At 45.6% G+C, this 121,166-nt stretch overlaps 9 protein-coding genes across 24 annotated transcripts in view; 5 read left to right on the top strand and 4 right to left on the bottom strand.

Moving 5' to 3' along the window:
* The first annotated feature begins 4,152 nt into the window (after window positions 1-4,152).
* C1QTNF6 (C1q and TNF related 6) lies at window positions 4,153-12,860 on the top strand. Of its 4 annotated transcripts, none has more exons than XM_015862510.2 (4): window positions 4,153-4,927; window positions 7,779-7,954; window positions 8,653-8,890; window positions 9,714-12,860. In XM_015862510.2, the coding sequence occupies exons 3-4, from the start codon at window positions 8,659-8,661 to the stop codon at window positions 10,259-10,261; spliced, it is 780 nt and encodes a 259-aa protein (XP_015717996.1). In that variant the 5' UTR covers window positions 4,153-4,927; window positions 7,779-7,954; window positions 8,653-8,658; the 3' UTR covers window positions 10,262-12,860. The 4 variants fall into 4 exon arrangements, with proteins under 4 accessions (XP_015717996.1, XP_032300815.1, XP_015718002.1 ...); XM_032444924.1 differs by lacking the exon at window positions 4,153-4,927 and adding an exon at window positions 7,500-7,629; XM_015862516.2 differs by lacking the exon at window positions 4,153-4,927 and having other exon boundaries at window positions 7,638-7,954; window positions 8,772-8,890.
* A 10,569-nt stretch (window positions 12,861-23,429) lies between these two features.
* IL2RB (interleukin 2 receptor subunit beta) lies at window positions 23,430-37,626 on the top strand. Of its 2 annotated transcripts, XM_015862409.2 has the most exons (10): window positions 23,430-24,489; window positions 25,609-25,706; window positions 26,013-26,139; window positions 27,791-27,893; window positions 29,059-29,167; window positions 30,071-30,219; window positions 30,580-30,751; window positions 32,497-32,593; window positions 33,860-33,944; window positions 35,352-37,626. In XM_015862409.2, exons 2-10 carry the CDS (start codon window positions 25,625-25,627, stop codon window positions 36,153-36,155), a joined length of 1,728 nt encoding a protein of 575 aa, XP_015717895.1. In that variant the 5' UTR covers window positions 23,430-24,489; window positions 25,609-25,624; the 3' UTR covers window positions 36,156-37,626. The 2 variants fall into 2 exon arrangements, with proteins under 2 accessions (XP_015717895.1, XP_032300821.1); XM_032444930.1 differs by having other exon boundaries at window positions 23,430-25,706.
* Window positions 37,627-39,525: 1,899 nt separating this feature from the next.
* On the top strand, window positions 39,526-57,323 carry TMPRSS6 (transmembrane serine protease 6). 6 transcript variants are annotated; one of them, XM_032444929.1, is made up of 19 exons: window positions 39,526-39,712; window positions 39,989-40,120; window positions 41,111-41,267; window positions 41,441-41,583; window positions 41,773-41,840; window positions 42,990-43,174; window positions 46,097-46,138; window positions 46,873-47,077; window positions 47,444-47,580; window positions 48,441-48,553; window positions 49,079-49,188; window positions 50,670-50,815; window positions 51,630-51,728; window positions 53,260-53,373; window positions 53,485-53,601; window positions 53,993-54,161; window positions 54,823-55,094; window positions 56,203-56,339; window positions 57,021-57,323. In XM_032444929.1, the coding sequence occupies exons 3-19, from the start codon at window positions 41,120-41,122 to the stop codon at window positions 57,177-57,179; spliced, it is 2,364 nt and encodes a 787-aa protein (XP_032300820.1). In that variant the 5' UTR covers window positions 39,526-39,712; window positions 39,989-40,120; window positions 41,111-41,119; the 3' UTR covers window positions 57,180-57,323. The 6 variants fall into 6 exon arrangements, with proteins under 6 accessions (XP_032300820.1, XP_015717856.1, XP_015717865.1 ...); XM_015862370.2 differs by having other exon boundaries at window positions 39,526-40,120; XM_015862379.2 differs by lacking the exon at window positions 39,989-40,120.
* Window positions 57,324-58,200: 877 nt separating this feature from the next.
* KCTD17 (potassium channel tetramerization domain containing 17) lies at window positions 58,201-66,815 on the bottom strand. 4 transcript variants are annotated; one of them, XM_032444962.1, is made up of 7 exons: window positions 66,673-66,815; window positions 65,065-65,137; window positions 64,482-64,590; window positions 62,638-62,729; window positions 61,554-61,649; window positions 61,090-61,215; window positions 58,201-60,369 (listed from the first exon to the last, which is right to left on the bottom strand). In XM_032444962.1, coding segments are annotated over exons 1-7 (588 nt in total). In that variant the 5' UTR covers window positions 66,675-66,815; the 3' UTR covers window positions 58,201-60,279. The 4 variants fall into 4 exon arrangements, with proteins under 4 accessions (XP_032300853.1, XP_032300849.1, XP_015717975.1 ...); XM_015862480.2 differs by lacking the exon at window positions 66,673-66,815 and having other exon boundaries at window positions 58,356-58,909; window positions 60,232-60,369; window positions 65,065-66,055; XM_032444958.1 differs by lacking the exon at window positions 66,673-66,815 and having other exon boundaries at window positions 65,065-66,056.
* Window positions 66,816-71,675: 4,860 nt separating this feature from the next.
* On the bottom strand, window positions 71,676-74,536 carry MPST (mercaptopyruvate sulfurtransferase). 3 transcript variants are annotated; one of them, XM_015862449.1, is made up of 4 exons: window positions 74,414-74,527; window positions 74,062-74,217; window positions 73,224-73,857; window positions 71,676-72,696 (listed from the first exon to the last, which is right to left on the bottom strand). In XM_015862449.1, exons 2-4 carry the CDS (start codon window positions 74,062-74,064, stop codon window positions 72,398-72,400), a joined length of 936 nt encoding a protein of 311 aa, XP_015717935.1. In that variant the 5' UTR covers window positions 74,065-74,217; window positions 74,414-74,527; the 3' UTR covers window positions 71,676-72,397. The 3 variants fall into 3 exon arrangements, with proteins under 3 accessions (XP_015717935.1, XP_015717943.1, XP_032300837.1); XM_015862457.2 differs by lacking the exon at window positions 74,062-74,217 and having other exon boundaries at window positions 74,414-74,536; XM_032444946.1 differs by lacking the exons at window positions 74,062-74,217; window positions 74,414-74,527 and adding an exon at window positions 74,347-74,367.
* Window positions 74,537-74,604: 68 nt separating this feature from the next.
* Window positions 74,605-80,956, top strand: TST (thiosulfate sulfurtransferase). Its single transcript, XM_015862467.2, has 2 exons — window positions 74,605-75,237; window positions 80,473-80,956. The coding sequence occupies exons 1-2, from the start codon at window positions 74,652-74,654 to the stop codon at window positions 80,769-80,771; spliced, it is 885 nt and encodes a 294-aa protein (XP_015717953.1). The 5' UTR covers window positions 74,605-74,651; the 3' UTR covers window positions 80,772-80,956.
* A 131-nt stretch (window positions 80,957-81,087) lies between these two features.
* Window positions 81,088-86,354, top strand: TEX33 (testis expressed 33). 2 transcript variants are annotated; one of them, XM_015862424.2, is made up of 6 exons: window positions 81,088-81,669; window positions 83,130-83,205; window positions 83,768-84,393; window positions 84,889-85,030; window positions 85,852-85,962; window positions 86,168-86,354. In XM_015862424.2, exons 1-6 carry the CDS (start codon window positions 81,652-81,654, stop codon window positions 86,251-86,253), a joined length of 1,059 nt encoding a protein of 352 aa, XP_015717910.1. In that variant the 5' UTR covers window positions 81,088-81,651; the 3' UTR covers window positions 86,254-86,354. The 2 variants fall into 2 exon arrangements, with proteins under 2 accessions (XP_015717910.1, XP_015717921.1); XM_015862435.2 differs by having other exon boundaries at window positions 81,088-81,660.
* A 13,454-nt stretch (window positions 86,355-99,808) lies between these two features.
* On the bottom strand, window positions 99,809-111,357 carry LOC107313755 (cytokine receptor common subunit beta-like). The gene is given in 17 exon segments (XM_015862340.2): window positions 99,809-103,760; window positions 103,762-103,853; window positions 103,856-103,905; window positions 104,186-104,289; window positions 105,248-105,317; window positions 105,592-105,682; window positions 106,405-106,576; window positions 106,680-106,825; window positions 107,271-107,431; window positions 107,538-107,667; window position 108,131; window positions 108,162-108,196; window positions 108,199-108,320; window positions 108,781-108,949; window positions 109,258-109,442; window positions 110,421-110,550; window positions 111,160-111,357. Coding segments are annotated over 17 exon segments (2,265 nt in total). The 5' UTR covers window positions 111,275-111,357; the 3' UTR covers window positions 99,809-103,268.
* Window positions 111,358-117,506: 6,149 nt separating this feature from the next.
* LOC107313636 (cytokine receptor common subunit beta-like) overlaps window positions 117,507-121,166 on the bottom strand; it is a 33,734-nt gene continuing 30,074 nt past the window's right edge. The window contains exons 10-12 of the mRNA XM_032445802.1: window positions 120,959-121,051; window positions 120,107-120,210; window positions 117,507-119,824 (exon numbers count right to left, since the gene is read on the bottom strand). Coding sequence (XP_032301693.1) covers window positions 118,624-119,824; window positions 120,107-120,210; window positions 120,959-121,051 — 1,398 coding nt within the window. The 3' untranslated portion in view covers window positions 117,507-118,623. The remainder of the gene's footprint in view (window positions 119,825-120,106; window positions 120,211-120,958; window positions 121,052-121,166) is intronic.

Genomic DNA, 121,166 nt, shown 5'->3' on the forward strand with positions numbered 1-121,166 from the left:
TTCACATCTCCCCCTTCTTCCATCCATGCACCATCTCCCCATGCTGTAGGTTGTAGTGAGAAAAGCAGCCAAACTATTCATGGCTGTGGGATTCACAATCTGTTGCACTAAAAAGGCTCCTTTTCGCTTTTTGCTATTTTTTTTTTTTTTTTTTTGGCTTGGAAAGCTCCCACAGCACCCAATGGAGTGCAGTAAAGAAATGCCAGCAGAATGAAGATGAGCTGCTGAAGCCCCTGCTTGTCTAAGGGGTTAAAAAGAGTAGAAAGGCAAAAAGACATGTCTACCAAGTGGCCAGACATGTGTACAACAGAGCTCCTTAAATAGCAGCCTGTCATGTGCCTCTTGCAGCAATGAATAGAGCAAAGTGAGTGTGGAGCACAGCAATCCCTGTAAGACAAAGGAAAAATGATATCAACAAGGGAGTATGGTGATGGCTGATAGCCAGGTACTGGAAAATATGTGGGACAGAGAATGGGGACCTTGCAGCAATCATAGAATCATTAAGGTTGGAGAAGACCTCTAAGATCACCTGGTCCAGCTGCCAGCCCATCCCCACCATCCCCACTGACCATGTTCTCAGCGTCACATCCACCTCCAGGGACTGTGACTCTACCATCTCCCTGGGCAGCCTGTGCCACTGCAGCACAGCTCTTCCTGAGAAGTTTTCCTAATATCAACCTGAAAGCATCAGAGAGGACTGAGGGGAGGTACACTAAGGGTATCCTTCTCTGGAGTGGCTTCCACTGCTTTCCCTACTAAACTGAGCTAAGGCTTTATTTCACACGCCTTTGTAATTCCATCTGCTTCAAGTCACCATTCGAGAAACTCCACCAACTGGTTGACTTCTTAAAATACCTACATCCCTGAAGAGCCCAAGCATTTTAATGCCAGCACTGAGTGGGTATGCCAAGGAGACATCATTTTGGTACACCGAATGTGAGCCCAGTAGGAATGCAGCTCTGCAAGGGATTCACCTGCAGAAAGCAACATTGGGGTGTTTCATTTAAATGGGAATTTAAAGAAAAAGGGTCACAAGTATCATAAGGGCAGGAAAGCACTGGAACAGGTTGTCCAGAGAGGTGGTGGATGCCCTGTCCATGGAGATAACCAGGGTCAGGCTGGAGAGGCTCTGAGCACCCTGATCTACCTGCAGGTGTCCCCATTCTTTGCAGGGAAGTTGGACTAAATGGCCTTTAACGGTCCCTTCCAACTCCAATGATTCTATGATTTTATGGTTGTATTTTTCTGTCTTTTGTTTTCTTCTCCCCACTGTAGTTCAGTGACAAACTGGGGGGGAGAGGGGGGGGGGCTGGGGGGGGAAATTGAGATAAACTGAGAATAAGGCTGGAGGAAGAGAATAGAAGTGTATTTTTTGCCTACAATTCATGAGGATAAAACAAACGTTAAAAATTCTGCAAAGTGTTCTCATCGATTAAAGGCTGTTGGGAATGACGAAGTTTACCTCTCTGCCTCCCACTTCCAGCCTCTCAGCTCAGCTCCTTCTCCCTCCTGGTGAATTCTCAGCTTTCTCTGTGACAACAGCACTAATCCAGATACCCTTCTGATCCTCCTAAGGACAGCAAGGTTGTTTCTGGGCACCCCAGGGTTCACAGGGACCGTGCACAGTGAAATGATGGGCAAGTTCAGGAGGATTTGTTCAGATGTGGAAATGGATTTTTCTATTCTGGGTGCAGAGGCATGGAGATAAGGGCTCCATCAAGCCCTGTGTCGCACAAAGGGTTTTATTCTCATCACGTAGAGATTGGAGCTGCAGGACTAGAAAGGGCTGCAGTGATTTCAGCAGTGTTGTGCAATGCTTCTTCCCAGTAAATGTTTGATCGTGGAGAAGGGTGTGAGAGCTGCAGGGAGCCCACCCTGCCGAGAGCTCGTGTGCACACGTCAGAGAGCAGATACTGAGAGGCATATTGCGTGCATGCAAATAAGTATTTACGTGGCTGCACGTGTGGGTATGTGTGAATATGTGCATATATATTCACGTCTGTGGGTGCTTTTAATCCATGCGTTATCTGTGAGTGTGTGACATAAAACGTGGATGAATGAGTGCCCAAGCACAATTTTGCCACCCTAACTGTGGCACAGGGCAGCTTTGTATCCATTCACAGGAAAGGCAGAGAATGGTGCTAAAAGAATAAGTCCTGCAGCATGGCAAGGGAGTGAGTTTCAGGGCTGTTACCAGTGTAGCCCGCACTTTGATGTAATTGGAAGCTGTTGTTAGGGAGCCAGTGTATTTGTAATCAGCAGGGTAACATAGTGGCTCAGCTCAGGCAAACACTGTACCATCCGCTTTCTCCTTCAGCTGCTACATGGGACCCTGGAACAGGGGGTTGTGGGGAGGGGTCAGGAGGCAGTTAACCAGTTGTTAAAGGGGCAATGAGGGAGCCAGGGAGATCAAGAAATGGAAATACCCCTGAAAAGAAGATGCTTCTGCATCTCCCGAGGATACAGCAGAGAACCTAAATGCTTTATCTGCTCGAACGAGTGGAAAATATGCAAATATTTGCTCATGAAAACTTGGTGTGCTTTGCCTTCCCAAGCATAAAATATGCAAGCGTCACGCAGCGTGCAGCCGGCTCGCTCGGATCTCGCACTTAGTGCGTCATGCGCAAACACACACACTGGGATGTCAGTGCAGCCAGCTGCAGCATGTCCCTCTCTACATGACAAATGGGGACATGCAGGGAGGAAATATATATGCCTTGACTCATATGTTGTGTGTGTGCACAACACGGAGATTTCATCTGTGCCCTCTCGTGTCTCTTTCAGCTGGCAGAGGAGAGCCCAGCACTCAGCCCTGCTGCCGCTCACTGGGATGCCATCCCCAGCCACCTTTGCCTTTTGGGGACACACAGCCTTGGCACCCCATGCTGAGACACCCAGAGATCTGTTACGGTAAAAGCACGGTGCTTTGCTGCACTGCTACATTACAAAACCTGAGCCTTTGCCCTCTGCCTGGAGGCTGGAGTAATCACAGAATCACAGAATGGTAGGGCTGGAAGGGACCTCTGGAGAGGCCCAGGGAGGTGGTGGAGTTGCTGTCCCTGGAGGTGTTCAAGAAACATGTAGATGTGGCACTGAGGGACATGGTCAGTGGGCATGGTGGGGATAAGCTGACAGTTGGACTAGGTGATCTTAGAGGTCTTTTCCAGCCTTAATGACTCTGTGATTCTATGATCTAGTCCAACCCCACTGCTAAAGCAGGTTCCCTATAGCAAGTTACACAGGAAAGTGTCCACGCAGGTCCTGAACATCTCCAGAGAAGTAGACTCCCACCCATTAGATATTTATAAGCATTGATATGACTCCCCCTCAGCCTTGTCTTCCCCAGGCTGATCAGTCCCATGGCTCTCAGTCTTTCCTCCAGTCCCCTCATCATCTTGGTGGGCTTCCACTGGATTCTTTCTAGAATTCCCTGTCTTTCTTGACCTGGGGAGCCCAGAACTGGACACAGCACTCCAAATGTGGCCTCAGCAAGACAGAGAAGCAGGGGAGAATCCCCTCCATCTATGCTCTTTCTAAATGTACCCCACAATACAATTGGCTTTCTTGGCCATAAGGGAACACTGTTGACTCATGGTCTTGTGATGGACCAAATGCCCAAAGAACACAGCAGGACTTTGTTGACCAGGTTTAGGACCAGTTCAGGACATGGCTACGAAGCAATAGTGGGAACACTTGATTTCAGACCCCTGGCATCAGGCTGGTTCCATACTCATCTTACGCAGGAGGGGTCCTAATGAGGAGTCACAGAAGAAAACAAGTTGCAAGTGCAGGTTAACAACTCTCCTAGCTGCTCCTCAGCCACGTGGCGTTTAAGCAATGCACAGGGAAAAAATAAAAGGGGGGGGTGGGTGGAAGGAATTGAAAGTGCAGCAGCTTTGGCAGGCCTTGATGTGTGTGTGAGGAAGCCCAGGCCGCCACGCTGATGGAGCAGCTCCAGCAAGAATTGCTGCTGGCAGAAGTGCCCTCACATGCTGTGGCCGCCTGCGTAAGGCCAAGGAACGTGTCATTGCTCACTGAGCCAGGCCCTGCTTGAGCAGCAGCTATGAGTGAAATGCAGCCACGCGGATGGCTTCTAGCAAGCCTGCACATCTTCAGCTGTCCCTGCCAAAGGGTTTCACACAGTGGTGGTGCTCCTGGTGAGCAGAGATTGGCTGATGCACAAGCCTGCAGGCTGGGCAAGGTTTGTTTTCCCATCCCACTCTGCAGTTTGGCCTGCAATGATCAGTGATTCAGGGAACACGAGGGGATTGCTGATGTTATGGGGTGACTTGGGAGAACCCCAAAGCACTGCAGCATGGAAACCTGCTGTTGCCTCTCAATACAAGTTTCCTCCTCCTCATCTGCAGGCACTAAACATCCCACCTCTGTCTGTGCCTCACTTTCCACTTTTGGCAAATGAGAGGGATAATGAGGGAAGTGTCAGTGCAGCTTTTTTTCTGGGTTCAAAATGGGGGCCATCAACAGGGCTGAGCAGTGGTGGAGAGGAGCTGAGTGCAGAGCCATGCTGCTCACTGGTCCCGTGCTCTTGGAGCATGTGTTCTCTTTTCCTAATGGCAGCAGAGGCAGTAGCCAGGAGCAGGAACTTTGCTTCCAGAAAGGATCAGCTGTTGAGCTGAGCAAAGCATGAGGCGCGTAGAAAGGAGGAGGGAGGGAGTGTGAGCCAAGCCTGACACAGGGCAGTGTGGGGGGGAGGCACTCACCAAGGCCTCCAAGGCAGGATGGAAAGGACAATAATTACATAAGAGCACTTGGCGAGCATCTGGCTGGAGTCAGCTGGGCCCCGCCAGCTCTCCCTCCCTCCTTCCATCCTTCCCTCTCTCGCTCCCTTCCTCCCTGCACTACTAACCAGGAGCAGCTGAGGATACACCAAACCCAACGCGGGACTTCTCTGTGGAAGGGCACGGAGGTAAGAGCTCTTCTGCTTCCACTTCTGGCTTGTGCTGCGTTGGGAGAGCAGGGGAAGAGAGGTGGGGAAGGGAAAAACTGCCCTTCTCCAGGGGATGCATCCAGGAAGGAGAATGGAAGGAGCTGCTACTCTGTGTCTTGGTGCTGACAATGCCTTGGCTCCAGAGGGGTTGGCAGATGGAAGAGATGCACAGTGGTGACTGTGGTTACATGCATGGGCAGTAGGGCAGGGGGTCCATGTGTGCAGGAGGAGCTGAGCTGTGCACAGGGGGTGGGAAGGGGAGTAAACAGCAAGGAGCTTCCTTCCCTCTGTGCTTGCGACAGATAGGGTTAATAGGATGTGGGGAGTGGCTGAGGGAGAACCGGGCTACCCCGATTCTGTCCTTTGTGGAGAGGGTTGCAGGAGAAGGGAGGAAATGCAGGAAGAGGAAGCAGCTGCTTTTGAGCAAGGATTGCTGTTGTCCAATCTGGCCAGAGCTTCTCTGGGCTGTTTCCAAGGCAGTGTGTGAGGAGAGAGCTGGAGGGCAGCAGAGCACACACACAGGGTTCTGCCTATTAGGTTACACTCAGCAGTGTGGCTGGCACGTGGACCGAGGAGAGTGTTCTCAGATACGCATAGAGTGGAGCACTCGGCCACACAAGCCAAAACCTCTTGGAAAAGTGTCTGCACCAGCAAAGCACTGCTGGTGCAACCCATTGATTTCAGAGGGAAGGGCAATGTTACCCTCACAAGGGTGTCTCTATTGGCATTAACTGCTGCCCAGTAGGGTGATGCTACCAGAGCAAGTCTTAGAATTGTTTGAGTTCGAAGGGATCCTTAAAGGCCATCTGGTCCAACCCCCCTGCAATGAGCAGGGACACCCACAGGTAGATAAGGGTGCTCCAGAGCCCGACCTTGTGTGTCTCCAGCGATGGGATGTCCATCACCTCTCTGGGCAACCTGTTCCAGTGCTTCACAACCCTTACTGTAAACAACTTCTTCCTTACACACAACCTAAATCTTCCCTCTTTTAGTATGAAACCATTTCCCCTTGTCTTTGTCTACTGGCTCCTTGAGAGTCTCAGTTCAGTTTGGGAAAGACATTAGGTAAAAAGTCCTGCTCACAGACAAGAATATGGCAGGGGCCTTTCCAACAGGGTGCTCAGGTTGAAACTAGATGATCTTTGAGGTCCCTTCCAACCCAAGCCATTCTATAATTCTGTGATTCTTGGTGAAGAACATTTGCTAGGTTGAGAGCAAATATAGTGTGCAGACAGAGATGTGGGAAGGAAATGGGGGCAAACACCTTCCTTCTGCCTGCTGTGTTGAAAAGGTAGAGATAAGGCAGAGGTGAGGCATGGAGCTGCAAGAAGGGGAAAAGTCATGCTTGGAAATGAGACATGCAGGGAAATCTCAGAGAGAGGGGAGGGACTCCATGATGGGAGCTCATAAACATGGCAGTGAGTTCCATGGGGCTCCTCTGACCACGGATGGATGCTTGTTTGATCTGTGCTCATTAAGCTGCAGGCTGACAGACAGCCTGAGAGTATCTCCAGCCTTCCCAGCCTCCTCCTTCCCATCCCCCAGTTCACAGCACATATTTTCCCAGACTTTTCCGCTTGCTCCTCCAGTGGTGCTGGGGTCTTGCCAAGCGCCAGCCACTCTCTGAGATGTGAGGGCCTCCCATTCCCAAACCGCATAACTGGGAGAAGTAAAACAAAACCAAAAACAAATCTCCAGGAACACATAGACACGCACAAAACCCTTTTCCCTGCAGAAATGTAGGAGTTTTCTCCAGATTCCCTTGGCAGTTGTGCAGCGCTGACTTGGCACTTTGGGCCCCTGCAGAAAGAATTATTGCCCATCTTCCCTCCTGCCACGTATACTCCTATAGGGTATAAAATCTTAAATCCAGCTTTGCCACAGCACAGGAACCCTAAAGCCTTCCTCCCTTCAAAACGCCCAGTGCAGCCACATAGCTCTCATCCGCAGGGCACAAAGAAACCACTTAGCAATAGGCTGGGGCAGAGACCACCACTGTGGTTTGCTGCAGAGCCTCAGCTTTGAAGAGCAGCAACAGGGCTGAGCTTGGGGCTGGCACACCCCTCCTGCCCGGGATGTGACCTTGCTGTGACACGTGCCCAAGTGTGAGGCTTGGGGCTCTGCCTGGGGAAGGATGACCAGAGAGGAAAAAAAGACAGTGCCTCTCCCAGTTGGCAAATGAGCCTGCTGGAAATAGCATGACTGGGATGAGAAACTGCGGTGAGGAACTATGCAGGAGGGAATGAAAGATGAAGTTTGGGAGAGAGCATGGGGCTGTCAGGTGAAGGGCTGATGAGGGCTAACACAGGGGATTGGCAGACAGGGAAGAATCCTGCACCATTGCACCCCAAGATGCTTGGAGTGGGACGCTCCCCTTCTGCCTTACCCACCCTTTGTAGAGAGTGCAATCTAGTCTGGAAGACAAAAGGCAGGGGAGGCACCTAGGAAAGAGTTAAGAGGCACTGCAACCCAAGCCGGTCTGCAAAGTGCCCAAAGCCAGGGAGGGGGAGGAGGGGGGAGGGAGCAGGTCCAATCCCAGGCCATGCACCCTGCCAGCACTCAGAAGCCACTGCCAAGCGCGGGCTCTTAAAGCCGTGGGTCCCGAGGCTGACTTTGCAGGCAGGGGGCAGCCAGCAAGAAGGGGGGCTGGAGAATACAGCCGGGAGCCCCTGGCACACAGGGTGAACTGCGCTGGGGTGTGGGCAGAAGCAGGGTGGGCAGCAGCTGATGGGGGTGTGTCTGAGCATGCCTGCAAGTCTGTCTCTCGCATACATACTTCTCTGAAGGCTGACTGCTCCACTCTGCTTGCTTCCTCTCTCCAACGCGGCAGCCTTTTGCAAGAGTCAGTCATCCTTTTGGACAAGGTGCTGGTGTTTGGCTCTCCTCCTGTGACAGAAGAGAAGCGAGAAGTTGAGACGCTACTGAGCACTGGGACAGGATTTGGAATAGCTCTGGAAAAGGCTTCCCAGAGAGGTGGTGGATGCCCTGTCCCTGTAGACATTCAAGGTCAGTCTGGAGGGGCTCTGGGCACCCTTATCTACCTGTGGGTATCCCTGTTCGTTGCAGGGGAGTTGGATCAGATGACATTTAAAGGTTCCTTCCAACTCAAATAATTCTATGATTCTGTGGTGGGGGGCCAAGGAACACAGAGGGATGGGATTTGGTGTTAGGGAAAGGAGAGGCTGGAGTTAAGTCTCTCTGCAGGGAGATGTGGGTCTGACTCCCGCTGGGATATTGAGTTAACTTTGTGAATAGCTGACAGTTAATAACTGGAGGTCTGGAGAAGTTTTTCACAGCTGTCTGCATAGATTCGGCATCCTACTGGAATGTGCTTTTGCTGAACGAGCTGTGTGGTTTTCTGCGCCTTCTTTCTCTGTCCCAGCCTGGCAGCTTTGAGTGGCTCCAGTGGTTTGCCTAGTGACAGGCTTTGAGGTTCAAGCCTTCCACTGGGGCTAGCAGCCAATCTCCATTGGTTTGAGCTGAAGGGTGTGGAGCATCCTCCTGGGGCCATGTGCTCACTACTCAGATTGCAGCCTTGAGTCTCCAGGGACACCAAAACATGCATCTCTCTCACAGGACAGGGCAATTCTGGCCTGCCACCAGCTCCAGCCACCAAGATTTATTGGTTTTTGGTGATCTCTGCTTAATCCCCCGTGTCCTTCCCTTCTTATGCTTTACTCTGGCACTTTCTCATATCTTCCCAGGTCACCATGGACATAATTTACCTATGCACACCCCTGGCCTTCCTTCTTCTTCCTTTTATTGTGCTTGGGGCACCCACTGATGAACTCCACCTCACAGAACCTGCCCCTGGTGCTTGCAGGCGCTGCTGTGACCCACCGGACTCTTCTGCAGATGCCCCACCACCACCTTCCAGCCACCACCACCTGCCCTACCTGATGCCAGAGATCCGTCCCTATATCAATATCACCATACTGAAGGGTGAGTGATTGTCTTGGCCCCAAAGTGCCAAAACCAGTTAACCCAGCACACACAGGGAAACAAAGCTTAAATATGAGAGGCTAGCAATTCTGCTGGAGTCTGCTCTGACCTTCTCTATACACAAAAAGTAAGTTCTGGCGGTCTTCTCTTTGTTTTAATGTCTGCCCAAACCTATGACAAGCAACACACTGACGCCAGGGTAAAGCTACAGTATTAATTAAAGAGGCTGCCTAAATTATGCTTGTATTGGCAAAGTACCAGCCCTTTAACCTACACTGCAACACTCATAAAGTTCAGCTTGGCTCTTTTCCCAGCCACCAGTTAGTCTTGGATGTTTTGCTTTCAACTCCACTCCTTACTCCTCTCTACTCATATTCTCCTAAATATATCAGCACTTCTCCACCTTTTACCAGCATGTAGCAAGAGCAGGATAACTGGGTCCTGGAAGAGGTTTGTAGGAGGGTAGAAACTGTGGTGGGGGTAAGGGAGTGTGGAGGATGAAGAAAAGGACAAGAGCAGTACTTTGCACTGTTGTTCTCCATCTTGCACTGGAGTCTCCCAGGAGTAGACCCCAGTACTTCTAGCAAAGCTGTACCAGGCAGTGAACAGAAGGTTAGAAAGAAAAAAGACCCTAGTCACATCCATAGCTCTGTTGGTTCCTTTCCCATAAAGTGCAATATTGTGACCATCAAAGAGTGTTCCTTCTTCTATCATTTCCCCATCCTTTACCAATCCCCCATCTCCCCATTGGGTTTTCTCACCACTTCTTGAATCTCTCCCTCTGATATCACACAGGGATTGTGTTCTCTGCTTCATCTTGTAGGAGAGAAAGGAGATCGAGGAGAGCCTGGGATGCCAGGGAAATGGGGCAAAGAAGGGCCACGTGGAGAGCGGGGTGCCCAGGGCCAGAAAGGCAGCAAAGGACAGATGGGCACAGCAGGAGATCCCTGCAAGCACCAGTATGCTGCATTCTCTGTTGGCCGCAGGAAAGCGCTGCACAGCAGCGAGGGCTTCCAGGTCTTGATTTTTGACACCGTCTTTGTCAACCTCTACAGTCACTTTGACATGTTCAATGGCAAGTTCTACTGCTCTGTGGCTGGCCTTTACTATTTCAGCCTCAACGTCCACACCTGGAACTTCAAGGAGACCTACATGCACATCATGCGCAACGAAGAAGAGGTAGTCATCTTGTATGCCCAACCCAGTGACCGCAGCATCATGCAGAGCCAGAGCCTCATGTTGGATCTTCAAGAAAATGATGAGGTCTGGGTGAGGCTCTACAAGCGGGAGCGGGAAAATGCCATTTACAGTGATGATGTTGATGTGTACATCACCTTCAGTGGGTATCTGGTCAAGCCTAGCGTTGAATAATTGCCTCTCCTCCCTTCCAAAGCCTCTCTGGCCTTCCTCTCTCTCTCTCTTTTTATTGCCCGCAACCACTGCAAATCTCTTGGAAATGGGCCTGTGAGGTCTCAGGCACTGAGTGTAAAACTTGCTGCTCTGGCTCCTGCCCCATGCTCTCTAGCAGTCAGGCCTGCAGCTGTGCGTTTACAACATGACACTATCATCTCTCACACCTCATCTCATGAACCAGCTTAAGTGATTGGCTTGTTCTAAATCCACGAGCAGGATGTGGCTGGCTTGTAGGGTACTAGAGTGGGAAGAAAACTAAGATGTTGCTCCTGGGGATGTGTCCTTCCTTGGGATTTCCTACACAAAGGACTCCCATAGTAAGGTCTGGAAAGTGCTTTTTGCCCAGGTGCGTGCTGGCTTCTTTCTGTCCCAACTGCACATGCCATATTTGCAGCCTGCAATGTGGCCCTAATGCCAGCACTCACACCTGTAGTCTGGAGAGTGGAGTGGGGTCTACTGGCCTTCTACAGAACAGAGGAAGAGGCGGGAGTGGTGGGAGATGATACTGTCTTTCCAAAGAAAGGTCTGTTGGCCTTCCCATTATGTCACTGACTTTCTGTAGACACCCTTCTGGGTCTCGGAGCCCTCAAGTTTTAGCCCAGGCTCCTGGGTCCTGTGGTCCTTCCCCAGGCTGGCTGTAAAATTGTGGCCTGGGGGGGGACAGTATTCCACTGTGCCAGCTCTAGCTCTTCTTGGAGGTAGTGGGCTGGACATTCAGCCAGATAATTCAGAGATATCAGCTGTTGAATGAGTAGATCCTACCATTCTGTTTCCATTAAGCCAGAAGCACAGGAGAGAGTACGCCACAAACCTCCCTCCCAAACCTGCTGGGATGCCACTTGGTCTTGATTCCCCAGCTGTGGGAAGCCAGCCCAGTCCAGAAAGGGCTTTCCCTTTCCCAAGTGCATTTTGGTGAACCTGATTCTGCTCACTTCTGTGAGAGGTGCACCCATTGGTACCAATGGCATGGCCCTGGCTCCTGCATGCCATTATGTCATTCCTCCTGAAGGTGGTTCTCTCACACTGATGTTGAGAGACTGCTGTTTCATGACATGAGCTGTTGGCTGCAAGGCCAATTGCAGTTAAACCACAGTTTCCAGACCTGGACAAGTTGGCATCTATTTGCCTACGTGATGGGAGAAAAAAAAATAGAGGCAAAACAGTAGTGTGAAAGGAAGTGAGACTTCAGCAACTCAACCCATATTAAAAGCTTCCCTGCCACATGTTGTGTGCCTTTTTCTGGCAATCTCCTTAGAGCAACTGAGAAAAACGTGTGGCTAAAGCAAATCCTTCCTCTCCTTGTCAGGACAGAGATGTTGCAGAGGGAAAGGATGCCAGTGGTAGGATATTCTAGTACCATTTATACTGGCCTCACACTGCCCTCACTCACATCCCTCTGGGGATGTGAGGCTGACTCAGCACTTTGGGAAAATCACTTCCATGTGTTGTGATGCTGCCACAAACAGCAGAACCAACAGTTGTCTCTTTTTTGAGTCTCAGGGCAGGACAAGCAGAAGAAACTGTATTTCTCTGCTGCCCATCATTGATAATGAAGTCTTCTGACTTATGCTTCCGCAGTCTCATGGTTAGCCACAGTCTCTGTCTATAGTACTGGGACTATCAGAGATCTCCCATTGGAGATACAAATCAAATTATTATATTAGGACTCAATCAGGTACACTCAGTCCAGGATGGCAAAGGTGCAGGATCACAAGTTAACTATTGTAAATGCTTGAGAGAATTGCAGGACATTTTCTCTCTTGCTCTGCTTACTTACCCTCCCTGCTCTGCAAAAGAAGCTACACAGACTGGAATGAATTTCAGGCACTTTCTGGCCCCTGATCTTCCCCACTGTTGTCACTGATACAATGTGTATAAAAACAAGGTTTCACTGACATAAAGCTGGGTCTTTCCCAGGGAACTACATGATAGCAAGATCATGGGAATTGAAGGAAGCTGAGCTTCTTCCTCTCTCTTAGCAGGACAACTATATGGAGCTGCTCAGAGACAGGATTACAGGCAGTAGAAAGGAAGAAGCATGCTGAAAGTGATGCTCAGGACTGAATCCCTTTCTGTCTTCCTAAGCCACAGGCTGCAAAGCCAGGTATTGTGTATTTACAGTGTATAGTGCTCCATGTTTGCCTGAAGAGAAGCGAACCTCTCTAACACTGAATATCTCCAGAAACAAACTTCTCTTTTCCTCCTTTTCTGTTTGCTTCTTGTTATTTTTTAATTCCAGTGGTAAATCTCACATGTTACTCATGAGCATCCAGATGGTGCTTGATGCATGTGGTAGAGGAAGGCAGGCAGGCCAAAGGGTATGTTTAACAGGCTTCTTGGTGCTAAACAAGATGGCAATCCCTTGGTGCTAAATAAGTTTTCAGATGTTTTGGGTGATTTCTGGAAGGTGTAGTAGGCTGAGTTGTAATGTACTGTGGAATTAATGGTGCTTTATGTTATAGAAAAAAACTCAGAGAACTTTTCGATGTGTATATATATATAAATTTATAAAATTCCAGTGATATTAAACTTTCTTTCCTTGGTTGTTTTGCACTTAGATATGTCTTTTCTTCACAGCCTATTCATTCTACTGCCAATTATGGCTAAACAGTGCCGTGAAAAAGATACCGATCTGAAAGAAACAGGTACAAAATCTAATTCAACTGTGAAACTTCCTTAGGAAATCCTTGGCAATCCCTTTCTGTTTCCTTAAAGACAGTTGCTTTACAGACACTTTCAGTTATGACAGCTGTCTTCTCTCTTCTGGGAAAGCTTTAAGCAAATTCAGGGCAGAATGCTTTGAAAATAACACAAAAAATGATTAGAAAAGAATTAGGATTAATCTTCAAGCACTTAACTAGTTCTACTGGGAAAGGCCGGACTTTTCCAAAGGGGATCAGCTTCTTTGTCTTGTTTCAGTTTTTGCACATCCTTCCATCAGGCACATAGTAAGCATGATAAGAGCATGTTTTCCCTGTGGTGTTTCTATTTTCTCTGCCAAGAGGTAAAAGTCAGGATGTATAGGCAAAGGAGACATTAAACTTTTGACTAGACATCTGTACATTTAGCAGTGGGAGAGGTGGTAGTTCCAGATGCATCCTGGACACCTATTTTAGAGGACCTGAGTGTAATAGCAAAGACTTCAGGTTCAGGTCAGAGGTGAAAAGACAAGTGACAATTGCACATAAGTTTGGGGAAAATGGTGAAATTGAGGGTTAGTGTGTGGGAAGGCTTGGAGTCTTGAATGGAAGATCTAGAAGGGATGGAGTCCCAGGGAGGGAGATGATGCCTATAGGAGGTCTCAGTATGGGTAGAAGAGGTAAATCAATCTTTGGGGTTTGGACTGGTGGGACAAACACTCCTGGTTGGGTAGAGAAACGGACAAGAAAACAAGAGCAGATGCCCATATAGGAGCTTCTGTTTTGATTCTCATTCATCTTCAAATAGCTTCTGCTGTCATTTGACGTGTACCAGATGGTCTATTTGGCAAGGGGTGGAAAACATAACCTTATGCCTTACAGGCCTCTTTGGTCCCATATCAGGCCTAGAGTTTGGACTGTGTGTATGCTAGTGAATGTGACACTTTGTCAGATCTGAGACCAGACTTTTTTTCATTGTTTTTAATTTACTTCTGAGAACTGTGTCCTCAGGAAATGCCATGGTTGTGCTTGTGCGTGTTCCTGGCCCCATGAGGTAAGATGCTGGTAGATTGGAGGTGCATCTTTCACACTTAAAAATATGTGGATCAAGGGCAGAGGCGGGGGGGGGAGTGGAAATATGCAGTCAGACCTTCTAGGAAAGCTTTCTGCAATTCAGTCCTTCAGCTTGTTTACTTGGAGAGAAGAATGCTGTCTGAACAGTCTGCTCAGCTCAATCCTTCAAGGCTATACACCTATACATTCAGCACTGGCAGAGTCTGTGGCCAGTGCCACCCATTACACCATGGTTTGGCTGGGGAGCTGCTACAGGTGAGACTCAGTTCAGGCAATCCGGACTCTGCAGTACTGTAGAAAGAACAGTCCTAAAGCTGGAGACATCTCTGCTGCCCAGTCAGTAGATACAGCCATGCCCTGAAAGCCGTGAGACCTCCAGTCACCCCGTTCACCCCCAGTGCTGTGTTCACCATGCAAGATAGCTGCTTTGCAACATGTGAGCGATGACCAAAACCTCTCTCTTGGGTGAAGCAGGAAGCATGCTGTGAGATGGGAACCTCACTTCTCCCCTGAAGGAGAAAGATCTAAGCCCTGTTGCAAGGGGCTCCATGGCTTTGCTTCATGTTTCTGCAAGGTGTATAATTGAATTATACAATCACAGAATGGTTTGGTTTGGAGGGAACCTTTAAAGATTGTGTAGTTTTAACTCCCCTGCCATGGGCACAGACATCTTCCCAGATTAGGTTTGAGCAGGTTTCTAAACTTCCCAACCAACCTGCTTCCTAGGGAGGGAACATTCATGACTTCTCTGGGCAACATTCCCAGTATCTATCCACACTCATACTAAGAAATCTCTTCTGTATATCGAGCTTGAGATGTGGGCCCATGAAAATCTTATAAAGGTATCTTCCACGAAGTTGGCCCTTTAAACTGGTTTCCTGCGGGTTTGTGGTCTTGAAGGTATAAGGAGGGGGGATGGGGGAGAGAGGAGGTAAAGGGCTGGAGATGATTCTGTCTCTGAGAGAGGAAGTGCATGTCAGGGTCAGCTCAGGAGAAGCTGGAGACCCTGTAGTCATTCCTTGTCCTGTGGTAGCTGTGGGAAAGGGTAAGAGAGGACCAGGGCAAGAAAAGGGGAGTGAAAGGCCAAAAGAGCTGAATAGAGTTAGTACTGGAGTGGGAGGCCCAGAAGGAGACTGTCAGCTCTGCAGCAGGAGCCCGCAAGGACACAAGTGTGAGTGCTTGCACCTAAAGCACCATGGGGCAGTCATGGGGAAAGTCTCAAGCATCCCCTCAGCTCAGCATCCAGCCACAGTGCAGGGTCTGACGCATATAGGGGATTTCTGCCATGCTTTGGAGGCTCTCTAACATAGCTCCAGCCTGCTCTCCTTCCCAAACCACCCAGATAACCAGATTCATTCACACCTCAGTTTTGTGGGTGAATTTTCCACAATGGTTAAACAGGCATTTGCTGGGCCATGCAAGGCTTCAGAGGCCAGCTTGGAGATGTGCTCTGTTGTCACACCCACACATATGTACACAAACACATACCAACCCCATATGGACATCTCTTGCCTTCCTGCCAACGGAAACCATTGCCCTTTGCAAGCCCATCTTGCTCTGAAGATGCTATCAGAAGGTAAGTAGAGGGGGGCTGAGGCACCAGGCTCCTGTACTAGTACAGCTCCCATTGATGCATGTCCCCTCCACTCCTACAAGACTCCACGATCTCCCTCCTCAGTTAAACATACCATGGTGAGGAGCAGGCAGAAGGTCCCACTCAAAAGCTTCTGACCATTTCTCAACCCACAGGCCAGTCCAATCTCTTGAGTTTGTGTCACCCAACTCACAAATGACCAGGGAACTATTGCAGAATCTCACGCTTTTCCAGATGCCTTTTTGCAGTGGCTAAGATGGGAGGGAGCGGGATGAAGAGCAGATAGGTCCAAAAATTGAAGGGGCAGTGAGCTGCCTGTCTGCATGCAAGGCTGGAAACCCAGCCCTGGGTGAGCGGGAAGTAGGGGTTGTGTTGGCTTTTGATTCATGCTAACCTACTTGCAGCCATGCCTATGAGAAGCAAGGCTTGTTTCCATTAACCCCAAAGCTGTTAATGTGCCTCAACCACCACAAAACACAGAAAACATAACCATCAGCTTACCTCTGTGGAGTGAGAATGGTTCACAGGTCACAGGTTGATATTGAGGACAGTTGCAATGCTTCAAAGAAGCCAGGGGTGGGAAACACCCATCAAAATAGAAGGAAGGCAGCAGGTCTCTTGCCTCACTGATACTTATCATTCAGGCACCATTTTCACTCATCTGGTTCCCTGCTCTAAAGCCCTGAACACACTCTGGGTGTTTCATAGAATAGTATCCTAATGCAAGACTTGGGCCAAGCCCCTCTAAAGGAACAGGATGAGAACTTTCTGTTGTTCTGCCCTTTTCCAGCCTTCTTTACACATGGTCCAACATGGTGGTGGGAGGGCAAAGAGAATCATAGAGTCAAAAAATCATTAAGGTTGGAAAGACCACTAATATCATCTAGTGCAACCGTCATCCCATACCCACCATGCCCACACACACGTGCCGCAGCACCACATCCACACAGTCCTTGAAAGAAGGAGCAAAGGAATCTTTTGGGCATACAAAATGGGTACATGCTTCATGGGGTGTCTGAAACTCACTGCTTGAGATTCATACATGCTCATGGCACCCTCCCATTCACTTCCCACCTTGTCACACACTTTTTTTTCCATGTGTCCTTGATTCTTCTTGTGAAGCAGTGGGATGGAGCAAATCACTATAAAGGATGGAAGCCCAGCCCTGCCCCTGCAGACACATCCATATCTTTTGGTATGAGGACCCACACACCACACCACACATGGTCCAAAACACCTCCCAGATCCTCTCCACATACTGACTCCCACTTCTTTTTGTCTGAGGTTCGAGCTAAACAGTCTCTGAGGGTCCCTTCCAACTGAAGCCATTCTATGGTTCTGAGATCTACTCTGTTGGTGGCATTGTTTGAGTTTCAAGAGTACTTACACAGGCGTTTGAAATTTCACCACATTTCCAAGGTTATTCTCATATATATATATTTAGCATTCCCATTTGTTCATGTACTTCAGTCCGAAGCACTCCCCTGACCCCAGGGCAGCTTGCTACTCCTCCTACATCCATAGTGCTGCCAACAGAGGCAGAATCACTGTGCTTACATTGCAATGGCTGCGGTACACAGGGACTGCAGTGTGCTGGGTCAGCGGTGGGATGGACGATATGAACTCAAGGGAAATGAAGAGATGATTGCTGCAATGCCCTCTTTTTGCTTTAGAGTTGTTGTTCTTTTTTCCACTTTCCTCCCCCTCTCTAAGCTCCCGTGCCTGCTTTAATCACCATTGCGGAGCGCTGCGCAGAGAGATGGCTGAGTACAAAGTGCAGGGGAAGCAGTGGGAGGGTCAGGTGAGGACTGAGAAGGGCGAGAGGAAAAGGTCAGTGACGCAAGCCCAGCGCGATGGCTCTCCCTCAGCTGAGCTGCTCTGCCGTTTGTCCGCGGTGCGCTATTTCTTCTCGGCAACAATTCACACATCTGGGGACCACAACTCCTTCCACCGCCTATGCTCTTCCTCCCCCCTTATAGGGGCTGAAGCAAGGGAGGGGGAAGGAGGGAAGCTGCTGCACGAGGCTGCCAGCATCGTTTCCAAGGGGGAAGGGGAATAAAAGCCTCAGATAAGTCTTTTTGCACAGCCGACTTCCCTCCAGGCATTGGGAACCTCTGATGGAGGAACCTGCTTCTTGCAAAGAAAGAAAGGGGGGATCCTTGCTGATGGTCAGTCAGATAAATGCATTGGCATTCCAGTCCATGAAACATAGAAGCAATGGTACACTTTTCCCTTAGAATTCAGGTCTCACCTGCAGAGCTGTGACTGAGCAATGGGACCCTGGTGCCTGTGGATGCATGCTGTCCTTGGGCTGTCTCCAAGGAAAGCATTCGAGTGGAGCCAAGCGTTCAATCCCCTCTGTGTTTCCCCTGTTGGCTGCAGTTGGCTGCATTTCCCCTGTGTACGTGCATTTGTTGGTGTGAATGTGTGCACAGGTGCAGGTAATGGGCATTCCCCCCAAGGCCTTCTCCACAGCCTGTTCCCAGCCGTGCAGCACAGTACCCTGCCCAAAGCAGCCGTCCCAGCCCAGCACTGGCTGCAACAGACATCACTGCTCTTTTGAGCTGAAGAGAGCAGGAGAATGAAACTATTAACTGCTTCAGTGCTCTGTGTACCTTTCTGCTTCTTTTGCATGAAGTGTTGGAACAAAGTTCTAAAAAGCCTCTTCCTCATGTTCATGCATACCATTATCAGCAACCAAAAGCAGAGGAAAGAGGCATCCTCAAGGAACCAAGTCCCATCTCCTCTGAGACCTTCACATCCCATTTACAGGTATAGGCACAGTTAATGGGGCTAGTGTGATGGGAGGTGTCTTGGTCTTTGTATTCATAGCAACAAACCTGAAATCTCACATGTGAAATACTCTGCATAACAAATAGTTGGACTAGATGACCTCTGTGGTCTTTTCAACCTTAGTGATTCTATAATTCCACAATTCTACAATTCTATCTCACATGCAAAACCTTCAGGCTTCTCAAAGGTCACAGTGGGAAAAATAGCTATTTCCATGCTGATTCTTTTTTTTTTTTCCTCCAAGTGATCATCCTGAAATGTTCACCAGGATTAGGTCAGTTGTCTCAGCATCAAAAGGAAGTGACTGACTTTTTACAGAGTATGATTGTGGTAGGACAAGAGGTAATGGCTTTAAACTAAAAGAAGGGAGATTTCAGTTAGGTGTTAGGAAGAAATTCTTTACTCAGAGGGCAGTGAGGCACTGGCACAGGCTGCCCAGAGAAGCTGTGGTGCCCCATCCCTGGAGGTTCAAGGCCAGGTTGGATGGGGCCCTGCACAGCCTGAGCTGGTGGGTGGCAGCCCTGACCATGTCAGAGTGTTGGAACTGGACAGTCTTTGTGGGCCCTTCCAACCCAAGCCATTCTGATTCCATGAAGACCTTTCTATGTCAGCATCCCCAGCTAGAAAATTGACCCTTCAGTTCTGCGTCACCTGAAGTCTTGTCAAGCTGCAGAGGTGCTCTGCTACAGGTGGTTTACTTCAGACTCCCTGGGAGGAAAAGTCTGCAGAGAACCAGGGCCAGAAGTGGACTCTCGAGCAGGATAACATGTTCCACAAGGCAGAACATCCCTTAGGAGACTGAAGTGCCATCCAGTCCTTGGTCACAAGCCCAGACTTCACCTTTCCCTTTCACTCCATCCATATGGGATCCCTGGCTGTGGCAATTGCCTTTCTCATCAAATCTTTCACCTCTCAGGGTGAGGAATAAGGAGGAGACTATTCAGTAGCAAAGGAATTAGAGGGGTAAAACCTGGGAAGCCACAGAGTTGGGGGAAAAATGTCTCTCCTGTCTAAACCAAGGGGAGAGAAAGGAGCACAATCCAGTGCACAGAGCAATAGGGAGACAGAGGGCAGCTTCCAAACAAGTCTTTTTTCAATTCAGGCATGTTAATGACATTAAAATTAATAATTGCTATAGTTGCAAATCAGTAACCCCCAGAGGAGCTTAAGGAGGAGTAGGAACTTGGCCTTTGGCTAAGCATGACATCATCAAACTTATTTGAAAATAGAATAAACAATCTAATAAATCCCTTTCTAACCACTACTCAGAGAGAGATGAAGAAAACAGAAAAGGAACAAGGAGAACTCTGATCAGAATGGACACTGCTGTTGTAATTAATTTTGCACAGAGAAGGAAGGGAAATGAGAGGAAGCCTTGCTTATCTGAGACCTGAGAGTTTATTCCCAAGAATCTCCTTGCAGCATCATATATTGCCCTCAAGCAATTTTGAATGTAAAATAGATCTCTGAATTCTTCTCAGTTTATTCGGTCTGGAAGCCATTATTGCTTCCTAATAGGCTTGTCAAGCATTTGCACACAAAGCTTTCCAACTTTAAATGTAGAGAGATATAACACCTTGACGAGCTACAAAACAAAATAGGGCTTTAAATTTCTGAGGCTGTCCGAGTAAGAAGGTAATCATCTACCCCAAGGCAAAGAGCAGTCACTGGTGCTGAATAGGAAACTGGTCAGTGAATGCTAATTGTGCTTAGGTACAGCTTAGGCATCTCTGAATCCAGCTCTACATACCTCAAGATCGCATAACATGAGCAGATATCCTTCACATATCCTGAGATATACTTTAGTACAGGTCTGTAAGCAAGTTCACAAGGTGCTCCAGCCTTGCATCTTCAGCCTTTAATGCCTGGATAACTTTCAGGAACTTGCATAGGCACACTTTCATAAAAGTTAAATAGTGTCCCTTCAGACCTGGTCAGTGGACACCTGTTTGTCATGCAGGATCCAGCCCCTGGCCTGAGAGTCTCAATTCCTGAAGAAGTTAGGAAACATTCTTCAGACCCCTTTTTCTGCTGAAGTAATTGAGAGAGAGGATGTGAGAGCTGTATAACTACGTCAGAAGTCCCATAAGCATGTCACCTTCCTTCCACTTGACACTGATAAGCTTTCCATCGCAGGTGTCTCAGGCTAAGAACATCCGCAGCTGCAGACACTACAAGTCAGCAGCCATTTGTCACACTGCTCTGCCTCAAACACATGCTCTCCTCCCCACAGTATGTCCATATGCTCAGAGATGGGCATAGGTACAGGCATTCTTTCAGATCAGTGAGCCCAAGGGTGTAGAATCACAGAACCACAGAAGGTTGGAAAAGACCTCTAGGATCATCTAGTCTAGCCATCCACCTACCACAGTATTGACCACTAAACCATGTCCCCAAGTGCCATGAGGGAGAGCATCTCATGACTGCTCCATATTCATGTTCATGCGGATCAGACCAAACAGGCTAAGAGTGAAACTGCTTGAAAGTAGCTTGCTTCCCCTCCCAATCTTGTTTCTCTTCTCTGGGCCTGTGACCATCACCGGCAGGGAGGGAAAGTGAACACTTCCTCCCACCTACAGCCTCAGACTTGCCACATGTGAGAGCATCTGCGAATTACTCAGCTTGCTACTACTTTTATCCATGTTCTTCCACAGCTTAGAGGACTAGAGAATTTCTCTTCTTGAATATTTTGTGTATTTCTTTGTATACCTGATGTCTTCTGAATTTATCAGGCAACTCTATCAGGTCGCTCTCTGTGGGACAGAAGTTGGACTTGCTGACCAGCATGGCGACTCCACTGCAGTATGTGATCCCAGAACTTAAATTCCATCATTTAAGTGCCAATCCTCTTAAACACAGTTACGTCAGTTAACCTGATGGCAGTGCCCAGTCTATACCAGAAGTGTCACTTGGGATGTTAGATCAGGGGAACAAAAGCAGTTTGATGCTTTAACGCCACACCAAGGTTGCCATTTTGATATAAAGCAGAGCTTCTTTTGGACTGGTAATGTGAACAAATTCAATAAAAAGATCACTGATACAATAAACAGTGGCTCCCCGCAGAGCCATTTTAACAGACGTTTTTCGGAGTAGAACCACAGTTTAAGGGGAAGATAACAGCAGATATAGTGCAATGTTGTAGTTTTGAGAAGCGCTCATATGTGCAGGGCAGGAAATTCAAAGTAAAGGTTAAGAGAACATTATTTGGAAAGTACCAAAAATATCTTGAAGAGCGTCTAGAGATCTTCACAATGTATCCTAGCAGAAAGCAAGCTTTGGTGGACATCAGGGCCATCTCTGTCCACATCTCCATGCTTCCTGCTCAGTCTGAGCATTGCTTCTGGCACACTGATTGGGCCCAAACAACACCTTTAACCAAAACCCCAACTGCACACTTTTACCTGCTGCTTTAACTGCACAGCTGAACTCATGGGTGAGCTCGCATGCCTCAGTCACCATTGTAAGGACAGGAAGGCAATCACTAGGACACCTTGCATGTGTCACTGATGGTGTGGTTTGCTTGGTTTTTCAAATTGCAAATGGCACCATTTCTAACAACGTCAATGTAAAGGACTTTAAAAGTGCCAAAGTCTCAGTAGTGCAGTGTCCTTGGCAACCAAGTCTGAAAACTGTATGTCAGTTAGGGTCTGCACACAACCCTTTCTTCCTACTCCACGAAGCTATTGTTTTAATATATTCTCAACATGTTTCCAACAGAAATTAACAGTACTAAGGCAGTCTGTGTGAAGGAAGAAGCAGATTTCTTTGTCTGAAGGATAAATGAGAAAAATGATGGTAAACATGAATACTGCATTGCAGCTGCCAAGTTGGTGATACCAAGAAGTTAATCACAGAGTGCATCATTGCTTCAGCCAGGACTCCTGCACCAGTGTAGCTGGTATCATGTTAAGAGCTCCTGGTAAATGCTGTGCCTGAAGATCCATATCAGGAGAATCTTCCGTCTGGATGTGGTGTAGAAAGGCCCTCAAAGCCAGGAGTTTGTTTCAGGAGAAGCTGAGAGAAGGTGTCACGCTCTGGGCCCAATGGCTGTTCCCAGTATCCTGGGGACATGTAAGAGCACAGCCAGTTCTCTGGGAATTGTAGATCTGATTTGAACAGGTGCTGGTAGAAATGCTATGAGGTACTCAATGTCCCAAGGTACCCATTCCCTGTCCCTCCCTCAACCCTGGTGGGAGCCTTCAAGGTGCAACTTTTGCAGTCTGTAACAACAAGTGCAAGCAAGAGTACGGTCCATTCCCATTCATGTTCCTCTTCACCAGGTGCTGGCTGGTCACATTCCCCAGTTTCTCTGTTGTCAGTCTTCAAACTGTCAGAAAGTACATCCAGATGACACCTCTGAGACCTCTGGACTGTGTCAAGAACAGCAAGGAGATAAAAGGTGCGCTCCAGACCACTCCACATGCTTGACGCTGTGTTGAAGTCTGAACTGAAATACTCTGCCAGAAATGGCTTCCAGGATCCAGCATTGCAAACTCCTTCAAAATGGCTCTGCCTATGCTTTTAAATCACTGTTTTACTCCAACATTCTCTCTTCTTAAGATCTGATATTTTCTGAGACCTGCTCTCTGGCTGGACTGCATGTGACTAAGAACCCATCCTCCTCCCACACCTTTTCCACTAGCTGAAACTAACATCCCTTTGTTGTTACAGGAGGCCCCATCCTCCAATTTATTTAGTCCTCAAAAAGAAACTGCCTGGGGACCTGGGATTTGGTTGGAAAAATGTACAGGCAGACATGACCCTTGGCCTTGAGCTGCTCTAGGAGAGAAGAGTGAGGAACAGAGAGAGAATGGTGACCACTGTGTGCATAAAAGGAGATTCTCATCTTCCTGCCACACACCAGTGGCCATCTTTGTACTGTCCAGACCAAACAGGAAATGTGAGGTGTTGTGTTTCAGAGAATTCTATTTGTGTATGGAAAAAGAGAGGTGTGTGGGTTCACATGTTTGTTTATGAGCCAGGCAACTGGTGGGGCTATGGATTGGTGCACCTGCATTGGTTTGGGAGGGCAAGTTGTGTTGGGAAGATGCCTGCAGTGAGCAGCTCTTCTAATATTAACTGTTTCCTGGAGGACTGTGGGGACAGATTGAGCATTAGAAGAAAATTGATGTATTTTTTGCATCTTGAATGGACTAAGCCACGTGAAGTAGGCACTGCGGCTGTTGTTGGGTAGTATAGCCTGGCTGAACTGAGCAGTTCGACTCAGAAGGAAGAGTTCTTTCTTCTGTGGAGTGAGTGGGGTGTTTTGCTGGGTAGACACATGACAGGACAGGTGTTCCTGTGGTGTCACACTATCTGAATTGCGAGGGCTGTGCTGCCAGCTCTCTCAGCCACAGCGCTGTTCCACTCCAGCTCTGACCCAGGGTGGATCCTCTGAAATTGGGGCACCGATGGCAAGGCTGGTTTCATTCTGGTGTTGCTTAGGTTAATGACTGGAGCTATTTTTCACTAAGTGATTCATTTTGTATTTCTACAGCAGACTGACTCCTTCCTCAGTTTCAAATTGACCTGTGCATGTATGCAGACCCTGAAAGTGAGCCTCTCTGGGTACCTGAAAAAGGAAGTTATGGGTCTCTTGATGGTAACTGGAGAGGACAGGTCTTTCTCCCTCTCTTTTACTTCCCTGTAGTAGTTATAAACTTGTCCCTAGTATATCTGAGCATTGCGAGCTAACACCTGATTCTCCACCCTTGTTTCTGCACCTATTGCTTTACCAGCAGGAAGTAGGACGTGGTTTGGGGCTTTTTATTCTTGGCCTCGCTAGCCTTTTCGATACTTCGGGGCCTCGTCTCGTTCTGACAAGGCAAGCAGGCAGCAGCTTCCTGTGCAAAGGTGAGAGGGAACAGACAAAGACCAAACACACACGAGAGGAACAGCTCCACAGCAGACCTGATCCTTTCCTCTCATGCCAGCAGCGCTGGCTGGTGGGTGGATGTGCTCTGAGCAGAGCTGTCCCCCAGCCCCTCTCCCAGCTCCCCACTCCCCTCCTAGTTGGGACAACAGCACCTGCATTCATCTGTCCTCGCGACCCCATCTCTGGAGCGCCAGGTGCCTGGAGCTGGAAGGTAATGCAAGCGATGCCAGCCACATGGGGGTGGCTGATCTCAGAAGTGTCTTGGATGGAGTTTCGGTCTGACAGGCTGATTTTTGTCACTGGGGAGGGCTGAGTGCGTATTTATCTCTGTCTTTCCACAATCCTCTCAAATCATACCCCACATCTCAAAACAACGTCGTCTGGTTTCTTTCTTTCCCTTTCTCTCCCCGCTTGTCTATGAATGTGCTGTCATTCTGTTTTTCTTCCTCTGATCCTAATCTTTTATCATAACTGGGATCTATGGTTTGCCTCATGCCAGCCTTTTAAAAAAAACCCAGCTCCCACCTCCCCAGTAGAGTTCAGCAGTGCTGTGCCTTGTGCCCAGCCCTGTCTGCATGGAGAGGTGAGGATGGTTCCTTCTCCTACAGGCAGTGACAAACCTCTACGTATGTGTGTGCAGGTGGATGGAGAGGGGGATGATGCTCATAAGCCTGTGTATGGGGATTGGCTGCACAGGCTTTGCAGGGATTACCTGATTGCAAACCTGAAAGCACACCTCTTTCCAAGGCAGTGTGGGGTCTGCTTGGCAAGAATGGAGCATAATTTGTGCATGACTGTCATATTTTACGCTATGGTAAATCTTTACTCTTCCAGAACTTGGTAAACTTCCCTGCTTTTATCATTTATTTTCTGTCCCAAGCAAGCCAATCAAAATCTGCTTCCCAAGCCAACTTCTGGTAGTTGCAGCCCTCTCATTCAGCAGACCCCTGGTGATTTCAGTCCCAGGGCTTACCGAAAAAAACCACGTGTAACCACGGCAGCACTCTCCACCTGAGTCAGCAGCAGCCTGAAACAGTGTGTGCAGAGTACTGTGCACTCACACACGTCTCCAGAAGGCATCAACTCTGCAAACAGTCCATCTGTGTTGCTCTGTGGATGGTTTCAGCGCTGAGCAAAGCAACACTAAGGCAGGAGAATGATGAAGTGCTGAGGAAAAACAGATGAGAGTAGAAGGGGCAGGAGTTTCTGAGTGTGGAAGACAAACACTTGTTCTGAGCTCAGGGAGAGTGGATACCCAATGTGAGTTGACAGCTTCTTAATTAGCACTGCTGAATGAGGCTGTGTGTGGGGGGGACCTTCTCTCTTTCAGTGTGTTCCCAGAACAGATGAAGCCCTTCTCACTGCCTCTGCACCACCTCTGGCTGCTCAGCCTGATTCCTCTCTCTTTGGCATCAGACTCTAAGCAAGGTAAGAAATGATGTCCTGTGTTGGTGTTGTTGTTGAGTAATGCCCACGTTGTAACATACAACCGGAGGAGGCTGCATTAATGCAAGAGCCTTTAGGAGCGCTCCAACCTCCAAGGGCAGAGAGCAGACAGAGGAGTGAATGGCTCTGCCTTTCTTACCAGGAGACAGCTATTAACTATCTGATTGAGGAGTCTGTCTGTGGTTTGGGATGGGGTAAAATTGTCTGAGCTTAGTGGTTGCTGCTTAAAGCCAAAAGTCAAGTAATTGCTAATTCAACCAAGAGTGTCCATCTCTTCCCTGCTGACAGGCAACTCCAGTCTCTCTTGTTGGTACGACTCGAGGGCAGCTCTCCTTTGTGACTGGAAATCTGGCAGGGACCTTGCTGATGCACCGTGCAATCTGACGATTATATCCAAGTCTGAATTTTGTGACAGGTGGGTGACTGAGAAGGCTGAGGGAAGATAATGCTTAGAATGAAAAGTGTCCTGGAGGGAAGATCAGTGTAGTCTCCTTCTAACAAGCCAAGTGTGATAGAGTCACACAGCTGAAGGGTTTGCCTTTCAGATCTGTCTGTCTCCAACCCCAGGTGATCTGAGATTTTGGTCACTGCTCAGTGTTTGTCATCTGAGGGTTCTAAACTGCCTAGAACTGCTTATATCCCAGCTCTGTAATGCTGTCCTTCATTTTCCAAAAATCCTTCTTCCCTAGTAACAGCCCTCTGTATTAAAGGCCATTTTTGACAGAACAGGGGTGCATGCAAAGACAGGAATGGAACAGGTGGAATTCAAGTTATATAGGGACCTTTTGCTCATTGCCAGAGTGAGACGGACTTGACAGGAAAGTTGCACACTGAGCAGCAGTAAGTGAAGGAGTATATTGTTCTCCTGTCATTTTTCTCCCCTGGCCCTTATGCTCCTCTGAATCAGTGATACCCCAGAAATGGACAACGGAGCTGTGAGGGGTCTGAAGCACAAGTCTGATGGGAAGCAGCTGAGGGAACTGGGTTTGTTCAGTCAGGAGTTGAGGAGGCTCAGGGGAGACCTTATTGCTCTCTACAATGACCTGAAAGGAGGTTGTGGTGAAGTAAGGGTCAGTCTCTTTTCCCAGGTAACAACAATAGGACAAGAGGGAATGGCCACAAGTTGTGCCAGGGAGGTTCAGGTTGGATATTAGGGTAATTTTCTTCTCAGTAGGAGCAGTGCTGCAGTGGCACAGGCAGCCCAGGGAGGTGATGGATTCTCCATCTCTGGAGGTGCTCAAGAACTGTGTGGATGTGGCACTAAGGGATGTGGTCAGTGAGCATGGTGAGAAGGGATGATAGTCAGACTAGATCATTGTAGAGCTCTTTTCCAATTTTAATGATTCTACGATGTTTTCCTCTCCCAAAGGAGCAGGGGTAGGTATGTGGCCAGTACTGCAGCAGGGGTTGGGCTGTTTCTTTGTGGTCTCCAAGAATGACCTTTTCAGTAAGAGGAGTTACTGGTCTACCCAGGGATTCCCTGGGTGCCTGTCATAAGATTAGTTTGGTTCTGGCATGGATAGTTTGCTAGTTACTGTCAGTAGAGATGTCTCCAGTGGGATGAAATAGGCAGACACATTCTGAGGCTGGGTACAAGGACCTTGACAACCAAACATGTCCTTGTCCTATGGGATTGAGTCAAAAAGTAAGCTATGTTCCTGGCTGGCTGGGATGTGACCTGGTTCAGAAGGTGCCTCCTGCCTGGTATCTGAGATGCTATAGGGCTGTCAGTGGCTTGAAGGAGATGACTAAAACTCTAAAGTAGCTGAAACTGGCAACTGGATCCCAAATCAGTATGTAGCAGAGGAGTTAGACAGAGGTATGGAAGCCTCCTATTATCTTTGGTTTGAAATATCTGGGATGTGTTCATTGTCCATATGCCAACACATAAAACTTGACTGAGTGATGCAGTGGCAAAGGAAAGAGGGACTATATCCTACCTGTAAGCTGTTCAGTGAGTATGGAAAGATGCAGCATACTTTGAAAGCCCTTTAGCATCAGATAAAATCTGACTACATGTAAAACAGACTCCCCAGCTTACTGGAATTCTCCTGTTTAAAACCCAGGTCATATTCATCATCTAAAAGATCTGAGTATTGTGCATTACCCAAGGCAGAGCACATGACTGGACTGAGGAGATGCATCAAGATTTTCAGCAAAGACTATAATGTGAGTAATTCCTCCAGGATGTCCTACCTAACTGTAAGGATGGTATGTCAAGTTGAGTAATATAGAGTGTGACTATAAAAAAGCCCAAGCCTTGACTGCAGTTTTGGGCTTGGGCTTCTTGTGTGTTGCCCTGTGTGGGGACTGGCTTTATTGTGAGCTGGGTCATGATGCCCCGACTCATGCAGAAGAAGTGCAGGGTAGGTTGTGTGCAGTATCCCATATCATATTTATCTAGGTTTGGCCCCCATCTCTTCCTCTGAGGAGGAATGACTGTGATCCCTAGCACTGAGGTCACCTCTAGACCTCATCTTCCTTGAAGAGTTCAGTACCATTTCCCAAATTATTAACTACTGTGGAACCTGGTAAAATGTGCCCAATGCAAGATGCAACAGCTGTACATCAATGAAACCAATATTGATACAAATCCTCTGCTTGTCATTCGTTATTTAAATCAGTCTCTTTTTTCAGGCTTATTGGGTACTTCCCTCAGTCATATCCAGAAATTACTGTAATTTCTGTGTTTTCAGAAAGAAACAATAGAAGAGCTAATTCCCCTTATTGGCAGAGTCACAACACGTTCTGACAACAGCCAAGCTTTTATTTTACTTTCATGCATCATATGTGAAGACAAATTGTAGGGCTGGCAATCAACTCCATAAGCTATTCTTTCACATACGTTTTCTTTCTAATCAAGCTGTTTGGCCCATTTCTTATTTAGTTCTGTGTGATGTACATAGCCCTTTAGTATCACTGCAGAACTATGTTCTATCAGTTCAAGAGTTCTACTCATTTCAAGAGTAAAATTGAATACCAGTGTTATCTCAGTCTTACCAATGAGCATAAAACCTTTTAGTTACAATATTTTATCTCAATAAATGTCACTTGCTGAAAGTAACTTTTTCCTGCTTGGTCAGCACAGACGGCAATCCCAGCAACATACCATACCAAAATATTTTGTGCCCTGCTCTTCAGTGCGCAACAACAAAAAATGAGTCAAAGTTTTTGTTTCCTCTGTTCAAAACTGAAGCTTATGCATTTCAAAGACTTAGCGTCACCTGTACTTAATGTCAAGTATTTTTAAATCTCTTATATGCAGGCAATGCTTGGAAGTATCAATGGTTATTGATGAGGCTTCGTTGTCACTGATGGTAAATTTTCCTTGCAGATGCAATGCTTCACTGCCTCGGATCGTCTTACCATGTCTGTGCACTGCCAGATTGGGGAGAATAGGTCTATACCTGCACGACTGGAAGATTTCAGACCACTTCAAAATAGTGAGTGCTCATTTGTGCTATAGTCCCTGAGGCTTCCCCATGAAAGGATACCCAATTTCTCGTCCCTGTCTACAACTGTGCAACACTCACAGCAGACTTACTTACCTCTTTTCATTGTCCTCTGCTACAACTAGCAAAGATGACCATATTGACTGCCACCCCTTCTAATGTGTAGTGTCATGCCAGCCACTTCCCATCCTGCTCTGTATGTGGGACACTACTGAATGATAGTGCACTGTGATAGGAGTTCTGGCTTCAAACAGTCTATGACAGCTAAATACGTGCTAGAAGAAGGAGACAAAGTCTTGCTTCTCTGCCTCTCCTACCAGACATGTGCTTCCACACTCCTTTAAGCTAGCTTTGGCAGGAATCAATCTGCTGACTCGATTCAACTCACTAATCCAGTCAAAAATCATCTTCTTAGTTCTTTTTTTTTTTTTTTTGCTGGATGTGTGGGTTGAGAGGACATCCAGTGAAGTTACTGCAGTGTGAGTCATGCCTAGAATAAGGGGTTTAGAAGATTCACCCCAGATAGTCTGTGTAACTCCTGCCCCCATGGCTGTAGCTCTCTGAAAGAGCAGCTGGAAAGAAGCTGTCACCCCAACCATGCTCCTTTCCTGCTCACACAACTGCCTTGTGATAGGAGATGAGATAGGATGAATGCAGTGGCCATTCTCACAGGCTACTGGACGAGCTGCCTCTGCTTTAGTCCCAGGCTTTTTGTCACCAGGGGCACTGGGTAAGAAGGACAAACAGAGAGAAGTAACTCACTAACAATCTCACTCAGCCATGGATGGCTCTGTGAGCCTGTGCACCAACCCAGTTGTCATGATGTGTGCCATTAGAGCCTAGTAACAGACTGATGGTGCACTGGTGATATACCAGCTCTCTTTCTCTTTCCAGTAAAACTGTGGCCTCCAGGAAATCTTCAGCTGTTCACCAAAGCTAAAAACACCTACAACTTAACATGGAGCCTGAATATTTCCTCTCACTACTTGAATGGGGAGCGGCAATATGAAGTGCGGTACCGAACCACAAGTCAGTCTTGGGAGGTGAGTACAGGATAGAGCACTGGCACTAGACACCATACCAAACCTGGTCTTCCTTACAACACCCAGGATATTCTTCTCAGATTGAAACAAGTTGTAATATAGACAGTGGCTTCAAGTTGCACCAGGAGATGTTCAGGTTGGATAAAAGGAAAAACTTCTCAGAAGGAGAGTTGCTGCAGGCACAGGCTGCCCAGGGAGATGGTGCAGTCACTGTCCCTGGAGGTGTTCCAGAACCTGAGATGTGGCAAAAGTGGGCATGGTGGGGATGGGCTGACAGTTGGATTTGATTATCCTAGTTGTTTTGTCTGTGAAGCTGGAGAGGGGCTTTCTAGGGATGCTCTAATTTTGTCCTTATTCCAGGAGGCCAATACCTTCATCATTAGTCAGGACCAGATGTGGGCACCTTTTGAAAGACTCTCTCCCAACATGAAGTACGAGGCAGCTGTCCGTGCAAAGCCAAGTGCCTCAAGTACTTACAGAGGTGTGTGGAGTGACTGGAGCAAGACAGTACTGTGGAGCACACATGTTGAAGGTAAGGATCAGAGTCAGGCAGCCTGACGGGGATGGGGAAGAGGGAACTCAGATGAAACAAGGCAGGAGGCCCAAATCAGGCTGAAAATCTGGAAGAAGGATAGCATCGACTGAAGAACAATGAGAAGATTGGAAACTGTCAGTTCCTCCTAATCTGCCAGGTCAGGCTGGCTCAACAGGACTTAAGCACAAAGATACCCAGCCCCAACAGATTAAATGACAGCAGCCCCTCTGCCTTCCAGAGGACAGGCAAAATCCAGAAGGTACAAATCAGGGTCAGTTCAGTGAAGACGCTGATCAGTAAAATGCAATGAAACTTGAGTCTAGGAAGCAAAGTCTTGTAGAGACTGAAAGACTTACAGGTGTGCAAGTCCCTTCCAAAAAGCTCTGCTGAGAGTTGCATCAGTCATTACCATGAACCACAGCATGGTGGACATCTACAGCCTTGAAATACAGGGCTCTGAACAAGCCTCTTTAGTGAGTCATGGGCTGCGGTCTCTGCCACATCTTTCCTGGAAAACAAACTGCTAGAGGTTATTCCTCTTCACGTCACCCTGCTCTGCCCCTGCCCAGTTGTTCCCTGTTGTTCCTGGTGCTGATATAAACAGAGGAGCTATGTTTAGAAAGGGCATTGCGTTGCTGTGGCGATCAAATTTTGACAGCGTGTGATGTCAATGAAGAGGATACAGCCACAACCAGTTGTCATAGCAACTGAGACCCAAAGATAACCAGGGTACCAAAGGCAGAGGAGACAAAGAGATCTGAGTAGTGTCTCAAGGACAGGCAAAGAAAGGGCTTTCTCAAACTGTCTCCTTTCATAACACTTTGCTTCCTCACAAGTGCTCCAGAAAAGCTGTGCGGGCCCAGAGCAAGGGGCCCTAGGGAAGGAGGGAGATGGGGGTGGCAGGCAGAAGAGCCAGGCACCAGAACAGCATGACCAGGCAAAGGTGCCTTGGGGAGATGTGTGAAAGAGGCAGATTAAAAAAAGTTGGAGATGATGCCAGAAAAGGTTGAGGAGTGCTGGCAGAGCCAGTAATGAAGAAATTCACTCACTTTGTCCTAACCATTCAAGTATAAAAATTAGCACATGGCGGAAAGCTGTAACCTTCTCAAAGTGTTCCTCCAGATATCCAAAAGAAGAGGCTAAGCCCTTGACCCCAGCCTTGTCCATCCTGGCCCTGCTGCCCTCTAGCCCATACCCATGAACCCCATGACTCTATTTCCCCACTGACTTATGATGCTATTTGAATTCCCTATCCCCCCTTAAACTGAATTTAGGACTCCTTGCTTCCTTTTGCAATGAATAGGGCAGGAATAGTGGACTGTGGCACCTCATCCATGGCAGTCCTCAGCTGTGGTGCTGTTATGAAGAGGGAGTTCCAGCTGTTCAGCAAGAACTATCTATTAAGCCACGCCAAGCAGACAGTGAAACCCATCAAAGCTCAAAGGCATCCTACACAACAGAGAAGAACTAATTTATCTGACCTGAATACTCTATTCTGTTCTATTCAATTCCATCGAATCCTATCCTATCTCATTATAATTATTTTGTATTATATTACACTACATCATAGTGTAATTATTATAATGAATTGTATTATTATCATTAGCAACACATTGTATAATGACAATGTGGAAAGACCCAGTTTTATCAGTCTAAATAGCCATTGAAGTGCTGCAGCTCCAGTCTCCAGAATCTTGACTAAATGTTCATTGCAACTCCCTCTTTGTCTCCTTATCCTGCAGGAACATCTCGACCAGTCCTGCCAGCTATTATAGTGAGCACGTGCATCTTTGTGATCATTGGGTCTGCCGTCCTTATAAACTTACGGACCCCAAGATGGTAAGTGCCAGTTTTCCCATTTGTTGCTCTGCTGTATACTTCTTATAAGATGCACAGTATCTTATTAAACATTTTTCAGCATACAGAGAGACTCAAGTATATTGTTCACATCTCAGCATTTTGAGGTGAGATTAGAAACAGCTTCAGGTTTTCTCTTCTCAGGATAGGAACAGAGAAACAGGGCACTGATCCTAGAACTGTAGAATCATTAAGTCTGGAAAAGATCACCCAGTCCAACTGCCAGCCCATCCCCACCATGCCCACTGACCATGTCCCTCAGTGCCACATCAACACGGTTCTGGAACACCTCCAGGGACGGTGACTGCACCACCTCCCTGGGCAGCCTGTGCCACTGCAGCACCAGATGATACTGGTGACAGAAATGTTCTCAGGGAAGAAGACAGAAGAAGTCATGATGGTTTCTTTGTAAGGAAAGGAGAAAGGTATTAACATAAGATGGACAAGAGTAAAATCACTGCTTACTGTGCACTGCCTTGAGTCATAATAAAATATGAGGAAGGACTAGCTATATGGCACACAGATAGACAAAAAGGCCTATCTTCACACAGTGTAAGGATAATGCTGAGGTAAAATGCAAGGAAAACTTAGACATGAATGAATAAAAAGAGCATCTGCAGTGATGCAAGTTTGTATTCAAGTGATGCTAGTTTATGTTTAAAAACTAGCAAATTCTCATGCTTCAGACAGTGTTATTGATTGCCTACAGAACTCAAAAGGGTCCCTTCTCTGAGCATCCCACAGCAAAGCACCAACAATGTGGTAACAGGATCAGCCAGCCTCTCAGAGGGACCAAGGAGCAGATTAAATCACTTAATGCTGCCTCAAGTGACAATACACTGGTTCCAGTAGGGCTTCCAGAAGTCATACTACTTTTGCATGGCATGCTCACATGGGCTTGCACATCCAATAAGTTCCAGCTGTATCATACAGAGAGGTACTGTTCACTCCATGTTGTCCAGTGAGTTATTGTGTGAGCAAACAAAGAGGGGGACATCTTGCAGAAGCTGAGCTGTGGAAACAAGAGTTCTGTTCAGACCTATAAATGAGCAGTGGGCAATTGAAATTCTAAGGTGACCACCAAGGTAGAGAAGGCTGGGAACTGTTGGTTGTGAGCCTTTGGGATCACTCTTATACTTTACCTTTCCCCCATGCCAAGGTAGTACCCATGAGCTGCAGTGCTCCTCCACCACGACAGGTTAGGATCAGGCCCTACTTTGTTTCTGAATCTCCTTCTCTTTTCTCAAGGTTTAAGAAGATCCTGAAGATTCACATCCCAGATCCTGAGAAGTTCTTTCCCCCACTCATCTCTGTTCATGGAGGTGACATTCAGGTATGGGAAGGATCCAGATGGTTATTAGGGAGAAATGAGGGAGAGGATGGTCCAGTTGCACATGCCTGGGGCAGAGTTCGGGTGCTTGGACCTACATGTGCACACACAGCCCATGTGCCTGTAGCACCAGATGCTGTGTCCTCTGCTTGAGTTTTATTTTTTGACCTAAAACCCAACACCCGGTTTATGCATCTCTGATTTCAGAACTGAGAAACAGCAAACCACGCAAACCTCAGCACGCTGCTCCTCTGACAGGACACCCTGAGAAAATAAAGAGAACTTGTGGGAGGCAGCTTGGCCTCTCAGATCCCCTTCCAGCCTCCTTCTTTCCCTCCACCTGTCCCAGATTTTCTACTTTCTCTCCCTTCTTCTGGCTGTAGGCTTTACCTCTGCTCTTGCTGTTAACTGCCATTATTCTGGATGACATTTAGCCATTTTCTACATTCTTCTTTCTTTTCTTTCCCAAACCCGTCTTTCTCCTCTTTCTCCCTTCCCCGATTTCTTCTTGAATATGGGCAGCTGCAAGGAGACAATTACCATTCTGTGCAGGATTAAAGGGAGCATCATATGAAAGATGTGGGAGGTGGTCCCATGAGCAATCCCACTATAAGAAGGATGGAGACAAAACGCAGAGGATCCATAGGACAGCAAAGCTTTGGAAAAAAGCCTAAGTGCAAAAAGCCTTTGAAAGCTCAACTTACAAGGGAAGAGTGCCAGGAAGGGAGGTGCAGTGGGCATCAGAGTCACTTTCTCAGTGTTGAAAACACTAGAAAATTTGCTTCACTGACCATAAATGAGATGAAGTTGGATATTATCAAAACCGGCTTATTTATATGGATAATGGCACAATGCAGGATGTAGTTTGTAGAGTGGAAGTCCAGCCACAATCACACTGGAGGAGCAGTTCAGACAAGAGAGCTGCATGTGGCCATGTAGATTATTAAAAATTGGTTCATCTTCTAGGAATAGATTTCATGAGGCACAGCTGAGTGCTGCTTTCTGTGTTTCCACCTCCACTCCTCATTACAGTCTTGTCACTTTATCTTTTTCCTTTCCTTTCCTCTCATCTCCTCTCCCCTCTTCTACTCTCTTCTCTTTTTTCCTCTCCTCTTTTCTCTCTTTCTCTCTTCTCACCTTTCCTTTCCTTTTAGTCATTCATCCTCAGTTACCTCCACAAATCTCAAAACAGGTTTGCAAGATCTGCTCTTGATTTTATAGTGGCAGAAAGATATAGTACCTCTAAAACACTGCACTTGGCACATCACAGACATGGATTTCTCTCTCCCAAATTCCAATTGCTTGGGCAGAGAAAAGGCCACTTAATAGCTCAGAAGGAGAAGCTTTTTGTTCCTCGCTGTGTTGTACTTTGGGCATAACAGTCTCTCTCCCATGTTTCTTTCCCATCAGAAATGGCTCTCCTCCCCATTCTCCACATCTTCCATGTGTGTGAACAATACAGCCCCAGAAATCTCAATGCTGGAGGTGATGCAGAAGAATGATCAGGAAACCCAGCTTTCCAAGGAAACCCTGGCACCTGATCCTCCTTCAGAAACCAGTGGGCACTCTGTGTCCAGCTGCTTCACCAACCAGGGCTACTTCTTCTTCCACCTTCCCAACTCCTTTGAGATTGAGCCCTGTCAGGTCTACTTCACATATGACCCTTTCACCCAGGAGAACAATGGCAGCGAAGACAGTGAGACTTACCAAGATCTTCCCTCCCCAGACCTCTGCACACTGGCAGAGGACATGCCAGTGTTGCCCTACAATTTTCTGCACTGTGTAAATGGGATCCAAGGCTTCCAAAATATCTCCTTTGTGGCAGAGACACCAGGTGAAGCCCAGTGGGCCGTGGCTTCCCCGTCAAGAGCAAGCACCTCACCAACACCAGCTGTGAGGCAGGATGAGCAGATGACTGACAAAGCAGCTTTACAATCTTCTGAGGCCCCATGCCAGGTGGACATAGACTTTCCTGACTCACCAGACCTGCACGACAACAATACTTCTGATATATCAAGTGGGAAAGCAGGCCCTCCAATTGATCCCAGTGCCCCGGCAACACATGCTACCTCTTCCTTTTCTCAGCCTACAACTCTAAGGCAAACCCAGGATGAGGATCTTTGCAGAACAGCCTTCTCCAGCCAAGTGCCAATCACTGGTGCCTACCTTTCTCTTAAGGACCTCCAAAGCCAATACAGCCATGGCTCTGCCTAGGATCAGCATGGGGGAAGTCTACAAGCAGGAAAGACCTTATATGCAGGGAAGACTAGATGGAACTTTCTCCTATTTAGAGCGTGAATATAGTCTCCAGTCACTGAACCACTGGAACTGTTCTTTAATGAGGCTTGAGAACAGAGTTACTCTAGAGGGATGCAAAACTGTGGAAGGAATATGGTGGACAAGGTGTAAATTCATAGATGGGGCTGCTGACAAAATGCATGAAGACATCTCTTCCTGACTAACCAAGAGTGTCTTTTATTGTTTTCCTATTATGTTCTTCCTCATTTCAGGTTTTAATCAGAGCACATTCTGAATTGCTCAGTCTAGTTGTAGACTCAGGTCTCTAAGATTAGCTCAGAGCCATAACTGTGTCAGCTGTCTAAGCAGTGCAGTGTAAAAAGAAATCCCCATTATTGGGTTAAAAATACTGGGGAAATCCCCCTCCCCTTCCACTTTCTCCCCCAAGTCTGATGATGGCAGTAAAAAGAACACACACAATTTCCCATTCTTGCTGCAATATTTTTCATGAAATCGAAAGCCTTTCTGCCCTTCTGGCAAAATACCATTATTTGACTACGATAAGCTGATTGCAGAGTAGTTCATTCCACATCCTGTATTAGTGGAAAACGTCGTAAAGGTGCTGCCCATTCCTTCCATTGCTCAGGGGAAACCATTTCCTACTTAGCAGCAAAGATATGGTAAATGGGCCCAGAAATCTGACTCACAAATCAGCACCTTCATTGAAAAGAAAACTTCATGCACAAAAAAAAAGAAGACTGCAAAGACTACTTTTTTCTTTGCATTTGCTGAACTGGGTTGATAAACAGCAATAACACAGAAGAGATGTGTTAAGGCAGAGCAAGACAATCTGTTCTGCTTCCATCCATCCTTGCATCCAACATCTGTACTGTCTGTCTCTTCTCTTGCCATGTCTCTGGTCTACTCAGTAGTGAGAAAACACCAACCCATTGCTAAAGAACTTTCTATTAAGATCAAAATCTTTCAAGGTTATCAAACCTCTTGGTATTTTTGCCACCCCTTTGAGTATCACCTCAAAGGAGCTGCTCAAAGGACTTGACCCTGCCTACAAGAGAGAGGTTTGGGACAGTCCTTATCCTCTGCTCATCAACTTCTTCATCTGCCTCAAGATGTGGACCAACTCTATGCATCCAGAAAATAGCAGGTGAAGAAAACCCCACAGCTTCCCATATGAGCAAGCACAAGATTTGCACAGCTATTTTCTGTGCTTTGGGATTCTTTCCAGATGGAGCTCAAAAAGAGACACCGAATCCCTTGATCCAACAGGCAAATAGATATCTTACATAGGCCAAGGATCCTAGTTGTATTGATGGTTCTCCTGTCCCTGTGTAGATCTTCATAAGCTTCTCAATTATTCTTGCTGCTATGATGAGTATAAAAAACCTACCCCTTTTTACTCTTTGTAAATAAAGGAAATACTAAGGAATCTACAGTGTTTTATTTGGAGTTGAGGGGGGACACCTAAAAGATTTGCTAAATACGGAACTAGGTAAAGCTTGGTAATGGTGGGACAAACATATCTTTAGACCTCTTGCTCTTCCCTATCTCAAGGCGCACCACCACCTAAAACAGGGTATTTGCACTGTGTGGACAAGTGGGTTTTGAGGCCAGGGCAAAGAAAGGGGATGTTTCAAAAAACATTTGCCTGGAGGACTCAGATGCAAGTAAACCATCCAAAGCCCTTCGTAGTGAACAGCACTTCCCCTATGGACTTCAGCAGGTTCTGAGTCAGCTCCAATACTCAGGCAAAGAGGAATAGGGTCAGATTGAATTTTGAGAGGGAGATGCACCACTCCACAGGTTGCCAAAGTTAAGACAGAAGGGAAGAAGTGTTAGCTACATCAAACACAGAAAGTTTGGGGCAGGTGACAGGAGATTTGAAGTGGTGAATTCTTCAGATACTGCCATAAGAAGGTAGCAGTTTTATTGCGATGTTCCCAAAGAGAAGAGCTGGAAGTGAATCCTACTGCAGGGTCCAGAGGACCATCCTGCTGGTTCAATACTTTTCCCCCTTGTGAAAATGCTGACAGCTTTCGAACTGGAAGCTGTTAGCACTGCATTAGCAGCCACACTGGGTGTGAATGTGTGACACTCTGAGGCAGGAAGCGCTCAACATAAGATCTGTCGATAACTGGACTTTCTTCCAGGAAGACAAGGTCATGTGGTCTCATATGTGAGTAACCCAGCTTGTGAATGCCAGTGACACAACACTCGGTGACATGGGGCCCTTTCTCTTCTGGGTCCCCGAGAGCTCTCTGGAAATATCACAAGGGTGAATGTTCCCCTCCCAAACTGATGTGAACACACAGTGCAAAGTCAGACCACAGAGAGATGACAGTGTCCATCAGTACCAGACTCATACCGAAACTGAACAGCAGTTCAGCTAACAGCTACAGACACCAGTCCTCTCTTCATCTCAAGCCTGAAGGTAACAAAGACTGCTGTCACATCTCCCATTTCCCTCTTTCCAGAATACTTTATTTGCAACATCACTCTCAGCCACATCCCACATGGCTCCTGTTTGTTGGTTGTTTGTATTTATTTTTATTTTTGCTGGGGGGGAAGCAGTAAAAAAATGAGTATCTGCAATAAAGGAATTCCTCTGAAGTCAAATCTGATCAAGGTTTTGGGCTCTTGGTTGGTTCAAAAGGCTGTGGTGATAGATGTGGTATGCTTAGATAGATCAGATTGAAATCCTGTATAATTTGTTCTGCTGAAATCAACAGAGAAGGAAGGTGCTTCTTTCCAGGAAAGATGAATAGAAAAAAGTAAGATCTCTGGCACTGGGAAATACCCTCAGCTGGGTTCTGACCCACTGTGGCAATTTTGTAGTGTAAGTTTTGGAAAACCATACATATACACTTAGAAATGCAGCCAGTTTTCAGTTATCTAGGGAAATTTTGGCTCAAAGACATTTCTGAAAGTGCAGTCTTGTCACTTAAATCTCTTATACAGTTCTGAAAGCATTTCTTATTGTCATTGCATGCCTCAGTTTCCTATATGTGCAGTAATGGCTTAGTCAGGATAACCACACTGACACGTTCCCAGTCAAACGCTGCAGGTTTCATCCACGCTTAATGTCTTTTCTACTAAAACCCACCATAAGGCAACTACAGCAGTGATGATGGGAAGAAACCCTACCTGCTGCATGACACCTCTGCAAACTGCAAGGAGGAAGCGCTCAGTCCTGCATCAGTCAGGCAGGTTCAGAATGCCACTCAAACGCAAGTTGGTCTCCTATTGGCTGGAACTCAGTCGTGGGTCAAGAGTAGACTGTGTGTCCTCCTCCCAGCTTTATTGACTGGATAGTTCTATTTACACTGTGAAAAATAAGGGGCGCAAATGGTGCTGTGGGGCCACAGGGAGAAGGTAGTGCAGGCAAGAAGGACCTGGGAATAGAAGGCAGCAGATGCTGCAGGAAAGAGTGAGTAGTGGTGCAACTGTGTGTGGGGAGCACCACAGCAGGAGAAAAGGCAGCAAGGAGCCCAGGAAGACCAGAGGGACTGCTGCAGGTCTGTACTGATGGACACTGTGCTTTGCTTTCATCAGCATGATCACTGCCGTCACTGCATGCAGCCTGCTTCCCTCCTTTGAGCCTTCTTTGCCTGTCAGCCAGGGAGTTCTGCCTGCCAGCACGCAATGGAACCAAGGAGGGTGTCTGAGACATACAGCAGTTGCTCAGCAACTCCCTTTCCCCTAAGGAGGACAGCCTAACTACCTTCACCAGCCTCCAGGGTTGCCTCAGCACAGCTGGAGGTGCTCCTTAACCTGTAGATCTTCCCCCTCAGCAAGCCTCCAAAATCTCCATCTCTGAGTGCACAGGGTGTGCTGACCCACCGCAGCGGGACAGTGCAGGACAAAGGCCGAGCTGAAGAGACATGGCATCCAATTATTGATCCCTGAGGAGACCTTGAGCTTGGGTAAATAGGTGTCCCCTCCTCTCCCTCCCTGTGTGTGTGCAAACTGCCTAGCATGGGGGGTGTGGGCTCAGCCTCAAAAGGCGGCAGCGGGTTTCAAAGGTAGGTCTGCAGCTCTGGGGGGAAACCCCTGTGTCTACAATTAAACCTTCAAACAAAGAGGTTCTTCTGCTGTTGTTTCCTGCTCTCCTCCTCTCGCCCTGCCCCTTGGTTTGTGGTTCTTTGCTTATGTCTGCTGTTGCTGAAAAGATCCTTTGGTAGCAGCTCCCCTGAACCGCCCAATGGGTTCGGTGAGGAGAGCCCAGAGAAAGGTGACCATGCAGGGAAGCCCTGCTAGGCCTCCTTGTACTGCATGCCCCTCTGGAAGACTGCCTCAGAGCAAGCAATGTGCTGCTATGTGTCAGAGTGTTGATCAAGCTAAATTTGATTTTCTGGAGTAAATTGCTTGGTGTTTACACTGTGTGAGCAAGTGTCCATGCTGCAAGCCAGCCTGAAGTGTTAAGGCTCAGTAACGGGGGGAGAGGAGGCAGGCTGAGAAGTCTTTGCCCTGTGAATGCTCCCAAGGATGAAAGGTGTTTGCATGCTCTCCCTGTGCTAGCGCAGCTTTTGAGTCAGGGCCAGCATGGGCTTAGCCCTGGGATGTGTGTCTGGGTGGGAATGGCACAGTTTGTTTGCTTTTGGGGACTGAGAGCAAAGTGCAACTGCAAGCTCCCAGACTGGGGCTGCTGTGTGCAACCTCTTTATGAAACCGAGGACACCAATTTGCTTTTGTGTTGATCTCCAGGTCAACAATATACCACTTCTAAAACCATCCCTAGCCTGAGAGGATACCAATCTTGCGTTTGCGCTGAGCAAAGTGTTTGATGGTTAGCCCACAGATGTCTTGGGGATATAGATCTGGGGAGGTGGCCACAAAGCTGACAGTGCAATTCCCAAGATAGATGTAAGAGGCTGTTGGAAACTCAGCCTGACTGTGGTATACTCTGTCAATAGATAACCCTGATGGAGGCCGAGGAGCAGGAGGAAGATGCCAGCTCCCTCTCAAAGAGTGATTCGGAGACTAACTCACGTGTCTGCCTCCGCTATGTATCTCTTGGAATAGTCTTTGTTTTGCTGGCTGGAGCTGCTGCAGCAACATGGTACTTCCTAGGTAAAAATTCAACATATTTTATCCCTACATAGGAGGTGAATGGGGCAACATCCAGGCCAAAGAGCGCTTGTGACTTTTGGTGATCTTTACAGATGAAAACTGGGTAAATTACTGAGCAAATCCCTCTCTCCTACATATCAGCAAGGTAATCTATAAATGTCTTCTGTTGGCAGACTACAGACCATGGCACCTGGAACCAACCATCCTGCAGTTTTACTCCGGCAGCCTCCAGGTCCTCAATCGCCGATACTTCTCAGAGCTTGGGCAGGTGGAATCCAGAGCCTTCTGGCTGGAGTCAGCTAAACTCCAGAACATGGTGAGGGCAATATTATGACCAGAGCTGGCCCTGAGGCAGTTCAGTGAGTGAAAGAGGAAGGGGTTAGCCATCCTCATCCAAGTAACAGACCTGGTGTGTCTATGCAGCAAGAGAGATGGAGGGCTGGACATATGTACTTCTTCACTGTAATCATTGCATGATTGTTATCAAGTGACTCTCTCATTGCAGTTGAAGGATCTCATTCATTCCACAGAGCTGGGTCGATATTACAACTCAAGCACAGTGTATGCCTTTGGGTGAGTAGCATCCACAGTATTTTCACTTGTTTGCATGAGAATGTTCCCTTGCACATTGGTTTCATTGAAATCTGGCCAAGACAAGCTGCTGTAGTTCCCACCATGAGCACAAGACTAGGTTGGGCAGTCCATGTCCAGTCATTCCAGTATGACAGAACTATGGATGTTTTGGTGTTCATATTCATCTACGGTCTAGGTGAAAAGCCAAAACTGATATTAAAAATCTGGGCTTGGCACTCTCAGTAGAAACTAAGCAGCTGGAAATTAATTTCTCTAATTCAAGGAAGTCATTTTCTGTGGCCTGATTCTAAGCACCAAAATGGGGAGGTCAGAATGCACCTTGGAAAAGGTGTTTTGGCCAAGACGTGATCCACCTGGGAACAGGGTAACAGCAGAATGGGACAGATGTGGGACCATCACAGTAACTCAAGAAAGCAGGAATAACCTGCAAACTGATATATACAATTGCTTCTGTTTTTTGTGTTTTGGGTTTTTGTTGTGGTTTGGTTTTTTTTGTTTTTTTTTTCCTGTGGAAAACTACACAATCCAATTTGATGTAACTTTATTTTCAATAGAGGAAGGAATTATTTCACTTGCAATACTTCCTCTAGCTTTTTACTGAAGAAAGTTTTGCTTCAACATCCCTTTCCCAGCCCTTCCCCATCCACCACCACCCAGTTTTCTGTCAGCTGGTTGGACAGAACCTTCCACACCACTTGAGCCTCCTTAGCATTAATGGCTTGTGATAAGGTAATGTACCACTGTACATCTTCCCCTTGTCACCACTGAGAGGTGACACAGTGAAGATTTGAGTTGTGTCATTTCAGCCCTGGGCCAGCAGTAACCAGAGGTCACTTCTACCTGAAATGATACTACTCATTTAACCAGTCTTGATTACATAAATTTGCCTGCATATGGTCATCACTAAAGGCAGATGGTATCAAATGGATTCCTCCTTCAAAGGCCTGAGATTTAACTAGTACTGTGGCCATAGCAGCTCTTCCACACCGGTCACAGTGATTCTTCTGAGTCAAAGCAATGAATTTGAGGGTCCTCTCAGACATGCTTGTATTTGTGGATAAACACTGGGGGTTTAATCTCTGGGGTTTGCCACCACAGAAGATATTTAACATGTCATTTCTCTGTTAGGGAGGGGGCTCTGACCTTCTTCTTCTGGTTTACCCTCCAAATTCCTGAGAGTCAGCAGAAGGAGATGACTGCTGAGAGGGTAAATGCAGTGCTACGCCAAGAGCTTACCAACAGCTTCAACAGCTCAGGCAGCCTGTCCTACCAGTCAGAGTACACGGTGAACCCAGACTCACTGATTCTGCTGGGTAAGTACCAGCTGCCCAAATGTGACCTAAGCAGTCAGAAATGGCCCAAAGTTGGCCAAAGGTGCTGAAGGGAGCTCATGAGAAGTGGACAGAAGTCACTACGAAAGGAAATAGGACAAATCTAAGAGGGTAAGGAAGAAATAAGGATCAAGACAACTACATGTTTCTTCCTCATAGAGGAATTCAACTTTCATAATGATCATCCTTCCCTTGAAGGATTAAATGTTCTTGGAGATGCAGCTGACCATGACCAGCTAGGTAACAATTGTGGGTTTTATTCACCTTCTCCCAGTCAGCCTTGGCTTCTGTGAAGTAACATCTTACACAGATCATGACTTTACTTGTAAATTTTGAACTGAGCTTATCAATTAAGTTGTCTCCTTTCATTGTCTCCTTTCATATGCCAGTCTACTTGACTGAAAGAACAAGGTCAGCATATTTCAGTCACCACTAGTCTTACTCTGAGACAACACATTGCAGCAGCTACGATTCTTTCCCAAAGTAAAATCACAGCCTGTTTAAAAAGAAATCTCTACAGAACTTCTCTAAGTGTATGTTAGGTAAAGGACTACAGGATGTGTCTACATTCAGTGCATCTAAGTTCAATGGAATCTGTATTTAGCCTTTATAATGAAACACAGAGTTTCATCCTGATCTGATCCCTCCTACAGAGCCCCAAACCACAGAGGTTTTAAAACACATTGTGTTTCTTCTTTCCTCTACAGTATCTCACTCCCAGGTTTCTTCTTCACATTAAATGTTACAGCTCCAAGGATTTTTTTTCCCCAGACAACATTATGTTGCATTTTTCAAAGATAAATCTTATGTTAATATATCCCACTCATATTTCTTTAACTTTTCCCTCCACATCTCAGTTGTTTTGATTTGGTTGTAATTTTTCTGATGTCCCTAAAGTAAATTTGATTCTCTTAAAATGATCTCACTCCCTCATCCATATATTTGTGTTAAGATATTGTGCTGAAACTGCATTAGCATCCCATGAACACCTCTCTGCCTGCAGTTAGAATTAGTCACTTCTGCTTATCATTTGTCTCTGCCTATAATTTGTTTCCAGCATACTAGACCTTATGTTCAGCCAACTTAAATTAACTTTCTTAAGAGAGATGTCGTAAGACAATATGCTAACTGCTTTGCACTCAGACCATCTTGCATTTTCTGTTTATTTAATTCATAAAAATTACAAATGATGTACCACTTTTTTATCTGTCCCCAGTTCCCTCTTATTCCCTTTGCACCTGTTTCACTGCTGTCTTCATTTCAGGTAGATTTGCATGAGCAGAACACACATCTTCCTATTTTAGAGTTAACACGCTAGTCATAGTTTCTCTGGCTTTTTCTGCTTTCTCTCATCCTTCCTGCATTCCAATCTAAGTCACAACCTCTTACACTGCAGGGCCAGAGTGAGTTCAGTCCAGTGGCTTAACCTCTGGCTTCCTTTGCTCTTTAAAAGCAAAGTGAAAAAACAGCTAGCTAATAGCAAGCCATTAGCACTTCATTGCTTTCTGACAGTCTCACTTGCTGACCTGCTTAGCTCTAAATATGAATTCCTGCTGCAGTCTGCCATAATATGCAGAGCTGTGGACTACTGACTAGCGCAAGAACATTTTCCAGCCTTCCAGTGCTTTATTTTTAACAACCACATTCACCTCAAGTCCCTCATTACCCCCAGTGAATATCAGGGCTTCCTTCATTCTCCTTGCAGGGTTGCATACCCTGTAACTTTGTTTTGTGTAAATGTAGAGTCCACGCTGGTGCTTTTCTCCATCACATCCCCAGAAACCTCTCCCCAAGAGTCTATCCTACACCAGGGAGTGGTCTCAGGGGAGGCTCAGAGACATCATTTGAATTATTGAGTTACTGTGTTTAACCCTAAAAAACAGTGATTATTCACACAGATATCAGCAGAGCCTTCCTGTGACTTTGCCATGTAGCACAAGCTGTCAACCTATAGCAATAGAATTAAGACAAAGGATATCTGATTTACCCCGTGATGTCAGATGCAAAATTTCAGGACCTGGACCTCAGTATCAGCTGGGACCTGGATATTTGGTGGAGTCACCATCCCCAGAAGTGTTCAAGAAATGTGGAGATGTGACACATGGAAACATGGTTTATCAGGCCTGGTGGTGATAGGTTGACAGTTGGACTAGACGATCTTAGAGGTCTTTCCCAGCCTTCATGATTCTTTGATTTGGGGACTAGAACCAGGATACCAGGAGCATTCAGTCCAGGAAGCAGAGCTGCCAGCACCTCCAAAACACACATTAAAGCCCAGAGGCATCACTCCTGTGCTCCACTCTTCTCAGGCTTGGTGGTGATGAGTGGATGGTTGTACTTGATGATCTTGGAGGTCTTTTCCAACCCTAATGATTCTATGATTCCCAGAGTTGAATGCTGTAAGCTATTCAGTAGCTATCAACAACACACCATCAAGAGATCTGCTTCTCTACCTTCGATAAATCCCATGCTTTTCAGTGAGAGCTATCTGAACTCAAAGAGCAAGGTGGAGGCTCTGGGATGGGAGGCTGTGATCTGTGGTGTGGCTTCCAGGGAAGAGAGTGCCTAATGCAATGTCCAGCCCTGATAAGAAAGAGAAGCCCCTGAGGTAGCACCAGGGAGTGGGAAAGGGAAAAAAGAGAAGACTTTGGTGGGCTGGAAAGAATGAATTAGGGATGTTGGATTTAGTAAAGGGGCCAGGGAGATTTTCCAATGGGATGGGATGAGAAATGCATGACTGAAACAGGTCTCTGAGAGCAGACAGAAGTACATGGAGAGTGCCCCAAGCCCAAGTTTTGAGCGTGTCATCTACATAGGATGGCAGTCATCACCTGTTATGCTAGCACTCAGATACAACCATTTTTGTTTTTGTTTATCTTCCTTTATATATTTCTTTTCTAACAGAATCCACTGTGAAAGACATAGTGGTGCTGAAATCCACTCTGGGTAGGCTACTTTTTACTTTCCTTTTGCGTTTATTACCTTGGGGAGGGATTTTTACAGAGGACAGAAGGTCTATTAATTTCTTGAGGCTGTAAAACCTGGGAAGGGGAGATAAGAGCAGTAGCAAGAGAGCACAAGAAAATCTATTGTATAAAGTTGGGGGTTTCCCTCCATGACTCTGCATTGAATGTGGTGCAATCTATTGTCCTAATGATGATTGAAAGTGCTTTCAGTAATTGTGGGCGGTGCTTTAAGTGTTGTGGCTGGCAATTTGCATTAGCTCTACTATTAGAAACTCACCTATAAGCTGACTGTTGCTCAAAAATGCAGGCTTGGGAGGCAGCTGAAGCCTGGAAAGCGAACACGGGGGTTGTAAATCTGGGAAGAATATGGGGAAGAGAGGAGAAAGAGATGCTAAAGAAAAGGAAACCAGTGGATGATGACTGTGTTGTGATATTTAAAACCTGAGACAGTATGGGCTTATCCAAGGGAGCAGGGACAGTTCTTACAGAGGGAAGCTGGGACATCAGTAAGAGGGGACTGGTGTCACTGAGACATGTGTGAAAGTAAACTGAGATCACTCGGATGATTCAGCCTAACCCTGAAATAGAGCCCACACGGATATCCCAAGTGACAATCCCATATCTTAAGTTCCTTTACAACCACCCCTAAGCTTCTCTTTCCTCCAGTTACATCACCCTGAGGTTTAAAACCGTCTATCTTTCCTCTGCATTCAGGTTGCTACAGATACAGTTACGTCCAAGAGGATGACATCCTAAAACTGGAAGGCCCTGACTACCTGGCCTCCAGTTGTCTTTGGCATCTCCACGGCCTCAAGGGCTACATGATCAAGCTACGCTTAGAGTGGACTCTGCCAGACTGCAGGGACCGTCTGGCTATGTATGATGCAGCTGGTCCCCTGGAGAAACACCTCATCACCTCGTAGGTAGCTCCTGAGCAAGGCAGGCACGGTGGGGAGGCAAGGCAGGATGGCAGAACACACCACAGCAGGGGAAGGTGTTAGACTTCATCAGAGGAAATTCTCTTTGATGAAAAACCTGTCTCTCACTGATGAGCTGAACTCACTGATGTGGGATAGCACACAGGCAGCCCTGCAGTCTGATAGATTACAGCAGCACAAGCTGTCTCTCTGCTGGCCCTGTATTTGATTCAGTTAGTGTGTCACAATGGGCATGCTCTGGACAACACAGACCTCTGCTGTCTCTCTCAGTCTTCTCTTTTGTTTGTTTGTTGCTTGCTTCACTCACATCCTTTTTCCCCATGTTTTTGTTTTCTCTTTCCTTTCAGGATCTATGGCTGCAGCCGGCAGGAGCCTGTTGTGGAAGTCCTTTCATCAGGCCCTGTCATGTCCATTGTGTGGAAGAAAGCCCTGTACAGCTACTATGACCCCTTTGTCCTCTCAGCACAGGTGGTGCCCCTCAAAGGTGAGGAAGGCTAGATGAGGGTGGCCATAAATGCAGAAAGGTTATCTCCTACAATACAATGCACCTAGGGGTGCTCCATTCGCATTAGGGGCCAAGATTGCAAAGGTAGAGTTGGTGAGCAAAAAGCAAGTTAAATTTTGCTCACTGGCCTGGGCTCACTTATCAGTATCTGGCTCAAAACTAGGAAGTCCAGGCTCTGACAAGCAGAGATACTTCAGAAGCAAGCTCAAGCTTTTGTGACTGCACAGGCCAGACAACACATCCAGCTACACTCAGATAAATGTAAATTCAACACAAGAAACTAAAGCAACAAAACCCATAAAAGCTGTGCTTCTCCAGACAAGAGGAGAAAGCTAAAAGTCTTACCAGGTGGAAATAGCCTCTTAAAGGGGGTCATATCTCAGTAAATGGATTCCACAATGGGTTCTTTAACAATGACCTGAAAGCAGGTTGTGGTGAGGTGTGGGTTGTCCTCAACTCCCAGATAACCGCAATAGCACAAGAGCTAATGGCTTCAAGTGGTGCCAAGGGATGTTCAGGTGGGATATTAGAAAAAACAACTTCTCCAAAAGAGCATTGCTTCAGTGGCACAGACTGCCCAGGGAGGTGGTGGAGTCACCATCTTAGATGTTGAAGAACCATGGGGATATGAGGGACATGGTTAGTGGGCATGGTGGGAGTGGGCTGATGGTACTTGATCTGAGAGGTCTTTTCCAACCTCAATGATTCTGTGATTCTATGAATGTTAGCATCAGATCTTAGATTCTCTTTTCTTCGCTACCACAGTTGGATAAGTACATGATATATCAGGATGAGTCTGAGCTGACAGGTAGCAGGGTTTTCAATGTCTTTGTTTACAGCCTGCGGAGTGAATATAACCCTGCAGGAAGGTCTGGAGCTGCAGGGGAAGATCAGCACCCCACATTACCCCAGTTACTACTCACCCAATACCCAGTGCACCTGGCACATGTCGGTAAGAGCCAGCCCCTACAAGAGCATCCATCTTCTCCCTGAAATCCTTGCAGCATTCCACGCCATTCTGTGGTTCTGTGATTCTATAAATCCATAATGCCATGATTTTGTGATTCTGTGACTCAGGTGGTATACTTGGCCAGTTCTCTCTATAAGATAATCAGGAAAAGATGGCAGCAACCTACCTAGCCTGTGCTTGATGTGTGTCTCTGGAGGCAAGGGAGTCTCATATTGCATGCTAGAGCAGAGATGCCATTGCTGAGCAGGAATCTGGAATCTTGGCCCAGAGCTGTTCTTCAAGGCAAAAACAGATTACTAGAAATTACCACACTTTGAGACTGGCAGCAGAGACACCTTTGGCTATAATATGGCCTTAATTTAGGTGGTCCTTCCTTCTGGCTTGCAATGTGCGATCTAGTAGCTCTCCCCTTCACATCTACCCTGCTCACTTCTGTTGCATGGGGTGGGCTGCAGCACTCACAGGAAGCCATCATCTCCACATTGCTCTCAACCCCCTCCCCTGCAGGTCCCATCCCTCGACTATGGGGTCACTCTGTGGTTCGACGCCTATGCACTCAGCAGACAGAAGCAGGACCTTCCCTGTACACAAGGCCAGTGGATAATTCAGAACAGAAGGTTTGTGTTAGTGTCCTGGTTTCTGTCTCTTGCTTCCCACTGGGGAGAAACCTCTGCAAGTTCCCTGCTCAATTCAGCCACCAAGTCTAAGAAAGGAGATCCCATCACCCTGCTCAGTGGTCACAATCTGGGACGGTGCCTCTTTCTTGCCTGCCTACTTCTTTTTCAGCCTCTCTCATTCACAAGCTCCCCAGTGAACACATTTCCTATAAATTTGCTCCAAACTACCATCCTGCCTTCTCTGTCTTGCTGTTTGCGTCATGCTTCCTAGTTTTCCCCTTTGTGTGTAACCTTGGTGTCCTCCCACGTCTCCTGTGTTTGCAAATCTGCCTGTCACCACCTCTGCAATATTATCTGTGTGTGCCGTTGCCTTGCATCCACCTCCGTACAGATCTTCCGCCAAGCTCCAGATCCTCCTGCTTTGATTAGAACCGCATACCCCTGTGGGACTTCCCATAATCAGCCTCCATACATAGGCTGCTGCTCACCACCACCTAGGTGCAAGGAGACACAGATGCAGTGCTCAAAGCGGGCATGGAGCTGGATGGACCCTTTTGTTTCCTAAGAATCGCTGCAATATTGTCTTCTTCTCTCCAAAACCTTCCCCAGCATGTCTCACTGATTTCCTCTCTACCACTCCTGCAGTGGTAACTTGTTTTCCCCTGAAGGATCTGATCCAGAAATTACTGAACACTGCATTCCCCTGGCTTAGGATTTTCATTTTTTCTCAACTTACCTTCCTCTCTGAAACCATAGGAGCTACAGTTTCTACAACCTCATTTCTTAGGGAAGATATATACAAGAATTGAACTGCTTTGTGTAGCCTGACTTCAACACTCACCCCCAAAGTGGGAAATGTCCAAAAATAGAGTCACTCTGGACTCGTATATGGCTAGAGAGTAGAACTGGGTGACAATATGTATAGGCTGTTCTCATCTTGTTCATCAGGCTTAGTTGTGCTCTGTTGTGCCCAGATATTTAGCTTTGAATTTCTTGGCCTTTCTACTTGTTTCCATTTTTTTCTGCATCAGTTCCCACCACAGCATACGTCTGTGGTGTTTTTTCACTCCTATTTATCTCTGGGGCTCCATCACCCACCTTCTTCAGTCATTTTGGGGCAGGTCCTAGCTTAGTTGTAATGCTTTGTGCCCAGAGAGGACCTCTTGTTTCTGCAGGGTTACTCTTTCCCCTCCTGGTCTTGCTCAGCCACTGTTCTTTGGCCAGGAAAAGCAAGATTCAATCAGGCAAAGCAAGATCTAGTGTCAGCTCCCCTACCTGTTGACTAGGCATGGGTGTAAATAACAGCCTTTTCCCACTGCTCCTTCATAATCTTATACCATTTTGAAGTATTTTGCCTTATCTCCTGCACCCCATCTATGTGGTCTCCTTCCCATCACCCCTATTCCCAAAATACCCCCTTGCTCCACTTGGCTGTCTTCTCCCTCACTGCTTGAAACATCCCATCTGTGTTTGCTCCTCAGGTTGTGCGGCCTGCGGACCCTACAAACTTATGCTGAGAGGATCCCGGCCACATCCTCAGCTGACATTGCCATCACCTTCACCTCGCAGATCTCCTTAACTGGCCCTGGTGTGCAGGCAGCTTACAGCCTATACAACCAATCTGATCGTAAGTCCTTTGCTCCTTGGAGAGGTGGTGGGGGTCCCAGATGGCTACCAGCAGCCCTTTGTGTGCTTTGGTTGTGTTAGGAGAAACACAAGGCACATCCCATGAGCTCCAGGTGCCAAGTTCTCTTCAGGCACATGCACACACCACTGATCGCCCAAAAAGAAGTGTTTATATCTAAAGCTGCTTCAGCACTTATCTCTGACTCATGTTCCCAGAGCATTCTGGTGCCAAGGTCCAGCTCCAGAACATTGCCTACTGGCTCATCCCTGCGCCCACAGCACATATTGGCCTTGGGATTTCAATGGGAGGCCATTTCTGACTTGAAGTGGTGTTTGTTTTGATCATAAGAGCACTTAGAGCTGTTTCCTGCTCGACTTGGAATAGGTGCAAGTGAGGCAGAAAGGAAACTACACACGAATATGCACACATACGTATGCAACTGTGCACCTTCCACTTTTTTTTCCAGTTCCCTCCTATAGGGTTGCTGTAACCCACAACAGTCCCTGAATATGTGCACCTGGCAACACATCTAAAAACAGCCCCTTTGTAGCCCTAACAAAGATATAATTGCAGCCCCAAAGAAACGACTTCATTTTTGCTGCAGTGCTCAGGAGTCAGGGAACAGTGCTATATCAGAGGTAGAGTGTGCTAGGCAGGTGGATGACGTGGGGGTTTTAGTGAAGCCAGATACAAGCTGCTGTAGCTTGCGTGTAGTCAGGAAGGTATGCGGTTCCATGCTCCACTTTTAAGCCACCATGCTCTGCTTCAAGGTTTCCAGTCAGTGGGGACTGATTGCTTTCTGGTGGTTTCACAGCCTGTCCCAGGGAGTTCCTGTGTTCTGTGAATGGCTTGTGCGTCCCAGCCTGTGACGGAATCAAAGATTGCCCCAATGGGCTGGATGAGAGAAACTGTGGTGAGTGATGGCTTCTAGCTGCTTGTCCTTGATCCCAGGAGGACACAACTCCTTGCTTTTCCAAAGGTAGGGAGAGATGGGGGAGGATCTACTTGACCAGAGTACAACCTGTGCTTCCCCCTTCAAGAGATAAAATTTATGTATCCACAAAAGTGTCACTGCCAAATGGTTTCAGATTGTTCTGGAAGGAGCAGCAGCAATTATTCATGGAAGAATAGAATGGTTTGAGTTGGAAAGGACCTTTAAAGGGCATCTGGTCCAACTCGCCTGCAATGAACAAGAGTACCTACAGCTAGATCAGGTTGCTCAGAATCTCTCCAGCCTGACCCAGTCTCCAGGGATGGACCATCCACTACATCTCCTGTGCATAGTGCAGTCATCCCTGGAAAAGCGATACTGTGCACCAAAAGCTTCAGATAGTCTGAAAGATCCTCCTGTCCAATCTGCCCACCACCTTGTCCTGCTTTCCACCATCCCGTCCTGGCAATCTATCTCAGCCCTGGTCTACAGCCCCCTCTGCTGTCTTTGCACTCAGTGTCCCCTTCCCAACCCTCCCCTCCCTATCAGAGCCTCCTCAAAACCATCATCCACACTGCTTCCTCCTCATTCCTCCAGGCCATTTGTGACACATTAAATGCATAAATTCTGAACAACATTTAGCCAATGATTTAGGAAATATTTTAAGTCTTTGACCAACCACCGATTCTCAGCACAAATACCAGTTAGTACTGACTCAGACACTACCCACAGTAGCCCAGGATTCTTGCAAAGTCCTGTTCTCATAAGAAGAGCTGTTCAGACTCAGACAAGACACTTAATTCAAACCATATCCCATCACTGGTATGAGTGAGTGCTCATCACATTGCTGCCAAAATGTGAAGAAATTAGAGTCTTTGCAGTAAGAAAATGCCTAGGAGGTAGAGGTCCATCATGCTTGGTGGTCCACATAAATACACAACAGAACAGAGCAAAACAACAAAAACAACAGTTCTTGCTGTGATGAGTAGGTTTTGGTTTCCATCTTGAGCAACTACCAAACATCATGGACACCAGGAAATCCATCAAGGTTCAGGTCTCACCTAGCAAAGAGCAGGAGGAGCAGCTGCTTAGCAAAGGAAGGTGATCCATGGGCTAATGGTGAGAGCAAAGAGGAGGAACAGTAACCTCAGCAGCCAGGATGCAACCCCATAGAATTTGAGCAAGGTAAGTAGAGAAGCTATAGTGTTGGTAACCAAAGTCAACTCAGAGTCAAGGGTCCACAAGACAAGCCCACAGTGTTGAGGCAGGTCTGAGGTGAAGCCAAGAAATCAAGGCAAGCCAGGTCAAAATGAGCACAGTATAAGATGTGGTGCAGAAATACCAACTGTGTTGCTCAGGCAAAGACCAACAACGAGGACCTGAAATTAAATGCCTTGTGCGCAGGCTGCCAGGCCCTCATGAGGCAGAGAAAAGGCTGTGGAGCCTAATGGTGAAATCACACCTAAAACTATGTCTTGTATATGTAATTGCTGGTTGTTTCCATCCTGTGCAGTGTGCCCTGCAAAGTTCCAATGCCAAGAGGACAGCACCTGCATTGAGTTCAGCAGGGTCTGCAATCAGCAGCGGGACTGTGTCAACGGGAGTGATGAGGAGCACTGCAATGAAGGTAGGGAAGGGACAGGGAGGGACTGACACATGGCTTGTCCTGCTCTCAGAGCAAGGCTGTTGGTAGTGTAGCTCACATTCCCCCAGCCCCGTCTCCCCTTCATCTTCACAGGGGTCCCCTGTGGTCCTTTCACCCACCGTTGTGACGATGGGACCTGTGTGAAGAAACCCAACCCACTGTGTGATGCCACTGTGGACTGCAAGGACATGTCTGATGAAAAGTACTGCGGTAAGAAAATGCTCAGCCCCACGATAGATAAGCAGATTCAGGATGCCCCACAACCCCAATTTGGGCAGGGAGAGAGCTTATGCTTTGATTGCCCTTCTTGGTATTTCTGGAACTTCCACACTGCCAGGTAGGGCAAGGGTCCAGAGGATTAGAATCGTAGAATCACAGAGTCATAGGATGAATTGGGTTGGAAGGGCCCTCAAAGACCATCAGGTTCCAACCCACCAGATTAGACTGCCCAGGGTCCCATCCAACCTGACCTTGAACACCTCCAGGAATCTACAATCAGATGATCAAACTCTTCAGTGAATGAAACAGAAAAGGAAGGGTAGACACAATATCTCTCATTCCTTCATCCACTAAAGAATGAACCACGTCTTCTCCTCCACAGACTGTGGGCTGCAGGCCCCTCTCAGCAGGATCATCGGTGGTGCTAACTCTGTGGAAGGGGAATGGCCATGGCAAGCCAGCCTGCAAGTCCGGGGACGCCACATTTGTGGGGGAACACTCATTGCTGACCGCTGGGTGGTCTCAGCTGCACATTGCTTCCAGGATGAGAGGTATATAGAGAGGGGAGGTTGATGGACCAGAGAAGGATGTTAAGATTCACTGCGTGGCATTGGGTGAAAAATGGTAGTGAAGGACACCTCATAGGTTCTCCTTTCCTTTGGCTCTGACCAGTTCCCATGCTGCTACTGCCCTAGACACATCAGCATGTGGTAGGATGGGACTGGGATACCACCACCTGCTGAAGATGCTGTTTGGTTCCCACACTGCCCATCCCCAGGGCCTGTCCTTTCAGGAGGAAACATGAACTTTGGTCATCATGAGGAATCCTGATGCAGAATGGATAAAGGTAGTGCAGCCCTGTTAGATGGTATGTATGTGCATGCACTTGACAGGGAGACAATGTAAGTGAGGTGAGAGATTAATAGAAGGAGAGAAAAGAGGAACAGAGAGATGGCCATACAAAAACAGGGAGATCTTTGCACCCAGAGAGGTAGTGTAGGAGAAAGCAGCATGTGTAAGGCAAAAAGACAGAATTTCAAGTGTAAAACAATCTTTTCCTGCTTCCTTCTGCTTAGGCCCCAGGAAAGTTCCCCTGTGCTCCTCACCGTCCTGCTGGAGATAGGATTTTCTTAGAGGTATCATCCTGACTGATACCTCTTCCCATCCTTCCCTGTTTATGTGATGAGTTTTCTTCTCTGCTACATCCTACAGACTGGCATCTCCCTCTGTCTGGACCGTTTACTTGGGCAAATACTTCCAAAACACCACCAGCCACACAGAAGTGTCCTTCAAAGTGATCCGCCTCTTCCTCCACCCTTATTATGAGGAGGACAGCCATGACTATGATGTGGCACTGCTCCAGCTGGACCATCCTGTGATCATCTCGCCCTTCATCCAGCCCATCTGCTTGCCTGCTGCTTCCCACCTCTTTGAGCCTGGCCTTCACTGCTGGATCACTGGCTGGGGAGCCCTCAAGGAAGGTGGTAAGTGCAATGTTTTTGTTGGTGGCCTACAGCAGCAAGACCAAGGTGGAAACATAGGTTCAGATGTAGAGTAGGTAGAACAGGCTTTTGCTCACCCCAAAGTATTATGCATCCTTCATTCCCTTGGCTTTTTGGTTACAGTTTACCTGCTGAATGTCTCAAAACCTCTTTCAAAGAGGTAAGTTTGAAAGTCTAGTAAGATATTTGAGGACAGAATATGTTCCTTCATCCAAAGTCTAGAATAACTCTGCAGAACTTATTAGTCTGGCTACCCATGGTCATGGAGCAGCCCCAGACCCAAAGCCCAACTTCATGCTATGCAGGCATGTTGGCTCCTGTCACATTTTTCTACTACTCATCAAACCAGTGCTGTCTCTCCTGGGGATGCCATATAAAAGATCCAATCAGCTATACCTTCCCAAGCAACAACTGTACTAGTAAATTTAGTGCAGGGTCTGAGTGATGTCCAAGAATCACATTAGCATAGTTTGGATACACAGAGCTAGGAGACAGCACGGTCCAAGACATGTTCCCATCATTCCCACAGTCCACTTTGTTTGGTGAGGAAAAGAGAGTTTAGCTATATGGGAATAACCCTTCACATTTCCTTCACACAAGGCCACCAAAAACAGGCCCAGACTGCTCATAGAGCATGGCACAGGAATACGTACACGCTCACTCAGTTCAGCTTTGTGTCTTCAGTCACAATCAGACTTCCTCCCTTTGCTTCCTAAATGGAAATGCTCAGAGGATTCTGTCCAGAACTGAACTCTTCTGGCTTTACATTACTTTGCCAGAAGGGCTTAAAATCCATTTCAGTGAGAAGCAAACCTAAATGATGGCATTCCAGAGGTTGGCCCATACCAGAATCTTCCTTGTCCCAAAAGCTAAGATGCCCATGACCTACTCCTACATGGAAAGCAGGGGAATGCTATTCCTGTCAGGCAGGTGGAGTGCTCTGCTGAAAGTCAGAAACTCTGATGCTCATGGACAGCAGAACAGAAATTCAGGTAGCAGCTTTCAGCAGGCAATAAGATGGGGGAATGTAGTCAGCTGTGGGAAGCTCCACTCTTTCTCACCTGCATTGCTCTTGGTTCTCTATCCCCAGGGCACATTAGCAATATCCTGCAGAAGGTGGATGTGCAGATCATCCAGCAGGACATCTGCAGTGAGGCCTATCACTACATGATTTCTCCCAGGATGATCTGTGCTGGCTACAACAAGGGCAAGAAGGATGCCTGCCAGGTGACAGTGGGGTTGTGGGAGCAGGGTGGGTAACATGGGTGAGCCGTGTCCTGCGCCTTCCAAATGCACTCTATAGCCTGAAATGAGGGTGAGAAGACCATAAAGCACCTGAATCCCCAGTCCTTCCTCTGACCTCAGCAGCTCACAGGGCAACTTCTTCCTAGTATTTTTGCCTCCTAATACACAGAAACTTCTCAGCTTCTCATTCCAGCTTGTTTTCCACTCTTCACCTCCCCCTTCAAAGTCACATGTCTACATCAGTCTCTACCCCTCTCATTTCATTAGCATCTGTCAGACACAATAATCAGTCTGTTCCTTCATTACAGTAAATCAATCTCAAGAAATTCTTCTGTTTCCCATCCCTCAGGACATCCTGTTAAGTTCCACCAGCTTCCATGTATTTGCACATGCCTCATGGAGCAGAAGGAAACAATAGATCTGCCAGCTGCCTGGGAGCTGGCTAAGGGGGAGGGATTTGCATGATGAAAGGATGCAGCAATACATCAGATGTTTGCGCAGGAGACAGTTTTGACATCTGTCTAAGGCATAAGGGATGTTGTGGATGGCCCAGACATGAGTTGAGGAGACATATGTGCATAGGGACTCCAAAACCAATGAAAAACACATAGTAGGAGAAGCTGGTGGGTCATCATTACACTGTTTTTCTCTCCCTTTCTCTAGGGTGATTCTGGAGGTCCACTGGCCTGTGAGGAGCCCAGTGGCAGGTGGTTTCTGGCTGGTTTGGTCAGCTGGGGAATGGGGTGTGGACTTCCAAATTACTATGGAGTGTACACCAGGATCACTCAAGTTCTGGGCTGGATGAACCAGACCATGAGCTAAGAAACGTGCACCTCTACTTTCTCCACATCAGATCTACGCTCACAACGGCACTCATTTCTGACCCTGCTCATTTGCCTCCCAAAGAGAGAGTTTCTGTATGGGATGTTGTCAGCCCCAGGATGCTCTTCTGAGCAGGGCGGGGGGAAAAAAAAGAAGCTTACTATGGGGATGCAGAGGAAAGCAAGTGTACCCATGTACAAGAAGAGCTGAACTTTCCATGAACCATGTGATTCAGCCAGTCTTACGCTGGAACATCTGCTGAAAGAAAATGTGACTGATGTAGTTAGAGATTCCAGTAACTGTGAAATCAATCTCCCTCCCTCTTCCTTCCTGCTGCTTGTCCTTCTTCCCCCTTTCCCTCCCATCACTCCTCCTCTTCCATCTTCCTAATTGCTTATTTTCTTAGCTGGTGTGTGCTGTTCAGCTTCGCCAGGCAACTCTTCATGTCTCACTGACTCTCATACACAAGTACAGCATCGTGCCTTGCCTCCCTGATGGAACAGAATATCCCAGACCTGCGATAAAACTATTAGAGCACCCTCCTACTCCCTCCCTTTGGCCCTTCTGAACATCTCTAACATGGGTGATTCTCAACTGCTTCAGAATCCTAACTCAGATAATCCAGGAGGTGAAGGAGTAGAATTAGGGGCATAGTGTTTTAGAAAGTGACTGCAATGGGTTTGGCTGTTTTATACTGAAGAAATGCATGCACACACACATATATATATACACAGATAAGTAGGTATATGTATATATACAGTATGGCCACTCTGGAAATAGAAATAAAAATAATTTGATTTTTTTTTCTTTAATTTGATTTATTATTGTCTACTATTTAGGATGAGAGCTGATAGCCTCAAGTTGCACCAGGGGAGGTTCAGGTTGGATATTAGGGGAAACTTCTCAGGAAGAGCAGTGCTGCAGTGGCACAGGCTGCCCAGGAAATACCCCTGTACCCAGCAGGCAGGCTCAGCATCCTCCCAGCACCAAATTTCTAACACTTGAAATGAGAGGCAGCAAGGAGGAAGAAGGCGTGAGATTTATTTAGGGTCTACAACGTGGCATCTTCAGACACAGCGGTGAAGTCAACCCCTGGCTCCCTGAGGTCCTACCAGACCTGTCAAGTGCCAGCACATCCCACACAAGTACTCAGGCAGCACACAGCTGCTTCCACTCACCCATCCAATGTGGAGATATTTAGGGGGACAGGGAGTGAGACACCAGCAAGGTGACATCCAGCACAGGGACACTCCACCAGCAGCAAAGGTGGTCCAGAAAAATAAAAGAAAAGAAGAAAAAAAGCAGTGTCTCTGCATTTACCCCTCTGGTGAAAAGCCCAGACCAGTTGCCTGCAACTGTGAACGGGCAAGGAGTGGTCCTACTGCAGATGCCACCACATCTGGGTACCGGTGTTCGGGAAGGGAGCAAAGTTCTGCAGTGGTTGATCACTGATGTCCCCAGCAGGGGCCACTGTGACATTAAAGAAAGCCATTCTACTAGGCAAAGGACGGGGCTCCAGCCCTTGCAGCTCTCCTTGGAGCATCTGCCCCCCTCCGGGCAGAGTTTGTAAAAGTCAACAGCCGAGTGTGGAGAGTGAAGGGGGCTGCGGGTGTCACTGCGGCACAAGGGGCTGCAAGATGCTACCGTACAAAAATAAAGATATCAAGCAGAAATTAAGAGGCTGGAGTGTAGAGTCAGGATCGCATCCTCAGGCCTCTGGCTTGTAACAGCTAGAGAAGGAGAGAGAGAAACCAAATCAAAGAGGGCAAGAAATGGGAAAAGGGAAAGAGCACCTGACAGGAAACAAGATATAAAGAAAAAGGAAAGGAAAGGGGAAAAAAGGAAAAGGAAAGGAAGGAGGAAAGGAAGAGGATTGAGGGTGGGGTGAAAAGAGAACAAAGAGGGAGAAGTCTGTGATTAACACACACTGCCCTTTGAGACAATAACACTCAGGTCCCATAGCCATGAACAAGGAGGCTCTTGAATGGGAGAAGTGAGCAATGCCACCCAGCTAACAAGTGCCCCCCGTTAGTATGGAAAGTGGCACTGAGCACCACCAGTTCAACAAGAAATCTGTTTTCCAGCTAAAGAGAGTGGTCCTTCTATGAAAGCTTTCTTTGTTCAGTTGCAGATGGGCAGCTTGTCTCAGTGAGAGGCAGAACAGAGGCCCCTTTCAAGCACAGCTGCAGGAACATCTGGATTAGGGACCCACAGCTTCCACTGCACTTTCACCACCTTCTGCCACTGCATGAGCAGGGAGGGGCAAAGGAGCTGCAGGAATGGATGGCAGTTGGGAGAAGTGATCTGACATGCATGGCAGGCAGCCACACAGCAGGCATTCCACTGTGCCACCCCTGCCTGCTTTGCATTCTTCCCCAGCCCTCCTCCTTACTCCTGGTTGCACTTTCCCTGCTGCTGCCAGAGCCTCCAGTCCAGAGCTGTAAGAACTGCTTGGCAAGTGAAGGCACACGTATGATGAGAATCAGAAAAGCCACCTTAGAAATGACTCAGCCTCCCCCAGCTTTCCCCCTCCCCAAGCTCTACAAACCAGGACTTTATCCACAAGAGGGAAGGATGTGAGTTACTCATGCAGAGCTCAAACTGGCAGGATCTAAGAGTGCAGACAGGTCACATACCTGCAGAGTAGGAAAAGTGAGGAGCAGAGAGAGATGGGGCCCTGAGCAGGGAACACACAGAATCTTGGGTTTGGAAGGGGAGACAGGAACCAGGTCTGCTGGAAGGAGGCCATGAGGGGCAAAGAGAGCAAAGAGAAGAATGTTGGAGATTGGGGAATGGGGTAGGGTGCCCCAGGCAGGTGACAGTGCAGAGATGGAGACAGAGGGGAGCAGGAGGGAGTGTCTGGTACATGGACAGTCTGCAAATAAAAATATAATATAAATAAACCAAACAGTCAAAAACACAAAGCAGCAGCCAAGGTAACAACTCCTCCCTATTAGCTTTATCTGCAGAGAAACTCCTGCTCCTTAGGAGGATATCCCCTGCACCCCACACGTGCCCTAATTCTTCCCTGCTGCTTGCTGGGAGTTCTCACCAGAAAGGTGGATGGGTCTATGCCTGGGGGGTTAGTCTATTTTTTTCCTCAAGGATTTGCTGCACCTTTCTCTTCTGCTTCTGTTTCTGCCTCCTCCTCCATCTCCTGCTCTTCCTCCTCCACGTCCTCCTCTGCGCTCTGCGGGCCAGCATGCAGGACAAAGGGAAGAAATAGTGGAGACACTTGCAAGATGAGCCATGGCAGTTCTTGCTGACACAGAAGGGCATAAAGCAATGGTCATGACGCTGAACTAGAAAGGGACCTTTCCCCACAGTCAAGACAGCTCTGGGCCAGGGGGCCAAGAGGCTTTTTTTATGGAGCATCATGTAAAGGCTGCCCTTACAAGTGTTGTGATCCCACTGCCCAACAGCTTCCATCAGTTTCTAGTGCTCCTCCTTGCATCTAGGTATCTACATGATGTCACACAATGCCACATTTTCCTGTCCTGCCTTCCAAAGGAGAGAAACTGACCTCCTGTCTCTTAGATGGGACTCAGCAGGGAATGAGAATGCTGCAGAAACTCTGGGGAAATCACAGCCTTATGGTAGGGTGACACACACGCAGCATGATCATGAGAAGGTATGAGGGAGATTTTAAAGAAGCATGAGAAGTGCCAGGGTCACTTGGTAAAGCTATTTGCCACACACAGCTAAGGCATCACCACTTGGAGCACTGTTTTGGGCCACTGGTATATTGTCATGGTGCTGAATACCAGAAAAAAAAAACCCTGTATATGACCATCTATTTCACTACTGAGTGCTCCATGGTCACAGTGGAGAGAAGAAAGGAAAAGGGGGTGAACAAGAGCAAACTGTTTCATAAGCAATAGGAGAAAGACCATAGTGAAGTTGGTCTCACCTTGGCTTTGTGGCTGGACTCAGAGCTCAGGCCATTGGAAGAGTTGTACAGTTCCTTGGAAACCACGCACAGGAACTCTGTCTGATCCTCATTCCCATAGCTGTAGCACGAGCCAATGTTCACAAGCTGGAGAAGACCAGAAAAGAAATGATAACAAATGTTACTGCAAGCTTCCACTTCACCTAGGGAGTAAGGGAGGAAGCCCACCACACAGCAGGACTCCAGTCCCTGCCCCCAGTAGAAAGGCCTTATAACTAGGCTGAGCAAGTGCAGAGAACAGGGAATGTCCTCTGAGCTTCAATAAAAGAGATGAGAGATAGTAGGTGTGACAGCATGATCAACAACTGACCTAATATTCTCAGCTAGGGAAGATGCTTTTCATGGGGGCTATATGGTATCCATACAACCGTCCATCTGTATTCCAAAAGACAACTCCTCACCCTCCTCCTCTGTCCTCCCCATACCTGCTCAAAGCGCCATCCATCAGACATAGTGGAAACCATTTGAGTGAGCTCCTCTTCCTGGCACTGTAGTACACGGTACACATGTTTAGGAGGCACCTGAAAGAAAAAAAATGCAGACAAAGATGTTGACAGAGGTCAAATGCTAAAGGCCATTGCCCACCTGCAGAAGAAAGAGATAGCACCCCTTCTTTACAGAGCTCTCCTTCTCACCATGTCCAAGATTCAAGATGGAGAGGAAACCACAACCAAGCCTTGTACTGTTTTGGGGAGAAAGAACAATGCTCTCGTTTTCTGAGAAAAGGGACTGAACTGAGAGCTTCTTTCAGTGTCCTCAGAAGTGTCCTCCTCTTTCCAACAGGGAGTTTGTCATTACAAAGTCATTTATTCAAATGCCATAAATGTTGATGGAGTTTTGCAAGCACAAAGTGGTTGCATTGCTGGAGGCTTACATCCTAAGGCAGACATTATGAGAAGTGAGATATCAGTCAGGATTCCCAGAAGACAACTTTGAAAAGGTTATTAGCCAAGACAAGGTGTGACTGTGCCACAGGATTGATTCCTTGTGCTTCGTGTTCTGCATTTCTTTTCTACAGACATTTCTTCACCCATTCCCTCCAGGTTTCTCTAGAAGTATCCCCACATTCTTCACTGTGATTACATCCTCAGATCTCCCCATACCAAAATACTCCTCCCCACAACATCTCTTGCCTTACTACAAACACAGAATCATGGAATCATAGAATGGCCTGGGTTGAAAAGGACCGTAATGATCATCTAGTTTTAACCTCCTTGCCGTGTGCAGGGTTGCCAACCACAGCAACTAGCGAGCTTCTTCCAGGAGCCCATTTTGTTTCAGAGGTTACATCCAACACTACCTCTGGAGCTGCAAAACAAATGTGGAATTTGTTTATGGTGACTAAGTTGGTGTCAGCCTCTCCCCAAGCAAGATTTTGCTGAACAGAGATTAGCACATAAACTCTAATTAGTTGCTTCTTTCCACTCCTCGCTGCCTCTGCCACATCTGCTTTCTCTTTCAGCATTTCCTCCTTCCTTCACTATCTTTGTTTGCCATTTCCAACCATACCTGAGTCACTGTGTAGTCTTTCTCCTCCAGTCGATCCTTAATTATCCGGATTAAAGGGCCGATGTTATAGAACTCTGCTTCTTCCAGGACCCCTAAGAAAGAATGACAGAGAAACCACAAAGTTAACAGCCAGATTGTTTTGCAAGCCAAAAAAACAACTCTAAATACACTTCCCTAAGTTATGACCCTTGGATGAAATGATACTCAAGCCTTGCTCAGAACTTGCTCTCTGCGGTAAAGGTTTGAAACCTTTACCGCAGAGAATTGAGAACTGGCTCTCATGTTGTGTTCTACTGCTCACCCCAACTTCTTTATGCTGCCTACTACTACAGAAACAGTGCAGGTTGGTACCAAGGTCTGCTACTATATTCCCAGGGAAGAGGAGGATTTCCCTGAGAATCCAAAATCAACTTTCAGATTACAGGCCAAGGAGAATAAATGTAGGATCCATGCTCTCAGTGACCACTAGTTTTTGTTTTGTTCCAGCCCTCTTTGGAAGGCAGGGAACCGCAATTTGTTCTGACTTCTCCAGCAAAAGAAAATTTCATCCTTCCTCCCAGGCCTGTTAGAGTTGCATCCCTGTATGACTTCAGTCTTTGGTTCTCTCACCCATGCTTCATCACAAAGCAGGCAAACAGAGAACTGTTTTGAGTTTTCTGCATGGTATCTGCATCCTTCACCCCTCCTGAGATACTACTGCTTGCTAACAAGCCATCAGGGAAAGGGAGGTGAGTTCTCAGTGGGTTAGTGAGGGGAAGGAGGCCAGGAACCGACATTCATGGGTACCCAGATCAGCGTGCAGACAATGCTGGTATGGGTTTGATCCTTCTCTACCTGAGAACTCAGAATAAGTCCCTCATTCAGCCATTCAGCCATACCCTCTAACAGGTTGGTTTCATGCCAGCCTGTCCTGTGGCAGGAGCAAAAGAAAGCTGTGAACAGAACAAGAACTCCTGTTTACGTTTCAGATCTGGTGTTAAAAGCCTCGGCTGAACTCTGTCTGACACGAGGGTGACAACCAATGATAAGTAAGAAACATCTCTGAATGGTGTTTATTACAATTCTGTACTATTTCTTAGATATATATTTTTTGCATTATAAGTCATAAAATGATTCTGAATAAAACACTCCTTGGTAAAAATATGTAAGGGAGGCAAGAAGGCTAATGAACCTGCAGAAACTGTGCTTGGCAAGGGCTGGACAGCACAGCCTGTCTTTGAAATTGGCTGCTTGTTAGTCCCTAACATCCAAAAAATAATGAGGCACTGGGGATCGCTGGCTCGTAACACCATGATGATGTTACTGAGTTATCCTATTGGACTCCCTGTCAACATCAAATGAGGGATTGGTTTGTTTGGCTTGCTCCACTGGAATTGCTGCAGTCCACAACCCATCAGAGCACTATTAGCATACATTACGTGTCACTGATTAATTATGGGGTTTATTACAGTCAGTTGGTCTGTTTGGTCTTCTGGGTTTTCACTCCTAATTAGAAACACTCAGTCATTAGTACAAACCTCAGTCACAAAGCCTGGTTAAAAGTGTATCAGGAACAGGTAATAAAACAGTTTTTCATGGATGAGAGACCTAGTCTGCTTCCATCTCCGTGACACCTTTGCTCAACTAACAGCCATAAGGACTCAATATATGCAGGATCCCTTCTCCACCTGCTCCATTCCCACTTAGAGAAGGAAACATGCTTTCCAAGAGCTGCAAGGATGGCCTTCTCAAATCTCCCACACCAATCTTCAGAAGGATAACAAAAGACAAGGAGGTCAACTACAAACCCTACTGTGCTGCTCCAGCAATGGTTAAGTGGTAAGTTTCTGAGCTCCAAGACTCACCCTCTTCAGCCATATCTTTATCCAGGACCAGCTTCCCATGGCGGAGGAAATTCAGGATGGGCCCAAAGTAAGTAGGGTCCCGGTCTATTAGATATGCACCAGTCTCATCCTATCAACAAGAGGTAGACCATGAGATGAAAAGCACGGGGTATCTTGACCTGCACCTACCTGCAACATCTCTATAATAGACTATAGCCAAGACAGTTTCACTCAGATATTAACTCCTGCATTATTATGCTCAGAATGTCCATCTCAGCATGACCTCAGGCTCCTGCAACTATAAGTACAGGCCTGGTGTGAGGAAGCTGAAATCCCTCGAAGTGAAAAAAGGGTTGAGTCAGGCTGCTACATCTGGGGAGTACCCTCAGGGTATACACGGTGATGGAGCAGCAGGGGTGCAGGGGACTGGGCTACAACACAGCCAGGAAGTATCTGGCAAGAGAAGTTTCTCGCTAGGATAAGGGGAGAAAATGAAGGTATTTTTCTCTGGGTTATTCCTACAGCTGTTGGGATCTGACTCCAGCCCTGCAGCCCTCCCCGTGCTCAGAAGGGCATGGTGCAGGAGGCAATACAGCTGCCTTACCCGATCCGATTGCAGCTCCTCGCCCTGGCACAAGCGACACAGGAAAGATTTCTGCTCCCGGCACAGGGTCTGCCTGGTGGTAAGGAAGACGGTGCCCCCCACATTGAGCCTCACCCACTTGGCCTGGGCATCAATGGGGGGTGGGTCCCAGCCGCAGCGTAGCCCCATTGCGCCCTTCATCTCTTCCCCGCCCTCCATCCACATCCTCATCCCCCCTGGCACGCAGGGACTGCCGCAGGTGCTGCCTGCCAGGGAATGCTGGGATCTGTAGTTAGTCTGCTCTCCTTCCGCAGCAGCCGTGTTTCCCTTAGGGGCAAGAATCCTCCCTGCGTCTGCCCAGGGAGACTCCAGGGCGAGAAGGATGCTTAGTGCTGCAGTTATTAGGGGTGGGTAAAACCACTGTCTCAACGCTCCTTGGCTTTTCCTCCGTTTCGGTTTTCACTAACCGAGGGCTGGGCAGCACTTTGAAAGTATGGGGAGCGATGCAAAATTCCTCAGCAATTACTTCCACGTACACCCTCCCTCCCCGGCTCATGAAAAGGTTCTGGGAACTGTAGTTTGCAGGGATGTGCACAAAAGGGTGCTGGGAACTGTAGTTTTTCCAGCCTGCTGTCCCCACACAAGGGGATGCTGTAATACATTACCCTGAAACTACAGCTAATCATTTGCTTGCTTTGAGTTGCAAATCTAGCAGGCAAGCGTCCCTGGAGTCAGAAAGAAGGTCTCTGATCTCTGGCAGTCAGCAGACTAAGCCCATCAGCACTGCTCTCCGCAGCTTTCCCTCCAGGAGATACATTACCCCAGGCTCACAGCACAGCGCTGCATCAGTTGCTACACTGTTCTTGCTGCAAAATGTGCAGGCAGTTGTCTTCTTGCTAACATATGTAGGGACTCTTCTGGGAACGGTATCTTGGATCTGCACGAAGTGCTGGCAGGGGGGCAGGAACAATTTTTCTTCTGACTCAGAAGAGTCACTGATTCAGCAAATGTTCCCCTTCTCCCCTCCCCCCAACCCCACCCCCCTCCTCCCTGTATGGTTCTACAGTCACAAACCATTCCAGAGACCACCAGCTATTTCCCAGCTCTGATGTTGTCTTGGCTGCAAAGAGCTCAGATTTTAACCCTGCCCTGCATGGATCTTCACCTCTGCCTCAGGCATACCGCATGCTGATACCAATGTGTCAATTGCTCCTTGCTGAGCACAGCCCTGCCTCTGCCACTCCTCCTGCCAAGTCAAGCATGGAGCTCGGCAGCTCATACCCATGGGACTCCATTCAAATGCACTCCTTGGCATGGACATGACCTGAATAAGTTATTTCTCCAGCAGCTCTGCTTTTTCCTCTCCCTCTGAAACACAATTGTGCTTGCCAGCAGCTCAGGCACATTGGGGATGAAAAGGAAAAGCTGACGCTTCACCTGAATGTGGCCCAAAGTCTTCCTTCACCTGAAACAACTCCGTGGCTCCTCCTTGCCAGGGCAATGCAGCACTGCAGGAACGCCGTTTGCCCTGTGGACGCTTCGTTCTTTCACCTAGATCTTGGGTCTTTCCAGGCGGGAGTTACTGGGGGAGAGGGGGTGGAAAAAAGACAAAGATCGTGCTTTACTCACATTTCTTTTCCTCATCCTCTCTTTTCTTGCGCTTAAAAATCACTCCCTTTTATCATCACAGAACGTGAGCATAGCATCACCCTTCCCCCCAGTTACCCAGAATTCTCTTCACAAAGATGGTATAACTGCACTTTGCTCCTTCAGTGCAGGAATGCAAAGCAGAGGGGGGAAAGCAAAGGTAACAAGGAAAAGGTTTTGAAATTGCTGACCTCCAGTTTAATTTAAGCACATGAACAAATCATCTGCTGCAGGGTCTCCTTTAATTTACATTGAGAGCTTGCCAGCTCTATGGTGACTATTAATAGGGAGAGAGTAATTCTTTTTTTATTTATTTATTTTCCTATTTGCATTGAGCAGGTCCATTAATAAATTAATCCCCAGCCCCTGGACCACTCTCCTCTGAGCAGCAGAAGACATCAAGGATGCTCAGACTGTCACCAACCTGAGGTGAAGCATCAGACAGTACAACATAACTCTGGGCTGTGAGACTGTTTCCTTCCTACCTCTGGCTCTGAGTCAAGCCACAGCATATGTGAGAGCTTTGCATTACACTCTGGTGTGTTAGGAATATGAGATCCTGTCAGCTCTGCCCACAGCTGCAGCAGACAAGGGAGGACTGTGGCTCCCTGATATGAATGCAGCGGTTGAAGGTGGCAACCTACTGCCCCTTATCTTCCCCTCCAAGAAATCTGCCCTGCCTTTGTTTTGTTCCTTTTTCTACAAAGGGTCCAAATTGCCTCCCTTTCCTCCAAGCCTGTTTCACAGCCCCTCAGTCTCTCTCTCCATTTTAGATACAATCCCTTGTTTTTGATGCCTTTTCCAATCTCTCCCATGCCAGAGCTGCTCATGGGTCAGAAATGGCCTGTATTCAGAACACACCTTCTTCCATCAATGTTAGTTGCCATCTGTAGCCAACCCTTGCTCACCCCAGGCCAATGGGGTGAAAGGCAAGTAATTCAATCTGAAGTAGTAACATGTAAGTAAGAAAAGAGGTCAAGGTACAACCACCACATTCCTTGTGTTCTGCAATATACAGTATGAGCTTTACTGAAACTCCCTCAGGCCAGGGAGTTTCTCATTGTAAGTGAAAATCTCTTCTGAACATACTGAGCCATGAGACACTGGAGAAGAAACCATCTCTTCTCTATGTGGAAAGCAAGTAACACTCAGATTGCCTCTAAGCCCACTGCAAATTGGGCAAAGGAAAATCCCTAGATGGGACATGCTGATGAGAGGAAGACAGTTAACTTGTAACCAACAGAGCTCAATTTGACTGCCAGCTGAGCCAGGCGTGTCGGACCAGGAGGGAAAAGGTTCCATAGCATACAGGCTGGCTGATCTTTCTCCAGTCCCTATAAGCAATGTACCTGTGTACAGAATAGGGTGTAAATAGAGCCTAGTTGCGTGCTAGGACCAGAAGAGATGGGAGGACCAAGACAAACCTATACAGGTAACAGTGATTACTATCGCTCATGAAGTAATCATTAGTAGGAAGAAACGGTGTAGGAAGAGACGGTGGTCTTTGGGAAAGTTTGTGGAGGAACAAATGGCCCACAGGGAAGTCAAGCGTGAAATAATGCAACAGGATTGCACAGAAGAAGGGAAGGATGAAGGTGGCAGGGGAGAAAGAAGACAGGTGAAGAACGTCAGACTGTAGGATAGTTGTTAGAGAACTGTTCATGCTTAATCCCTATAAAAGGTGGAGCTGTGTTGCAAATGTGTGATGAAATGGAGCAGGAGGTGCATGTGAGGGACACAGTCAATGTTCCTGGAAGGTGAGGAGAAACTCTATATGTGACAGAATGACTGGCACCAGAACTGGGGAAAAGGGATTGAGAGGGAACTGCAGGGACAGCAGGGTATCTTATATGGCCAGACTTATGGTCAAAACATGAGCTACACAATGATTTGGAATTGTAGGAGGAGAACAGTGCCCATTCTTTGGCATTTTGAAGTTAAATGCAGATGAGAACCAGTCACAAGTGATATTGTGCAGTGGTAAGTATTGGGGCTGGCCCTGCTTAAGAGCTTTATTGACAAGGCAATTGAATGCACCCTCAGTGAGTATGCAGATGGCCCTACAGAGAACTGGATAGGCTGGATCAATGGACAGAGGCCAATTGTATGAGCTTCAACAAGACCAAATGCCAGGTCCTGTACTTTGGCCACATGCAGCATTACATGACTGGAGCAGAGTGGCTGGAAAGCTGACTGAAGGTAAAAGTCCTGGAACGTGTCCAGAGAAGGGCAGTGGAACTGTGAGGGTTCTGGAGCACAAGTTTTACAGACAGTAGCAGAGGGAGCTGGGACTGTTCAGTCTGGAGGAGAGTCAACTTATCACTCTCATGACCTGAAAGGAAGTCATAGCAAGGAAGAGGTTGGCCTATTCTCCAAGGTAACAGTAATAGGATGAGAGGGAATGGTCTTAAGCTCTGACAGGAGAGGTTCAGGTTGGATATGAGGAAGAATTTATTTTCAGGAAAAGCGGTGCTGCAGTGGCACAGGCTGCCCAGGGAGGTGGTGCAGTCACTGTCCCTGGAGGTGTTTCAGAGCCGTGTGGATGTGGCACTGAGGGACGTGGTTGGTGGGCATGGTGGGAATGGGCTGGCAGTTGGACTGGGTGATCTTAGTTGTCTTTTCCAAACTTAATAATTCTGTGTTTCTATGATTTTCCTTTCCCGCTGAATTCAGATTCACAAGTGGACTTACCAGGCAGCTGCAGTTCTTCCTCTCCCTCTCCATTACTGCTGCTTCATATAATGCACACACTGCTACACTGCCAAGTGCAGAGCAGATCCAAGGCACTGCCACCGTGGTCTCATCCCTGCAGGGCTGGGGATACTCAAACTCTCAAAGCTGAGCTGTGCTCTGAAAGAGGCACAGGGTTATTCATTGACCAGACTGTTTGTTCACAAGTCCCAAACTGCTTTTACTGTCTGTGAAAACATTACAGATAGTAAAATATACCAATTAAATGTTTACATGTTGACCTCAGATTCCTAAAATTTAGGGGGAGCTGGAAAAGCTCAAGCCTGAAGTTAGCCACAAATCAATATCTTCCCACATCAAGTTTGATTTTTAGACTACTTCTCTTCCATCAGGAATGCTATGTTACCCAAGATATGCTATTCCTCTTTCCCAATAGCAAATTTTCCAGAGCAGAGTTATAAACATTAGTGATTTGCACTCATCTCCACATCTCCCCTGTTTCCAGTTCCATAGGAAACCCACCCACTGTGAGAGAGACATAAAGATCTGCAGAACATTTTTAGTCCTGGTGCAAGTCCCCTCAGCTGTTCCATATGTCCAGCAGCATCTGTTACAGCTCAAAATAGGCTTTTGCAGTATCCAGGCTTTGAAAACTAAGTCTCAGTTCCCACAATGTTCCTAGTTCTTCGCAGTGTGAGAACAGATCTCAGCTAAAGGGAGGGAAAACATCAGAAGACTGTCTGGGACAGATTTTTGGTATATGATGTAACAGGGCATACACCAAAAGCACAAAATATCTTGGTGTGAGGAGGAAGTTCTCTGTTTCTCCTGAGAGGGGAAGTCAGAGCAAAGCAAAGTGCTTGGTAAAAGATTTACTGAAAGCTGGGAAGCTGAAAAACTGCTGAGAAGATTTTGTAATTCTAAAGGCAGCAAGAAAAAGAGCAGTTGAGTTCTGCAAGTCTTGGCACACTTACCAGAGAGGGAAAGGGCCCTGCTGGATGCCATGGAGTCACACAGTCAAAACACAGAGCATGGGGAGAAGGAAATCTTTCATTTTGTCATCTCCAGGTGACTTGCTGGGCTACACCAGACACCTCTGCCTGATACACACGATAAAGGAAAGAAACTCAGGATCAAGAGGAAACTAAAGATTCTCACTAACACCAAGGACTGCTCTGTCTCATAAAGAAACAAGGGCAGCACAGCAGTGTGCCAGATACTCTGAAAGGACAAAAGACAAAGCTTGCCCCCTGCATCTACTGTAAATGATGAACACTGAAAGAATGTATTCATTGTCACTAAGAAATGAATTTCCATGGAGAAGCAGGGCAGGCACAGTGCTCCTGCTTGCCCATTTGTACATATTGACAAAATCTGCCTCATATAAGATCACATATTAGACAATGCTGTCTGTACAAACATATTTAAGGTGTGTCTTAAAAAACAGGGTTCTTGTTGTTCACATTGGGATGCCCAACCACAGAAAGTTTAGAACCTACCAGCTGATCCACACCAGTGCTTATCCTTCCATTTTTAGCCCAGTACCATAATTCAGCTTAAGAAGCCTTTTTCAAGTGCCACCAGTTGGAAAAAGCATCAGATGTCCTACGTGACATATGGACCAGTTCCTCCCTTTCTACTGCAGGAAACAGTTGCTAGCAAATTACCCCACTTGGATTAAAGCAAAGTGTTGCTACCAGCCTTTGCAAACACAGCAATTAGATGGGTGGGGAAATCCATAAAGCATGGGAGTAGAAAATCTTTCCCTAGCAGGAAGAATAAAATTAAACAGCCAATTAGATGAGGAGCCGATCCAGAATGGTAAACTTTCACAATTTTCAAGCTGTGATGAAACTTGCAAAAAGAAGCTCTTTTGGGAAGTTGAATCCCAAAGAGTTACATGGAAGCTGGCAAATATAAAGTTGTATTATTTTATTCTAATCTAAGTCTTGCTCTCCCTCCTTAAAAATCACTTGTTTCAGCCTCCCGTGTACTCTGTATATTCAGTGCTTGCTGCAGTGTCAGCCCCAAGACCCTAAGGAGTTGAGTTGCTAGACAAAATGCAACCAAAGAAATGTAATGTTTTCAGCCACTGGAAGTGGGGGGGGAGGGAAAGGTGGTGGAAAAGGGGCATAACATATGTGTGAAAAAAGAAGAAATGATCTGAACAGCAGAATTCTTTACTCCACAAGAGATACACAAAAATGGAGCCTATACCCACATAAGGAGGAAAAAGGAAACACCCCATAATCTAAACAATTTCCTGGAAAGAATTCATCCAAGCAACACTTAGATAAGTTCCATTCAGCAGAAAGACCTTGAAACAAATGTTTATTTGATCTTTTTCAAAAGTCCAGAATTATTTTTTTTTTTTAAGGGGGGGATTTTTGAGCAATGGAGGTACAAAATTGGCTAAAATATACACATTGCACTTAAGACTCCAAATACAAGCAGAAATGCAAACTAAATCTCTAACCTTGATAAGTGCCAACTTGGAAACCACACTTCCTCCCTTAAAAGCTTTATTATTTGTTCTCCTTGGGCTTTTCACCCAAAACAGCCCTGATATGTATGGCTAGCTTCTAGGGCAGAGGCAGAGAGTAAGACCATGAGGCACAGCTATACGAATATGACCATTCTGTGATTAAACATAGTAAATGTCTTGAGTCATAAGCTTAGCTTGACTCAGTAACATTCCCACACTACCACCAGTGCTCTCTCCATGTGGAACTGCAAAGAGGTCACAGATCCACAGGATGGTTGAGGTTGGAAGAGAGCTCTGGAGATCATCTTGGACAAACCACCTGCTCATGCATGGTCACCTAGAGCAGGCTGGTCAGGTCATCTTTATGCTCCCAAAGGGTCAGAGAAGGCAAAAGTGTGAAGCACCACATGCCAATACATGTTCCCCAACACCTTCACCTTATGACACATAATCAGGAACATATAAACTCATCTTTTCCCAAATACAGTTTCAAGGCAGATTATCCATATGACTAAGAGAAGAAACAGCTCATTACACAGTCTTCCCCTTTCCCTCAGAAATAATGTTTTCAGGCTGTGCCCTCATGTACCATTCCACCCAGGCCCCATCATACACAGCAACATCTGGTTTGCCACAGAGGTATGCCCCCAGAGCCACATGGCAGGCAGTGACCCCAGAGCCACATGTAGCTACCAGAGGCTTTGAGAGGTCCACTTTCTTCTCTTGGAACAGGCTTCTGATCTGCTCTGGAGTCTTCTCTAATCCAGACTCCGTAAGGAAACTGGTGAAGGGGATGTTCAGGGAGCCAGGGATATGACCAGGCTCTATTCCTGAAAGAAAAGCAGTACACATAGGAATTAACTTCTACTGTCTGGGAGGATTCTATTGCAAAATTCATTCTGTATGTCACAGTGTATTTAATGTATTTTGTCTAAACAAAAAGGATAACAGTTTTTGCTAAAGTTCTGTTCTTCCTCTCAATTCCCTCCACATCTTCCCTCCATCAGAGAAACTCACGCTGCAGTCTCTCATTGAAGCACTTCCACAGGCTCTTCTAATGGAAAAGAAGCACTGGTACATGGAGAGATCAATACTTTGAGGTGTATGAGAACTGCTTTCCTCATCCCAGCCCTTCAAGAAAAGCAAAACCAACCAAACAACCCCCCTAGCTTCCCCACTCCAGAGTTCTCAAAGAACAGCAGCCAGTCAAAGGGCAAAGAGAAAAGTTGAATACATTGTTTCAAGTACTACCCAATGAAGAACAATGTTTCCCAGCTCTACCGCTACAGGAGTCAAAACACCTCAAGTCTCCCGACTACCCTGGCTCACTACGCCAGTATCTGTGCAGGCACATTACCATCTCGGGGCTCTGGCTCTACTCCCTGGAACCGTCCTTCAGCACGGGCATCCACGACTTGGAAGTGATGGGAATCCATGTTATCTAAGATGTCCTCGTAGGTTTTCACCATGCACTTGTCCAAGGTGGCATGGAAATCAGTTGGAGCTACCTGGGTTTTCCCAGAACTCACTGAAAATCCCTCTCGCAGCCAGTTCTTCAGGCCACCATCTAGAAGGGAAACTGCTTCATGTCCAAAGACTCGGAACATCCACCACACCCGTGGTGCTGAGAAGAGCCCTTGGTCACTGCCATCATACACCACAACATGGGAATCATTCCCTACACCCAGCTTCCCCACATACTCAGCAAACTCATTGGCCTTAGGCATCATGTGATCGTAAGGTGAAGTACGATCACTGCACTGGTCAATGTCAAAGAAAACTGCACCAGGGATATGGCGCTCCTCAAACTCCTGTTTTGGGTCACGCTTCATCTTCGGCAAATACCAGGATGCATCCACAACCTTCAAAGCCTGTCCAGTTTGTTTGGACTTGATGGCTTCTGAAAGCCATTTTGCAGAGACCAGAGCACGGTAGAGGAGTTGTTGCGACATCGCTCCCAAATCCTGACTAAGATTACCGGAGACACCTGCCTGCAAAAGCAAGAAAGCTACAAATTAGAGGCCAGCCTCACAAAAAGCAACCAAAGACATTTAGGTACCAAAACCCCGTGTATGCACTGAGATGATAGCTAAGAACACAGTGATAAGTTTGCAATCACAGAATCATTAAGGTTGGAAAAGACCACAAAGATCATCCGGTTCAACCTTCAGCCCATCCCCACCATGCCCACTGACCATGTCCTCAGTGCCACATCCACACGGCTCTGGAACACCTCCAGGGACAGTGACTGCACCACCTGCCTGGGCAGCCCGTGCCACTGCAGCACCGCTCTTTCCAAGAAATCTTTCTTAATATCCAATCCGAACCTCTGCTGGCACAGTGCTCCAGCCCTGGGGATAAAGAGTCACGCAGAGCTAAACCCAAGCCTTGCACCAAGCACAGCAGCTATACCCAGGGCCCTTCACATCCAGCAGCACCAAGGGAGCAAGGCAGCCCCAAGAACCCTGAGGACAGCCCACCTATCGCCCTGCTGCCAACCACCCCGCGCACCCCGCGCACAGAGGGTGAATGCACAAGGCCCTGTACCTCCGCGCCGGGCCTCTGCCAAGCAGCTCCCGGGCAGCCTCGGCCTATGTCGCTTCAGGGGGTGGGAGCCAGGACCCTCCCAGCGGGGCGGTGCCGCCCGCCCCCCTGCCGCCATTTTGTGTGTGTGTGTGTATAGCGGTGGGTCTCGCCCCGCCCGTACAGGCTGGTTGGCCGCGCCCCCTCTCGCGGTCCGGCCCATTGCGGCCGCCGCTTCGGTGCTCGGCCTCGGTGCTCCGAGATGGCGGCGCAGGCGTTGGGCCGCGCGCTGGTCAGCGCTAAGTGGCTGTCCGAGGCCGTGCGGGCCGGCAGGGTCGGGGCCGGGCTGCGGGTGCTGGATGCTTCCTGGTATCCCCCGCAAGAGCGCAACGCCCGGCAGGAGTTCAGGGAGAGGCACATTCCCGGCGCGTCCTTCTTCGACATCGAGGAGTGCCGGGATAAGTCCTCCCCGTATGATTTCATGCTGCCGAGCGAAGCACACTTCGCCGACTACGTGGGGCGCCTGGGGGTCGGCAACGACACCCACGTGGTGGTGTATGACGGTGACCAGCTGGGCACCTTCTATGCCCCTCGTGCCTGGTGGATGTTCCGGGTCTTTGGGCACCGCGAGGTCTCCGTGCTGAACGGTGGCTTCAAGAACTGGGTGAAGGAAGGCCACCCTGTGACGGCGGAGCTCAGCCAGCCCACACCAGCGGTCTTTAAGGCCAAGCTGGACAAAACCCTGCTAAAGACCTTCGAGGAGATGATGGAGAACGTGGGGTCCAAGAAGTTCCAGGTGGTGGATTCCCGCCCTGCGGGCCGGTTTCAGGGCACTGAGCTGGACCAAGGTAAAGTAGAGTGAACAGCAGCTGCTCCCTGTGTTGTAGCAGGATGAGCGTTGGTGGTGGAACTGCTTCTCCCAGCCAGCAGGTGCCTCAACCCAGCTCATGGATTTACCTTAAGGGATCTGCATTTGAACACTTGGATTCCAGCACTCTCACGGGATGCTTTTTCTTGTAATTTGTTGTAAAGCTGTAGGAGAAAATAGCAGAAAAGGGAATGGAAAACGCTCAGAAGTCTGTAGTCAGTTGGCTTCAGAATGAAGAATGGGAGATGAGAGCTTCCAGGGGTTTCTTTTGGGCTTAATCTATTACTATCAGATGTGCACAAATGTTCAGTATTAATCCAGGCACTTCTCACATTAATGAATGCACTAGTGAAAGCCCAGTTTGATTCAGGCAGTGCTGTAACTCAGGAGACATTGTCCTTATTGCTCTGATTCCCAACAAGTAGAGAACTTCTGGTCATAATCACTGTGCTTCTGCTCTCTGCCATAAATCTTAACAAGAAAGGAAAGCCCCAAACATCCACCACCACCTCTCTAGGCAAGCTATTGCAGTGCTTCACTACCCATCCCATAGAAAACTTCTTCCTTTCATCCAGTCTAAATCTCTCCTCTGTCATATCGCAAGAGACCCTGCTAACGAGTCTGTCCACTTCTTTCTTGTAGCTCGTCTTTCGATACTAAGTGCCCAAGAGTCTGTGGTGAACCCCAAACATGCTTGACCACTGCTAGGCACTGTGAAAGGTAGTAGAGTTTGCAGGAGTAACAGAGGAGGCTGTTGCAGAGAGAGAAGCTAGTTAGGCTTATTGCTCATTCTGTTTTCTTGCCTACTACAGCCCATCAAAGTGAAGGCTGAGTTTTAACCTCAAAACATGAATAAAGCATTCCTTGCTGATGGAGGTGATGAATTTCATATTCTCATTCCCGAAGTGGGAGTTGTCACTGGGTGACAAATACTGCAGCCCCTGACAGCATCTTGGAAACAGATTTTTCCTTTGAAGTGAGTCAGCATGAAACAGTTTATTTGTGGTAGTCCAGTTCTGCTTCCCACAGCAGATCCAGCAGGGTAAGTACTCCATCTGCAGCTGCTCATTCTGCAAGAGCTCGACAGCTTTCTGAGCCAAGCTAGCCAATAGCTGTGCTACAACCAGGGGTAGGTAAAAGGTAGTGCTTACACCTAAAAGAGCAATTTGAAATCAATGCTGATTAATTACAGGGGTCATTCAATCAGGGAGGAGAAACGAAGCCTGCAATTTAGAAAGGAAGAATGGTCTTGAGGTTAAGGAACTTAATGTGTTCTTACGTGATTTCAGTTTAATTATTGCCTCAGCTCTTGACTTCCTAATTAAGTCCATTAATCTCTCCAGTTCCATGAACTCCATCTCCAGAAGAGGCTAATTTCAGCTGACTCTTTTGTCTGTGTAATTTTTTCAGCTCCTTGTGGTAGGGATTAGCTGCCCCTGTTTTATTCTTATATAACCATTACCTTGATAGGAATTAGGTCTCTGTAATGTTTGAAATAAGCCACGATACATGTTTCATTTTTACTTGCTAGTAGAGGTTTACACAGGTTGCCAGGGTGGAGAAAGATAAATGATGTGTCTTTAAGCTGGATGTCATAGGTCTTAAATACAAGTATTGCTTTGGATGAAAAAGAAGCTCTGGTGTTTGTACGTGGTGTGCATCTATAGCCGATCTGAGTGGTTAAGTGTCCCTACATGCTGCTTTGTCCCTGGAGGTACCTGCATCCCCGTCTCCCATTCATGTACCCTACTCTTTGGGTTCTGCCATTTTCCAAGCTCTCAGATCTCCCAGACAAAGCTTTTTCTCAGCTGAAATGTTCAGTGGCAGTGAGAGGGTGAATTAGATGCTCCTACTATATCCCTCTCTTCTCCAAGAGGAGTCTGTAGCATAATGCACACTGACTCTACATTGTTCGTGAAGTAGTACTTGAGGCACAACATGGAGAGTGAGACTTTCAAAGTCTGTTTCATTCCACAAAAGCTTACAGTCAAAGGTGTCCATCTTTTTACCAGACAGACAAACATCAGGTGCCACAATGAGCATCATGACAGTTCTTCAAGTCAACTCTTCTGGCCATATACATGCACAGTGTTTTGACACTGGTGGCAAAGGCTTACTGATCTGGCTACAAGGATGTATCAGGTCAGGACTGAATGTAAAGTGTTCCTTCCAGTGAGTTCACATTAGGTTGGATGTAATCATTAATAGAATATAGAATTAAACGGTCCATTGAAAACATGCAGTCTGAGTGGAAGAGAGAGAAAGAAGTTGGCAACAGGGGGATTTTGGAGGGAACAACTATTTGTACTCTGCTAACTCCAGGACCGCAGGGAGTTAAATGTGGACAAGGCACATCTTTTATCTTTTTGCCCAGAAGAAATTCCATTTGGAGCTTTTGTCACAAAGGGAAAGTCTGGAGAGAAGGAACTGTACTCTCAGCTAGATAAATAGCCAATAAAAAAGAGAGGTTTAAGCAAAGAACCTAACAGATGTGGAAAAAGGGATTAAACAGTGAAGAAGATAACATATTGCAGGTTACAAAGTGTGAGGAAGAATTGCCAGAAGCCAAGCTGAGTGAGAGAGACTTGGCAAAGGAAATTAAAGCAACAAAAACTGCTGGAGCAAAGTGAATAAAAAGAAAACAAGGAGAGAGAGAGTAAACAAGATTGCTATGCAGTTAGTTGGGTTTTCGGGTGAAAGACTGTGTACAGCTTCAGAATAATACTGAGGCTGTGCTGTTGGATGTTTTAAGTTTTCTGGATGTGGTTTTTTTTTTATTGTTTTTTTTTTTTGTTGTTTTGTTTTGGTTTTATTTGTTGTACATGCATAGTATTTTGATATAGTGTTTTCTGTTGTCATTATTGGTTTTTTTTTTTTATTTTTTTTTTCCTCTGAGGATATAATCTATTATAGAGTAGTGTGAATGGTAGCACAGCAAGGGGAGAGAGGCAGAAATTATCATTTTTAAATTGAGTATATAACCAAAAAGATACCCATGTGCTCAAATCTGTGAGGCAGATGGTTTTGCAGGAGAGAAACACTAGCAGAGCTTGTATTTTTACTTAGGATAGGAGGTACAGTTGCTCTAATAATGTAACATTGATAGACTGTAATGGTTTCAAAAAACCTTTCAAGGAAACATATTTGAAGTGAAGGCAGAACTGAATAAAATACCTTGGTAAATTTGCACTCCTACTAAGGGCTCAATTTATTTGACAACAGAATTGATTTGCAAAGTTAGAGAAAAGGAAATACATACGCATGGATGTAATGTTTGATCCTTTCTTCCAGCTATTAGAAGCAGCTTCAAAGTAGATTTGATCCATTAAAGCCTCACTGATACTTTGGACATAAGGTTAAGGGGGCCATTATTATCTCAATGTGAGGAGGGGGAAAGTAACACAAGTACTGTTCGATACTCAAGGGAGGGAGCTAGAAGAGAGGGAGCTGATAAAACTTCCTCAGCCACTCAAGAGCACTTCTTCAGCAGTCCAAGGAGCTGTGATTGTGCAGTGTCAGCTAGTTTGTTTAGCTGAGCACCCACACACAAGAGTAAGTGCTGTTTCTACAGATTTCCTCAACTTTCACTTGCAGAGCATGAGCACTGGTCTTTCTGACTCTCACAAACTTTTGAATGTCTCTACAGATGAAAGCCAAAATACTCTAAAATGAGACTTTTCTGATCTGCCCTGCTCCTAACTAAATATTTGTTTAAAGGCGGTGCATAAAAGACTGTGGTCTCCAGTAAGAGGATGCAAATGTACTTATTGTGAACTGTCATGACCGTTAGACCTGGAACAGCTAAGAACTGAATCAGTGACCCAGCAAGCTTCTTTCAGCAGGGGCTGGCCTCTCTAGTTCAGCCCCCAGGATTTCTTGACGTTAGAATTCTTCCCCATTGCCCCAGGATGGTATGAGGCTGCAGTTATGTGGTTCACAGTCTCATCTGTGTTGGTGCAGCAGTGTCAGGTTTGTATGACACTCAGGATGAATCAAGAGACAATGAGGGTATGTCTTGAACAGTGAAAGATTTTGCTGTCTAGAGGTAGCTTTTGCTGTCTATAAGCTCCTACTTTTAGCCAGCTAAGCAAAAATCCCCTCTTTAATAGCACTTTATAATCCTGTTTCCTTGTGGCATGTCCTGTCATGTCATGACATCATTTTGCATGAGTGATGAAACTGCAGCATCATTATGGTGATGCCAGTCTCTGACCATATGTTACTTTAATCTTTTGGCTACAGCAAAGATTCCCTGCTCCAATCTCTTCCCATCTCATGAGATCAGCTACTCTAATGCCTTAAGGAAGTGGAAAGCTATAAATTAGAGATTACCATTTTTGCAACTTTCCCAGGGCTATCTTGTTAGAAATTCAAACCTAGCAAGGAGCCATTCAAGGTAATACTTAATGTTTCCTGCTTTGACAAGGCTTGATCTAGAGCTTTTCAAAGTCAGTGGAAAAACTTGAGTTGAATGTAATAGACTTTGATTTAACCTACAGTGAGTGTTTCAAGGATGTGATGAAAATCTCATCTGTTGTATTTTTGTACCTGCTTCTCTCTAAGGAGCTTGTTCTTGAGATGTAAGTTTCAGCTTAACTGGTTAGTTATACCAGTAGAGAAACAGAACTCACACTGATTTCATCTATGAGGTAGATATAAGAAGTGAAGAAACTCTAAATTCTTACTCCCCTGACTCTATTGCCCTGGTATATCTGCCCTATCAGTAATGTCTATCACTTTAAGGTTGCTTTACATTTCTGAAGCATGATTTTAATGTGTCGCAGGAGTAAACTTTAAACAGCGAACGACCTTCACAAATTTCACGTACAAGCCACATATCATGCTTCTGAAAGCTGTGTCCCTACATGCTGCTGGCCTACTTAGGGCAGGTCAGAAATATACTGCCATGTTTCTCTTTGTGCTGTTGTGCTTAACACGTTGCTAGGATCTTTCCTGTGGTGGTTCTTTGATTCTTGTCATATCTAAGGCTGCCAAGGCTTTCAGGTTCCTACCTCCTATTGCTTTCAGGGGGAAACAATTTTCTAAATAACTTTAGCCCTCTTTTTAGCTCCATACTGCTTTGCATTTCCATCACTACCTGAAACAACTGAACAGTTTAGGGAGTATCTGCAGCTGTGTCTCTTTTGTAGGTGTCCTTCATCACCTACATTAATGACTCCTTGCTCATATTTTGTCTTCTTGTTCGCTCTCATAGGGCTGGAATCTGGTCACATCCCTGGTGCTGTGAATATGCCTTTCTCAACGTTCCTATCAGAAAGCGGCCATGAGAAGAGCATTGAGGAGATTCAGCAGATGTTCCGCGAGAAGAAAGTGGATCTCTCAAAGCCACTGACTGCCACATGCCGCAAAGGTGTCACAGCATGTCACATTGCCTTGGCAGCCTACCTGTGTGGCAAGCCTGATGTGGCAGTTTATGATGGCTCCTGGTCCGAATGGTTCCACCGTGCCCCACCTCAGTACAAGGTCACTGAGGTGAAGCGCAACAAGGGCTAAAGGGAGAATTGTTCCTTAGGCTGTCTGTAGCCCAGGGTGCAGAAAGGAAAGGGAGGAGGTAGAAAAAGGAGGTTAAAAAAAAATCATGCTGATTAATATTTTGCCTATTTTTCTCAGAATAATCAGAAATTTTCTATCACAGCTTGCAGTTTCTCATAGTGAAATAAAATCTGCTTCTAAAATAATGCACTTAGGAATGTCTCTAATCATTTTCTGTTGCCCCTGACTTCTGTGTGCTGGGTGGGAAAAGCCGCTTTGCAGCATTGAGGGAGATTTGCTCTCTTCACTTGAGGCTTCCAGAAATTATTGTGGCCTTATGAGAATGCAAGTCCACAGTGTAGTGCATCAGATGAAAATTCTGGGATTAAATTATAGCTCTGAGTGCTGAGAACAGGAGAGCCGGGCTTTGATTCTGTTATTGACTGGATGTGGTGCTGTTTGCCAGCCAAACAACTCCCTTTTCCAATGTGGAAAATGGGGACACCTTTCCCTGCTTCTCTGATGGGGTTCATTGAGCTCACATGAGCCATCTGGAAACGATATAAGATCCAGTTTGTAATCAGGATTACCTCATGAAAGTCTCCAAGAAATCCTATGCATGTAGTGAAGACTTACACAGACATGAGTTTTTTACTCTCTTTTCTATGTTGTTTTTTGGATTTTTTTTTTCTGGTTTTGTTGGCTTGGTTTTGGTATTTGATCAGCAAGGATGCTGCTCATCCCTGTCTTGTTTCTTCTGGTTCCCATGGTGACTACAGCTCATAGATAGAGGGAGGGTTGTTCCCTAGCAACTGTTCCCTCCTTTCAACCTTCAGACCACCTCCATACCCAGAGGGACCTGCCTGCTTGCAGGAATCACCGTGGCACCACATCAGGGACCATGGACCAGGTGAGAGAGGTAATTATGGAAGGGCCTCTGCCCCTTGTTAAACCTTAGATCTTTTCTATATTGGAGAGAGAAAAAAAAAAGAAAGAAAGAAAAGGATAGAAATGATCCCACTACATTGTGACACCTATGGAACTTCTCAGGTCTGGAAAGTCAATTAAATATCCTCATATTTTGGAGGCCGAGCCAGATGCAGAAGGCATATAAGACCATGCTTGATCACATGTTGACTGGGTGAGAATGGCCTTCTGATTTGTACACCTGTATTTTCTCCATGATTCTATGTAAAGAAAGTCATAGACTATAAAAACACTTTTGCTTTTCAGAAGGAGGTATCAAATTTAATCATTTTTGTCTGTTTGACCAATAAATGTCTTTTCTGGTATGTCATGTATTGTCCCTCACATAATTGGCTTAGCAAAGGAATAAGTAGACATAGTTCTGTGGTGTCTGTTATCTAGGAGGACAGCAAAATGATCTCAGAGTCCTTCTTCATATTTAGGAGTCTCAGAACGGTGTTCTGACTTTGGACCTTCTGGCTCAAAAGTAAAACGAACAATTAACAATAGCAATAAAGTCAAATCCAATTACAAGTAAGGAAAGTGAGGGCAATTGCAGGACTTCAGCATCATTTTGTCCAGCATGAACTGGGGAGATTGAGGTTATTAGTGAATGGGGCTTGAGAAATTAGAACACTGCTACTGTTCTCAGAAACTGCTTCATTGAGAAAGGGGCATTGAAATGGAGAGAGGAGGAATTTCTACAACAGTGAACTGCAATGTTCTCTCCACTGAATATAGTAATAATAACAGACACGATTTTGTTTTAAGTAGGAGGTGGGAGCTAACACAGTTTATTTAGAAACACAGATTCCTGCACATGTTTAAATGTTTAGCTCTTCTATAAAAGCAATACAGAAAAGAAGCAGAAGCCACCATGTGAGTCAGGGCTACCTTCTTTGCATATCAAGGCATTTTTCTATTTGGAGTCTGACTTATACAGCAGCTCCAGTTTCACGATCCCAGTGTTGTACTAGACATGCTGGTGCAAAGTACTGGTGTAGTGGTGTACTTCTTCCAAGTTGCTGGCTCAGATGAGCCCTGTTTGTTCCCATGGGCTAACTCTGAAGCAGTGGGCTTCCTGCCCCCTCAGCTGGTATCTGTCAGCCTTAAGAGCAGAAACAAAGCATGTATGACATACCCTGAGCTCATTTGACAAACGCAGACATATATATCCCTGCCTGATCCAGATCACTTTTGTATTGATGCTAGTGCCAGCAGATTCACAAACAACATGTTCACCATCATAGAGCATGGCTTCAGCTCTAACCTGTCACAGGGTTCACTTGAGTGAAACTGGCTATGCTCTGTTTGCTTGAGAATAAAGTCACCAGAAGACGAGCAGAGGAGCAAGGCCACCATCCCATTAATTCCCTTCTCGGCACCTGACATAGCATTTGTTTTTCTTCTAAGGCAATCACGAAGTCCCCAACATCCCCCAGACTTGATGTGGCCCAAAGTGACTCTGTGCCTTCCAACAACGCATCAGGTAAGCAAGATGGCAGTGAAGCTGTCCCTCCTCCACAGCTTGCTTTGCAGCACAGCTTGTGATGCAGTGTGTCATTCCCTCTCTGCCTTCTGAGAAGGCTGGTGGGTTAAGATCCCCAAGTGTGTTTTCCCCAACTCACCTCCCTGTGCAGCAAGCTGCTGCTATTCAGTAAACTCATCAACAAATACCAATGAGTGACAAACACTAAACGCATCTTCACCAATGTGACAATGATCATGAGTTGGAAAAGCCAACCACATGTAAGAAAATACAGACCTGTGTGTGCATGTCTGACCACAAGATTTTTACTTGTATATTTCTGTGCCTGTTCATGTATCAAAAACATTTAAGATTACTCAGGCACCTTCTGGTTTGGCATGAAATTTGACACAAAGCTACTGTTGTTCATTTCTGCTTTCTTTCTCTCTTTGAGACTTTAATTCTTTTCTTGTCTGCCAATGACAGAGTAACATGCCGGGTTTTTTCCAGCTCTGTTTATGTTACTCCCTATCAATCATCCAGACAGTTTCAAGTTCATTGAGCTATGCTTTTTGTCTTTAAGTGGAACCTGAGGAAGAGAAAAAGGAGCGTCTTCCAGCAGGCTTAAGTCCCACCAGACAGAGAACAACATCCCATAAAACTCCCAGCAGAGTCTCCTGCAAAGTCTCCAAGAGCTCAGCAGCTCAAGGAACAACTAAGAAGAACTCCACACATATTAAATCCAAGGTATCTCCTTCTGTAAAGGATATTCAGAATGGAAGACAGAGTAAACAGCATCTCCAAGCCAAAACACCCCACACACAGAATCATCATTCAAGAAGACTTGAAGAGGAAGAAGAAGATACTTCTGCCACCAAAGATCCAAGGATGAGGCTTCAGCAAAGAGGCAGGAACAGCATTTCCAGTCAATCTGCCTCATCCAGGCAGAGGGAGGCAGAGAACACCAAATCCATGCCCACTGGCAAAGAGTTAGTAGAAGGCCGGCAGCAAACCCCACGTTCTAAAATGCCCGGATCTCTGACCAAAGCCAGATGTGAAAAAACCAAGGAGACGAATGAGTCCCTGACAGCAGTAGCACCAGATAGGAAAGCAGAGTGGAAGGAGCCTCTGGAGAAGAAAAACAGTGTGACCCGTGACAACAGCAAAAATAAATTTGCCAGTGTAGATGAATTTGCCAGCAATGAAGAGGTACTGAGGAAAGATGTTTTACGTCTCCTTTATGGCACACTGTTTAATGATGTAGAGTGAAATATTAGCAGTTTCTATAGGACAGAGAGAGGAGGGATGGTTTGGGGCTTCACAGTGAGGGGCGGTGACATGTTCCACAAACATCCTTTCACATCTCTTTGGGTTTTTTTCATTTTGTTTTTCCATCACCTTTTCATTTATAAGGTTCCCATAGGCAGGCAGTGTAGTAGCTCAGCAAGGTGAAACAAGGTGGCAGCTGGACCCAGTCCAGAGCCCAACACCCCTGCCCCTTTCTGATTTGCACTTATTTTACTATTTCCAAATGTCCCATGCAATTACGGTGCATATAGAATCTGCTTAAGGAGGCTCAAGGGCAAACTCAAGTCTCAGGGATTAGTTGTAGCTCAAAATCTTATGCAGGGATAGAAACTCCAGGAGTCTCTTGCATGAAGGGAGTGTTGAAAGATGGTTGTTCCTTGCTGTTTGTGTTTCCAGGAGCGGCGGTCTCTGTGCCTGACAGCACTCATCATGGGACAGAAAAGACTCAGTGACCGCACTGGGATGCTAAAAAGAAAGCTGGAGTCATTTGGTGATTTCAATGAGCTGGGTTTTAACCTGAGGTCAAATATCTTCCAAGGTAAGGGATGCCTGTGCCTATACCTGACCTTCAAGTGAAGTTGTATCATGACCCCAGTTCTCCCTGTTCAGAGCTAAATGGACACCATTTGGAATTCAATGTTCCCTGTCATCTCTTGTCTCAATTTACCTCAATTTTCAATACTAGCATTACTTATCTTCACGATATTTAGATATATGAACATTTGAAATGTCTTCTCAAAACTCTGTTAGGTATTGGAGATTGCATTGTCCTGGGCTTTGTCACATAGAAAGGAGAAACATCTCCCAAGTAGCTCAAAATTGTTATTATCAAGGATAGGGTGCAATATAAAAGAAATGGAGGAGGAGAGAATAAAAATAATGCTCCCCAAATGGCCAGAAGTCAAGAGACAGTAAACAGGGAAGTCACAGTTAGGAGATAATTGTAAGTATTATGGTAGAATAGGAGCTCAGGAAGGCCTGGAGTGGTGCGATGGTGCTTTTAGTGGAGCTGTGAAACTGAGTAGGAAGCTACTCACTTGGTTGAGGAGATTCAAAGGGAGATCAGGTGGGCACTTAAGTAAAGAAAGTGCACTGGGATACAAATAAAGGAGATACCCTTGTTGTACATGTCTCATCTTTAAGAACAAAAAGCAGATACACCGGCAAACATAAGTTCCCTCCTGGGTGATGATGAAACTATTATTCAGCACTGAGCCACGCATCTGATCCAAGGGTATTGCAGTCAACACATGACTTTTCCCATGCCCTTGAAACTGCTAATGTGGCTCCCCTGCTTCAATCCCAGGACTGCATTAGGGAGATATCTGCATACATTTGCTCATGTACTGTTCCTTGTAGGTGGACCACTGGAATGCAGAAGCTTGATGAAAGATTCCTACACCCCTGATGTAATTCAGAAGTCAATCAGGGATCCCAGGAACTGGCATGGGAGGAGGATTGATGATTTAGGTATGGAATCTGCCAGGAAAAGTTCATTGCTGAATTCCTGAGAAGGGTTCTGCTTCTGCCAGGGGGAATGGATGAATCTGGGCAAAGAGTGAGGACTACAAATTGGCATTTACACAAGAGAGGATTTCTGCAACTAGAAAAATCCCCGAGGGATAACAACATTAGAAGGGAAACTGTGACTGAACCATCATTTTCTTCTTTACAGGGAGGTGGCATCAGAAGAATGCCTTAAATCTTAGCCTGCAGAAAGCACTGGAAAATAAATACGGGAAGAAAAAAGCCCAGCCCTAGATGATGAAGGTTAAGTACTGACCTGCATTCACCAGGTGATCTTCCTCGGCCATCTAATAAACCTCCATGTAGAGCACGAACCCACTGCTCAATAGTTGTCAGCTACAGATTTGTTTCTGTTGCTTTTCTTCCCTCTCAGTTAGTGTGTCTTTCATAGAGCAGTGCAAGATAAATTTAATGCAAATATATATATATATATACACACTTTTGATGGTCGCTGCTAAAGTGGGTCTGACTTAGGTGTGAAGAACATGCTATTTCAGAAGGTAGAAGGATGTGAGAGGAGGCCATATGAACTCATAAGGTGGAGTAGCACTGATGAGGCAGGGCTAGGAATCTCACCGAGTGAATGGGGAGAATGAAGTCCAGGTGGAAGTGAGCAGAGCTTTTGAATGTCACCCTTCCTGAATCCACAGTGTGAATGGACCCCTACTAAAACTCTTATAAACTGTACTCATCTGTGCTAGCCCTTTCCCAGTCTCCCAGAGAAGCGTCATCACCAGACTGGATGCATCTACCACGCAGTCTATACAATCTGAAGTTCAGGAAGTGTGTCTGAATAATAACCTAGGATCACCAAGAGGTTTGAATGCTGCTGGATGTGCAGGGTATTTGGGGATTCCTGTTGGTTCTTACAGCAGGATTGGTCCTTCCAGCTCCATAAAGTGTACCAGTGCAGTACAGCAATTCATGTCTGCAAATACTGATGTCCTGAGTCATCCCCTCTGGTCCCAAGCTTTCACAGTTTTAAAAGACTGCTGTTCCACTAAGTGATATGTGCTGTCTGTGGGTAGAATGAGGATTTCTACTTTGCACTCCATTGGTTGGAGATTAGGTAACAATACGCTGGCTGCATAAAAGCAGTGAAGGATGAACTGCTCTGCACCAGTGCAGCCTTATCTCAAATACTGCATGCAGTTTTTGGCACCAATATAAGAAGGATAGAATACTATTAGAGAGTGTCCAAAGGAAGTCTACAAAGATTATGAGGGTCTGGAGGGCAAGATGCATGAGGGGTAGCTGAAGTCCCTTGGTTTGTTCAGCCCTGATCAGAGGGGGGTGGAGGAGGAGGCCTTACAGCATCATACATTGCACTGCCCTATAGGAACACCCCGTTCTGGGTTCATCTGTCTCTGACGACCAATGTGTATCCAGGTACATAATAAATACCATCTTCTGAAACAGTGCAAGGGGCAAATCCTAATCCAGTAAACATAAACAGAAATATACCAATATTGCTTGGCATACTGAAAGTATGCAGTTCAGGGTATGGTTAGCTAATACACACATAAGACATAACATGTGGGCTGAATCAGCATACAGACTTTACAGTTTTCTTCCTAATGTCTGAGCAGACAGACTGCAGAATTACTCTACAGCTTGGAGAAAATGCACTTTGCTACCCATGAAAGGCTAATGAAGAGACTCGGTGAGAAGGAAAACAGACTGGAAGGTCTTGCTGTATCATTACATGCTGTCACAAACCATGTTGTTTGCCTTCCGCAGCGAAGAGCAGCAAAGTCATTTTACATGCTTCCTATAAAATAAAATATTGTATTTATAAGCAGTTCAATGATTCAAAACAGTTGACACTGTATAGTGGACTTGAGTGGGTGGCAGCTGTTTGATGCCAACTGAACACACACGTGTGACAATCCTCCTTCATCTCCACTGCTTCACCAAATGACAACACAGACAGGGGCAAACACTTTGTGATAGGTGACACATCAAAAGCTGCTGAGATAACTGAGATGGCTTTCAAGGAGACAGCTCAGCTCCTGGAATCAATCAATACTTGAAGTTTCCGAGTGCTGAACAGAATAATTTAGCCAGAATCTTGGCTAGGAACACTACTATGTGGCACTCCATGATGACTGGATTGCTTTGGGTACCAAAACATGCATATTCTAAGCCAGTTTGGGGATCTCCAAATAGCGTGTTAGATGAGAGTAGGCAAGAATTGGTCTGAAATAAGCTCTCACCACAGCTGAAAGTCTCCCTTCTACCCATTCATCTCCTCTCAGCTATTCATTCTTGCTTGCTTACCTGCCAATACTTTGAACCAGTTCCACTTGATGATCAGTAGAAGATCAATACAGAAGGGAAAGAAAAGCAAAGTTAACAAATCAAGCTTGTTAAGGAAAAGACCGCATTACAGGTAAGGCAATGAGTGGTGAGCTATGCAGATGTTGGGGAAGAGGAGTGGAAAAGAAGTGGAAAGGTAAATGTCTCTCATTGCCTTTTTTAAGTAAGTTGCTCTCTGCTGTACAGTCTCACTAAGCAGTTTGCAATGCATTTCAGTGATTTTACCCGGTCTTATCATTGGGTGGCAGCTGTGAGCCAATGTTTTATCTGGCAGGCAAGAGCTTACAAAATAAATAAATAAATAAATAAATAAATAAATAAAAAAGGATTATTCTCTAACTTGCTTAAACTGTTTACCAAAATAGCTATTCAAGTGCTGTTTCAGTCATCTGTAAACAGTTAATGCACTTGAAATATAGATAACCATACTATAGACGTTTGAAACTGGAGAGACCAAATATATCCAAGGTTCTTTATAGGACAAGGGGAAATTGTTTCCAACTAAAAGAGAGGACAGTTAGGTTGGATATAAGGAAGTTTTTCTCCATAAGGGCAGTGAGGTACTGGGACAGGCAGCCTAGAGAAATGGTGGCTGCCCCATCCCTGGAAACATCCAAGGTCAGGCTGGTTCAGGCTCTGAGCACCCTGATCTACCTGTGGGTGTCCCTGTTCACCGCAGGGGAGTTGGACCAGATGACCTTTTAAAGGTCCTTTCCAACTCACCTATGATTCTGAGATTCTCCTACTTTCTAGTTTTTTCCTGCAGTAAATGATATTTCCTAGTTTAGGTTTATGCATCCCTCTAATAGAGAAACAAGTGATTCTGCAGGATATCACCATTAAGAAAGATTTTCTGTTCTCCAGCCAGTCTTTTTTCAATTCGCCCTCTGACTTTTGCCTATCCTGTCCTATGCTGAACGATTCCAATCTCTGATATCTCTGCTGCAAGTGATTTAGAATGGCTCACTGAAGAAATCCTAACAATTGTAAGATGTCAGTGCAAAAAGTCTTCACCCTGCTATAAATTCACTATACTGTAAGGATTGCACTGAAATAAAACTCAGAGCTACATCTCTCTGGAGATAAACCCAGTATTCCTAAAGGAATTGAGTACTTACTGTTAATCCTGCCTATAATGGGATAAAAGAGAAATCCAGAGCTTCCCAAAGTGGCTGGGGATCCCAGCAAAGAGAATGCAAGTGAATTGACTTCAGTGGATTTCAGTCTTGGGCACTGGGACTGAAATGCAATTGTGTCTTATGTTGGAAGGTATTTAAACCATCATTGCCTACTAGGAGAGAATAATGTTTTGAGCATTAGGAATTACCTGTGTTGCTGATACTCGTAGAACAAAGGAGCTATGGGGGAAGACATTTAATTTTATTTTATTTTCTGAGGGTTGTCTCCGGATTTTGTTTGCCAACGACTCCTCCCCTGAGGATCTGAAATGTTGAGAAGGATGTGTGAGGGCAGTGAACCAAGGTTTCTTGGGCTAGAGCTGCTACAGCAGCGGCCCAGCATATGAGATGGAATCACTGCATTTGTGAACAGCAGAGAGAGGTTTAGAACAACATTTCCTTACACAGGAACAAAGGACTCTCTAAACTCCCAGCAAAATGTGGGAGCAGGTTACTTTACCAAGATGCTTTCAGGTTCTGTTGGGTTCTGTTGGTGACATCAGTAAACAGACCTTCCACTGTTCATTTTGAGTTTCCATTTTACCCCTTTTAATGAAATTCCTTTTCTTTTAAACACTTGGATTCATTGCTTTTATGCAGGAAAACTGATTATCCAAGCTTATTATGTGCCCAAGCAAAATCATTTTCTTTTCCTATAACCTGAGACGCTTGAGCTGAAATTGATTACCTATTTTTAGAAAGAAGCCATAGCTAAATCTGGCTTTTTCCCTTGCCAATCATTTCTATCAGTGGCATGCAAAACAGACTTACATAAATGCAGGTATATTAGAATTACAGCCTGCCCCTTTTTACCAAATACATATATGGAAGAAAGGAGTAGGCTGAACAGACAGCAATTTCTCCTTGTTTCTTGCTGGGTCCACTTCCAGGCTGGGAAGACACCACTGGGCTGTAGAAGTATGGAGCATTGGAGGCCAAACAAGGGATTGCTGTCTAAGAAGCCATACTTGCATCAGGAGCACTCATGCATGGAAGTCTGACCAATAGGCAGCACTGTCCTGCACTCTGATTCTATGGGCAAGCAAGTACAGCTAACAAAAGTGAAATTTTAATTGGCACTTCTAATGTCTGACAGGAGATCTGCAGAATCAGTGTAGAACAGGGAACCTTCACTGTCTCTGCCTCAGCTCTAGGGAACTCAGCTCAGATGTTCTTAATCACCCTGTTTAGGTGAAAAGCAAAGGGAATAGCTGCTATTGACAGCTCCCTAATTGACAGCTCCCTAATTGACAGCTCTCTGAAGTGATCTCTGCAAACAAACAGGAGCTCCTGTAAAGGGCTGCTCAGTCTTCCAGGAAGCCAGAAGGAATCTTTGGCCACATCTCTTGTATTTTCCTCAGAAGATGCAAACCTCAGCCTTTTCTGTGCAACAGCAAGGTGCCAAGTATCTACTGCCAACACCAACTCTATGCCAAGACATGCAAGCACAAATTAGCTTTTGAGAAAGGTTGTGCTTTTATTGTAAGTGAAAAAGAGCCAGGGACCATCCTTTGGACCACATTGTAAATGGCCATGTCCACAGTGTATAGCCCTGCTTGCTTGCCAGGTCTCCCATGGTTTTCCTACAGTCTAAAACACAGACTAGAGTCATAGAAGGGCTTATACTGGAGAGGAACTTAAAGCCTTCCCAGTCCCACCCTCTGCCCTGGGCAGGGCTACCACCCACCTGATCAAAAAGCCCACGGCCTCATCTGACCTGGCCTTGACCACCTCCTGCGATAGGGCTCCCACAGCTCTCTGTGCAGCCTGTGCTGTGCCTCACCACCTTCTGAGTGAAAACTTTACTCCTAACATCTAACCTAAATCTCCGCTCTTTTAGTTTAAAGCCCTTCTTCCTCATGAGCACTTTCTTACAGCTGTACTTGCAGTATGAGAGCAAGACTGTGTGTTGCATGGCCTGGGTACAAAATTACTAGAATTCTACTGAAGGATACTGGAGAAAGCCAAACCTGCTGCAAGGATGTCTGTGTTGCCCACTGGGAACAATGACTGCCCTGTGCTATCTCTCAAATTGCACCAGGATGTTGCCCTGGGGAGCATTAGTTGGCAGAGGCCAAACCATGGCCAGAGATTGCTGACAGCAAAAAGCAGTATGAGCAGTTACAAGGCAGCGCTTGATACTACATCTTGGCCCTGATTTATTTAGCAGCGTAGAGTCAGGCAATGTGACTGCTAGCATTTGCATTTATGCAGCTCTAGAGCTTTCAGTGGTACTTTGCAGTTGCAGTTCAAAATAAAGGGCCTTGTCTCAGGAATCTTACATGTACTGAGTGTGAAGCTTGATAAAAGGAGAAACACAGAATCATGTGAGTTGGAAGGAACTCTTGGAGGTCATTTGGTCTAACTCCCCTGCAATGAACAGGGACATCTACGGCTAGATCAGGGTGCTTGGAAGGAGAAGTAATATTTCAATGAAATAATTAACATAACCCATCTGTCCTTCACATGACTTACAAAAGCATATACTGAAAAGAGATGATCTCTCCCCTAAGAAACATATAACCACAAAACACAAGAGTCATTTTGTTTATGTCAGCTTCCCCCTGACTGCTCTGCAGCCTCTAACAGAGCACTGTGGTCACCCCTTCACCTTTAAAAACCTGGCACAAATTTGAGGCTGTATGAACAATTTGGAGCTATTACTGATCAGCCACAGTGGCTGGATCCTCTGCAGTTCTGTGTGCACTCTCCATATCAAAGTCAGTCTTCGCTTGAATGACCTGAGAATGTGTCATTTCTGAGTGAGAAAGAGGTAAAGGAATCTGCATATTTGTTTGAGAGGGGGGCTATGCTCAGAGGGAATAGGAGGAATTCAGGCAAGACTTCCACCCTAGTTGGTCAATGCCTTCTATAGTTTTAACAATTTATCAACCTGTGCTTCATAAGTGATCTTTTCAAAGAAAACTCTGTCCCAACAACCTTGGCACTCTCATTTGAAGGGCCATGCTGCTTCCCTATCTAAACACAGCAGTAACATTGCTACGGGCCATCTTTAATAGATTGACACAGGCTTAAAAACTGTCAGTGTGAATAAATTCCTGGCACCTTCATATCCTTTCAATTTGTTCTAACATTTTCTACCAGCTTTTCTCTCCTTTGTCCTTGCTCCAACAGCAGGTCCTCTTCACATTTCAGCCTTCATTCGCCTGTCAAAACAAGATGAGATCTGTTTGTCTTCAATCTTCAAGCCACAAAGGAGCAAAACACAAAGCAATCACACTTTCACGGCTACAAAATACATTCTTGTCCTTCAGAAAACTTTTCCTTCACATCTAAATTCTCACAGCCACGTGACAAAGAATAGAGAGCACTTGCAGATGGAAAGCTGGGTTTGAAATAGGAAGCAAATCTCCTCTTTAGAGCAAAGGATGAAATGGGACAGAAGAATCTTCAAGGTAAGGGGTGAGGTTGATACTGAAGATGGGGGTGGAAAGCTCAAAGTATTGGGATTGGAAAGGTAACTGAGAAGTTAATCTTTACCAAGACCCCCCTTCCCTACAGTTATGCATCGCTGACTTAGACTGCAGGGAGCCAGAGATCAGGTGGAAGTCAATTAGCTTAAGTAGAAGATAATACACAGAGGCAAAAATAGCATGATCTCTGTCTGTGAAACAGAGATTAGCAACATTGCCTTAAGGAGATAGAGATGTTACAGATGTGAGATCAAATACAAATCCAGCAGTTTAGGGGAGACGTGCAGATAGATAAGGCTGCGGAATTCTGCTAGTAAGAAACAGACACACAAGAGTGAATTCCAGTGGAACTCAGGCACTATTTTCATAAAATGTGATGTATCACACCATGCCTGTTTTGGTGATATCCACCTACTGCGATATCAGTTATACAGATCACAAGATTTGCATGGCCCTTACAGATGAGATCAGGAAATGTCTGAGAGAGAGAGAGATGGAGAATAGAAAGCCATTTACTTCCTCAAGTGCTTCCAAAGATAAGGCTGTACAAAGAACACACACTACTTTTCACTCTCTCCTTTCCCACATCGAAGAAAGTGTTCTTGCTGGCTCCATTCCTGGGGGTGTGCTTGGTCATACTGTGCTGTCATGATCTTTTCAGAAAGAAGCAATAGGCATAAGGCCATCAACAGAAAGAACAGCGTGGGTGTCCAACCCCCAACCAACAAGAGCCTGCATGCTGTGCTTGTAACTATCTGTATCAGCAGAGGTGACCCACCATTACTGCCACCACTGCTGAAACACAACACCCACCACCACCATTACTGCCACCACTGCTGAAACACAGCACCCACCACCTCAATGGGCTCACATCACAGAATGGCCTGGGTTGGAAGGGATCTCAAGGGTCATCAAGCTCCAACCCCCCCTGCCTCAGAGAGGGCCGCCAACCTCTATATCAAATACTAGACCAGGTTGCTCAGGACTCCATCCAACCTGGCCTTGAACACCATCAGGGACAGAGCATCCATAGCCTCTCTGGGCAGCCTGTGCCAGCACCTCAGTGTTTGCTCTCCATAAACATTCAGCGTCAATGAGTGCCATTTCTTCCACATGGAGGAATTCAGTGACACACCTTTGCTTCATACACACTTCTATGTCAGACACCATTTTGTCAGACTGCCCCTCTGCTGCCACAGTGTCACACAGCAACAAAATGTGACAGAGTATTGGTGACATACAGTTATTTGCCATACCTTGAGTCAGCACTACACTGCACCCTCTCCATGCCCTGTTTTCAGCCCAGACAGCATTAATAGTGCATCAATGTTCCATTGGTGCTGATTAATGGTCCCATGCCCAGGCCAAGGCTGCAGGTCTGACATGCCTGAACAACAGCGTATTCTCACAAGGAGATAAAAGCTGCTATGAGGAAACAATTAGAGTGTCTTTTTACATATGAAACATTAAAAGGATTACCCTGTGTGAGTGAATCACATGAGAAGCAAGACTGATGAGTGCTAGTTTATGCATGTAAAATCCACTAATGCTCAGGGTGTTTTCCCAGTTCTTGGTAAATTTTCTTCAGTATGTTGATCTCCAGGGGCACTTATGAACCTACTATTTTCACCCAGTGCAGGAACTCTCCCTGGCTCCAGACTGTGAAGAACATCACCAGTACCTCCAGATGCATGCAGGCAGACATGATCCATCAGGCACACCTCACTCAGCAATGCAGCTCTTTCTCATCCCGTGCTCCAGGGACCACTGCACCAACCACCACCACCACCTCCCCCCCGCCCCAGGTGCTCTGCTGGTTTCCTGCAACATTGCGCAATGTCACACTTCCCCCAGAACACAGAACTGCTCAAATTCTGGATGTGATTCTCTACTCCATCGACTTTTTATTTTACTGTAAGGGGCACTATCTCCATTGACTACATCAGCTGTCATGTCGGATTGTGATTAAATCCAATAGCTCTTTCTCAGAACTAAAACCAAGACAACTTCTTTCCATTCTCATTTCACATTTCACACGTTTTCTTAATACCCTTCAATCTATCTGATGTTCAGCCCTCCATCTCCTGCTTCAGCTATCTATTTTTCTCCTTCCTCTATCATTTCCTCCTTCTCCGTCCCTTCCTCTCCCTCATACTCTCCAGTTCACAGGCTCTGTGTTTTCTTGAAAGGAAGCAGAAGTAGTGAAAAGATAGTGACGGTCACAACCCAGCATCTCTGAAAGGAAACCCAGTGAGACAAACATGTGTGACTTGTGACTTTCTCATGGCTTGTTTCTAAGAAATTATTTCCAAGTAGCTGTGCTCTTACCAGCATAAGGACAGAGAAGCATCCTTTTATGCCATACTACCTAGCTGTTAACACAGTTGTATCTGATGTAGCACTTTCTTCTGCACTCAAGCAAAATAATTAATGTGTCCTTGATTATCATGCTGTGCATACTATTTTTCCTTATCCTGTAGTGATCCAACTTTCTCCTGAGCCAGAACATAACATCTGTGTCTGTATGCTGGATACTACTCTAACTGAAGCCCAGGCCACTGTCCTATTGCCCATCTCCATCTCCCAGGTTCAGCAGCCAAGCCCCTCCAGACTCTTCACAAAACACCAGCCAGGCATTTACTTTGCGTGGCTATAGTTAAAATTCAGTCACATTCAGGAATGGATGTGCCTCTGAGTACTCTGCATGTTGTAGGACAGTTGTGGTCATCATGATAGTATGAAGTCTGCATTGGGATGCTCTCTGAAAGGAGAAAATAAAGACAAATTGGGCACGAAGCTAGTAGTAGGAAACAGTAAAAGGAACATGAACTCTGCTCCTGTGCTGGAGGAAACAGAGAGAGAGGAGTGAGGAATGGGGCTACAGGCTTTGCTGGGAACAACCTCTATGTAGTTCAACTCATACTGTTGAGATTTCACAAATAAATTGTGTAAATAAAAATACTAGCAGACTGAGTGCTTCCTGCCCCATGAAGCTTGAGGTCACACCTACATACAGTTCAGAGCCTTGCCACTGATGTACATCTGGAGCCCTTGGTATAGCCCTGGTAGCCACATGTGTGCACTCAGTCTCATTCTCTTTCTGTCACTAAGATGAAAGTAGGATGGAAAAATTGTCCTGATAAGAGAAAAACAACAATAGAGAAGAAAGAAGGGAATAAACAAAGACAAATATTCACTTTTAATTGATCTATTTCCCTAAATCATGCATAGAGCCAGAAGAATGATTAACTCTGTCATCTTCACATCTTTACACACAAGCATGATTTGTCATGCAACAACTCCCTGCATCATTGACTGTTTTTCCTTTATGCTCTACAGCTACTCTACATCATTCTTTGCCATCTGCTATAGCTGGAAGCAAAATTCATGTGGTTTTCTGGGTAAGCCATGGGCCTCCTCTTGGCCCCAGACTACCTTTTCATCAGCACTGGAGTGACCTTTCAAAGTAGTTTGATATGGAGATGCTTATTAAGAAGAAAAACTTCTACATCTTTGCCAAAGGACAACATCAAAACTTGCTTTTTGGAACTGATGACAAGGTTTTTGACCACTTTCTTTCACCTTGAGAGTAAGGAATAAACCCTTTTTTATGAGGAGGAATTAATTATCCACACTGATTCACCCTCCCAATCCACACAAATTACACCCTCTGTGAATAATAAACCTGTTCAAAAGGAAGCACTTCCTTATCTTTCTTACCACTCCCCCTTACAATAATACAGTTCTGGCAAGCTGAGAGATACAGTCCATGTACTTCTTACCATTACAAAAAGCCCTGATTCATAGGGCTTTTAAGCCCTTGTTTGTTTGAAGGGAGAATGTTCACTGCCAGTTCCTTCCTCCCACTTGCCTTAAAGGAATGCTGACTGATCTTCAAGACAGGTGCTTCAGAGAGAAAGTGGATGTGTGACTTTCTTATTTACCACTCACAGTGAGTTGGTGCAAATACAACTGCTGTTGGGACACTTCCAGACTTACCTCTTTGCATAAGCCTGTACTTTCTTTGCTCTTTGGTAATGCTGTTACTGTCTTCAGCAAAGAGACAGATGTGTGACTCACTATCTCTAGCCTTCCAGCTTACAGCATAAGTTCAACAGCTAAGCGCCTGATCAGATGTCATACAATTATGAAGAAGAGGGAAGGAAGTACTTTTCAGTGTTCTGCTTAAACACTTCCCAAGAAAAGAGGCTAATCTTTCGGCAAAAGACATGCAATTTGTTCTCTCTTCTGCCGAGTTGTACTCAAAATCCCCCTTTAACTCACCATTCTCCTTGTGTACAATGATTTCGGAAAGGAAAATTCTTTGCCACCTAGTCAAACAGTCATTAAATAAAACATTGTGAATGTCATCTTACTGATGCAACCTGACTCCTGTAATGCTGTCTCCATACAAATAGCAGCATCAGAAGTGTGGATTCTGTTTATAAGAAGACCACAGATAAGGGATTAAAACTCAAAGCTAATACTGTACGCTACATGCACACAAGCTTGAGACTGGAGACTTGTCTTTGCAGTCACTGAAGGTCAAATGTGCACTGTCCTTCCCTTCACACTCCTTTCAAAGATGAAAAAAAAAGATGCGAGTTTATCCTTTTTTTACTCTTAATGGACAGAAATAATGCCACATATTTGCAGAGCCTTGAAAGGAGAAAGTGGTTGGAACTAACATGTCTCTTTGGTAAGGCTGCTAGAGTGATTTCATCTTACATGGAACATGCATAGGCCAGTGTTGCACATTAATTTCCAACCTAAAGTTCAAGATTGTTAGCAGATTTCACAACAGCTTAAGACAGACATTGAAGACAACTCTTCTGGTAAAAAGAACAGGTAGGAGAGATGAGTCTTAAATCCTGGATTTCCTCTGCTCTACAAATAGAGCCACAGTGAAATCAGTCTTCATGGATGTATAAGACAGTGAGCAGACAGTCACAAATTCAATGGCAACATATACATGACTACTAAGTTCCACTTGGGATGGGATCCTTGACCAGAAAGGCTTAAATTCATTCTTTTAGAAACCCAAAGTCACAAACTGGTAACACACCAAAAATTTACTAGCCAGACAGTATCTTTTAACCCCCAAATGAGTTATACTTTGGCTGAAAGGATAGACAAGGACTTTCACCTCCAAGACAGAACATGAGGATGAGGCCAGATCATCCTTCAGACACAATGCGAATCTTGTCATATCTTCATAGGTCATCTATAGCCTTCCTTGCACTCAATGGAACCTCCGTCTGACATGCTATATCACAGACAGGGCATCATCTAGATATCCCTGGAGGGCAGACTGGATCAGATCTTCACCTGCAGGACAAGATCACCTTCAAGAAGGGATCCTGACAGCTATGAGTGCTCACTGCAAGTTACCCAACAGATATCATGCGGTTCAAAGGTAGCTGAGTGTCCTAAGAAAGATGGCCTTCCTTCAGGAGAAAAAGACCTCCTTCATTTCTAACAAAATTAAGCAAGATCTTGAAAAAGTTAAAAACACGAACAAACATTTTACTATAAAAAGTACATACAGTTGGAAACATGGCACATAGCATGAGGAATTCAGACATCTTCATTCTCAGTGAAGAGAAACACTCAATGGTAATTAACCAGGTGAACAAGAATAACACGATCAGCTGGAGAGGTCCTGAAAGAAAGCTTAAACCAAGAAACTAAAAATGCAGTTCTACATAGGAGTATTTTTCAAAGTGGTCCTTGTCACATACGCTGTGTCAGACAGCAGAGGTTCAGTGCATGATTGATTAAACTGTGTACAGAAAAGGAGATTATGCTTACAAGTGTCTGGTAAATTTTTGAGGTAGATAGAGTTTATATAAGATGGGTTCTACCTAATCAAAATAGAATCGGTGCTGCTGACATTTAAGATTGAAAGTACTATGAGATAATTTTAAACTGAAAACCGAGGAAAACATGCCAAGTGTGGAAAGTAAATTGTTCGGAGTGATATATCTGTGTGGTCTGGAATCACAGAAAACCAATGACTTAGGAAAAAAAAAAATCAATAAAATAGAAGGTACTGAAAAACAAGCAGAACAAAACAAAGAAAAGCAACTAATACACCAAATAATGAGAACACATCAAAATAAGCAACCAGATCAAGTCAAATGTCCAAATATCTCCATTCAAATATCTCAACTTTAAAATAGATGAAATGACAGAAGCACTGGGGGATGCCCATATTTGTTTTATAGGGGAACTTTAGTGATGGAAGTTCAATGACAGGAAGGTTTTCACTGGAACATTAATAATGGAAAACAGATTCCATATAAGACAAACTGTTTCTTTTTACACATTAATGCTAAAGAGTGTATGGTGACAAACAGTATGTGTTGTAACACAGAATTTCAACAGCTGTGCAGTTTTGTTACATGATAAGAAGAGCAGTATGTTGTTGGTGCTGTGCTATCAATCATCTGACCGAATCAAGGTTTTGGTGCTAGAGACAATCTATAACAATGGAACATTCCAATCACACTAGACAAGGTAAACATAACAGTGCACTGTGACGCAGACTTTGTCTGCACTGGAGGTCTACACCAGGACAAGACAAAGGCTTGAGCTCAGGACTGTGATCACAGGCTTCACTCAGATGTTAGCAAACAGTTTAATATGTCTGTTATCCATCTCAATAAGCAAGTCAAAGACAATTTCCAATACACAGTGTAGAAAAGGCCCCCTCCAACTACTGAGGAAGAGTTTGGGTATGTGGAGGTTCCATGATTGTCCCATATCTTCTGTCCTTAAGATATTTATTTCCCAGTACTGATGTAGGTATCACATTGCTTCTTGGAGTTATTTTATGAACATACATGCAAGAAAAAATGATAAACTATCATTTAATCCTAAACAATAAACAAGACCCAGTACAAGTTGAAAAAACAACATACAAACAAGACAAGAAGAAGCCCAAAAAGCTATTTAAAGTGTCAAATGTCTGAAGCAATAAATGAGCTGTTTAAATAATCATTTAGGAACTCGGAAGAGAACTTAAGCCTTCTGCAAATCTGCCCATGCTATAAAGGTAGGGTTTCTGTAGCCTCAATTTTCTTGCTTTAAGCATCCACTGTAAGCTATAGGCAGAATATCAGAAAGGATGTAATGACTGTTTAGCTCCACTATGTTTTTCTCTGCATTTCTGTATCACAGACTTTGCTCCATGTAAAAGAGAAGAAAATGATGTCTCCAGACTGCTGTGCAGTCTACTGTGAGGTGCCTACTTAGAAGGTTGGACCCAATGGTCTCTTGAGATCCCTTCCAACCCCTATGATTCTGTGGTCATGAATCCATCATGAGTCTTCAATAATGAAAATAAACTCAAGATATCCATAGCTATCCCACAGACTTCTGAATGCAAAAGACAGATAACTAGATAAAATATATACTATATGACTCCATCAGATGCAGAAGTATTCCACTCGAAATGCACACAACAAGGTGCTAGAAGGCTTTGAAATAAGGATAGTGTAACACAATGGAAAGTACAACAATAACAGTAAGGAAGTGAGATCTCAGGCTGCAACAAGTAGGATTCACACAAATGCAACAGCCATGGGCACAGAAGACCACAGGTAAGCAGGGACCTCTAGCAAGATACCCTTGTCTCTCCATGTCCAACTTTAAATGAGGTCTGAAAAAGAATGGATGCTGGATCCACCCCTTCTGGTCACTCAGGTGTATTGTGTGCAGCTGAGCTCCCCTGGGCTGGCCCTACCTTCTCACCAGCTGTGACTTAGCATTTCTACTACAGATAGGAAAAAGTCAGCCAATTGTTTCAGATAGTTTTACATCTGCTGTTTTAGACAAATAATTTAGTCTTCGGTGGTGAGAACCAAACATTCCCCTATCAATGAGCTGAAAAGGACATAATGAATCGGCAAAGCTATGGACCAAATCTGGCTTACATAGAGCAAGACTGTATGGTTAGAGCCCACCTGCTTAATACCATGGTGAAGTATCCATGGAGTAATGTGAGGAGTTGTTATGGTTGAGGCTAGAGAATACTGGGAGCCACTAGGAAAATGTTACAAGGGGACAAAACAGGTGTTGAAATAATTGTTATAGCTCTTCTCCATTTACAGAAGATGATTCAGAGGGTTTCTTTTCATGGAAAGTTCAGCTCCACCATGAGAACTGAGGGAGAGCATAGGGAGTGAGAGGAGTCAGAGTTTAATCATTGGAGATGTACAGGAATAAGACTGTGTACAAATGTGTTTGACAGTGTATAGACAGGTGTATAGCAGTTGGCAGGGTGGGTTGGGCTTGTTTTGCATTACTCTGCAGATACAGTTTTCTCAGAAATTCTCCAGCTTCTGTTCTTTGTGGGCTTTCCATTGCTGTTTCTTTTTCTATTAAACCACTCACCCTCAGTTTCCTTCTTTATGTAAAAGACAGCCCCCAGACTCACAGAAAGAAAACAGCTGACTAGTTCCACATGGATTGTCATTGGAACCATTGAGGCCACAATATTCTTAGCATCTTAACCTTATGCACAGTCAGGTAATATATTTCTGGTTGAGAGTTATTCTTATAAAGCAATAATAAAGTTATTAGCCGAGAGAAAGAAGGAGAAAATTTTTTACTGTCAAAACACAGGCAGAATCTGTGAAGTTTGAGTCAGAGAGTTATAAAAGGTGACCCACACTTTAAATTTAAACTGCTTCTCCTTTTTTGGCTACCTAAGAAATACAGGAAATCACCTCTCAGATACACAGGGTGAGGGACTTGAACTGCCTTGTGGCAAACCTAATCACTGAAGCCTATTATAAGTGCATCTTGTGTCATCAGAATCACAGAATCATTAAGATTGGAAAGACCACTGAAGTCTTACAGTCCAATCATCATAATGCTTCCTTTCCTGAATATCAGTACCTAGTATAACAGAAGGTAGCTGCAACCTCCTTTTCCACAGTAACTCTGGGGCTTGAGCTACTGACCAGGAAAGCTAAGAATTAGAACATGCAACAGTCCCAAAGCCAACAAAACACAGAATTGCATGATTTTAGCATTCCAACTGCAACTAGGCCTCATGCAGAAAGGAATGTAAGACAAAAACAAAATTTATAGAAGCCTTGATTCTGTAACTGTGTAATAAGAGGACTTCACTAGCACAGAGTAGCCAGAAGTCCTTTGCCTCCTTCCACTGTGCATTACATATTTTCTTTAATGATGCTTAGGTGAATATTGCACAGATAATCTTTTTAGCAGAAATTCTTTCTGTTCCAAGATGATTTTAATAGTTGCTGATGAAAACCACCATTCAGCTCCCCTACCTGGACAACGGCATGTTACTCTTCAAGTTCCAGGCTCCTCAAGTAATTTTCACATTATTCGTGCTGCTCTGTGGGGTCATATAAACATCTCTGTATCCAAAAATCCTGTCTCCAAGAGCTGTCTCTTCAAACACCCAGTGAAGTGCAGGAGGAAAAGACAGCACTCAGAGTTCCAATCACAGTGTAAATGAACTCCATTTGAAAGCCCTGAGTGGAGCAGAAATTCTTTCACTGCCTATTCTTCTTGGTTATTAAAACTGTAGCAATCCAAGGCTAATCAAGGTGATGCATATCGGAGATCTGAATCCAGATACCTGATTTTCGTATGAATTTGAACATCTAAGTTTATTACCAGCCTACACAGGGCACAACCATACAGCCTGGAAGAAACTGGCTTTCTTACTCATGACCCCCAAAAAGTGGTTCCTCTTTTACAATACAGCTTATGAAGAAAAAAGGGAAAAAAAGAACACACCATATAGTTAAGATGAATTATAACATACCTAAACCAATGAACTTAAAAGAAAATCATTTTGTATTTAAACATACAGAAATGGAGAAGCCCCACCAGACACAGGCTTATACATCTTCACAACTTTTCTCTCATCATTTTCCTCTATTGGCCCATTCTGTTCTTTTCACTGTACCATGTCCTTGGGATTTTCTACAGTAATATATGTCTCAGCAATGTCTCCATGTTAAACCAAAAAAGTTCAAAAAACACCATGTCTCTCAACATGGCAACATTTAGATTGTCTTTTATGACAAAATTGCAAAGGTCACTGACGATGAGAACAAGCAATGGCTTTCAACATGTTGCACTGGAAGATAGAAAAAGCAATTGTTGTATATTTGCTCCTAGATTGCAGAGTCCATTTTTATCAGATAGCTGCCACCTCTTTCAGCTACTCTTAGCTTTGCTATTCACTGACATTTGCTCCTTCAGCAGATTTCTGTGATCCAAAAGATTGCTGCCAGGAGAAGTAATCATCTGATTTCAAGTTTCTGAAATGTTAAATGGTCTGCTGGGGCTCCTGTGTATCACAGGGTTTCCCCGCAGCAGTGACGAATGGCAGGTGTGTGGCATTGCTGGTTGATGGCAGTAACAGGCTGTCTGTGCTGATGTACTCCAAGGAGCACTGCTGAAGGAATGCGGGACAGCCAGGAGCCTCTGGAGATTTCTGATCTTCTGTTCTCACATCTGTGCTTTTCCCACAGCTGGTGGGAAGTGGTGAAACTTCCCTCTTGTAGTTGAGATAACGCATCACTTCCTTCTGATCTGGGAGAAGGAAGGGCTGCAGAGGACCTGCTCCTGACTGCTCTTGCCTCTGTGCAGCCTGGGGACTGTCTTTGTCTGGAAGGGTCACATACTGCAGGGACATGGCTTTCTCCTGTTTTTCCATTGGATTCGAGGTCACTTCCAGTGTCTGATGCATCTCAGACTGAGAGGATGTCACTGGGCTGTACAAATATGGGCCATTGAATGCAAAGCAAGTGACTGCTGTCTTGGGAAGTCATATTTGCATCAGCACAGTTTGTCCTCGGGCAGACAACTAGGGCATTTAAAGCCTGGTATTGGCTCTGTAGGTCTAATGCAGCTCGTTCTTCTCAGTCCGCGCTTCAGGGGACTCTGCCAAAATCTTCGTCTGCCTGAATGAGGAACAGTTAAAGTTGCTCATGAAAATATGTTTGTGGTAAGCACAAAGCAGAAACACAAGCTTAGTAGAAAACTGAAGTAGCTATGCACATGGCTAGAATGATCTGTATAGGGGAGCAAGTTAAACCAGATAGCACAGAATTGTATCCCCGCTCAGAAGTAACTGCATGCGCAGTTCTGGTGACAGAACGTTTGACTATGCTTCTCCATGAAAGTTAGGGAGTTTGATGAGCGTGTCATTCACAGTGTGGCTGCAATGTTCTCTTAATTCACCTGTCCACAACTTGAAGGAAGCTAGGCTGATCCATGTTCTCTGCAAGGCTGCATTTGTTGACGTCCAGCTGACTTCTTGCATGCTTGTTTCTTAGAGGAACATTCTGGAAAATGTAAGGTAAGGTAAGGTAACATAAGGTAAGGGGAGAGGAGAGGAGGGGAGGGGAGGGGAGTAAATGCAGATGATGCATTCTCCAGAGGTCAGTATTGGGCTGGCCTTGTTTAATATTGTTATTGACAGTCTGGACAAGGGGATTAAGTGTCCCGTCAGTAAATTTGCAAATGACACCACACTTCCTGTGAGGAAGTGTCAAATCTGCCTGAGGGTAGGAAATCTCTACAGAGGGATCTGGGCAGGCTGGATTGATGAGCTGAGGCCAATTGAATGAACTTTAACAAGACCAAGTGCAAGGTCCTGGCACTCACTCACACATAAATGCAGATATGGTGTCTGCCTCACACAAAGGTCATGTAATAACATAAAGTATTGTATTGCCATGTAATAAATATAAAGTTAACTGTTGGACAAAAACACATTTGGAAGTGCAGTGGGAGTAGAGTGAGGACACTATAGAATTGGAAATTCTACTCATGCAAGACTGAAGTGTTTTACCACCAAAATTCAGAGATGCCTGTTCCACTTTTTCCTTTTCCACTTTTGGTGGAAGGAGGGAAGGAGGGAAACTTCATTGAACAAATGCTAAGTGTGTTCGTCTCATTCCAAGACAGAATGATTGTCTTTGTAAAAGACAGACATGTAGTAATATTAATTCCAGAAAATCTACCATCTCACTATAAAACACTTTGAATAGTTACTATCTGCAGACAAGCAGAAGCAACAGATAATGAATTTCCAACGACACTGGATTGTTTCAGTTAGTTAAGTTCTAAAACATCTGAAAATTTCCTAGCTTACGTATGGACTGAACTTCTAGCAGTAAGGAACAGGCTAATTAAAGTGTATGTCCCTTGCAGATTAGGTGACAAAGAGGAGTTATGAATTATTGTGATTCATGAAGAAGAAAGAAAAAATGAACCTTCAAAGATACAGATCCCGCATACCTTTAAGTAGCTCTGGAAGAGCAGACTCTTGCTGGGATTTGGAATATTTTCCTCCCACTGCTTCTTCTGCCTGCAACAACACCAAGATTTCAAGGTTTGTGTCTCAATGTGACAAAAGAAAGGGACTATACCTCATGCACCGTGCTGCTTTACATGGCCCAACCATGGCCCGGGAGTCCAGCAGCAAATTCTCACCATTGTCCAGCCAAGCACGAGGCTGACATTGCACACCAAGGCTCCTCTTTGCACAGACCACTCCCACGGTAGACAAGCAGTGCCTCACCCTTTATTCCACTCCCATGGCCAACACGCAGCTAAATAGCCTCCTCACAGAACAAACTTACCTGAGGAAGTATTTAAAGCTGCAGTAAGCAGCAATGAGCAAAGTGATGATGATAACTGGGAGCATCAGTGGGAGAATCACTGGTGAAAGAACTGAAAGAGAGAAAAAAGAAAGGGGGAAACAACATCTGAGGCTCCACTTCCCATAACAGGTTTGACATTCAGGTCATTCTTCATGAAAGCATATCAGGGAAGTAGAAGTGAACAAATGTGCCCTGAGTACCTTATTGATGACCAAAGGAAGACATGTTTTCCGTCATTGATCCTTTTTCTATGTTTCAATCCCATAGGAGAAAAAAATTGTCCGAATAAAAGCCTACATAGGTACCTAGCTTCACCATGTAAACTAGATGTTTTCAGAGGACTTAGGCTGCCTGACTTTGTGCAGTCCTGGAAAGATGGGAATCTCAGAGTTCTCCTGAGCTGCCACTACTAAGGTATATAGATGAAAAACAAGATGAACATCTTGCTACTTCCCTAGGGACAAATTCTATAATGTTGCATAACTTTGGGCATGTGACCACAGTAATCACAGGCCTTCTGCTTCTAACTCCAGAATCTGCATAAACATGATAAGATCTGCATCTCCACTACGCTCCAGTGTGTCTTTTACCCAACGCCATGGCTGCTCTCTAAAAGGAAAAGGCTGATTATTATTCTGTATGCCTGCATTCTCAGGCTCTTCAGTTCCTTAAAGCAGAATAAAATTCTGGGATCAGGAAACAGCAGTGATCTTTGGCTAGGATCTTTTTCATGGTCCACCATGTGCAGACCTTTCCAGCTAGCTGTATTAGCCTGGTGAGGGGAAGAAGTACCGTTCTGAGTTTCCCAGGTGAACTCTTCACTCCATTCACTCCAGTATCCCTGATAATCCTGAGTATTCACCATTGCACGCATTCTTCCCCTGTATTTTGTAGACGGTGACAACATCTGATCAGTGAAGATGAAGGGAGGTTCATCATTGGTAATTGTTATTGTCTGCACAGTCTGGGGAGAGGAAAGAAGCACGAAGGAAAGAGGTGAGAGGAAGTGTCATGGCCAGCCACAAAGCAAAGAGAAACCCAGGACTCCTGCACTTCCCATTACTCACCTTTTCATATTGGTTGTGCTCCCAGAACTGGACTTGATACTGCTGCTTTATCAAACCATTCTGTAAAGTGTGTTTTTTCCACCTCAGTTCATACTGTTGCTTTTCTATCCGTTCCACTAACACATTTGCAGGTGGCAGCACCTTAACTAGAACACAGAGAATATCTCAGAGTACACACCAGCACACAGACCCAGCACATCCATTTACCATCTTCCATAATCATCTATCACATTTACAAAGATTTTCACATATAAAGCGACATCTTCTTCGTTTGTGAGAACTCTCACTGGCTCCCGTCTGTGGAAACATCACCAACACCTCCAGATGCATGCAGCCTGACACAGTCCACCTGGCTCACCTCACTTAGCATGTCAGCCCTATCTCCTACCCTGCTCCAGGGATCGCTGTCAAACCTCCCAGAGCTCCACTGGGTCTCACCTACCACATCAACCACATGCTTCCCTTTCCAAGTCAGATCTCTTCTTCGTCCCAGACACCTTTCCTCACTACCAATGTCCTCAGCACATCTTTTACACACAGGAACCCCTCCAAAAACACCCAGGAGACAGAAGACACAACAGAGCAACTCACTGTTCTTGGAGGCTTCTATCAGTTTCTCCTCCATCTTGGTTCTCACAGACACTTGGTACTGGCTTTGATTCCTGATGTTACTAACAGGGATCTCACAGCTCTGCACGACGTATGGCACATGGGGAAAAGCCTTCTCATACACAGGAGAGCACTCCTGTTCCCTGAGGGGTGAAGAGAAGGTGGCAATGAGATCAGCAGGAATGGTACAGAGCAGAAGCCCAATAAGACAGGCAGGGGTAAGTATGCTGCCCCTGGCAGATCACATACGCTGATGCTGGAGTGACCCTGAAGAACAAGCCGAAGATGACAGAGGTGGCAATTGCTTTTTTCACTTCCCAGCTGCACATCAGATACGCACCATTGAAGAGGCAACGAAGGTTCCTGGGATGAATGCCACCTACAGAGAAGATCAGAGCGAGCTGAGAGGAAGGAAAAGTCCAGTGAAAGCCTTTGTCTTGCATGACCAGGTATCATACAATGGGTGGAAACACTGAAAAGAGGCAAGGATGGATACTTGCTCTTGCTTGCATTCCAAACTTCTCTATGCTCTTCTAGGACATACCTATCTTTCCAAGTGGTAGCAAGCCTAGCACCAAAACGGAATGCAGTAAGATGAGATTTCTGCATGAGCCACACATCTCAAGATACAACCAGCCCCATGGAGTGCTCCAGTCCCCCCAGAGGGTGCACAGTCACAGCCCCCAGCCATTTAATCACTGCTAAGATATATCCCAGTGAAACAAGTGTTGAGGCTCCACAGAGAAAGCAATAACTAGAAAAGGCTTCCCTGCAATTTCTGAATTTGGAAGGGACCCACAAGGATTGCCCCACCTGCCCTGGCTTCTCAGCAGGACTCCCACCCTTGCACAGCCCCGCTCCATCTCCCCCTACTTCAGGGTCCCAGGACACATCTGAGCTCCACTTCTGTACTGCCCAGAGAAGCCTGTGCTCTGCTCTGCTCTGGCTCTCACACGGGCAAAGTATCTACTCCCTGGAACGAGGTGACTGAGATGGCAATGAGTGATGTTGGAGAGCCGATGTGAAGGCAGCCTTCTGTCAGCAGGGAAAGGATGGAAAGGAATCAGTGGTGAGGGTGAAGGGAAGGCAGAGGAAGGAGTATAATGCCTTCTCCAAGCAGTCCCGTTCACATGAAACATTTTCCACGTTGCTTTGCCTTTCTCCCATGTGAGCCCACAGGCTGTTCTTCAAACAGGCTTTAAATTCATGAGGGACAGAAGCAGGGTTAAATACATGCCAACTCAACACCCAATTGCACTGCTTTTTCTCAGTGAAGCATTGATTTTTGCATTTAAGTCGGGACAAGTGGTATTTCACCAGGAAAAACCACTTGCAGACAGAAACTTGCAGAAAGAAGAAAGCCTCTTCCAGCTGGCCTATTTCAGCATTTATTGCAACTCTTCGTAGTTCTAGAGAACAGAAAGGCTGCCCATTTGCATGGTGTTTAACATAGGCCCACCACCAGACAAAAGGCTGCAGCCAGAGCCAAGACAGCCCAGCTCCTCCTGCTCTTACCTCCCAGGACTCCCACTCCCGCTTGTAAGCAACTTCATATTCCAATGCACTGCCCAGACCTTGGCTTCCATCAGGTGCTGTCCAGGTCAGCAGGAAGGCTCCTGAACTTTCTGTGACCAAGAGGTTTTGAGGTGGAAGGGGCTGAACTGGAAGATGAAAGTACAATGCGTGAGATGCAATATTGGAGACAGGGACATGAAGCGGGGAAGATAACATGTAGTTTAACTTTCTCATTTCTACAATATCTTATCAGATCCTATAATAGGAAGCTGCCTGCTGAGTACCCCTCCAACGTCCACCAGTTCTCACATTCAACCTTTTCAATCTCAGTGTAGAGATGTTTGTCAGTTTTTGCAATATCATTGCAATTCATCTCCTAATTGAACATCAAAAAAGTTCTCAAGGATCCCCCAAAAGCATTTGAAAAATTGCTGCCTTGGGATTTTTTCCTTACCATTTTGGAAAAGATGAACTTTTAGTTGTACGTCAAGAATCTGCTTGGGTTTGAAGCTGTAATAGTCATCCACTCCAATTCCAAAATATTCTGCTTTTTTCCAACAAATCCAATGGCTGTAGGGATCTGAAGACTCATGGATGTCTTCTTCCAGCTCCTTTTTGCAATGCATCTCCTGACTGTCACTGTGTGTGTATAAAAAGTCATCTATAAAGATCTGATCTGGTGCTATACAGTTCATGCAAAAATAAATGTTTGAAAATGTTTCCACCCCAAAATGTTTATCTAATTTGCATTGAAAACTATGTTTTCATTATCACTACTATTCCCATATTGCATCAGTTACTCTTTCTAACATTTTAATCGCCATTATCCTTTTATCAATTCCATTTTCATTTCCAATTTTGCAGTACAGTATTCTGTTCTTGTATCAGCATGGCTTTCTTAGTTGTCAGTCTAACCCTTGATAATCTCAGAATTTTATGAGAGAAGTGGTTTGATGAAAAATAATGTCAGAGAAATGCATCTTTTACTTTGAGTGAAAGGCGAGAACGTTTCTGATGATCCCCAGCTTCTGGAAGGAATTCCTTTGGCAGTCCCAGAAAGACAGTTAAACATTTTATTTAATTCAGCCAAAATGCACTTCTGTAGCCTTAGCAGTTCTGTTCTGTCAAGAGACCTTATGTATTCATTAGTTTCCTTCAGAATGTTAGGCATCGTTTTAGGTGGCCTTTCTCCAGACCAAAAAACGTGATCATAAGAGGATAAGCTTTGTGAGCTTGCGATGGTCTGAGCTGCTGAAGAGATGCGATATTCCTTTTTGTACCCTCTGGACTTCTGCATGAGCCTACAACTTCATGCCCATTGTTCTTGTACAGATAAAGCCGTGGATATCTGTGCCCAACTACTGTCCATCAGGAGAGGATGAGGTCTCCGAGCCAACTGTACGTCAGCAGTCATTATTCAGCTGTACTGATAACTGTCAATGTTGGGTACTAGCAAGGAAACCAGAGATATTTCTGAAGTAAGGATGGGACCGACCAGTCATGATTCCTGTATCAACCTCCTCTCAGATTAAGTTTCATGGCCCAGATGATGTTACCTATAATCACACTTTCACATGCATGGTTTATTCAAGGTCTTCAGAACTGATCAGTACTTACTTTTTAATATCATTCCTTTGGTACAGAGTCAAACCAAGTAGGGTGTGAGCCTCTGAATGTTCCTTCCATGTGCAGGTCACAAGTGAGTTGTAGTCACTGTGGCATTTCAAGCTCTTCATTGGAACGCTTTCTGAAATGGCATGCAAAAAAAATATATAAATAAATAAAGATGCACTGCTTACAAATGGAAATACTGAGAGATGACAGCAGGAAATAGAATGATTCTGCCATCAGAATGGGAAAGGCACTGATAGCAGCACTCTTCCAGTGGCATCATAAAAAATAACCCTTGGTGAAAATATGTTTGAAGTTGTGTTCATTCTGCATATCTCCACAGTACAGAAGGGTCAAGCCAAGGTACAACAACAGTGAAGTGAGACCCTTCAGCCTGCTGGATGTGTTTCTGGCCAAAGTATCACTTCCAAGCAGAGACAGTTGTCTGGGCGTAGTGAATATCACAGTCAGCAGTAATGTGGTGATTATCTCATCCTTGTGTGTTTTCTATGGGATTTCTTTGCAACCAACCTCCACACTCTGACCCATCCGTCTGCACCTACACTTGCCACAAAATGTTTGCTTTTTATCAGAATGCTTGTTGTCCTACAGCGGAGAAAAAGGGACCCAAAGGAACAAGAAAAAGTAGAAAATGAGGAAGAGTAACTAATGAGAGGAGACCGGTTTTAAAAAGAAGAGAAGAAGGCAAGCATCAAATAAAAGAAATTATAAATCTGAAACTCACCTTTAATGGCTTGGTCACTGAAGCCCAATGACAGATGTAGAAAAAAAATGCAAAACGCTTTCATCTTCATACTGTCCTTTGAACACATATTTTTATCAAAAATAAATGTTTTCATTGCCCACTCTGATTTTGTCTTATTGTGGAGCTTCTTGTTTTCATTTCTTGTAAAGAGAAGTAAAACTGAATTAGGGAACTTAGGCTTTATACTCTCTTGAAGTGATGCTCGACAAGAACTCCCTCCACTAATTTGCCGTGATAAAATTCAGATAGAATGTCTACAAAGCCTTTACTGATGGGCAGAAACCTGGTCTTCTTATTGTGTGAACCTGCAACATGAACAAAGAGTGAAGAGTAAATGTGCACATAGAAAGGAAGTGCACAGATTCTTTCAGCTCTTCACAAGAAACATGCATTTTCTGTGAATAAATTTATCCCGCAAATTCACTCGTCCTTATGCTCTTTCTAGTCTTCCTTGTCTTCCTTCTGTTTTGTTACTTTCCTTAAAAATATGTTCTATAACCACATACCTCCAGAGTATGTGACTGGATTTCCATATTCATTCTTTTTCCGGTTGTTCTTGAATAGAGTACTCCCCGGACAAATTGCAAATTTTAGCAACAATTCAAAATAAATCGTTTCTTTTCTTTTGTGGAAGGCCATGGTCCACATTCTTTGGTACTAGAATAATAGCTCTTCTGGCCATCTCTCATTGCTCTCTCAAAAGTATAATAAACTTACAGAGGTCAGACCCCTACAGTCACAGAGCACACCGTCTCTAGCTCTTTTCTACTGCTGGGGAACATGGAGAGATCTCCTTTTCAATTCCTGTTGACTTTCAGATTCCTGAATGCTGCTTCTTGACACCAGAAACAGCTGTATGAGCCCTTGCATAATCATCACAAAGAGTTCCCTTAAGGGCTCTCAAGACTTTCTGTGAGAGAAGGCTGCTATTTTGCTTTCCCCAGAAGGAAGTTCCCTTACCTGTATCCAGAGTCGTCCGTGAGGCAGATGATGAAACCAGATGGATGACCCTCACTGTTCAGCTTCCCCAGCAGTATTGAGAATCTTCTGATACAGCAACCAGCCACAAAGGAATCTGTAAATGGCTACAAGATTTTTGTACCTTCCATACATTGGTATATCAGTTTTGAAGAAGGAGACCACACCCTTTCAAGGAAAGCAGATGTTTGTGTAGTTGCATCATCACGTTTCTCCTATTTTAAGCTCCTAAGCACTTACTCAGTGTGGACTGTTTAAGCAGGAAATATGGGGAAGGAAGTATGTCACTGCTAATCTGTACGTTAAGAGTTATCTGTTCTTGGGATTAGTGTATTTGTGAAGAAAAAAGGGGCAGAAAAAGGTTTGACTGCAGTAAATGTATGAAAGTATAGGAAGAAATCCTCTTCTTTCTACTCCAGTATTGTTTCTTGCTTTACTGTAGTCTTAAAAAGCTCCAAGAATGGGATCATCATTTACTTTGTGTTTGTATGCATATATGTAATTCGAAGCTAGAGAGACTACCTTTATCGCTGCGATCCTTTAATTTGTGCAATGTTTTAAAACCATCTACGTTTTACTGATTTCAGCAATTAATACTTGATGATGACTTTTATAATATGTAGAGGAAACAGAAAACTGGGGCTTAGCTCCTTTTAATCCCCACCATTCTGTGGTTCTATGAAAGACATACTCAGATTTGTGCTCTTATGAGTAAAGTACAAGGGGCTGAGATGGGTCCCCAGATACAGAATGTAACTCTTCAGTCTGTTTTTCACAGCCACTAGACCTCTAAAATCTGACCAAAACAACACTCAGCTGATATAGCCACTCACAAGAACTCCTACAATATACAAAAGAACACACACACACACACACACACACACACACATATATATATATATATATGTATATGTATATATGTATATATATATATATATAGAATAAGGGAATAATAGAATGGCTTGAGTTGGAAGGGACCTCAAAGATTAATGAGTTCCAATATATATATATATATATAATAAGGGAATAATAGAATAATAGAATGGCTTGAGTTGGAAGGGACCTCAAAGATTAATGAGTTCCAAACTCACTGCCATGGACAGAGTTGCTAACTGCTAGATCAAGCACTAGATAGGGTTGTCCAAGGCCCCATACAGCCTGGCCTTGAATGCCACCAGGGATGGAGCATCCAAAACCTCTCTAGGCAGCCTGCTCCAGCACTTCACCGCCCTCTCAGAGAATAACTTCCCCCTGACATCTAATCTGTGTCTCTCCTCCTTTGGTTTAAAATTGCTGCCCTTGACCTATCAGTATCTATCCTTGTAAAACGTTGATTTCCCTCCTGCTTATAACTCACTCTAAATACCGGAAGGCCACAATGCAATCTCCCTGGAGCCTCCTCTTCTACGGACAACAAGGCCAGCTCCTTAAGCCTGCTTTCATAGGGGAGGTTCTCCCAGCCTCTATCATCCTCTTGATTCTCCTCTGAATTGCTCCAACAACTCCATGTCCTTCCTGGGATAGGGCCCCGTGCAGACACAATCTGCCTGAAGCCACTATGACTGTCTTGGATCACCTGCTCATCCCTAACAAGTGCTCTAACATGTTTTCCGAGAGGATCTGTTCTATGATCTTCCCTGGCACAGAGGTGAGGTATGCTGGCATATAGTTCCCCAGGTCTTCCTTTCTCTCTTTCCAGTCACCAAGGACTTCCCCTGACAGCTGTGACTTTTCAGATATGATAGAGTGCAGTTTGGCAGCCACCAGGCAGCTCCCCCAAAACTCCAGGATGCATCCCATCCAACCCCATAGATTTATACACATTCAGCCTTGTGAAATGGTGTTGGATTTGATCTGCTCTTTAGAGGCTTAGGGATGTGAGGTCCAGAATTGTGAAAGACGGTAGAGACATGAGAATCCTGGCTGCCAGTGAAGACCAAGGCAAAGAACTTATTGAGTACCTCAGCCTTCTCCATATCTGTTGTAGCCAGTTCTTTCTCAGTTACCAGAGGGGGTATGCTCTCTTCAGCGTGTCTTTTCTGACCAGTGTACCTATGTAATTCCTTCTTGTGTTTTTTTATATCCCTCACCAAGTTTAGTTCCGTCTGTACCCTGGCTTTCTGCATGTCCAGACAGCATCCCTGTATTCTTAGGAGGGAGTTTTTCACACAGAGGTTGGTGATGCACTGGAACAGGTTGCCCAAGGAGGCTGTGGATGCCCCATCCCTGGATGCATTCAAGGCCAGGCTGGATGTGGCTCTGGGCAGCCTGGTCTGGTGATTGGCAGCCCTTCCCATGGCAGGGGGGTTGAAACTAGATGATCTTTGAGGTGCTTTTCAACCCAGGCCATTTTATGTTTCTATGATTCTATGACTCTTCCTGGTTGACACATCCTAGGACTGCCTGTGCGTGTCCTTTCTACCTCCATTTGACCAGCAGGTCCTTGCTGAGCCATGCTGGTTTCCTGCTTCCTCTGTTTTTATATCAGGGAGGACACGGAGCTCTTGTGCTCTCAGAAAGACATCCTTAAAGAGTTGCCAGCTCTGCTCCACTCCTTTGTCTCTAAGGACATCTTTCCAGGGGGAGTCAGCTACTGATTCCTAAAATAGCCTCAAGTTCTCTCTCCTGAAGTTTGGGGTCCTGACTGCTTTTTGCCAGGTTCATCCTACTCAAGATCACAGATTCTACCAAGTCATGGTCACTACAGTCCAGAGTGTCTCCCATCTTATAACCTCTTTAATGAGCTACTCTGCATTAGTGAGGACCAGGTCCATAATCACTTATTCTCTAGTCAGTTTGTCTAATGCCTGCAGCAGAAAGTTATCCTCAACATGCAGCAGGGGTTTTCAGGATTTCTTGCAGCCTGCCATGTTGTTTTTCCATAGACTTACAGGTGGCTGAAATCCCCTGTCAGTATCTTCTGTGAGCGTGATGCTTCTTGTAGCTGAAGCAAGAAGGCCTCATCCACAGGCTCCCCTTGATCAGGCAGCCTGTAGTAGACCCTGACCACCAGATGTCCTTTATTGGTTCAGTCCCTGATAATCTCCCACAAGCTCTCAGCCTGAGCGTGGTTGTTTCTCAGATGCAGCTCTTCCCACTCCAACTCTTAACTTAGAGAGCAACTCACCCACTCCTGCCTATCTCTTCCAAAAACCTTCTAACCCTCAGTCATCATACTCCAGTCATGTGTATCATGCATGACTGTGACTGCAATTAGGTCATACTTTTTTAATTGCATCATGGCTTACAACTCTTCCTGCTTATTACCCAGGCTGTGTGCATTGATGTAGAGGCACTTCAGTCGGGCTACTAGCAGTGTTAGGACTCTGAGAAATCCTCACAAGAACCTTTGGGACAATTCAGAGGTTTTTCCCTGCTGTTTCCTAAATTACCCATATTTCTTGGACCTTCCCTATCACTTAGAACTCCATCCCTTTCCTCCATCAAATCTAGTTTAAAGCTCTGGTAATCAATCCAGCCAGCTTGCTCCTCAGAACACTTCTGCCCCATCTGCTCAGTTGCATTCCATCTGATGCCCACATACCCAGTCTCTCAAAGGCCTGTCCAAGATCATAGAACCCAAAGCCTTGATCATGGCACCATCCACACAGCCAATCATTTACCTGATCTGTTTACCTCTTTCCAGATCTCAGCACCAATTGGGAGGACAGAAGAGAACACTACTTGTGCTCCTGATCCCTTTAGTGTCTTTCCAAGGGATGCAAAGTCTCCTTTAATGTTCTGCAGTATTCTTGTCACAGCCTCTTGACACCCAACTTAAATGAGAACAAGTGAATAGCAGAGATGAGGGTCCATCCCCCTTCACTCTGTGTGTTACTGTGACCTTTTTCCGGGGAGAAGCAGGTTTATCTTCCCCTTGTAGGAACTTAGGACAGGGCTGTCAGTCAGCACGCAATGGGTCAGACTGCACCCAATCCATCCTTCTCTCTGGTTCCCAGGCACCTCTCAGCCTGGTAATCTCATCCTGCAGCCCAGCCATCCACTCAAGAAGTTCACTGAGCAGGGGACACCGGCACTCATGACACCTCCCTCAGGTCCTTGAGGGACATCCAGATTCCCCACAGTCAAAGGCTCTGTCAGTCCTGGGGAGGTTCGTCTGGGTGTGCACATAGGACCAAAAAGGTTGTGTCCCCTGGGTCTGCACTGCTACCTCAGCCCAGCTGTTGCAGATCATAGTCACCATGTTTGTTCTAACACAGTGCTGCACCCTGGTGTGTAATGGCTGTTTATCCCCATTGTGTTCGTCTGTGTTCCTACATCACAGACTTTCCTCCACGTAGAGGAAAGAAAACAATGTCTTGTTTTGCATTACGCTGTAGAGATACAGTTTTCTCAGAAATCCTCCAGCTGCTGTTCTTTGAGGTCTCTGTGGGCTTTCCATTGCTGTTTTCTTTTCTATTTAACTATTCACCCCCAATTTCCCTCTTTATGTAAAAGACAGCCCCCAGACTCACAGAAACACAACAACTGACTAGTTCCACATGGATCATAATTAGAACTAGTGAAGTCACGATGTACTTGGCAACTTAATCTGAAGCAAAGTCAGGTAATACATTTCTGGTTGAGATTTATTCTTATAAAACAATAATAAAGTTATTGCAGGAGAGTAAGAAGGAGAAAAATTCATACTGTCAAAACACAGGCGGAATCTTTGAAGTTTGAGTCAGAGAGTTGTAAAAGGTGATCTATGCTATTAATTGAGATGCTTACTTCAGAAAGGAATGTAAGACAAAAATGAAGTCTGTGGAAGCTTTGATTCCAAAGTGATGCATATCAGATATCTGAATCCAGATGCCTGATTTGCATATGAATTTTAACATCTCCTTTTAGTACCAGCCTAAATAGAGCACAACCATACAGCCTGGAAGAAACTGGCTTCCTTACTCATAAAAGGCCAAAGAGACAGAGAACCTGGAAATCATTTAAGGTGTTCTTCAGTATTCTCTGTTAGTGGCTGCAACTACTGTATGCCTTTTCCCATGGAGAATGTCAAACTGAATTTGGCCTCCTTTCAGATTTAAATTAGCAAGAAATTAAATTGTGAAAAAATAATGCATCTCTCTGCAATTTCTGAATCAGCATTGTCCCATTAAAGCAGCAGGAGGAATCAGCAGGCACAAGCACAGAACTCCTTCTCATTAGGTCTGTCAAATAATATAGCAAGGTCAACTTACAGGTAACAGTTCTGAACTTACAGAATCTTTTAAGGTCTATTTAAAAGAGCTAATAGTAATATCGTTGTAAGTACAACATTCTTAACATACAAAACTTGTAAGAAGAAATAATGTATTTTTTTAGTTAGAATTATTATATATATATATATATATATTTATGTATGTATGTATGTATGTATATATTATTATATATATATTTGGAATGGCAAGCCCATCTTCAGATCTAAAACCAAAGCCTTTCACAGACTGGCAGTTCTGTGCTCTTGTCTCGTAACACTTTCTTTACAGAAGCAGAATATGTAAAAAAGTGGTTCCTCTTTTTCAATGCAACTTATGAGAAACAACAACAACAAAAAAAAGAGAACACATTAAATGGTTAAGATGAATTACATCGTGCTTAAACAGCCAATGAATGTAAAGTCATACGGTGAGAAACGGAAAGGCCCCACCAGATACAGGCATCTGCACCTTCACAGCCTTTCTCTCATCATACTCTGTTATTGACCCTTTCCCTTCCTCCCACTGTACTGAATGAGTCCTTGGGCTTTCCTTTAGTAACATATATATCTTCCCTATGGTTCTCTAGAGCCTATTTCATGTATCTCAGTAATGTTTCCTTCTGATCCTTAGAATACACTGTGATATGGCACATCTTAACATTAAGAAAATTTTCCTAGGCTTTGGCCATTTTTTCTCATCTTTCATTTACACTTTTGTAACTGCCTGGCGATTTTTCATCTGAGATGATACCTAATCTATGCTAGTAGTGAAAAGGTGGAGATAATTAAAGGTCCTTGATGACTCTTTGATCTATTTCACACACACATAAAAGATAATAAAATTACTTGAAACAATCATATATAACAAACGTCTCCAATTGTCTTTCAACCTGATGTCATTTCAGAAGTACAAGTCAGCATTTCTTCCAACAGGTTTTGCTCCAGGCAGTCTGATGCAATGGTAAAATGATTTCAACCAGTTACAGAACCATAAAAAGGCTGAAGTGTCCTTTGTGGATTATCCAAGAATCTAGGAAAACAAGAGCTATCTCACAGTGATGATATTTGGATGGTCTTTCATGACAAAATTGCAAAAGTAATTGAGGGTGAGATCAAGCTATTGATTGGTTGTGGCTCTCAACATATTGCACTGGAAGACAGAAAAAGGAATTTCTGTTTGTTTGCTCCTAGCTTATAGAGTTTGTTTATATCAGATAGCTGCCACCTCTTTCAGCTACTCTTAGCCTTGCTAAGGGTTGATATTTGCTCCTTTAGCAGATTTCTGTGATCCTCAAAGATTGCTGCCAGGAGAAGTAATCATCTGATTTCAGGCTTTTGAAAAGCTGAATGGCCTGCATTTTTGATGCATCCCCTTCCTTGCCAGTGGTGAATTCATTATCTGGTACAGGTTTCCCAGGTGCTGTCCTGCCTCCTGAAGGTTTCTTGATTTGAGGGTATTCTTGACTCATACACGTCTTCTCACTGGATTTCAGGCTGTGGAAGCAATAGTCACCAATCTGGCAAAGGAAAACTGGCTCTGTGCTGTCAGGATTTAACACCACCAGATTACCCTCAGACAATGGCTGCTCTTTAGAGAGAGCACTTCCCTTCTGCTGGAAAGGCAAAGAAATCTTTGAGAGTTCTGAAGGTCCATGCAGACCTGAATGGACATCAAGGTAGTCTCCAAAGGCATCCAGGTGAGTTTCAGGAGAGGCTGATATTTGGCCTGAAGATGGGAGCATGACACCAAATTTCCCAGGAGAAACCTCAAGGCAAGAGCAGTCACTGGAGGGCGGGGGTTCCTGTGGGTCACAGGGTTTCCCCCCAGCAGTGACAAGTGGCAGGTGTGTGGTGTCACTGTCTGATGGCAGTGACAGGTTGTCTGTGCTGATGTACTCCAAGGAGCACTGCTGAAGGAATGCGGGACAGCCAGGAGCCTCTGGAGATTTCTGATCTTCTGTTCTCACATCTGTGCTTTTCCCACAGCAGGTGGGAAGTGGTGAAACTTCTCTCTTGTAGTTGAGATAACGCATCACTTCCTTCTGATCTGGGAGAAGGAAGGGCTGCAGAGGACCTGCTCCTGACTGCTCTTGCCTCTGTGCAGCCTGGGGACTGTCTTTGTCTGGAAGGGTCACATACTGCAGGGACATGGCTTTCTCCTGTTTTTCCATTGGATTCGAGGTCACTTCCAGTGTCTGATGCATCTCAGACTGAGAGGATGTCACTGGGCTGTACAAATATGGGCCATTGAATGCAAAGCAAGTGACTGCTGTCTGGGAAGTTATATTTGCATCAGCACAGTTTGTCCTTGAAACGGAAAATGAATGGCCAGGAATCTGACTTGGACAGACAACCGCGTCATGCTCTGGAACATTTAAAGCCTGGTATGGGTTCTGTAGGTCTAATGCAGCAGAAGAAACCTCTGTCATCTCAGTCCGCGCTTCAGGGGACTCTGCCAAAATCTTCGTCTGCCTGAATGAGGAACAGTTAAAAGTTGCTCATGAAATATGTGTTTGTGGTAAGCACAAAGCAGAAACACAAGCTTAGTAGAAAACTGAAGTAGCTATGCACATGGCTAGAATGATCTGTATAGGGGAGCAAGTTAAACCAGTTAGCACAGAATTGTATCCCCAGCTCAGAAGTAACTGCCATGGGCAGTTCTGGTGACAGAACGTTTGACTATGGCTTCCCATGAGTTAGGGAGTTTGATGAGCGTGTCATTCACAGTGTGGCTGCAATGTTCTCTTAATTCACCTGTCCACAACTTGAAGGAAGCTAGGCTGATCCATGTTCTCTGCAAGGCTGCATTTGTTGACTTCCATCTGGCTGCTTGCATGCCTGTTTCTTAGAGAAACTTTCTATGAAGAGAAGAAAAAAAGAAAGCAGACATGAGGAAAGAGAAGTGTCTTCCCAGCAGCAGAATCATGATCAACAGATTCACCATGGAGAAGGATCATAGGTAGCAGAAGCGAAAGCATCTGGCAGTGCACACTAGTAAAGTTTGATACAGCTCCAGTAAGATGACTACTAGGTGCTTTCACTTCTCCAGAAGTCTTGCTTCAAAGCCAAATTGCCTTGCTACTGACCTTACCTAAGACTGCATAGATAGCTGTTCTCTGAAAGATCTTATAAATGCTGCAGGATCTCACTATAATAAACAAAGCCATGGCTTTGTGCAAGTTCAAAACCATGAAATTAAGGCTCTAAGCTCTTATGGATGGAGTAACAGATAAGGGATTAAAAACAATGCTACGTGAATGGGGAGCGCAAGGAAATAAAAATCAGATTTTACTGAAAGATCATGTAATAAACTTAACATAAGGCTTTAGTAGAAACAGAAACATTTTATCTTCTGGTAGAGGAAATAAATTACTGAAATTTTCCTAGCTTGATTTTACATCACTGTCATGCTGACAAACACAACACAAATATATCAACAGGTATAAATGCACAATTTCACTTCTGTTGCTTCAGGACTGAGCAACAAAGAATAGAGTAATTGAAGTGTATGTCCCTTGCAGATTAGGTGACAAAGAGGTGTTCTTGGGGTTGTTGGGATTCATGAAATAGAAAGAATGAACCTTCCAAGATACGGATCACACTTACATGCAGGTAGCTCTGGATGAGCAGACTCTTGCTGGGATTTGGAATATTTTCCTCCCACTGCTTCTTCTGCCTGCAACAACACCAAGACTTCAAGGTAAGTCACAGAGTGGGAAGAAGAAGAGACTACACCTCATGCACCGTGCCACTCTGCATGGCCCAACCATGGCCCAGGAGGCCAGCAGCAAACTCTCACCATTGTCCAGCCAAG

Source organism: Coturnix japonica, chromosome 1 (assembly GCF_001577835.2).
Source record: "Coturnix japonica isolate 7356 chromosome 1, Coturnix japonica 2.1, whole genome shotgun sequence".
Taxonomy (NCBI): Eukaryota; Metazoa; Chordata; class Aves; order Galliformes; family Phasianidae; genus Coturnix; species Coturnix japonica.

What these genes read in the sequence shown, in the direction of transcription:
- TEX33 (XM_015862424.2), top strand. An exon ending in GCCTTCCAACAACGCATCAG is followed by an intron (nt 83,206 to 83,767) that starts GTAAGCAAGATG and finishes TTTGTCTTTAAG; the next exon opens with TGGAACCTGAGGAAGAGAAA. An exon ending in GAGGTCAAATATCTTCCAAG is followed by an intron (nt 85,031 to 85,851) that starts GTAAGGGATGCC and finishes TGTTCCTTGTAG; the next exon opens with GTGGACCACTGGAATGCAGA.
- IL2RB (XM_032444930.1), top strand. Translation starts at nt 25,625, where the DNA reads ATGAAGCCCTTCTCACTGCCTCTGCACCACCTCTGGCTGCTCAGCCTG. An exon ending in CCACAAGTCAGTCTTGGGAG is followed by an intron (nt 30,220 to 30,579) that starts GTGAGTACAGGA and finishes TCCTTATTCCAG; the next exon opens with GAGGCCAATACCTTCATCAT. An exon ending in AACTTACGGACCCCAAGATG is followed by an intron (nt 32,594 to 33,859) that starts GTAAGTGCCAGT and finishes TCTTTTCTCAAG; the next exon opens with GTTTAAGAAGATCCTGAAGA.
- KCTD17 (XM_032444958.1), bottom strand. Translation starts at nt 65,274, where the DNA reads ATGAGGATGTGGATGGAGGGCGGGGAAGAGATGAAGGGCGCAATGGGG. An exon ending in TAAAGATATGGCTGAAGAGG is followed by an intron (nt 62,730 to 64,481) that starts GTGAGTCTTGGA and finishes ATTCTTTCTTAG; the next exon opens with GGGTCCTGGAAGAAGCAGAG. An exon ending in AAGACTACACAGTGACTCAG is followed by an intron (nt 61,650 to 62,637) that starts GTATGGTTGGAA and finishes TTTTTCTTTCAG; the next exon opens with GTGCCTCCTAAACATGTGTA.
- TST (XM_015862467.2), top strand. Translation starts at nt 74,652, where the DNA reads ATGGCGGCGCAGGCGTTGGGCCGCGCGCTGGTCAGCGCTAAGTGGCTG. An exon ending in GGGCACTGAGCTGGACCAAG is followed by an intron (nt 75,238 to 80,472) that starts GTAAAGTAGAGT and finishes TCGCTCTCATAG; the next exon opens with GGCTGGAATCTGGTCACATC.
- C1QTNF6 (XM_015862510.2), top strand. Translation starts at nt 8,659, where the DNA reads ATGGACATAATTTACCTATGCACACCCCTGGCCTTCCTTCTTCTTCCT. An exon ending in CAATATCACCATACTGAAGG is followed by an intron (nt 8,891 to 9,713) that starts GTGAGTGATTGT and finishes TTCATCTTGTAG; the next exon opens with GAGAGAAAGGAGATCGAGGA.
- MPST (XM_015862449.1), bottom strand. An exon ending in AGAGCCAGAGCCCCGAGATG is followed by an intron (nt 72,697 to 73,223) that starts GTAATGTGCCTG and finishes CTTTTCTTTCAG; the next exon opens with GAATAGAGCCTGGTCATATC.
- TMPRSS6 (XM_015862352.2), top strand. An exon ending in AGCAACATGGTACTTCCTAG is followed by an intron (nt 41,268 to 41,440) that starts GTAAAAATTCAA and finishes TTCTGTTGGCAG; the next exon opens with ACTACAGACCATGGCACCTG. An exon ending in CCTATACAACCAATCTGATC is followed by an intron (nt 50,816 to 51,629) that starts GTAAGTCCTTTG and finishes GTGGTTTCACAG; the next exon opens with CCTGTCCCAGGGAGTTCCTG.